The sequence below is a fragment of the Cynocephalus volans genome, chromosome 1 (genome assembly GCF_027409185.1).
Source record: "Cynocephalus volans isolate mCynVol1 chromosome 1, mCynVol1.pri, whole genome shotgun sequence".
Lineage (NCBI taxonomy): Eukaryota > Metazoa > Chordata > Mammalia > Dermoptera > Cynocephalidae > Cynocephalus > Cynocephalus volans.
In genome coordinates this window covers 3,834,895-3,975,459 of record NC_084460.1, presented here as the reverse complement: position 1 = coordinate 3,975,459, position 140,565 = coordinate 3,834,895, and the positions used below count along the sequence as shown (strand labels likewise).

General features: G+C 46.8%; 6 protein-coding genes across 20 annotated transcripts; 3 read left to right on the top strand and 3 right to left on the bottom strand.

Moving 5' to 3' along the window:
* Window positions 1-44,801: 44,801 nt before the first annotated feature.
* Window positions 44,802-53,331, top strand: FKBP4 (FKBP prolyl isomerase 4). The gene is made up of 10 exons (XM_063101841.1): window positions 44,802-45,207; window positions 47,006-47,150; window positions 47,595-47,737; window positions 48,525-48,645; window positions 48,899-49,055; window positions 49,632-49,722; window positions 49,823-49,906; window positions 50,166-50,351; window positions 50,915-51,154; window positions 52,527-53,331. The coding sequence occupies exons 1-10, from the start codon at window positions 45,103-45,105 to the stop codon at window positions 52,632-52,634; spliced, it is 1,380 nt and encodes a 459-aa protein (XP_062957911.1). The 5' UTR covers window positions 44,802-45,102; the 3' UTR covers window positions 52,635-53,331.
* A 4,600-nt stretch (window positions 53,332-57,931) lies between these two features.
* On the top strand, window positions 57,932-70,308 carry ITFG2 (integrin alpha FG-GAP repeat containing 2). 3 transcript variants are annotated; one of them, XM_063113105.1, is made up of 12 exons: window positions 57,932-58,133; window positions 62,641-62,736; window positions 63,477-63,518; window positions 63,763-63,871; window positions 64,541-64,680; window positions 65,041-65,189; window positions 65,560-65,663; window positions 65,781-65,834; window positions 65,928-66,019; window positions 66,768-66,885; window positions 67,863-68,036; window positions 68,111-70,308. In XM_063113105.1, the coding sequence occupies exons 1-12, from the start codon at window positions 58,038-58,040 to the stop codon at window positions 68,212-68,214; spliced, it is 1,278 nt and encodes a 425-aa protein (XP_062969175.1). In that variant the 5' UTR covers window positions 57,932-58,037; the 3' UTR covers window positions 68,215-70,308. The 3 variants fall into 3 exon arrangements, with proteins under 3 accessions (XP_062969175.1, XP_062969166.1, XP_062969159.1); XM_063113096.1 differs by having other exon boundaries at window positions 63,700-63,871; window positions 65,560-65,657; XM_063113089.1 differs by having other exon boundaries at window positions 63,700-63,871.
* Window positions 70,309-70,705: 397 nt separating this feature from the next.
* On the bottom strand, window positions 70,706-76,930 carry NRIP2 (nuclear receptor interacting protein 2). Its single transcript, XM_063113115.1, has 6 exons — window positions 76,742-76,930; window positions 73,307-73,459; window positions 72,076-72,158; window positions 71,590-71,711; window positions 71,311-71,363; window positions 70,706-71,013 (listed from the first exon to the last, which is right to left on the bottom strand). Exons 1-6 carry the CDS (start codon window positions 76,928-76,930, stop codon window positions 70,921-70,923), a joined length of 693 nt encoding a protein of 230 aa, XP_062969185.1. The 3' UTR covers window positions 70,706-70,920.
* Window positions 76,931-89,235: 12,305 nt separating this feature from the next.
* TEX52 (testis expressed 52) lies at window positions 89,236-95,642 on the bottom strand. Its single transcript, XM_063089448.1, has 3 exons — window positions 95,571-95,642; window positions 94,028-94,578; window positions 89,236-89,530 (listed from the first exon to the last, which is right to left on the bottom strand). The coding sequence occupies exons 1-3, from the start codon at window positions 95,640-95,642 to the stop codon at window positions 89,236-89,238; spliced, it is 918 nt and encodes a 305-aa protein (XP_062945518.1).
* Window positions 95,643-97,277: 1,635 nt separating this feature from the next.
* Window positions 97,278-106,920, bottom strand: FOXM1 (forkhead box M1). Of its 11 annotated transcripts, none has more exons than XM_063102225.1 (8): window positions 106,425-106,920; window positions 105,488-105,639; window positions 104,093-104,284; window positions 102,940-103,068; window positions 102,231-102,275; window positions 101,587-101,659; window positions 101,226-101,401; window positions 97,278-98,303 (listed from the first exon to the last, which is right to left on the bottom strand). In XM_063102225.1, exons 1-8 carry the CDS (start codon window positions 106,918-106,920, stop codon window positions 97,278-97,280), a joined length of 2,289 nt encoding a protein of 762 aa, XP_062958295.1. The 11 variants fall into 11 exon arrangements, with proteins under 11 accessions (XP_062958295.1, XP_062958303.1, XP_062958313.1 ...); XM_063102233.1 differs by having other exon boundaries at window positions 101,587-101,656; XM_063102243.1 differs by having other exon boundaries at window positions 106,428-106,920.
* Window positions 106,921-109,540: 2,620 nt separating this feature from the next.
* On the top strand, window positions 109,541-121,684 carry RHNO1 (RAD9-HUS1-RAD1 interacting nuclear orphan 1). Of its 3 annotated transcripts, none has more exons than XM_063111584.1 (3): window positions 109,541-109,607; window positions 115,739-115,990; window positions 120,275-121,684. In XM_063111584.1, the coding sequence occupies exons 2-3, from the start codon at window positions 115,823-115,825 to the stop codon at window positions 120,830-120,832; spliced, it is 726 nt and encodes a 241-aa protein (XP_062967654.1). In that variant the 5' UTR covers window positions 109,541-109,607; window positions 115,739-115,822; the 3' UTR covers window positions 120,833-121,684. The 3 variants fall into 3 exon arrangements, with proteins under 3 accessions (XP_062967654.1, XP_062967663.1, XP_062967644.1); XM_063111593.1 differs by lacking the exon at window positions 109,541-109,607 and adding an exon at window positions 109,661-110,521; XM_063111574.1 differs by lacking the exon at window positions 109,541-109,607 and adding an exon at window positions 109,661-110,531.
* Window positions 121,685-140,565: the final 18,881 nt, after the last annotated feature.

The window sequence follows — 140,565 nt, the reverse complement described above, 5'->3', positions numbered from 1 at the left end:
AGTTGCCCCAGGATACAGATCTTCAAGAAGGGACGAGGTATTAGTGGAAGCTGTGGCCTCGTTAGAAAGCAAGGACAAGCTGAGCATCAGAAGGGGTCTGTTCTGCCCTTCTTTTTGGGCCTTCCCTCAGCCATGGGCTTCCACTCATCAGGTCATTGTCATCACGACAACCTAGCCACGTTAGCACTTAGCTTGTGCCAGCCTTGCACAAGTTAGCTCACGGGTCTTCACACTAAAGCTGTGAGGTACAAGTATCATCCCACTTTACAGACAGGGAAAATATAATGGCTCCCAAACCTAGATGTCCAGCCCAGATCTAAATTTCAGATCTACATGGCCACTGGAAGTTGCCTTCTGCCATACCAGGGGTGCCCGAGCCACCTGTCAAAAGTTGAAGGAATCATCTTCCCCTTTCTCGGGATTCCTCCTCTCAGTGAAAGATACCATTTTCCTCCCAACTGAGCATGTCGGAAATCCAGGAGCCAGCCTGGACATCCTCTTCCCTGTATCCTCCAGTCTGCCCCAAGTGCTGGCAGAGGGCCATCTTTACTTCCCTGTCAAAGCACTCTGCATTCCAGTCCAGTCAGACCACCGACAGTTCTCAAGACATGCCCTAAATGTTCTTCCTCTTAAGTCTTGGCTCCGAATATTATTGTCACATGGGGAAACCTCCTGACCTCCTACGCTAGTCCCCACCAGCCTAAGCAGCTATGCATCTCAATGACCACCCAAGGAGCCTTTAATAAGGCTCTTCTGTGTAGGTAGCTGTTTCCTTCCTCTGTATGTCTTGTCTCCCCAGTAATACTGCCTGCAACTCTGACTCAGTAAATAACCGATGCCAGCCAATATAGTGACAGAGGGTGCTCTAAGAACCCTGCTGGAGAGAGGCGCTGGGGAGAGGGGCATGAAGGCCTGACATCAACGCCACCAGCAGCTCACACCTGCAAGTGCTGAGCCAGGCGCTGTTCCAAGCTTTTTACATCTTTAATCCTCAACGCTGCCCTGTGACACACATCTCTTCTGTGGTATGACCACCAAAAATACAGAAGATGAATCTAATCGTGAGGAAATATGAGACAGACCAAAAAGGAGGGCCCTTCTACAAAACAAATGGTCTGTACTTCTTTAAAGTGTCAAGGTCATGAAAGATAAAGACTGAGGGACTCTTCTGGGTTAAAGAAGATTGAAGAGAAATGACAACTAAATGCACTATTGGTTCTGAATTAGATGCTGGACCAGAAAACTTTTTTTTTTTTCTTTTGCTCTAAAGAACATTGGTGGGACAATTGGCAATTTTTTATCTAACTGCAAATTAGATAATGGTACTGTAGCAATGTTAATTTCCTGATTTTGATCATTGTACTGTGGTTATATAAGAGAATATCTGTGTTTTTAGGTAATGCACACTGAACTATACAGAGGTAAATGAGCATCAAGGCTGCAACTCCCTGAAGTGATTCATAAAAGAAAACAATAATATGTATATATGCGTAGAGAGAATAATAATGCAAACATGGGAAAATGCTAAGGTTTGGGGAATCTGGGAGACAGGTATACAGAAATTCTTCTTACTTTTTTTTTCTATAAGTGTGAAATTCTTTCAAAATAAAAAGCTTTTTGGAAAACGTCCTATGAGGAAGGCACCATGGCCGAGGTTCAGTACCCGCCCAAGGGCACACAGCTAGTAGGCGGCAGAGCTGAGATTCCACCCCAAGGGCTCTGACTTGCCAGGCCTGAGCTTTCAGCTGCCCGTTGTCTCCATCTAAAACTGCGACTGTCCCCGCCTCACCTCCCTCTCCTGCAGCTCCTCATGGCCAGTGTCTAGGATGGAAGAGAGCATCGTCTTCACCAGTTTTGGACTCCTTGAGGTCCGCAGGTTGAAGCCAAAGAATTTATACAGGAAAGCCTAGGACAGGTGGAGGGCAAGGTCCTACACAGCCTGGAATGAGGTCAGGGCAGCCAAGGAAACAGCTGCCACTTTCCCGCTTGTCCTGTCCCCCACACCAGCCCTCTTGGTCTGGGGGCGGGGAGGGTTCTGGATAAGACAACAGTCTGACAGGGCAGCAGCTCAAGCCAGAGCAGAGAGAAAGCTGCATTTCTAATTGCTTGGCCTCTTCTGGTAGGGATCATCCTACCCTAAGCAACTTTCCCTGACCCACACACTTCCCCCTTCTAGCTAGAAATGAAAACAGTTCCGTAACTTTGCACAAATTTTAAATCAAAGTTGCATAATTGAAAAGGTACATTTGCACACCTTCTCTCTCCCGCCCTGGAATTTTCGTGGCCTTTCCCCTTGCTCGCTGTGTGCCGCCCTGCCCTCCCACACTCCCTCCCACTCCCACGTCCCTCCCCTTTCTGCCTCAGGCTCCCCATGTGTCCTGCGCCCTCCATCTGGCACACTCCACCTGGGCTCTTGGAAATGCTGTCTGATCCTGATACCGGCTCATGAGCCTTCCCTGCCCTCCCCAGTTCCTCTCCGGCTCACCATCCTGATTTGTTCCTTTGGAACCTCGTCACAGCCAATGGTGATCTTGTTTATGTACTTGTTAGGTTAGTTCCTGACTCTCTCCAACCCCACCCCATGGACAGAATACAGCTCAGGAGCCCAGCACAGCACCAGACACAGCAGGCACCTGAACACTGACCTGGTTCCAGCTCACCCTGGGACCTCTCTATGAGCACCCTCTCCCCACTCCAGCAGACACTGCTGCTGCCTATCCAGACCTGAGGGCTCCTTCTCCTTGTCTGGCTGCAGGCCCCATCCTGAACACTTCCCACCTGCTGCCTTCTTGGGGGCACTGTCCCAGGTTCACTGTGGCCTCCTTGCATTCCTCCGTCTCCCCCCATGCCTTATACCAACCATGGAAGCCTGGATCCAGAGGCTTCCAGACAGAGAGGTGGGGTGGGGGCCTACGTCCAGAAGCCCCCTCGCTTGTCTTGAGGCAGGATGAGCTCTGTGGTGCCATTCACATGCAGAGCTCCCCATGGGCTCAGACTACATCCCGGCTTAGCTTCTCCTCTTCCCTATCCTGCCTCCTTCCCTCTATCCCAGCTTCTCCCAAGAGCTTTCCCTTGCATGAAAATCCCTCTCTCAGGCTCTGCTGCTACAATACCTGACCTAAGGCAGCTACCTCTGTGCTGAGCTGGCAAATGACTGCTCATCTTCCCAGACTTATTCACTCCTCCATGGGGCAACCAATCTTCCCTGTTTGGCCAGAACTGGGAGGTTTCCTGGAATGCTAGGCTTTCAGTGCAAAAGCCAGAACAGTCTTGAGCAAACCAAGACATTTGACCACCTCTAAGAAAGCTTCTCTGTCCAGCACCCACAGGCCAGGTGACAGTCCCCCTCTGAATTGCCATTTCCTGGTCTATTTGCTGGAGCAGACAATGGTTTCCTGGAGGCGGAGTCTATGTCTTTTACATGAGTGTCCTGGGCCTAACAGTGTCTACTGTGCTGTGGGCACTTAGCATGTATTTTTAATAACTGAATTTGTATGACAGAAATTCCTGCTTGCTTCATTTTGTATCCCTAATCCAAGCTTTGCACATACTGGGTGTTTCATAAGTATTTGTTAATAATTAGAGAGCAAATGAGTCCTCTTGACTGGAGACCCCTCCTAAGCCCTAATAAAATGTTGCTCAGTGACAGAAAAACAAGACTAGAAATCAAGAAACCTGAATTCAAGTGCGGGTTCTACCAACAATTTGCTTAAACCCCCCTGGAACTGTTTCTTCATCTTTGAAATAAGGATAGTAACAGTTGCAGGATTCTTTAGCATTGTGAGTTTACAAAGCATCTTCACAGGTGTCCTCTTATTTGTTCTTCATCAACTCTCCTGGGAAGTGCAGAAGTATTTTTGCCACTTCCCAAGTAAGGTGACTAAAATCTCACAGAGGTTAAGACACTGGCACTGGGAGTGCCCACAGCAGCCGGCCGGGACCCAGGCCCTCACCACGACAGACCTGGAGCTCTGTGGGTGCAGGCACCCTTCCCTTCTTGCTCAGCTCTGTATTCCCCATGTCCAGCATGGTCCTTAACCCGTGGTATGCCCTCAAATATTATTTGAATTACTTTGTGTAAATCTGACCCTAAGGTGAACAACATTTCCCTGCACCCAAGTGCCAGCTCCGCTCTGTAACAGAAGAGCTGGGAGGCTCAGCAGAGAGCTCGAAAAAGCCTCAAATGCCCAGCAGATGGGAGCTACTCCACATCGCGGCTGGTCCTGGGTGACCACCCCGCCTCCTGCCCTCCTGCCCCCCACTCCTCAGGACCAGGAACTCAGGTTTGTTTGCCCGCAGGTCTGTTCTCCACGAGCGTCCCCGCAGCCCTCCTCCACCCGGCACAGCTAGCACCAGCCTCCACTGCCACCCCAGCCACACGTACAGACCCACCTTCTCCTCATTGTTGCTGAAATAACGTATCTTCTCCAAGATGACCGTGGCCAATTGCTCCAGCCAGATGTCATCATTGATGGCTGCTAGTGACTGGCTTGAAAACTAAGGTAGGGAAAGGGAGAAGAGGACCACAAAGTGGAAGGGCTTTTCTGCCCCAGGGGAGTGGGGTAAGAAAGAAGCAAGAGACCAGGCACGGTCTGAAACATGGAGAAAGCTCAGAAAGGGGAAGAGATGGAGTACATGGAGGGGGCTAGTCAGGACTAGAGAATGACAATCCAGTGACAATGACGGTGATGCCAGCTCCCTGTGTGAAGAGGCCCTTTCCAGTTTACAAGACCCTCTCCTACATCATCCTGTTTAATTCTATGAAATAGGAGTTACCATTCCCATTTTACAGGCAAAGAAGCTAAGGCCTAGGAAGACTAGGTAACTCGCCCAAGGACACACAGCTGGGGCTCTTTCCTTACTGTCCACGGAAGGTAGGGCCTTCAGAGCGTGGAACGCGGGCTGAGCCTTAGGTGTAGTCAGAGACTCTGATGGGGGATCAGGAGGCTAGGGTGCCCAGAGAAGGGCTCCCTTGGTCAGGGAGATCCCTCGATAGTGGCCTCAGCCACAGAAGGGCCCTGGCTTCTCTTCCCTAAGGACCCTGAAGAGGCAGCCACACCAGGTGGAGTGAAGTGTCTCTCAGGAGGGCTCACCTGGAGCAGCCTGCTCTCCCACTCCTTCTGACTCAGGCTCTTCTCAGAGTGCTCTGGGGAAGGAAAGTGAATGGGAAGCCACCACAGCATGGGGACCCCCGGGGAGAAGAATCCACATGGGAGCACTCTGCTGGGGGCTATATGCCCATCATCTCATGCATTCTCTCCACAATCCTGCAGGATAGCTGCAACCCCACTTTACACAGGCTCCAAGACATGAGGGACTTGCCAAAGGTCAAACACACACAGCTGGTCAGTCCAGAGCAAGGATTCAAGCCTCGGTCTGGGTTCCGAAGCCCACATGTTCCCTGATCCTCCACCCAAAAGGGACAGCAGCCAGTCTGGGAGCCCTGGCGCCACAGAATTCTGGACTGCACATCTGCTCAGTGCGTAACACGGACCCATTCAAGCAGCATTCCAGAGCTACAGGGAGGCTGGTGCCAGTTCTCACCCAAAGACGGTCCGTCCCGCACCTCAGGAACCCATCCCTCTGGAGTCAGCCCCGCTGCCCTTACTCCATCCCTCCACCCTCCCGACCAAGCCCTCACCATCTAGGATCTGCAGCATCGGAGGGATCTCCTTCATCCACAGCTGGCCCACGTTCGAGTTGAGAACAGGGTGCAGGGAGGTGATAGGGTGTAAGGCATGGAGTAGCCTTAGGGCACTTACTCCAAACTTCTTTTCTCTGTAGGGCTTCAGAGAACACAACTGAGAAACAGGAGAAGCAAACAGAAGGCAGAGAAGAGGATTTAAGAGAAGAGAAGGAGGGAAATTAGGACAAATCCACAGAACGGCAGAGCTTAGACCCTGAAGCTTAGACCCTCTCCATTCTTTTCCACCTGATGAACATGTGCTCCAAAACGCCCTCAAATGTCACCTCCTCCATGACGTCCTCCATGACCACTGAGGGCCAAGTTAGCCCATTGCTCTTATAAGACCCCACTGCACCCTGCGTGTTCCTCTGTTAGTGTATCTATCACACTGAGCCATGGGTGAGCCCCTCAAGGGCAGGTTTACAGCTTGTCTCTCCGAGTGTTCATAACACCTGTCACAGTGCTGGGCAAAGAGAGAAGCTTGAAACGTACTTGATAAGAAAAGGATATCCAGAAAGGCATGGGGACTTGTCCAAGGTCAACAGAAAGAAGGTCACGTGAGGCCGCACAGGAGACCTCTCCCCACGCTCCAGGCCCACCACTATGCTCCCAGATCCCTCCTCTCCATGCTCTTTGGCCTGGGCTGCCTCTCCCCAGGGCTTCCATGATCCTGGCCCTACCTCCCGATTCCATATCCAGCATAGGCCTGGAATAGAGTAGTATTCAAACTATCTGCAGAACCACTGGGCAGATGGACAGTTGAATGGAGACATCGTATTCACCCCGGCGTCACTTACCATGAGATGGGTCAGGAGTCTCTGCGGGGAGATGAACTGGGTGGCTGCATTAGAGAGGGGATAAACGAAGAGGACACAGTCAGCGCAAGCCCCTGGGTGCCTGATCCTCGGCCCCCACAGGCAGCCCACCACCAGGATTTCAAAGGAGGAGAAAAGGCAAAGCAGGAAGGGAGCACCGATGCCAGTGCCAGGGCCCGTGACATCCTGACTCAGCCTAGAAACAGACCATTGCATTTGCAGCTCGAAGAAAAGACCACGAGCCATGTACTGCACGGATGCCTCACCCCATCCCTAGCCCCACTGGGACTAGAGGTCGGGGATGGGTGAGTACAGTGAGGCTCAGAGTTGGGGCAGAGGAAGAACAAAGGGTCAGGAATGTCTGGGCCCCCACGAGCTGTCATTAACAACAGTGTTTTTACATTTCACTCCAGTGTTTTCAAGTGAGAACTAAAGGCAGGAAGCAACTGGATCTCAGGGGGCCTCTTCCAGAGGAGGCTCCTTTTCATCCACTGTGAGGGTGATGGCTGATGCTACTGCCCAATCCCCGGCCTCCCCCGCCATCCTGCCCAGGCTCCCGTCTGCAGCCTCTCCCTCCTCCACCCGCTTCCCCACGGGCCCCCCACCCCGACACTTCACGCCTGTGGCAGCCCGAGTGTCACAGCTGCTGCCTCTCCGTGGGGTACCTGCCCCGGTACTTACGCCTGAGGTGGAAGCTGCTGAGGTAGGGGACCTGGCCCAGGGACCGGGCCCTCAGAGCTAGCTCCGTGGCCGTCTTACTCAAGATCACAAAGGCTAAGATGTTGCTGGGCTGACATGCCAAGGTGACCAGTTTGGGCAAGGACACCTGGCAGGGGATAATGGCAAGGGCTTCAAGGCCACGCCCAAATCAGCCCCAATCATAAGTTCTCCAGCCAAAGGGGCACACGAGGCCTGTGTACCCAGCCCCTGCCCCCATACATATTGTCTCTCTCTCTCTCTCTCTCTTGCTCGCTCGCTCTCTCTCGCTCTCTCTCACTCACTCGCTTGCTCTCGCTCTCTTTTTGCCCCATATTGGTAAAATGTAACCAAGGTCCTTATTAAAATTATACTAGGAATGACTTGATTGATAGAGGGGCTTCTTGGAGTCTGGAATTGTGTGACTTGTGATCGCCTTCACTGGTGAACATTCCAGAGATAGAAGAAACACGAAGGGTCAGGAGAAAGAGCTTGCTAGAGAGAGCGCTGGGACTCTGGGAAGGACAGTAAATCACAGCTGTCCCTCCCTCCCCCAGCGCTCCCCTTGCCTCTGACCCACACAGCAGCCCCCGGAGCCTCCGGAATCCTCGTCCCTTGTTTTACAGAGGGCAGGAGTGCAGCCCAGAGAGTCATTTGCTCAAGATTTCACAGCCAGAAACTGGCAGAGGGACTCACGCTCGGGCCTCCAGACTTGCCATCCAGCAGCCAGTGCCCGTCCACTGCTCCACTGAGCCACTTCTCAGAGGAGCCCCAGGTCCCGCACACATGTGAACGGGTGGGGGTGGGAGGAGTGGAGGAGTCAGTAAAAGGGGCCAGATGGAGGGGGACGGGGAGGAGGCCAGCTGGGAGTCAGAGCGGTGGTCTGGGGAGCCAGGGAGGAGGAAGTGAGGGGGCCTCTTTGACCCTAGTTGTGTGTACCATCTGCAAGATTTTGGAACACATCAGTTGGATGTCCTCTTCATTCTGGAGTAAGAAAAGGAAAAATTAACATCTAAAACTGACACTAGCTGGGCCTCCTGGTCCAAGGATTCCCCTGGCCACAGATCAGGGTTTCAGATGCCCAAGCCCTCCCTGTCACTCCAGCCTGTCCCCCTCTTCTTCCCTCTGCTCCTAACCCTGCCCTCTCTCGTCCCCCTGGCCTGAGCCTTGCTCCCACTGCTGTCCCCTCCCTCATGCCTGGCCCCTGCTCACCGAGGGGTCAGACTCGCTGAGCTTGATGAGATAGTTGATGACGGTGTTCCCCTGGGGCAGGGTCAGGTAGTCGTACTGGCCCAGCATATTGATGAAGTTCAGGAGGGCCATCTGCACCTGTGGGTCACAGACCAACATGTGGCAAGACAGGAAGGGGTCTCAGGGACCACCATGTGAGGACAGAGGGCCACAGCAGCTTCAGGAGTCTTCTGGGGTCTCCTGACTCCAAGTCCAGCATGACCATTTAATGGACTCTGTAGCCATCACAGACCAGCAGCGGCTGAGCCTGACCACTGTGTCCTCTGCCCTGAAGGTCCAACCCACATCAGCTCCCACCATCTTCCTGGAGAACTGTGAGCACACCTCATGTCCCCAGAGATGGTATAATCGGCAGGAGTGTTGGGTAAGGGGAGAAGCCCAGGAAAGGTCCCATGTTCTGGCCAGCAGGCCCTGAGGGCTTAGCCTCAAGATCCCAGTCTCCTCATTAACCTTCTGGGGATTTGGGCCCTTGTTTTTAGGGATGATGCCATTGTCTTCTATCTGTCTCTCAAGACCACTGCCCTGAGAAAGCTGTCCCATTGCCCTGTCCTACACGAAGCAGAGCTGGGAACCTCTGCTGCCTCCAGCCCTGGCTGCAGAGCTTGTCCAAAGTACAGCTTCTCAGACCCCACCCAAGACATGATGTTTGAGGGCTTTCTCTCCCCAGGCAAACAATGAGTTCTCAGGGGCCGAATTGCTGTCATTTAGAGATCCAGGTCCCCACCGGAGGTGCCACAGAAAAGGCTCAAAAAAGAGAGGTAGGAACCACCTGTCCATTTTTCAAACCCTTCGTAGGCTTTGGAGAGCCCTAATGTAGCCCACAGACAGAGGTCTAAGGACAGAATTGGCTTTAGGGGGTCCCACCTCTCTCCCGCATTCCCCACTTCACTCCCTCCCCCATTTTACACGACTTCAAGGTCTCAAGAAAGTAACCGCCCTCCCAGCACAAACATTCAGGCTTCCTGCTCACTGGTTTCCGGTCCTCCTGTATGGCGACAATGACTGAATTCATGACCTCGCTCCTCAGCTTCTCTGTCTGGGGCACTAGAGAAAACACAGATATGCAGCAGGAGGTCAGCCTCCTCCCTACTCCTCTGGGCACTGGGAAACAAAAAACAGGTGGGAAGAATTCTTGGTACAGTTCTGGTCTTCGAAGGCCAGGTGGAGTCTCCAGAGATTTCTCAGCCTCCCCCTCACTGAAATCATCACTCCAGCTGCCCCCAGCCTGAGAAGGGACGTGCCGCAGCACTTTCTTCCAGCTGGTGTTTGAGCCCCATCCCTCGCTGGTCTCCCGTGGCTGCCCACACCGCCCCGCCCGTCCAGCCCAGAGGTTTTCCCCACCCTCTGTTCCTCTCAACCTTTGGAATTCTGACCATTGTCTTTCAGTGTGAATCCCCTCTCCTAACCCATTATCTATCAAGATCTCCTTCCCTGCTCTTGGTCCCACCTCCTACAGAATGCCACCCCAGCTGCCACGGCCAATCCCTTCCCTGACCTCCTGCCATGCATTGCCGTGCTCCCACTTAAGCAGCTTGGGGCACATGGTCTTGTGTCATTTCACTGCGTGAACAGCCTCATCTTCCCCACCCAATAGCGAGCTCTTTGAGGGCAGGGACTGTCTTATTTAATTTGTCTTCTCAGTGCCTAGCACTGTGCTAAGCATACAGCAAAGGTTTAACATAAGCACTTGACTGGAGGTTAAGCCTACTCTTCAAGGCAGTAATCAGAGATAAACCACGATGAGACTAACTGCATAGCAGGCACTGTTCGAAATTCCTCTCATACATTTTCTCACTTAGTCCTCACTAAAAACTCTTAAGGTAGGTATTAATTTTGCCTCTATTTTTCAAATGAGGAAAGAGAGGCACAGACTAGAAGTAATTTGCCCAAGTTTGCACAACTAGTCAGAGGCAAAGCCAAAATGTGAACCCACTGAGTTTACTTTGAGTTTAAAACTGTGCTTTTAACTACTTTACTGGACTGTCTTCCAGAGACAAAAGATCTTGGAAAGACCAAGTCCTAGAGCCCGGGGACCATGCCTCTCTCCCACTCACCTTCATGGAACACCTCCTTGAAGACCTGAAGCGCTAACACTACCTTGGCTGAATCCTCGGATTCCATGGTGTTTCGTATTAACAGTGTCATCTGATCACTGTATAATTTGGCTGTCAGAAGGGTGTGAATACAATCAGGGGCATGTTTAAGTGGCAGGAAATAAGTAGTAGTAAATTACAGTCACAGCAAACCAGCAATGCCATGGGCTGGATAACTTAGGCTCTACTGTAACAGGGCAAGGAAGAAGGAAGAGAGAAAACCAAGTGTTTGTCCAGCATTTACCACATGCCACACACAGCACCAGACGCTCTTCCTGAGCAAAGCCTCGTCCCTCCCCTGCCCCACCTCATGCCCTCCCATACGTCAGCAAACCGCTCGTGCTCCTCAGGGTGCTCCTCAGTGCTGGCATTATTAAAGGTGATCACCTTTCTGAGCTGGGGATCACCACAGCAGAAAGGAAGTCAATCCCGGGTGAAGGGAGCAGGAACAAAAGCAGTGCAGGTGGAGCACCGCCTACGCCCTTTCAGATTCATTTAGTTTCAGGCAAAGCTCACGTGAATTACTTTGCCATCCTGTCTAGGAGGATGGAGGATCCCACCACCACCACCACCACCACCCACACACACACACACACACCCAGACCCACACACACACACACCCACACACACCCACACACACACCCACACACACACACACACACACACACACACACCCACACACACACACACACACACACACACACACACTCTCTCTCTCTCTCTCTCTCTCTCTCTCTCTCTCTCTCTCTCTCTCTCCTAGGTAGGGACATGCGTTAACTTACTCAGGATGCAGAAAGCCCTCAGGGCAAGGCTGTGGTTCTGCACAGAACAGGAGTCTGTGTTGCTGACTTTTTCACTCATCTGTAGGGAGACCAAGGCCATCAGACCTGGGAGGACTGAAACCAGGGCCTCTAGGCATGGATGGGGAAACTGAGGAATGAAGCCATGAAAAATGTGCTGCTTGGCCATAAGGAAGACAGGGAAATAGAACCTAGGAACCTACATTCCCAGCCCCAGAGGGAGGAAGACAGTGGCCAACAACTAAACATATGGAAGGTGTCACCCTTTTGCAAAATGTTCGATAGTCTTCTTCCTATTTCAGGCTGTGACAGGACTGGCGTTTTCCACAGGCATGACAGGGTGGTTTGAATCTTCTGCCCTTTTCCCAGAGTTTATGGGGAGCAACAAAGGCCTGTCACTCCAGGAAACATACAACATGTGTCCAACTTACCTCATGGAGAATATCCCACTCTGTGCCCAAAACCCAGGCATTTGCCTGCTCCTGGGAAGTGAGAAACGTGTACGGCTAAGGTCACCATGTGAAAGACACCATGCCATGTGGAGGTGGGGACCTGGTCTGGGGAAGCCATTGCCTCCAAGGAAGAGAGAAAGGGCAAGCCCAGGACACTTCTAGCCTCACAGCACTTGCCTGCTTGAACAGTAAGTCCATAATATTTTCCAGCTGGGATGCCAAGTTCACACCTCCGCTGCCGCTGAGAGCCAGAGCATCCAAGAGTTGGCAAATACACTGTGTGCATAAGGACAGAGTCAGGGCAAGTCCTCCCAGCCCTTTCCATGGCCCCAAGGGAAATACTGTACAACTCTCTCCCCACATCTTCAAGGATGGGCGAAGCCATCTCAATTTCACATGGCCCTCTTGGGCCTTTTCAAGTCAGACTCAGGGTCTAGTTCTGCCATAGCTAAATACAGCCATGACCTGCCCTTTCACCTCACCCAGGAAGCTATGCTTATTTTCAAATACAGTTATGTACCACATAACACATTTTGGTCAACAGATCACATATATAACGGTGGTCCCGTAAGATTAGGAGCTGAAAAATTCCTATTGCCTAGTGACACTGTAGCTGTCATAATGCTGTAGCACAATGCATTACTCATGTGTTTGCAGCGATGCTGGTATAAACAAACCTACTGCAAAATACATTGAGGAGGAGTGACAGCTTACCCATGGGGTGACCCTTTCAAAGGTAGCTCAGACCTTTGACATAGAAGGCCAATCAAGCATCGGACACATTAGGTCTGCCCCAAACGAAAGGGTTGTTGTCTACTTCAGAATTCCTGCATTTTTAAACAATCCCACCCATCCCCATAGCAAAATAATAGTTAAGAACAGTTAGCTAATACTCCCTTAGTGCACGCTGAGTGCCAGACACAATCCCTGCCTGTAATTTCATTCTCGTGACTTTGTGGGAGTGGTATTATTCTAATCCCCACTCAACAGATGAGGAAAGCGAGGCACAGAGACTTAGCAACACAATGAGAGGGCCGTCGCTCTTGCAAGTCGTGGCCAGTGTGGACAAGAGGAAAACCCACTGCTGCTCCCTTTCATTACACACTTTCGTACAACGACAAAATCGCCTACCAATGCATTTCTCAGAACACAGCCCCGTCCACGCCGAGGAGTGCATGCCTGTAACCTTATTATTCCACAGAAACTTTTAGGGCCATTCAACACTAGAAATGTTGGCTGACTTCAAAGAGACAGGATAAGTTAATCATGGTCAAAGAAAGAACTGGTTTTATTGTTCTCTGACTTTCAAAATTCTGAAAATTAAATCTAAAAGTCTAAATATTTACCCTCCACCTAGTGGACTCCGCTGTTTTATGGATTGTTCTAACCACTGCTGTGAGGAAACAAATAGCCTTGGTTTCCACATGTGGGCACATTCCTTTTGATTGTTTAGAAACAGCTTTATTGATGTGTAATTTAAGTACAGTAAACTGCACATAGTTAAAATGTACAATTTAACAAGTTTTGACAAATGTATACACCCGTGGAACTATCACCACAGTTAACATAACAGATCCATCAGCCCAAAGCTTCCTCTTGCTTCTTCGTAATCCCTCCCGCTCTCCTCTCCCAACGCTCCCTTCCCCAGGCAGCCACTCGTGCTCTCTGGCACTATACATCTGTCCCTTACATTTTAAGAAACTGCAAAACTGCTTTCCAAAGTGGTTAAGACAATTTATCATAATAGATGTTTAGTGGCATCTCACTGTAATTTTTTTTTTAAAGAAAATGTAATTTTATTAACATTATTTTTTACAGTCTAAAATGTTGTTGCAGAGCAGTTGGGAAAGAGGGGGAGAGGGGAAGGGAAAGGAAATGGGATGGAAGGAGGAGGAAGAAGGAGGGACGGGACTGAGGCCCGTGGCACCCCCCTCATGGCTTGGTCGTCAGGCTGGGTGCAGATGTCAGGGGGGTGTGGCAAAAGCCCTTACCCCCACCAACCTAGCTTGGGAACCCAAGGTCCTTCATGCTGCAGCTTGATGGTTGTCTCTGGGCAAGTGTCACGTGTCAAGGGGTGTGGCCGAGGCCCAAGGCCCGCCACTGCCCCAGCTCAGGAGGCCCGGGGCACTTCCTGCAGTGGCTCCATGTTCACCACTGATCTCGCTATAATTTTAATTCCCTAGTGTATAAATGATATTGAGCAACTTTTCCCACGCTGATATGCCAGCCCTGTATCTTCTTTGGTGAAGTGTCTGTTCAAACCTTTCATCTGTTTTTGTTTTGTTTTGGTTTGGTTTTATAATTGAATTTTGAGAGTTCTTTATATATCCTGGATATATAAGTAATTTGCAAATATTTACTTCCACTCTGTGGCTTGTCTTTTCATTCATTTAACAGTATCTTTCAAAGAGCAGAAGTTACTCACTGGGATGAAGTCCAGTTTATCAATTTTTTTCTTTTATGGATCACGTTTCTGGTGTTGTAGCTAAGACATCTTTGCCTAACCCAAGTTCACACAAGTTTCTCCTATGTTTTCATATAGAACTTTGAAAGTTTGGGGGTTTACATATAAGTATGATCCATTTTGAGTTAATTTTTGTTTATGGTATAAGGTATGGACTGCAATTCACCTTTTTGCATGTGGATATTCAAATGCACCATTTGTTGAAGATACTATCCTTTCTCCAAAGAATTGCCTTTACTTCTTTTCCAATCAATTGATAGTATACACTGTATGTGTCAGTTCATCAATCTATATGTCTATCTCAGTGCCAATACCACTCTGTCTTCATTATTGTAGTTTTATGTCATTCTTCTTGTTCTAACTATTTTGGCTATGCTGGGTCTTTTGCATTTCCATATGAATTTTAGAATCAGCTCATCAATTTCTATAAAAAATCCTGCTGGGATTTTGATTAGGTTTGCATAGAATCTATTCATCAATTTGAGAAAAATTGATATCTTAGCAATCTTCTGGTCCGTGAACACAGCATATATTTCCATTTATTTAGGTCTTTTTTAATTTCTCTCAGTAATGAATAGTAGTTTCCAGTGTACAGGTCATACATATCATTTTTCAGATTTATTCCTAAGTATTTCGTATTTTTATATAGGTGATCATGTTGCCTGTAAATAAAAATAGTTGTACTTCTTTCCAATCTATATACCAATTAGGTCAAATTGCTCAATAGCATTGTTCAAATCTTTTATATGCTTTTGATTGTCTACCTGTTCTATCAGTTATTGAAAAAGGGGTGTTGAAACCTTTGACTATAATTATGGATATATTTCTTCCTGCAGTTCTATCAGCTTTTGCTTTATGTATTTTGAAACTCTGTTATTAGGTACATAACTGTTTAGAATTGTTATGTGCTTTTGACAAATTGACCCCCTTTATCATTATGAAATGAATTTCCTTATTCCTGATGATAGTCTTTGCTCTGAAATCTACTTTGTCTGATATTAATAGAGCCAATACAGACTTTTTTGTTGATAAGTGTTAGCATGGTACACCTTTTTATTTTTACTTTTAACCTATTTATATCTTTATCTTCGGAGTGCATTTCCTATAGGTAGCATAGAGGTGGGTCTTTGCTTTTCTATTCTTCTGACAATCTTTGCCTTTTAATTTAGGTATTTAGATCATTTATATCTAATGTGATATTTACATGGTTAGGTTTAAATTTATTATCTTGCTATTTGTTTTCTATTAGTCACAATTCTTTGTTCCCCTTTCCCTCTCTTTCTGTCTTCTTCTGAATTAATTGAATATTCTTATAATTCTATTTTATATCTTTGTTGGCTTGTTAGCTATAACTCTTTATTTTAGTGGTTGGTATAGGGTTTATAATATACATCTTTAACTTATCTCAGTCACCTTTCAAATGATATTATACCACTTTGTGTGTAGTAAGTATAAGTGTACTTACACTACATTTCGTGCTATTGTCATACATTTTACTCCTACTTGTTATAAACTCCATACTGCATTGTTACAATTTTTTTAAACAGTGATCTTTTAAAGAGATTTTTTTAATAAAGAAAAAAATGTATTTCTCCACATAGTTAACCATTTCCGGTTATCTTCCTTCCTTTGTATAAATCCATCTTTTCATCTGGTGTCATTTTCCTTCCACCTGAAAGAATTCCTTTACCATTTCTTATAGTGTGGGTCTATTGCTGATAAATTCTTTCAACTTGTGTATGTCTGAAAACACTTTTATTTTCCCATTCAATTTTGAAAGGTATTTTCACTGGGTACATAATTCTAGGAGACAGTGTTTTTCTTTCAGTTTTTTGATGGTGTTATTCCACTATCTTCTTCCTCGCTTTGTTTCCAATGAGAAATATGCTGTTATCCTTATCTTTGTTCCTCTATATGAAACATCACTTTTGTTTTTGTTGTTTTGGTTTTGCTTTCACTCTGGCTACATTTAAGATTTTTTTCATTTTCACTGGTTTTGAGAAATTTGATTGTGATATAGCTTGGCGCAGGTTCTTTATGTTTCTTCTGCTTGGGGTTCATTGAGTATCTTAGACCTGTGGGTTTATAATTTTCTTCAGATTTAGAAATTTTTCCATCACTATTTCTTCAAACTTTTTTTTGTCTCTCTGTGCTTTGGAAGCTCCTATTGTACATAAATTAAGGTGCCTGACATTGTCCCACATTTCATGGATGCTTTATTCTCTTTTTCTGTTGTTGTTTTTTCCTCTATGTGTTTCATTTTGTGTAGTTTCTATTACTATGTCTTTAAATTAACCAGTCTTTTCCCTTGCTATGTCTAATCTGCCATTAATCCCAACCAGTATTGTTTTTAGCACAGATATTCTAATTTTTAGCTCTAGAAGTTCTTTTTGGGATTTTAAAAATATATACCTTCTTTGTCTCTACTTAAATTACTTAATCTTTCCTCTAGCTTTTAAACCTATAGAACACAGTTATAAGATCTGCTGTAAGGTGCTTGTCTGCTACTTTTAACATCTGTATGAGTTCTGGGTCAGTTCTGATTGATGTTTCTCCTTATTATAGGTCATATTTTCCTGCTTCTTTGCATGTCTGGTGATTTTTTACTTAACTCCACTTATTGTGAATTTACCTTATTAGGTGCTATTTTTGTATTCTTATAGTATTGAGTATATATATGTAGTGTACAACATAATGTTTTGACATATGCCTACATTGTGGAATGGCTAAATTGAGCTAATTAACATATGTGTTACCTCACATTCTCATCATTTCTTGTGGTGATAACACTTAAAATCTACTCTCAGCAATTTTCATGTATATGATATGTTGTTATTAACTATGGTCATCATGATGTACAGTATACCCTTTTGAACTTATTTCTCCTAACTGAAATCTTGCATCCTTTGACCAACATCTCCCCAGCCCCTGGTAACCACCATTCTACTCTGTTTCTGTGAATCCTGCTTTTTAATTTTTATTTTTAATTTCTTTTCTGTCCTCTATAGGCCAGGAAGAGTTCAACTTTTTTAGATTCCACATACAAGTGACATCATGTGGTATTTGTCTTTCTATGTCTGGTTTATTTCACTTAACATAATGTCCTCCAGTTCATCCATGTTGTCATAAATGACAGGATTTCCTTCTGTTTTAAGGATGAATAGTGTTCCGTGGTGTATAAATGCTGCATTCTCTTTATCCATTCATCTGTTGATGGACTTTTTTTTTAAAAGATGACAGGTAAGGGGATCTTAACCCTTGACTTGGTGTTGTAAGCATCACACTCTCCCAGGTGAGCTAACCAGCCAACCCTATATAGGGATCCGAACCCATGGCTTTGGTGTTTTCAGCACCCCACTCTCCCAAGTGAGCTATGGGCCAGCCCCTTGATGGACACTTAGATTGATTCCCTATCCTGGCTATTTTGAATAGTGCTGCAATAAACATGGGAGCACAAATATTTTAGAGGAAACGCTTTTGAGTTTTCACCATTGAGTATGATGTTAGCTCTGGGCTTGTCATATGTGGCCTTTATTTTGTTGATGTAAATTCCTTCTAATTCCTTCTACTTTGTTGAGAGCTTTTATCATGACAGGATTTTGAATTTCGTCAAATGCTTTTTCTGTGTCTATTGAGATGATCATTCAGGTTTTGTCCTTCATTCCATTGATGTGGTGTATCACATTTATCAATTTGTGTATGTTAGCTAAACCATCCTTGCATTGCTGGGATGAATCCCACTCAGTCATGGTGAATGATCCTTTCAATGTGCTATCCAACTTGGTCTGCCAGTATTTCATTAAGGATTTTTTACATTTTTGTTCATTAGGAATATTGGCCTGTAATTTTCTTTTGTTGTAGTGTTCTTGTCTGATTTTGGTATCAGGGTAATGCTGGCCCTGTAAATGGAGTGCGGAAGTAGTCCCTCTTCAATTTTTTTTGGAAGAGTTTGAGAAGGGTTGGTATTCTTCTTTAAATGTATGGTAGAATTCAGCACTGACGCCATCAGGTCCCAAGCTTTTCTTTGCTGGGAGACTTTTTATTACTGCTTCAACCTCCTTACTTATTATTGGTCTGTAATGTCTGCCTTGTTCTTCAAGGCACAGCTCAAATGCCATCTCTTCTGAGAAGGCTTCCTTAAATCCCACAGGCAGAGCTAATCACTTCCTCTCTGTGCTCCAACAGCCCTTAATACAGCCCTATCTTTATACAACACCTCTAACTGCAGCACATGTCACACCAAATTGTAGTTCTTATAGCTCCCTCTTTTGCACAAACAGAAATCAGCTCCAAGACAGGCTCAGTAGCTTATCCATCTCCATTCCCTAGCACTGTATATAGTAGCTACTCAACCAATGTGGGATGAATTAACCCAGGGCTCAGCAAACTTTCTCTATAAAGGGCCAGATAGGAAATATTTTGAGCTTTTCGGGCTGTAGGGTCTCTAGCAGCTGCTTACCTCTGCCATCATGGCGCAGCGGCAGCCATGGACAATATGCAAACAGTGCACAAGCGAACAGGCACGGCTGAGCCCCACTGAACCCTTATTTACGAAAGCAGACTTCAGGCTGGATGTGGCCTCTGGGCCATTTCCTAGCCCCATATTCACTGCACAGTAAGTACAGAATGCATGAACTAGTTACACTCCCTTCTCACCCCAACCTCAGTCACCTGGGAAATGTAGAAAGGCCTCAGTTTTGCTGATGCCAAAGTCCTTAACTGTCGGGTTAACCAGTTCACTTGGTTCTTGAGTTTGAATGATGGCATGAGGTAGAAGAGGTAGCCAACTATCACGAGAACTTTCTCCGCCACCTGTGCCCAAGGATACAGTGTAAGTTTGCCTCAGGGGGCTCAGGGACAAAGGCAGAACAAGTCCTCCGTGGCTTTGCCCATTCGTCCTTGTGACCCCAGGGCCTAGCACAGCACCTGGCAAATAGAGGGGACCTGGTAAATGCAAATGACGTAACTGCATAATCAAAGAACAGGAGAATGGACAGCAAGTGTCTTCTGACTGAACCCTTTTCTGCCCGATGGGAAGAGGTGGCTGAGGAGGGTCTCCCAGAAGAGCCCACTGAGTCAGCCCTCCACAGGCAAGTGGACAGGCACTGCCCCTCCCACCTTTGGCTCAAGTCTCACCCTTTCAGTCCGCTCACCCCACCCTGCTATCTCCCACTCACACCTTGCTCTTGTTCTTCAGGGGCCAGCGGTAGAAGAAAACCCGGAGGGTATGATAGGCCCTGATGGATATCACCTCTGATGTAACGTCCATCTCTTCACCACCCTTAGAGCCCAGATCCAGGTGCTTCCGTGCACTGATGACCAATCCACTAAGCACTGTGAGGGGAGCAGGAAGTCAGAGCTGCCTGTCACCTTTCCCTTCCCACAAAGGGAAATATACACACATCCATGTGGACACCGTCCTCCCATCCCCTGACCCTACAAGGGTCTCTGGGGTCCTGTGTTGGGAAAGACTGCCCCATTCACCACCTTCCCAGCTATCCTTCCTTCTGACTACACCTGGCCACCCAGCAGGGGCAAGAGAATTGGTGAGGCTGCTGATGTCTACTGTATCCCTATCAAGTTTGACCTTGCCCAAAACCAGGCAACGAACAGAGCATCTGCTCACACCCTGGCCTGCTCTCAGCCATCTCCTGCCCTTCCCCAGTCTTCTGGGATCCAGATTCAGAGGGACCCAGACTTTTTTCCTGCCCTTCTTTCCTCCCTCCCTGATTCCAGCAAAGCCTTCCCAGACCCTCCTGACCCTTACCCTGACACAGCACCAACATGTCCTCCTCATCCTGAGCCATCCTCAGCAGGCGCAGGACATATTCCCATGTGGCGCCAATGTAGGTAGCTGTACCTGGGAGGGAGAGGGCAGGAAAGACATCCCTATCCTGGAGAGGGGAGTCATAATGTAGTGTAGGAAGCCTTATTGATTAGGGGCCATGAGGCCTGGGTTCTGATCCTAGCTCTGCCTCCAAAAGTCTGGGCAACCTGGAGCAAGTTACTTGATTTATCGAATTTCAGCTTCTTCAGCTGTGAAATGGAACTACGGTTCCTGATTGGGCTACCTCACAGGGCTGCTGGGAAGGAAAGCATAATAATGGGTGTTACAACAGGATACAAATGCACAGTTCTGCCACAACCTGCATACATGCCCCCTTTCAAGGGCACCTGAGGAACTAAAGAGCTATGAGAACATTTGCCCTGATTAGAGCAGGAGACACACTTCCAGCTTCTGTTGCCAGGTCCTCTGAGCTTGCTGGGTAGCCCACCCACATGCCCTGTCGTTTTGAACACAAGGCCCAGAAAGCCAGCTGACTTCCCCCAGCCTCTCTTCCGCCCTAGCTCCAAATGGTAAACTGTCATTTGCCCAGTGACTTGATTTTTTTTTTTCTTTTTGAGGGAGGGGAGTGGAATGGGTAAGAGAGCCGCTGCAGTCACAGTAGCCACAGGGATGGGGATTGTATGATAATTCTCTGCTCCATCCTGCCACACTCTTACTCTTCCAAGCCTCTAACCAAATTCAAAGCAACATTTTCCCTAAGCAGGGCACTCCCGCTTGCTCCTCTGCCCCGCCACTGAACGGCATTTTCTCTCTGCCTTCTCCTCCATCGTTGTTCCTGAGTCTCCTCCCCAGCCCCAGTCTCCCATACCCTATTATTCTTTCTTTTGTGCCATTTTGGTCTCCAGGAACTCCTTCCAGAATTCCCATCAGCCCCACAGGGATCCTGATTTGTCTCCCTCCTCCCCTACACACACACCCATGACCAACCCAAGTGGAGCTGTCCAGCAAGAGGAATCAGGAGGATGAAGACAATCGAGAGCCCATACCACACCCCCATCCCCTGCTGCCCCTGACCTCAAACTAGCTCTTCCATTACAGGGATCCATCCATACCCTGGCAGAGGGCAAGTTTCCCCACTGCCACCAGAAGGCTCCTTGGCGGCAGGTTGTGCTGATATGCTTTGTCCCACAGCTTGAGGATGACCATTCTTGGGCAGTGGGTCCCCAGAGCCATTAGGACTGCAGTACAAATCTCCTCCAGTTCTCCCTCTGGCTTCTGGAAAGAGAAGAACTAACTGTTCCAAAGCTAATCACAAAGACAAGTCCCCAGGCTTCTGAGAATCAACTTTGGTGAATAAGTGATTCTCTCCCACCAAGAGGGCAGGAACTCACCTACCTCAACCTGCCTCCCCATCCAATATACACCTTCCCATGATGGAGGGCAAGGGCTTCCTAAAGTGTGTAAGAGGACAAGATGACAAGGAGGGACATGTTCATTGCCTGCAAAGTCTCTGGCTTGTGTGCTGGGGTGAGGGTGGGAACTGGAGTTTGCAGATAGAGCTTCCTTCCCCTGCAGTAGCAAGTGAACAGTCAGGATGGTGGGCAGAAGCTGTGGAAGCAACTTTGGAAAGTCTCTGCTAGGCTGAGGTCTAGCTCAGAAAACAAATGTGCCAAGGGGAGGCAGGTAAACTGGGAAGAAGATACCTCATAGGTAGGTATTTAACCAAGAAAATAAGACAGCAGGTTAACCCGGTGTCAAGAAAGTAAGTATAAAAGTATGTGAATGGATAGACAGGGAGACACCATGAACGTTCAGTCCAGAGGTGGGCTAGCAAACAGGCAGGTGGATTTAAGTAGATTAGCTATTCAACTGAGATCATTAGTTGCATTGCAGTAACTAAGGTGACTGTCTAAGGTATTCCAGAAGGAGGTTTAGGACACAGTCTGAGGACCACATCAGACTTTGAAGTCAACAGCCCAAATCCTTCCTCCTTTTCCATCTCACTCTTCCTGCCTCGCCCCTGCACTCCTTTACTGCGTCTTCAATTCTGCCTAGGACACAGTTCTTGAGATGAGCTCAGTCTACAAGATTTGGGCTCTAGCAAACTGCTTAGAAACTTGAGGTACTCATATCCCAGGTCCCATTTAGTTTCCAAATGTCATCATCCACCAAAAGAGAACTCCCGGGCTCAGACCTGGGGTCCTCTCTTTCCCCACTGCCCCCATCCTAGAGGCACAGGCTCCTCACCATTGCCCTCAGGTAGCTGATGATGATATCTGTCACCTTCTGGCAGAGCAGCATCGACATTTTGTTACTTATGATTTTGACTTCCAGCAACTTGAGTATTTCCAAGATATTATCTGCTGACAACTGTAGGAGAGAAGGGACTCAGGAAGAAAGAAAGGTTGAAGCGTGGAGATGACAAAGAGAAGGACAATCCCCAGGAGAAGATTAAAGCTGGACCAGGGGTTGGGGGTGGAGAAGATGAGGGTCAGACTAGGGACGTGGGAACCAGACCAAGAGCTGTGAATGGACTGGATCAAGTAGGGTTCTGCTGACAGGAAATTCTTCCTTCTCTCCTGGCACAATGGGTATGTGCCCAACCAGCCACCTTGGTGGTGGCCCTCTCCTGGCTAGAGCCAGGAAGGTGTGTGAGATGTCCTCACCTTACTAGCAGCTTGGAGTGCTTCCATAAAGTTCTCAATGTTCCTTCCTGAGATATCGCATTCAGTGTCCCTCTCAGCAGTCTCTGAGCAACCTAACATAGCTGTAAACATCTCTGTAAGGAACAGAAAAGGTAAGGAGAGGGACGGATGTTTCTCTCCTGCTGGAGGTGGCTACTTCCTTGAAGGTATTTCATCATGGTATGGTGAAGACATGCAAAGAATAATGTTTAAGAATCAGAAGACATGAGTTTGGCTCCTGTTTCAGACTCTGGCCCTCACTAGCAACACATCCTCAGGCAATTTGCTTAACTTCTGGAGCTTCTATTTCTCCATATGCAAAATAAGCATATTTGGACTCTCATGCAATGAAATTAACATGAGAATCAAAAGAGATGAGATATGTGCTATTAGGTATCAACTTTCAGGATCTCAGCCTGCCCTTTGGATCACACCTTTTCCCTTGAGATCATGTATGGTAGAGTTGTAGGCGTGGGGGGTACTCGTCCACAGGACTATGAAAAATTGATTATTATAAACTCCAAACTTATGTTGCAGTCACATGTACCTATATAGTCTCATTTAATAATGATCAGAAAGAAAAAAAAACACAGCAAATTGATTTAGGGCTCAGTTTACTACCAGTGAGGGCTATTATTTAATTAATTTATTTATTTATTTATTTGAGTGTTCTGGTCCATTTAGCTCAGTTGGTTAGAGTGCAGTGTAATAACACCGAGGTCAAGGGTTCAGATCCCTATACCAGCCAGCCACCAGAAAAGAAGTAAAAAGAGAATCCTGGAACTGTCCAGTTAGCTCGGTTGGTGAGAGTATGGTGCTTATAACACCAAAGTCCACAGTTCAATCCTTGTACCAGCCAGAAAAAATAAATAAATGAATAAATAAATGTTCTGGTTCATCTTCATTAAAGAAGATATCATTTAACCTCTCTGTGCCCCGTTTTACATCGTCATCATCACCGCTGTCATAGTGGCAGTAATATCTACCCGGTGGAGTTGTTATGAGCATTACATGAGATAACATGTGGAACAGTGCCGAGAACACAGTAAGAACTCAATAAATGTTGATTATTGTTATTATCCTCTGTTAGAAACTGCTGGAACTCGGCAGTCCACAGCAGTAGACACACAGCATCCCCACTGTCTCTATAGGAGAGGAACTTCATGGTCATTTCAGGGACTGAGCCCCCTCTCCTCTCTGTGCAGAATAAAACCTTTACAGGGAAGAAAGAAAAAAGGAAGAAAGGAAGGGAGAGAGGGAAAGAAGAAGGAAGGAAGGAAACAGACATATAATAGAGAACACCAAGGAAGTTGAAAACTGGTAGTTGGAAAGTCGATAACACTAACAAAACCATGGTGAAAGTGATCAAGAAAAAAGAGTAAGGATCAAATAATCGGTATCAGAAAGGGGCCTTCACTATATATTCTACAGACATGAAAATGATAACAAAAGAGCATTATAAACAACCTTATGACAATAATTTGAAGATTTTAGATAAATTGAATAAATTCCTAGAAAAAAGATCTATTCGAAATGACATAAGTGGAGAAATCTAAATAGTCCTAATACTACTAAAAAAAAAATGTATTCATAATTAGTAGTGTTCTTACAAATAAGCTCCAGTTGTAATCAGTAAATTCTACTAAACATTTAAAGAAAAATAATGCCAATTAAATACAAACTTTTCCAGAAAATAGAAAAAGAGGAAAGAGAACATTCTCAATCCATTTTATAAGATTGGCCTAATCTTCCTATTAAAATTTTTTAAGTATAGTACAAGAAAGGGAATTAAGGCTAATCTTTCTCATGAACAGAAATGCAAAAATATTTTTTTAAAATAGAAAACTAAATTCAGCAACAGTATATTAAAAAATAACATCACAAGATCTTCATGAAAAAAAGAAAGGCAATTTAAACCACACCAAGATTAACCAATTAAATAAAATAATTTAATTAATGTAAATAAATTAAATTAAAGAATATATAAGTGTACGTTTGTATGTGTACACATATATTCTTACGTGTGTATAGTTTGCTTATTTGGGGGGGGAAAAGTAGAGAAAGGATAAACCAGAAACTAATGAAAACAGTTACTATTGGGATGTGTGGGTGGAGAAAGGAAGAGGTAAAGATGGGATTAAGACTTCCCTGGATTTACCTATTTGTAAAGTTTTTACTTTTCAACTATGTAAATACTTTATATACTTAAAAAAAAACTGTATCGGGGGGAGGGGAGGTATGGGAACTATCTGGACTTTCCACTCAATTTCTCTGTAAACCTAAAACTGCTATAAAGATAAAGTATAGGTAAAAAGTAAATTTAGAAAAATAAATAAATAAATTTTTATAATTTTAATAAAATAAAAGTAATTAAATCAAAATGGATTTTAAAAGACAGACCCTAAAAATGAATAAAACAGAAATAAATGAATCTAACTGCATACAAAATTGATTATATAACTATGCAGGAAAAATAATTCAAGTAACTTTTAAACATAGTACCCTAACTGTATATCCTTAGTGGGATATATTCTAAGGATAAAAAAGAGAAACCTTGAACTTTACTTAATGAGTTTGTTATTGGTAGTGGTATTGGGGTAGTGATTCCAAAACGATTATGTATATTGTAGTAAACCTACTGAGACTTTTCAGGAAACAGGATTCTTACTACCATGGGAGAAGGCAGGCACAAATATGGAACGGAAGCAGGTGAGAAAGAGCCTATGATGTTCAAGTTACAATCAGAAGCACCAGCAGGGATCCATGATTTAAACTACCTCTGGGCACTGAAAAGCCCCGGAAGAAATGGCACCCTAGCAGCAATGAGCACACCTATGACCTACACCCAAATCCCAGTTTCTACATCCATTCACACTATACTCTTTAAAAAGAAAGGGCTCTTTGGAGAAATGGCTCATTACAGTTTGGGAGAAGGGAAAGTTCAAAGTGAGTATCTTTTTGTGCCAGAAACAAGGATGTACTCAAATACTAATAGGGAAACATCAAAAGGACAGAGGACCTGGCTCACAGGTTTTCCCACAGGCCAAATTAGGAACAATTTGAACATCAAAAAGAATAGTGATGGGCCGGCCCGTGGCTCACTCGGGAGAGTGTGGTGCTGATAACACCAAGGCCACGGGTTCAGATCCCATATAGGAATGACTGGTTAGCTCACTTGGGAGAGTGTGGTGCTGACAACACCAAGTCAAGGGTTAAGATCCCCTTACCGGTCATCTTTTAAAAAAAAAAAAAAAGAATAATGATAGTAATGGATTAAAACCTACTGAATTAAAAAAAAAAAAAGAAAAAAGAAAAACTATGGGTCCAAATTGGAACTAAAAATGGGTGGTGGTTATGGTGAGGGAGCAGGTTCCACTTTAAAGAATGCCAACTAATAAACATAGAAGGAATGATAGAATGAAAAAACTGATGCAGGCAAGAAGCATCAATGGAACAAGATATTCATCTGGCCTCAAAGTATCGCCATATATATTATTTATATAGGGGAAAAGGGTACTTTTACAATGGAGAGTGATCAAACTTAGCATCGCCAATAATGGAACCTAATTGATATTATGTACCTCCTGATGAGAGGCATTATCCGTGTAGTATTTTTGCCCAAAATGTTTAACCTGAATCTATATTAAGGAAACAATTGATCAAACAGATTGTGAAACAGTCTAAAGGACAACTAAAGACAAATGCGGTGGGTGGACTGTTTTAATTTAAAGGAGATTGCAATGAGTGGGGACTCCTGGTGGGGGAAAAACAGCAATAAAGAAAGTTGGGAGGACACTTGGTGAAATTTGACCACAGGCTGTATCATAATGATAATATCATAGTTAATATATTAGATAATATTGTTAAATCAATATTAAATCCCTTGAGTGTAATAATGTTATTTAAATGCCCCTTTTTTTAAGGGGATACATGCTGGAATACTTAAAGAACCATAACATAAGTCTGAATTTACTTTGAAATGATTCAGGGGTGTGTGTGCATGTGGGGAGAGAGAGAGAGAGAGAAAGAGAAAGAAAGACAGCACACAAATATGGCAAAATATCTTAGCAAATTGATGAATGAAGAATAATGTATGCTCATTGAACTTTTTTCAACTTTTCTACAGGTTTGGTATTTTTTCAAAATGTTGGGAGGAAAATTAAGATCTACTGGTCATTAAAAGACATCGTTAGGTGAGTAAAAATGGCAAACCACAGAGTAAAAAGGGACATATGTCACCCATAAAATTAACAAAGGATACATATCCAAAATATATAACAATCTCCTACAAATCAGTAAAAAAAAAAAAAAAAAACAAATAGAAAAATGAGCAAGAGACTTATTAGGAATTCATAAAAGAGGGGCCGGCCCCATGGCACACTCGGGAGAGTGCAGCGCTTGGGAGCACAGCGACGCTCCCGCTGCGGGTTCGGATCCTAAATAGGAATGGCTGGTGCGCTCACTGGCTGAGCGCGGTGCGGGCGACACCAAGCCAAGGGTTGCGATCCCCTTACCGGTCACAAAAAGACAAAAAAAAAAAAAAAAGGAATTCATAAAAGAGAATATTCAAATAGTCCATAAACACATTAAAAGGTCCTCAACTTCTCTAGGAATTAAGGAAGTGGAAAATAAAACCACAAAAATATATCACTGCACACCCACCAGAATGGCTTAAATTCAAAATGCTTACAATAACAAAAGTGACAAGGATGCAGTACACTGGGAATTTTCATATACTACTAGTGAGAGTACGAAATAATATAGCCACTTTGGAAAACAATTCGGTATTATCTACTAGGATTTGAAGATATGCACACTCTGTGATCCATTCTTAGGGACACACCTAGCAGAAATTCATGCTTACTCACACCCACAGACACATTACTATTCGTAGTGGCCGTATTCACAACAGCCATAAACTGGAAGCAACCCAAATGTTCAATACCATTATAATGAATAAATAAATTGCGACATAATTACATACTCTTCATCTGATGGAATAGTGTGCTGCAATGAAATGAGTCATCTACAATCTCCTGAAACAGTGTGGATAAATCTAAAAATGAGTAAAAAAGAAAAAAATGAGTAAAAGAAGCCAGACACAAAACAATACCTACTTTATTATTGCATTTATAAAACATTCAAAAACAGACAAGTATAAACTATTTTGTTTAGGGATGCAAACTTAGTAAAACTTTAAAGAGAAGCAAGGAAGTGATTTTCATATGGTTATCTTGGGAGGAAGCAGTGACTAGGAAGGATCACAGTAGGGGGTTCTGGGGTGCTGGCAATGTTTTTATTTCTTTACCTGGATGTTGGCGACATAGATATTTGTGATAATTCATTGAGGTCTATGTATTTATTTCATGCACTTTAATGTGTGTTTATTTAACAATGAAAAAAATGTTTTAAGTTACAGAAAATAAGAACTATAAGGCAAATACAGGTCTTTACTTAAAAATAAAAGGAAGCAAGTAGCAGGGCTGGCTGTTAGTTCACTTGGTTAGAGCATGGTGATGATAACACCAAAGTCCAGACCAGCCAGCCAAAAATAGAAAAATAAAAATAAATAAATAAAATTTAAAAACCAACTTAAAAAAAAAAACAAGTATCTATATTTTTAAAAGATAAATCCAGGAAAGTAAAACAGAGAGATTGAATTAAACAATTCAGTAGATATGTTTCACTGTAGACTAGGCACAGCTGAAGAGCAGATTAGTGAATTGGGAGATAGAGACAGTCACCCAGACTATAACATAGATATATAGAGAGATGAATAAAATAAAAGAAAGGTTCAGAGAGATGAAATATAGCATGAAAACCTCCAGTATATACTCAATAGGAATTTACAAAAATATAGTGAATGGGCAAGAGGTGATAGTTGAAGTGATAATGGCTGAGAATTTTCCCAAATTAAAGATATGAATTCTCAGATTGAAAAAGCACATCAAGACTTTCACAGGATAAATAAACATAAATCCATATCGAGATACATTGAGATAAAATAAAGGGTCAAGAAAAATGAGAGAGTCACAAAAGGTTCAGAAAGAAAAAGAAAGATTAACTGCAAAGGAAAGACTATCAGACCAACAGGAGATGTCTAGTTTGCAACAGCAGATGAAACAATGGAATAATAGCTTCCAAGTTTTAAGGAAAAATAACTATCAATTTAGAAACTTGTACCTGTCCCTTCAGGACAAAGGGTGATAAATGCTGGTTTTACTAGCTCCAGCATCTTACATTGTCTCTTGTGGGTTTCTCAATCCCTATCCATAACTTTAAAAAGTCACTTCATTTAATTTTATTTATTTGTTTGTTTATTAAACTGTCCTTGTATTATCCTAATTTGAGTGTATAAATTGTTTCTTATTAGGACCTTGACTGAGCACTTAGTAAATCTGAATAACTATTGACTGTTAAAATGTAATAAGAATCACACTAATTTGAGGGAGTTAAAACTATGACGGAACTAAAATATTAGATAACACAACAGAGAAGATGGAAAGGGTGAGATCGCAGGGTGATTAAGGACTTTCAGATCCTTATCATGTTCAGAAGAAATACAGAGAATTAGTGAACTTTAAAGTTTGTTAGAAAGATATAGAGTTCAGAATGAATGTTTAACAATTTTAGGGCAACAAAATCTACATCTCCAGATCCTGTCTGAGCTGTAAACCCTTACTTCTAAATTCTAGACTTCATTTCTTGCAGTACTTCAAACTTAATACATCCCACATTGAACTTATCTTCCCTCCACTCAAACTTAATGTCCATGTCTAGACAACACTCACGTCTTCAGTCATCTTCGACACCATCTCTGCCACACCACCCAGAACCACCCCCACCACCCGCTAAGGACAGAGGACTCCACCTATGAAGCATCCCTTGAATCCACCCCTTTCCTGGCCTCACCTGGCCGCTGTCCTAATTCACTTCTCATGTTCAGACTCACCTCCTCTCTAGGCCTGACTCTGCTCGAGGTGAACAACAGCACCACGAGAAAGAAGTCCAGGTTCACATGACCCAGAAGTACCTCCTGGGAACACTACCCAATTGTTGAGAAATAATCACATCTTAGCAACCAGGTGGAATGCTCAATCTGGAACAAACCCAACAGCTCCTATTCTAAGGAACCTAAGGTGGAATGGTGCTTCCCCTCCCCGGTTATAACTCCTGGAGAGAAATAACTATTATAACTTCTTTCTCAGTATATCTGCCACATAGTTGTTACTCAATAAATATTTGTTGAAAGAATGAATGAATGAATGACTTTTTTAAAAACTTATGTTCAATAAAAAATATACACAAGGATTTACATATATATGTGTTCACCGTGGTATTATTTGACTATAGGAAAAATTTTAAATACTCTAGATATTCAATAATATGTAAACGATTACATTACAGTTCATATATATGGTAGAATACTGTGCAGTAATTAAAAATAATTTTTTAAAATAATATTTAACGACATGGGGAAATGTTCACATGACATTAAGTTTAAAAATGACAGGTTATGAAAAGTATGCATAATATTGTTTTATATATATTGATATATACACAGAATATACACACATATGTGTGTGGTGCATATGTACACACACGTATGTGTACATATACATACATATGAATGCACAGATAAATCTGGAAGGACATACATCAAAACATATTGTAACATATCCAGATGGTAGATTTATAAATAGTTTTTATTTTCTTCCAAGGGCTTGTCTATGTATTTCATGCAGTTTAAAATAAACATGTTACTCTGTCACTTGAAAATTTTTATTTTTAAACTATGTTCTCTTAAAAATACATTTAAACTATTTGAAAAATTAGAAAACGGTTTTTTAAAAGCAAGAAGGTTTATAGAAAAAGCCTAATTCAGGGGAGTTCAACAGATATTTTTTGAGCACTTTGTATATGCTGGGAATTGTGAGGGTGTTGAAGATAAATCTAGGATAAATGCTGAACTCAAACTTAGAGCAAGGGAAAAAAATGACAATTAAAATACAGGACAAAGCATGCAATGATACAGGCACGTGCAGTGTTCTGAAAGTGCACAGAGGGCACAATCACCTCTGGGAAAGGAAGGTGTCAGAGTAGAGGGTCTAGTTTGCGAGGTTTTCAGGATGAAAAGTAGTGGAGGGATGTGCAGGAGGCAGAAGAACCTCCCAAACAAAGACAACAGGATGTGCAGGAAGCACTGAGGCTAAAGCAACGTGACATGAAGGACTGGGAAAATAATGTATAACATCTCCAAATGGTGACAGTATTATGCAGCTATGAAGATTGATATCTTAATAAATACCATATGTTCTTGCTCATATGTGGGAGCTAAAAAAAAATATGTTGAACTTTTAGAAATAGAGAGTAGAATTGTGGTTACTACTGGAAAGGGTGGGAGGAAGGGAGAGGCTGGTCTTTTGACACAAAAATTACAGCTAGAAAGGAAAGATAAGTTGTAGTGATCTACAGTAGTGCTAGGCATCTATAATTAGCAATAATTTATTATATGTTCTCAAATGGGTAGAAGAGAGGAGATCAAATGACTCATCAAAAAGAAATGATGAATTTTTGCCACAATAAATGTGACTCTGATGTGGTCATTACACACTGTGTACATGTCCTGAAATATAACTCTGTACCCCATGAATCTGTACAGTCAGTAACTTTCAATTAAAAAGTAAATCAATTCCTTTATAAAAAATTGATGCCTTAAAGCGTATTTAACGAGGTGGCTATCTGGTGGGACGTTCCTGGGCAGCAGGCAGTGGGGAGGAAGGTCTTGTCCGCTGTGCTGCGGGCACAGGGGCCTCTGAAGGGTGGCACAGGGGACCTGTGACTCAGAGAAGCCACCGCTGCTAATGTGGAGGGGATCTGAGGGGACAAGACTGGAGGCAGGCATGGGAAATAATGGTCGCCTAGACCTAAGGCGGTAGCCGTGGAGATGAAGAGAACAACAGGGGGGACATGCGAGGTGACGTTGGAGGTGGAAAGAGGCGGAGGTGGAAAGAGGCGGAGGTGGAAAGAGGCAGAGCTGGGCGGCGCTTAGATGAGGTCGGAGGCGGCGGAGAGGGGAGGGCGGCGGCGGCGGAGAGGGGAGGGCGGCGGCTCGCCCCCGGGTTTCAGGCTGGACAAGGGCAAACGGCACCAGCAACATGGAAAATACAGAAAGGTGGGGGGTCACGGGGCACCTTAGGACCCCAGCGTCACCCACCAAACAGTAGGAGGCTGTGTCGGGTCTGAGGATCCGTACACTCAGCGGCAGCTCTCTGCCCGCTTTTGGGAAAGCCAAGCCCGCTGGCCCGTGCCACTGCCCGCGGGCTCCTCTTCCCACCACACTCGGCTGTCGTCGCGGTCGCGGAAGCTCCGCCCCGTCAGCACACGCCCGCCTCAGCGCTCTCCCCCGACCCTGCCGAAGGGAGCCCCGGGAGCTCTCTGCGGCGTTCCCCGTCCCCGTGGCCTGTGTGGCACTTGCCACTCTCTGAATGAGTCTCGTTGACTGTACGTCTCCTCCCCCTGAAACGCAGGTCGCGTGAGAGTGGGACACCCGTCCCTCTCGCTCGTCGCCGGCCTCTGGCCTAGCATAGGTCCCCGCTCTGCGTCTGCTCCCCGACTCTGCACGAGGCCCTCTGCAAGCCTGCGCCCCGGGCGGGCCCCTACTCACCCAGCCGAGCCCAGACGTCATTCCTCCGGGAAACCTTCCCGGCATGGCACGCTTGCTCGCAAATCGTGTGCTCCTCCCGGGACGTGCCAACTGTAGCCTCTCCCTCCCCTACGAGAGCACCTTCACTCGCACTGCAAGACTGTCTTCGCCAGCCCCAGGCCACAAGCCCTAGTGCCTGCACAATAGGCTGCCAATAAATACATGTGAATGAAAGGATTCATTAGCTATCCCAACAGGAAGAGACCGAACACTGTGTGATCCACAGGAAGCCACCACCACAGAACCAGTGCAGAGCAGTAAGAAGCTACATTAGGGGTACGGTGAGGAGGAGACGAGGGCTGCTCATGATGCCCCATATTCGTCACCACTCACGATCTTTCTCCAGAGATCTCTCCTCCTCCCGTCTGTCAACCATCTCATCAGCTGCCACCTGCATTCCCTCCCCCACCCCCAGGCACCAAAGCCAGAAACCTGAGAGAACTCTGACCTCATCCCACCCCATCTAATCAAAGGCCAGACCTGTCCTTTCAACTGCACGTCCAACCCTCCCTTCCATTCCTGCGGCTGCCACCTGAGTTCAGACCACCTTCATCTCTCACTCCACCTATTCTAAGCAAATCTTAACTGGCCACCCGCCTGCAGGCTGCCCTTCCCACATCCCTACCACAGCCGTCCACCACACGGGCAGAACAGCAACCCTTTTAGAATTGTGAGTGTGACTGTGCTATCCCCTCATTCAAACCCTTCGATGCTGTCACACTTCCTTCCTGGTTCTAGTCCAGACTCCTTAGCATGGCAGTCAAGCACAGGCCTGCAGGATCCACCAGCTCCAGAGACCCTTCTCCTGCCCGCTCCCAGCATGCTTTTTTAAGCCTGGGCCCTGGTCTCCCACCCGGGATGCCCTGCCTGGCCTCCTGCACTAGGAAAAACCTATAATCTTTCAAGACTCAGTTCAAGCATCACCTCCTACGGGGCGTTTTTTGATGTCCGTCTTCTCCCCAGTCCTCTGTGGTAGGCCACAGTACCCTGAAGAGACTTCTGCCTCAGCAGCTCACCCCACGGTTCTGTTTCCATGGCAGTCTCCCCCTCTTAGACATGGGCTCCTCCTCTGGAGCAGGGCCCCATAGCCTAGCTTGCATCCCCAGTGCCTAGCACAGGGCCTGGCACATAGTGGAATCCAGGCTGACTGACTAGCTCACTCAGAGCGTGGTGCTGGAAACTCCAAGGTCAAGGGCTCAGACCCCCACACCCGCCAGCCACCAAAAAATAAAATGATGGAATCCTAGGGAGCACTGAGCTTACAACTGGGATGAGAAGTGACCTGCTGCCCTCTGCTGGCAAAGTGTGGCATCGTCCTGAGCACAGACATCTCCCCTCACCCACTCACAGTGGAGGAAGGGGGCACTGACTAGCTGTCTACACAGACGAATCGGATCAAGGGATTGGTGAGACACCTCTGCCAGCTCCCAGCCCATTCTCAGGGCAGTGCTTCAAAAGGAGGGTATATCCTTAGGATGGGGCTGCTTTCCCCACTAAACAGTAACCTCCTCGGACTGTACCTTGCTTCTCGCTCTATCCTATTGTCGCTGTTACTGTCACTGCTGCTTTCATTTACTCAAGCAAGTGACCACTCATTTCTTCATCTTGTGAAACATGTGTTTTGCTTTTGTGTACAAAAGACTCTGGATTTAACCACTAGCTTCTCCTGATTTTAGCTCAGCTTCCTAATGATAGGAGGTTGTCTCTGATGTTCTGGGTTTCTCAGCTTTCTGCCAAAATCCAAATACCAGTTAGGATCCCCCAACCCCAATTTCCCACTGCTTCGGAGAGTGATGTGATATCACACACTCGTTCCTGGCAAGGAGAAGCATTACCTCAGCTCCTCTTGGGGCTGCAGGTCCAATTGTCTATGTCTTGACATCTGGTAAATTGTCTAACACCTAACACAGGAAATGGATTGGGGAAGGAGCTTGGGATTGGAGATAGAGATTTGTGAGTGGCAACAGACTGGAGCAGCTAAGATAAGCACCTGCAGAGAAAGATCACCTATTATCAACCTTTGACTCTTTAATCTCTATCACACAGGGCACTCAGTAAACATCAGGTGTCTGCTGCATGAATGAAAGGAGAGTACACAAAAGAAGCAAAAGGACCAGGGACCAAAGGCCCATTTTCTTATAGTGTAGAAAATTAGAGCCACTTGATAGGTTTGGCCCTAAATTTAGGAATCCACCCCACTAGACTGGAAATCTCTCTTCCAATTAACAAGCGATCTCTCCTGAGCACCCAAAAAAGTCTTCCTTGTGTCTTATCTAGTTTAAGTTCACTCATTCTGCCCCTGAAGAGTTTACTGAAAAACAATCAGAATGGCATCGTAAACATTGTGGTCATGTAAAAACAATACCTGTCCTCCATTTGGTAAGACACAGCACAAGTGAGGAAAGATTGCTCCGTCCTCAAGGAGTTTGTTGTCTCACTAGAAGACAAGGCATCTATCCCACACCTGCTTCTCCAGAACAATTACAGAACTGTGTAAGACCTTCTATAATGAAATACTGAACTCAGTCACTGAGCACTGAAACGTGCAGCATAGGAAATAAGTGTTCTTAGTTAGGTGGAGCTGTCAGGGCAGAGTTCCTGAAGGAGGCTGGGTTTGAACTGCCCTAAGCTAGGTAGTAGGAAAGAGAACAGAAAATCGTTGTCCAGTGGTTCAGAGGCATCCTGGGTCCCCGGGTCTGGAGTCTTAGTCAGAGATCTCGAGGTGGGGAGTCATAGGGGTGAAGTCTCCCAGCCCACATTCTCACTACTGAGAGCCGTGCCACCAGGGCAGGGCAGCAAACACAACTGCATGCCTTTCCAGCTCCCAGACAACAGTATGCTTTGGCCTCCTGTGCAAAAGACCACCCTCCAACAAATCCCAAATGCCTTTTCAGGCTGCAGAATGGTGCAGTGAAGTGCTGGGTAGCCTGAAAAACTGAACGCGCTGACAGCGCCATGTCAGAGCACCATCAGTGAGGCCAGGACCAGTATGGAGACTGAAGGATGGGGCGTGCTGACGAGTCCAGTGAGCCAGAGGGTCCCAGAGGAATCGGGTGGCCTTGGCCTCTCAGTCTCCCCACCCCTCATTAACCTCACTGGTTCATGGAACTGTGCCACAGTGTTTTAAAATAATAAATAACATCATGCCAGGTGATGGAGTTTGGATGTGTTGTCCCCTCCAAAACTCAAGTGGAAATTTGATCCTCAATGTGGCAGTGCTGGAAACTGACTGAGTCACGGGGGTGGATCCCTCATGAATGGATTAATGCTCTCCCTGGGGGTGAAGGGGTAGTGAGTGAGTTCTAGCTCAATTAGTTTCTGCGAGAGCTCGTTGCTTAAAAAGACCCTGGCACTGGGCCGGCCCGTGTCTCACTCGGGAGAGTGTGGTGCTGATAACACCAAGGCCACGGGTTCAGATCCTATATAAGGGATGGCCGGTTAGCTCACTTGGGAGAGCATGGTGCTGACAACACCAAGTCAAGGGTTAAGATCGCCCTTACCGGTCATCTTTAAAAAAAAAAAAGACCCTGGCACCTTCTTTCTTTCTCTCTTGCTTCTCTCTCTTGCTTCCTCTCACCATGTGATCTGCTTGTACCCGCTGCTGCCTGCCACTTTCCGCCATGAGTAGAAGCAGCCTGAGGCCCCTGCCAGACGCAGCTGTCCCAGAATCGTAAGCCAAATAAACCTCTGTTTTTCATAAATTACCCAGTCTCAGGTAATTCTGTTTGAGCAACACAAAACAGACTAAAACACCAGGTTTGCCTTCCCAGCAGAAATGAGTGAAAAGAGCTGCAAAGAGTTGTCCCCAGTGCTTGTTTCTTTCCAGTCCAGCTGCCTTCCCGAGGCAGTAGACGTGGGTGTGCAGTCAGTCACCCAGCCCACTGGGTTGCACCAGGCCTCTGATGAGCCACCTAAATGCTCCACCGGGTGAGTGGTTTTTTACCCTCTCAAGACCAAATTTCCCTGCTTCCAAAATCTAGCAGTCTCCACCTAATAAATCTCCTCTCCTACTCTTCCAACACACTCTACTCCATCTAAGATTCCTCTTTTCTCTGTGCTGCAGATGCTCATGTCCACCTTGGGATCGCTTTCCAACACTGTCCCCAGCACCTGAAGCACCCTGCTCCCTTCAACTCAGAGCAACACAGTGGAAACAAAAACAACAGACACTCAGAGCCAGAAAGGCTAGCTTTGAGTCACAATGAACACTGAGCACCTGCCTTCCACGGCTATAAAAATTTTCCACAAACTCGGTAGCTTAAAAACAACAGAAATTTTTATCTTACAGTTATGGAGATCCAAAGTCCAAAATTAGTCTCAGCATGATAAAATCAAGGTGTCAGCATGGCTGCGTTCCTTCTGAAGGCTCCAGGAAGACTCTGTGGCCCCACAGCACCGGCCTCTGCTTCCACTGTCACCTCCTCCACGCCTCTGACTCCAACCCTCCTGACTCCCTCTTACAAGGACTCTTGTAATTACATTGGACTCAGCTGGATAAACCAGGATGCTCTCACCATCTCACGATGTTTAGTTTAATCACATCTGCAAAGTCCCTTTTGCCATGAAAGATAAATTCACAAGTTCTAGGGATTAGGATGTAAACATCTTCAGGGGCCATTATTCAGCCTACCAGAGTGATATTATATATTACACATATATATCTCATATATATGTATAATGTATATAACGAATATATATATCTTATAAATCAATACGAAAACAGTCTGATTTTTTTAAATGAGTAAAATATTTTACCAGACACTTCACCAGAGAAGATATACAAAACAGCAAATAAGTACATAAAAAGATGTTCAACATCATTGGGGAAATGCAAATTAAAATCACAATGATATACTGCTGCATGCCCATTAGAATAGTTAAAATCAAAAGATTAGTCAGTGTTGGCATGGATGCAGACCAAATGTAACTCCCACACATTGGTGGAAGTACAAAATGCTACAGCTACTTTGGAAAACAGTTTAGTTGTTCTTTATAAAGTCAAACATATACTTACAATATGACTCAGTAATTCTTCTCCTACCTATTTATCCAAGAAAGATGAAAACATATTTCCATACAATGATTTGTGCAGAGTGTTCCAGCAGCTTCATTCATAGTAGCCACAAATTGGAAGTAACCCAAATGTCATTCAGCTGATAAATGGATAAACAAACTGTGGTACGTCCATACAAAGGAATACTATTCAGGAATAAAAAGAACATATTATGATACACACAACAACATGAATAAATCTCAAAAGAATTATGCTGAGTGAAAGAAGCCAGACACAAAAGATACACACTGCATAACACTTTTATGTGAAATTCTACAAAAGGAAAACTATGGTAAGAGAAAGCAGCTGTGTGGACATAGGGGCAAGGGAACAAGGCTGGGAGGCATGAACCACAGGCATGATGAAAATGCTCTATATCTTGACTGTTATGGTGATTGCATGGCTGCACACACTTACCAAAACTCATTGAACTGTACACCTAAAGACAGTGAATTTTAACATCTGTACGCTTTACCTCAATAAAGCTGATCTTTAAAATCAATTGTGACGGCTACACCACAATGTGAATGTACTTAATGCCACCAAACTGTGCATTTAAAATGGTTAAAATGGTAAATTTTATGTTATGTATATTTCACCACAATTAACATTAAAAAAAAAAAAGAAACCACACGAATGCATTCTATATACTGGCAAAAAACAGAGAAAAACTTCAGAAAAGAGCATTTACGATAGTACCAACACCAAAAAAATATCTAGGAATACATCTTTAAAAAACTGTGCAAGACCTCAATACTGAAAAATGTAAAACTGCTGAAAAATATTAAATACCTAATTGTTAATGGGTTGGATGATTCAACATTTTAAGATGTCAAATATCCCTAATTTGATGTATAGATTCAAATTAGATAATCCATATCAAAATCACAATATTTTTTTTAGACATTGACAAGATGACTCTAAAGTGTATACAGAAAATCAAAGAACCTAGACTAGCAAGGCAATCCTGAAGAGGACAAAACCGGAGGATTTAAATACCAGATATCAAAACTTATTTTAAAGCCATAGCAACCAAGATACTGAAGTATTGGCACAAGAATAAACTAAGGCCAATGGAACAAAAAAAGAGTCCATAAACATCCATAAATATATGGTCACATCTGGTAGACAAACAGTGGCCACCATAGTTCAATGAGGAAAGGGTGGTCTTTCCATAAATGGTGCTGGGTCAATTGTACATCCATACAAAAGAAAAAAATCTTGACTCCTTACCTTATTTCATATGTAAAATGAATTTGAGATGAATCATAATCCTAAATGTGAAAAATTTTTAAAAAAGGCTTCTAAAAAAATTTTTTTTAAGGAGATTATCTTCATGACCAGGGCAAAGATTCCTTAACCAGGACATACATAAAAATCACTAACCGGGCCGGCCTGTGGCTCACTCGGGAGAGTGTGGTGCTGATAACACCAAGGCCACGGGTTCAGATCCTGATAGGGATGGCCGGTTCGCTCGGGTGAGCGTGGTGCTGACAACACCAAGTCAAGGCTTAAGAACCCCTTACCAGTCATCTTTTAAAAAATAAAAAAAAAATTTTTTAAATCACTAACCACAAAAATAAATAAATAATAAAAATAATAAAATTAAATTAAAATATTTGTTCATCAAAAAATACCATTATGTGACTGAAAAGGCATGTCACAGACCAGATGAAGATTATTGCAATATATATCTGTCAAAGTAAATCTTATCTATAATATAAAAAGAAATCCCACAAACTGATAATGAAAGACACTGAAATCTTTTAAAATAGGCCAAAGATTTTATTTTTTTTATTTTTTATTTTTTTAAAAGATGACCAGTAAGGGGATCTTAACCCTTGACTTGGTGTTGTCAGCACCACGCTCAGCCAGTGAGCAAACCGGCCATCCCTATATGGGATCCGAACCCATGGCCTTGGTGTTATCAGCACCACACTCTCCCGAGTGAGCCACGGGCCAGCCCCCAAAGATTTTAATAAGTACTTCACAACAGAGGCTATCCAGATGGCCAATAAGTATATGAAAAGGTGTTCAACTTCATAAACTACCAAGGAAACAAAAGTTACACAGCAGTACATCCCCCAGAAGGGCTAAAATTAAAAGGACCGACAATACCATGTTTTAGTGACACGTGGAGCAGCTGGAACTCTCATACACTCTCAGTGGGAGTGTTAACTTGATATCAAGACTTTGGGAAACAGGCAGTATCTACTAAAGGTAAATATAAAGAAAATTCATGACCCACCAATTCCATGTCTTAGATACATACCAAACTGAAATGAGCATTTATGCTCACCAAAAGTCAGGTAAAGAACATTCATGAAAGTTGTATTCATAAAAGCCAAAAACTGAAAACAACCACAATATTATCAGCATTAGAACGGATAAAGTGTGGTATATTCAGACTACAGAATATTATAAAGGAATGAGAAGTAATGAAGTCCCTCTCTATGTAACAAAATGTATAAATATCACAGACATAACACAGAATGAACGAAACCAATCACTAAAGAGTACATACTATGAGATTCCTTTTGAATGATGGTCAAAAACATCAGAACTAATGTACTGTGATAGAGGTCAGAGTAATGGTCACTCTTGCAAATGGTTACTGACTGGGAGGAGGCATGAGGGAGCCTCCTGGGGTGTTGAGAATTTCTGTGTCTTGATTTGGGTGGTAGTTTTGTGGGTACCTATAAATGTAAAATTTTATCAAGCTACATGTTTAAGATTTACCTCATATTCTTTCTTAAGTAAATAAATATGATTATCCATCTTTCAAGATTTTTCTCAAGTTCTGGCCCTCCGCGAGGCCTTCCCAGAATACTTTTCCCTTAGCAGATGTCGCTCTCCGCGCTTCGAAGCTCTGCCTCGCTGGTTGCCCTGGGTTTTGCTCTAATTCTCTGTATGTACGAGCTCCTTAAGGGCAGATTAACTCTGCTGTAAACTCTACGCACCCCACAGCCTCTAGTCTGATCTGGGAATCTAGTAGGTGCTCAATAAACATCCTTACACCAACCAACCATCTACAGGAAGTGAAAATTAGTGGGAAGAAGCCTTGAGGACAGGGGCTGAGGTACATTCTCCATCATTCTCTTTCCCTTCACATGGGAGAGAAAGAGAGGCTGATTGGGGTGTCAAGTGATTAGCTGATGAAACCCCTGGCAAACCAAGAGACCCTTAAAAAAAAAAAAAAAAGATACTCCACCTCCCCAAAGGTGTATGAGTCTATCCAGGAAAAGACTTGGTCTGTCCATGAGTCTGTGTGACTATCCCCAACCGTGGCCAGGGCTCGCAGCAATCTTTTTCCCCATGGGGAAATTAAACCTGAAGAAGCAAACCCAAGGACCTACCAAAACAGCTCCCCGGGAGAAGGCCAATGACAGAGAGAAGGGCCACTTAACAACACCTCTGTGGAGCCTATGGGTTAAATTCAGAGATGCTCTGAGTACATATTCTTCTAAATGCTGAAAGGATAAATATTTAAGTCAATATTTGATTAGACTAAAACTGACTATTACCAACACAGAATGAACGTTTGGATACAAGAGTAAATCTGAACTCTTATATAAATTTTTTAAAGTCTCTTTTAAATTAATTAACTAATTTTTTTTTTTTTTTCACATTCTAAGATGTTGTTGCAGAGCATTTGGGGGAAGGTGGAGGGGGAAAAGGGAGGGAGGGAGGGTGGGAGGAGGAGGAAGGAGGGAAGTGGGGCGTGATTGAGGCCCGTGGCACCCCGCTCATTCCTTCAGGGGAGCCCAGGGGGCTCCCCATGGTGGCTTGGTGGTCTTTGCTGAGCTGGATGCAGTCATGGGGGGGCGTGGCTGATGCCCTTGGCACCACCCTCGCCTCAGCTCAGGAGTCTGGGATGCTTCTGGCAGCAGCTTGGTGGTCATAGCTGGGCTGGATGCGGACATTAGGGGGCGTGGACAAGGCCCTTGATCACCCACTCTTGCATAAATTTTTATTACTATTACAATTCAAGTTATTTAAAATGTTAAACTAATCACAGAAGTTTGACACTATGCTGAAAGAACTATAGTTTCTTAATTTCTCTGTAGTGACAGCAGCTAGGTTACTCCTGTGGTCACTACAGTGCACATTTATGATATTAAATACATGTTTACTTTCAAATGAGTGTGACAGAGGGTATTTTTCCCAAATGACAATCCTTGTTCTAGTTATGCTAATTAGACATGATGAGAAACACATGATCCTTGATCACACACAAGTTTGAGGAAGCTAGAAATAATGCTGAAATAAGCATTTGGCTATTTGGCCCTCTGAAGAACGAGGCTAAAGCCAAATTTCAGCACATCTGTAGATACAGTAGGATGAAAAATAACTTTTTTTTCTGCCCCTCAGAGCAAAACAAAAAATACATTTTTATGTGAAGCCAGAAATTAGATTTTATAAAAGAGAAGGAAAAAACCCTTCTTTCAGCAGGACAACCACTGAATATCCTGTCCCATTCCAGCGGTCTACAGGTCTACAGGCTGAATAAAACATGGCACTGACCACAATTTACCTTCTCACTACGTGTCACGTACTGTTTTAAGTACTTCACGCATAATAACCCATTTAACCCTCAGCGAAAACCCGGATGAGATAGGTATTCTCATGACTGGCATTTCAGAGAGGAGGAAAAGTCGCCCAAGGACTCATGGTGAAGTCAATGATAAAGTTGAGATTTGAACCTGGGTAAACGAATCCAGAGCCTGTGCTGGACTTTGAACCCATGTGAATCCAATCCAGAGCTGGGGATCTTAACATTTACACTACACAGGTCTCCACTATGTGCAGACCCCACATATAGGAATACTATTTTAAAACCGTATGTAAATGGAGCTGTAATCACTAAAGTGAATAAAATGTTTTATGAAATGTGTAGTAACTCTTTTGTCAGTCAAGTTTGTGTTTCTCAATCAACAGGCACCAAAAGTACCAAGAAATTATATTAGAGTCTTTAACATTTTTTGGCATTACATTTTTGACATAAATTATACTGATAATGTCCTAACTCTTAGTTTGGGTGGCAGATTCCCAAGTTTCTCTGTATTGGTATGCTGCATGACATATGTGTGCATGCATACATGTACACACTCATATACTCATCTCATATTCTTCTGAATGACTCAAATAATACATAATTTTTTCAATGTTTAAGTGCACTGGCAGCCTAAAAAAATCAAAATATCAACTGTAGAAAACAAGGGGTCTTCACGTGTTAAGGCTCAGAGTCAGGGAGATGAGCCAGGGAAACTCAGACAGGCTCATTTGGGCAATAACAAAGCTTTTAACCTAAGCATGCGTCACCTACAGATGAAGGTGGATAAAAAGTGCTCTCTTCCTCGTGTAGAAAGGGGAGATTGTGGAAGACTTCTGAGTGGTATCAGTTAAACATCTTTGAGAATACTCATTTAAATGGGCTGGGGAAGGGATAAGGAGGAATGAGAATAAAACACCCGTGCATTTCTACAATGAGTATGTATAAGTTTTGCAATCAGAAAAATAAATGTGAACAACCAGGAAAAATTCCAGAAGCAGTAAGGTCCTACTTATAAGACCCCAATGCCTGTGGCATTTACTCCTTCGCTGCCTCACTGGAAACCTTGTCCTCATGCCCTTCCACCCCATCCTTCCTTCTCTTACAGACCTTTGTTAACACCTTGTCCCCAGCTTCAGCACAGCGCTTATCACATTAGGATAATAACCATTATTTATTAACCACCAGCTTGGAGGGTAACCCTGTCATAGATACTATACATACATTTCCTCTTTTTTAACCATGAAATCATCCTCATTAAGAGATGCCACTCTCTCCATTTTACAGACAAGAAACTGAGACATAAAGATTAAGTAACTTCCTCAAATTAAACAGCTAGCACAGGGGCAACCCAGATCTTTCCTTACTGCAAAGCACCTGCTCTTTCTGTGTTATGACGTAATGTTTACGCAATGGCAGGCACATCTGAAGGGCTCGATTTGTATGTGCTGAAGGGAACAAACGGAGCTAGACCTATGCTGCCTGCTTCCAATGAAGAACACACAAGAAAGCTTTACTGTACAGGTGGACTCTTCTATCCCCACTCGTTCTGCCAGATAATACCCAACGGCCCTGGCATTACAAGAAACCACCACACGCAGGGGACCAGCAGTTGCACCTGTGTGATCACTGAGTTCCCGCACGCACACTCCTACCCACCTTCCCGGTCCCCTGCAGTGGTGGTGGGCCTTGGCATCGTTACTTCTGCAGAAAAGAAACAGATTTAATCCCTACAGAGACAACCCCGCCCCCCCTCCCCCCATATCCTCTGAGGGTATCTCTAGTCACCTAAAAAGAAATTTCTTAGCTGTGGCTAAACTCATAAAATGCTGGAGAAATGATTTTATTTGTTCTACATCTCCTATTCAAGTTCCATCAGAAGGGACCACGACGAATTAAGTCACGATATTGAAAGTTCATCTACAACAGCTTTCTTAATTACCTACCTGGATGATACTGTTCGCATAAAGCAGCAGTGCCAGGAACGTAGGGAGAGCTCCCCGCAAAGAGGTTTATTATTGGAATAAAGACTCATGCAGCCAATAGCTCCTTGACACCACTCACCAGGCACCAAGTTACACTGACACCAAGTGCTGAGGAAAATCAGGACCCTCTGGAGATGGACCACTTGGTCACACGACCGTGGTTTGGGGTAGGCAGGCGCCGCGCGGGCAGTCGATAAACACTTGCGAGCCGAGCACTGAGAAGAAAATATACCTTCCCAGGGGCCCTTAGTAAAACAGAACGACTTTTTCCGTGAGTTGAAACCATTTTTGATTTTAAGGACTAACCGAAACGGCAGTTTTATTATTGTCGGGAAGGTCCCTTCAGTACGCGCCCCAGTGAGCGTTCTTGGCCGGGCGGGTCCTTCTTGCCAACCGGCTGCTCCCAGTATTTTAAAGAGCTGAGGGCAACATGTGGCAGGGGCCGGGTCTTTCCCGCTCTGGGGATATCGAGGTTGCCGCCCCCGGGCCGGGCGCTGCCCCCGCGGGCAGAGGGGGCGGCCGCGCCGTCCGTGCCGGCGCCCCGGGGCCGCGCACATCCGCCTCCCCGGCTCCGGGCAGACCGCGCCGCGGCCGCAGTGCACGGGGCGGGTCTGCGGCGGTTGGCAGGCTGGGTTTGGGAGTGATGACGGAGATCGAGAAGGATCTAGAAGAATCCAGCTAGGCCGGGAAACGGGCGGGGCGGGGCCGGGCCCCAGAGACCGAGGGTCCCAGCGTGAGGGAGGAGGTAGGCAGCCTGGGGGAGGAGTGAACCAGAAAAAGAATTCATAAAGGGGCCCCCAGCCCGAGGAGCCCGACCGGCTCGGCCGCCGCCGCCGCCTCTAGAAAGTTCTCCACCCCGCCCCCTCCGCCCCTCGCTCCCGCTCCTCCCAGCCCCTCCCTCGCGGCGGGGTGGGACCAATCGCTCCCCAGGCCGCTCACTCCGCACCTCCTCCCGCTCCGGACTCCGCCGCGGGCTGCTAGCGCGCCGGCAGCACAGGGATCGGACCTGCGGCCCGTCCGCCCTGCGCCCGCACGCAGCCCCGCGGCCCGGAGGGCTTGGCTGGCGCCCGAGCGGCGATGACCGCCGAGGAGATGAAGGCGGCCGAGAGCGGGGCGCAGTCGGCGCCGCTGCCCCTCGAGGGAGTGGACATCAGCCCCAAGCAAGATGAAGGCGTGCTCAAGGTGAGGGGCCGGGGCCGGGCGCCCGACGCAGGCGCCCTTCGCCGAGCCCGGGAGCCCCCGGCCGGGGCACGGGTTGGAGACGCGCTTGTGCAGCCTCGGCCGGCGGCCCGGTGGGGCGGGCGGCCGGGTGCAGCGCCTTCCTGGACCGGGCTGCGTGTTGGGGGTCCCGAGGGCGGCCCCACGCTCGGAAGGGGGCGGCCTAGGTGCGCGGCCCCTTGCCGGCCCGGGAAGGCGGCCGAGGCTGCAGCGCCAACTCCGGCGTGCCGTACCGTGCCGTGGACAGGGGCGGGCACGCGAGCCGCAGCGAGGGGCCGGGCCTGCGCCCACGCCGCCAGCCGTAGCCAGGGGTGCGAGAGCTCGGCCGCCCTGGCAGATAAATAGTAGCCAGGACAGGAAACGCGCCCCGGAGCGATTCCCGGCTCGGAGGCCTGCGTGTGCCGCCCGACGCCCCCTCCCCGGCGCCGGGAGCCCGTGAGGTCAACGGCTGAGCCACGCCGAGCCCCTCGGCGGCCCCGGGGAGGCGGAGCGGTGCATGCCGGGACCCGTAGTTCCCTCCCGCGCCCTCGTTTTCCCCAGTGCGGCTCCTGGTGTGGGGCGGGGGAGGTGCTTGCTGCGGAGTCTGCTGCTCAGTAACGGCTGCACTGCACATGGCCTGGGGAGCGAGGGAGGTCATGTTGACCTGGGTCAGGGCTACCCGCTGTGCTTCAGAGCAGGTTCCGCGGATGGTCCAAGATGGTGAAATCCAAGCCTGCATTTCATGCCCTCTCCCAGCCATTGTTTCTCCTCGTCCTGGCTTCCTAGTGCTCAGCTCCACGCTTGTGTGACTTGGGCAAGTCTTGACCTGGTCCCCACATGCATTTGTCTGCCCCAGATACTTGGGACCTCGATCCCCTGCTCTGACTGTTCTCCTGTGGGCATGTGGCTTCCCCTTCTCTCTCCAGTGTCCTGCCGTTTTTTTTACAAGGTTGTTACTTCAGGAAGGGTCATTTCCCCATTTATTCTCCACTCCTTCCCATTTACTTTTCGACTCCTCAAGGCCTGTCTTTCTGTCATGGAAGTTTTCCGTTAGGGAAACACACACACGTACCAGGTGGCCCGTGGGATCACCTTTTATAAATGCTAAAGAAGAGATGCAGAAGCCTGTAAGTACCTGGGAAATACTCCAGCCCAGAAATAAAAACTTAATTAACCTACCAGTGAGGAGTCCGACTCGGAGGTTAGGGCCCGATGGAGAGCCTCTGTGCTCATCTATAACCTGGTATTTTCTTTTTACCCGTTTTGAACTGTTCCTATTCTCATATTGCTCATTCCTTTCGTTTTCCTATCTCCGAACCAGACTCTGATCCGAGGACCACCGGCATTTAGGAAGAATGAGGAAATTTAGCAGAAATACTTTTCCTTTTGCTGATGATAGTAATAATCTTTTATTCAACTCTCTGCCAGTTTAATTTTTTGACAACTCTGGGAGATAGGGATTATCATCACTAGTTACAAGTAAGGTCTGGATGGAGACTTAGCCAAGATTATACAACAAAAATTTGAACTCTGATCTTTTGTCTCCAGTTTTCTAAACCAAGTCTTGCAGCACCTCAAGAAAGGAGGGGAGATTAGTTGCCTCCTAACCAGACTACTAGTATCAGAATCGTTTGAAGATTAGTCCCTCGATTCTGCTTACATGTAGGCAGGGGATGATGAAAACAAGAGTCCCTTCATGTTCCCCTCAGAGGCTTGCAAGTAGTTTTGGTGCTCCTTTCTGCCCCCATCCCTGGGGTACTCACTTCCTCCCCCTTCCTCCCAGGTCATCAAACGAGAGGGCACAGGCACGGAGATACCCATGATTGGGGACCGAGTCTTTGTCCACTACACTGGCTGGCTGTTAGATGGCACAAAGTTTGACTCCAGTCTGGAACGCAAGGAAAAATTCTCCTTTGACCTGGGAAAAGGTAGGCATGGTTAGTGGGCCGGCAGGTTAGGCTTCAAGATAGCTGTAAGCTGTCACAAGCAGAAGCCGTATCCTCAGACCAAGCTTTGAGGAGGAGTGGTCTACCGCAGTCTGTACTTTCTTTTTTTTCTTTTGTTACTCTTTTTGTTACACATTCTTCTATTGTTCTTAACTATATTGATTTCTGTTTCCCCCTCCTCTTCACCTCTCAGCATCTCACTTCCTTTTCAGTGGTTGGCTGTCTTCTTGAACTCCTTTGTTCCAGAGTTGAATGATCTCTAGACTTCTGAGACCTAACAGCACTTAATGCAACCAGGCTTCTTACCTCCTGGTCTCATTTCTAAAGGGTGTCCAGCTTCCCCTTGGATGTCACTCTTTGGGGGCACTGTTTGAGCCCATAGTCAGACCCCTGCTAAGGGGGACCTGTTTTCCTCTGTACCTGCAGGGGAGGTCATCAAGGCTTGGGACATTGCTGTCGCAACCATGAAGGTGGGGGAAGTGTGCCACATCACCTGCAAACCAGAATATGCCTACGGTTCAGCAGGCAGCCCTCCAAAGATCCCCCCCAATGCCACGCTTGTGTTCGAGGTGAGTGTCCGGCCACAAAGATCCAGGCAAAGAGCCAGGCCTTATCTCAGCCCAATGCCTGGCTGCCCTCCAGCCCTTCCTGCCTTTTGGAGACAATGTAGCCAAGGCTGAGAGCCTGGCCTTAGGAGGAGGAGGGATGGAGAGGGCAGCTGGCTCTGCTGCTGCTGCCAGAAAGTGGCCAATAATGGAGGCTTCATAGGAAGAGGTGGCCACAAACCCTTCTGCATACTCAAAGCAGGTAAGGGGTGAGGCATCTTTATCTCAGGAGCAGTACACAGAGGAGATTTTAACTGAAAGGAGTCCAGAGATCAGAAACTATATAGTTATAAATAGCAGTATAGAATATTGGGGGCCGGCCCCGTGACTCACTCGGGAGAGTGCGGCGCTGGTAGCACCAAGGCCGCGGGTTCGGATCCTATCTAGGGATGGCCGGTGCACTCACTGGCTGAGCTGGTGCGGACCACACTGTGCTGAGGGTTGCAAACCCCTTACCGGCCAAAAAAAAAGAATATTGGTACTCTGGAGATCAGAGGAAGGAAGAAATGCCTCCCTCGTGGGTCAGGGGGACAAAGAAAGACTTCACTGAGCAGATGGAACTTTACTCTGTTCAGTCTGCAAATGGTTGAATCAACCAGTGGACACCCAGAGAATGTTCAGAAGACTGCTGAGATGTCAGGTCAAATCCGGTCCGACAGTTACCAGGGGCTCTTCTGGATGAGAGGTTATAGTTCACTGTCGATGAGTTAGTGTGGGAAGGAGCTGTGTCACCTTCTGTCTCATCTCACAGGTGGAGTTGTTTGAGTTCAAGGGAGAGGACCTGACAGAAGATGAAGATGGCGGTATCATCCGCAGAATACGGACTCGGGGTGAAGGCTATGCCAGGCCCAATGAGGGCGCTATTGTGGAGGGTGAGACAGTACAGTCTGACGTTTCAGCCCTCATTCTGACCCTTAGGCCCTGGGTGGCTTTGGGAAAGTCCCTTCCTTTCTCTGAGGCTATTTTCTCATCGTTGGACCATACCCTCTTCACATCCCTCTTGAGAACACAATGGGGGGTTCTTGGGGGCCAGAAGTGATGGGGTGATGTAGGGAAGCTTATGGCATCCTTCCTCAGACACCTGCCCTCTCATGCCTCTGGTACATTGCCTCTCTTGCATGCCAGTCGCTCTGGAAGGGTACTACAAGGACCAGCTGTTTGACCAGCGGGAGCTCCGCTTTGAGGTCGGTGAAGGGGAGAGTCTGGATTTGCCTTATGGGCTGGAGAGAGCCATTCTGCGTATGGAGAAAGGAGAACATTCCGTTGTGTACCTCAAGCCCAGGTGAGGGGTGGGCACTTTGTAGAGCCAGCAGGCAAACTGGGGTCAGAGATCTAAATGTTCACTGCCACTCTGGGCACACCAAAATACATGCCATCATGATCTCTTCGCTGTATTTAGAAGAGACAGTCTGCATTGTCACGATTGTTTACATCTCCTTGGATTGAAGCCTAATCTTTTCGGTCATAGTTCCTCCAGATTCCCTCCACTGCCAACATTAAGATTTTCATCTTCCATTAATTCTTTCCATCATTAACGTTGTTTATTGAAACATACCTACTACGTGTCAGCCACACAGCTGAAAATTCTAGAGGTTCAAAGACTAGCAGAACATTGTTCTGCCTTCTAGCACTTCACTGTTCAGCGAGGTACCATTTAAGTTAGTAATTGTACCACTGTGTAGTTCCGACTTATTAGGAGGATATAGACGATGCTAGGGGACCACCTAATTGTATGAAGAGGTCACAGATGATTTTGCCAAACAGGAGACATTTGGCCCAAGTCTCAAAGGATGGGGAGGCACTTTCCAGGAAATGGACAGGAAGCCTTTTGATGGCCCAAGTTTTTTCACCCCTACAGCTATGCTTTTGGCAATGTGGGGAAGGAGAAGTTCCAAATCCCACCACATGCCACACTGAAATATGAATTACACCTCAAGAATTTTGAGAAGGTGAGTTTGTTCAAGGTCTTCCCTATTGTGAAGTCAGGTCCCACCTTATAGGTGACTCTGGGATAGCTGACAACTTTGTTTCTCCCCCGGGACATGGCAGGCCAAGGAATCTTGGGAAATGAGTTCAGAGGAGAAGCTGGAACAGAGCACCATAGTGAAAGAGCGGGGCACTGTGTTCTTCAAGGTGAGCCCACTGTCATGGTCCTAAGACTGTCCCACAGAGGGCTATTCTGGGTCCACCCTTCCCACTGCTGGCTGAGATCATTTTCTGCCAAGAAGTGGATGGGTAGGTACCTGCAGTCTTCACCCAGTATATCTGAGCTCACTGGTCTTGTTGGGGGGTGGAGGTGGGATTCTCCTATATCCGTGGATCACTGACGTCGCAGGGTATGTTAGCATGGTGCCACTCACTATGTCCTGAGTGCCTGAGCCTCCTGTTCTAGGAAGGCAAGTACAAGCAAGCTTTACAACAGTACAAGAAGATTGTGTCCTGGCTGGAGTATGAGTCAAGTTTTTCCAGTGAGGAAGTGAAGAGAGCACAAGCTCTTCGACTGGCCTCCCACCTCAACCTGGCCATGTGTCATCTGAAACTACAGGCCTTCTCCTCTGCCATTGAAAGTTGTAACAAGGTGAGGCCCCTTTAGAGGACATGGAGGCACCAGTCACAGGCAGGGTTGGGTGAGCTGCCAGCATGTCTGGAACTTGACCTCAGTGACTAGGGTAGGGATAGATCCGTGGGAGCTCTGAGATGATGGGCCCAGAGGCACAGATACAAGTAGTGAGCACTTTGGCTTCAGTGGTAGTGGCAGTTGGGATGGGCGTTGGAGGAAGCACTTGTTTTTAGCCTCCCTCTTACCTGTCTGCTTTATTCAAAAGAGAATGGAAACATCAGAGGTCCTCCTCCTCCTTCACCCAAAGGCCTGGTGTCTTCTCTCTTCCTCTTGCACTAAATGAGGTCCCTTCCTAGACTTTGGTCCATTCCCAAGCCTTGCTCTTGCTGGGGTAGAGCCAGCCAATTCCGTTCCTCCCAGCGTTACGGCGGGCCAGTTAGAGCAAGGTGCTGATAACACCAAGGTCCAGAGTTCCATCCCTGTACCCCAGACCCCAGAAATATAAATATATAAAACCCAGCCTTGGCCTGATGAGCTGTAGGACCTAAGGTCTCACCATCTTGCTTCCTCTGCATCCTTAGGCCCTAGAACTGGACAGCAACAATGAGAAGGGCCTCTTCCGCCGGGGAGAAGCCCACCTGGCTGTGAATGACTTTGACCTGGCACGGGCTGACTTCCAGAAGGTCCTGCAGCTCTACCCCAGCAACAAAGCTGCCAAGGCCCAACTGGCTGTGTGCCAGCAGCGGATCCGCAAACAGCTTGCCCGGGAAAAGAAGCTCTATGCCAACATGTTTGAGAGGCTGGCTGAGGAGGAGAGCAAGGTGAGGAGCAGGATGGGGCAGTTGGAATGGACAGAAAAAGAGGCATTTCCTTGTCCCCCTGCCCAACCCATCTGGCGTGGGCTCTTTATGCCTGTGGTTATCTGTGCCAATTGTGGAAACCAGAAGTTGCCCTATTCCTTGGAGCAGTAGGAGCGTGTGTGTTTCCTCGGTAGTAACTCCTGCCGATGGGGCCAGCATTCCTCTATGATCAGGGCTGGAAACCCACTTGAAGCCCTAGGGGAGTCAGGAGTTAAGTTACTGCAAGTGTACTTCTCTGATTTATGTTCTCCTTTGTGCCTGGAGCCTTTGAAGGAGGGGTGGGGGGGTGCGCGTGCCTTTGAAAGGAGCCAGGTGTGTGTGTGTGTATTAAGTAGGTAATATATTTACATAGTTAAGTTCAAAGTGCACAAAAGGCTGTGTAGCAAAAAGTCTGCCTCCCTCCCCTCAGAAGCAACTGGTCATTCCAGTATACGCATGCGTACACAAGCAGACACATTCATGTTGCTTTCTCCCTTTTCCCTAACAGAGAAGGCAATATAGCACCTATTTCCCATACTGTGCTCTTTTCACATAATAATTGCTGGAAGCTTATTTTACATCAGTATTTAAAAGAGCTTTCACATTCTTTTTTATCTTATGTAGTACTCCATTGTGTGGATACAGCATATCTTTTTTTTTTAATTAGTTCCCTCTTAGTGTTTCAGTGTTGTAAACCAGGACTATCCAGTAGAAATATAATGCAAACCACATGTGTAATTTAAAATTTTCTAGTAACCTGGCCAGTTATCTCAGTTGACTAGAGCATGGTGTTATAACACCAAGGTCAAAAGCTTTGATACCTGCACCAGCCATCTGCCAAATAAATGTTTTCTAGTAGCCATGTCAAGAAAGGTAAAAAGAAACAGATGGAATTAATTTTCAATATTTTAGTTGATACAAGTTATCTAAAATATTACTGCAATATGTATCTAAACAGTATGGCAATGAATTGTAAATTCATAATTTGCACATGGAAAGGTATATCTTTAGGACAAATCTAGAAGGAGAATTGTTATATCTGTTTAATTGTTAGAAATTGTATGTTTTCTTCACCTTTAATATGTTGTTTGCTGCAGGTCTATTTCTAAAAGTCCTTTATTCGATTTTAAGGAAGTTCCATTCTCTTCCAGATTTACTGAGATTTGTTTGTTTTTTTAAATTATGAGTGGGTACTGTACTTATTTAGTTTTCCCCCATGGAATTCATATGATTTTTCTCATTTAATTGGTTAATATGATGAATTACATTATTCACATATTTTCTAATGCTAAAAAAAGAAATTGTATGTTTTTTTACTTTTGAAAATTCAGCCCCTTCCTCTTCCTCCTTGCAGGCCAAGGCAGACATAGCTGCAGGAGACCATCAGGTTGACACAGAGATGAAGGATGAGCAGAAGAAGGATGCGGCAGGGAGCCAGTCTCAGGTGGAGACAGAAGCATAGCCTCTCCCAGCCCAACTCCTGCGGCTGCCTGCCTCCCCTGCTCTGTCCCCTACTCCACCCTGTTAGTTTTGTAAAAACTGAAGAATTTTGAGTGAATTAGACCTTTATTTTTCTATCTGGCTGGATGGTGGCTTTGGTGGGGAGGGGGAAAGGTATAGGCTAGGGGGACTGAGGTGGGGCATTAATTTCAGGTGGTGTCACCCCTCTTCCCTTCTCCCATTACACACAAACATATGTCCATCCACATATACTTATCTGAATGTTAATTTATTTTGCTCCCTGTTTGTTAGGTCCATTTTTCAAATGGTAGAAGGGGGCGAATGGTAGGGATGGGGTCTGATGTGAAACCAGGGTGGAGAGGGAGACTCCTGGGCAGCCGCTTTCCTCATCCTTTCTTTCTCCCAGTCCATTTCCAAACACGTGGCCTCCATGTGGGTGCTAGGGGCATGGGAAGAACCACTGCTGTGCCCATTATTTCTCTGTTCCTGTCCTCACCCCAGATGGTGTGGCTGTGATGTTTTCTGGTGTCATGGTGACCACCCTCTGTACCCACTTCCGGTACTTCCTGTATCAGTTTCCCTTCTCAGTCAGGTTGTATCCCCACCCCATCCCACCCCCAGCCTCTTCTCTGCACGTTGCTGAAGGTCCAGGCTTGCCTCAAGTTATGTGCTTGAGCAATAAAGTGGAAACAACAAAACCTGGGTGTCAGGCAACCTTTTCTGTTCGGGGTTGGGTGGGTGGGTGGGTACACTATGAGTAGGGGCAAAGTCAAGGGGGTCACCACCTAGTCCTCAGTCCAGCTGACATAAATGCGGCATCTGACGGGGATGCAGTAGTTGGGCAGGAAGCAGCCCCATGTGCAGGGCCTCCTGAGCACTGCACAGCCTGCCCCTGGGACTTGTGCTTATGGCCTGGCTGCAGATTGCCAGCACTCCCTCCCCCAGCAGCCTGGCAGTTTCTGTACCTCTGGTTTTTTCCCCTAACACTTAGGAAAAAGAAAGTATAAACATCTGAAGATTGGGACTTTGCATATTTGCTTTGAAGTTAGATTTGTCTACTTGTGCCTAACTTTGATCTGGTAGAGGCATCTTTGTGCCTCTTGGTTTAACAAGGTAAAAAACTCCTAGTGTCAGTAACCCCCTCCTGTGAGACCTTTTACATGATTCAGGTAAGAGTGCAGAACAGCAGTCACACCCAGCTTTTTGGCCTGACGATTAGCATTGTTGTGGCCCACAAACCCTGTAATGCACTTGGCACTCCACTCTGTACCAGCTGCGCCACCCAGAGGGTAAAAGCTGCAGGTGAATTGTGCATCCCATTCTACCTGGAGAAAAAAACTAGTGTAAAAAGCAGTACCTTTTTAGAAAATCAGTACTGGAAAATAGCTAAAAGAAATCTTCCGTCTGAATGTCTATTCCTTTCCAGATGCAGAACACCTTTTAGCTCTTAAGTTGAAATGACAATGGGTTAAGGGCAGTACTGAATAAAATAATTTAAGAGGTAGTTCTAAGTAAGGAAAACATTCTTTCTGGAAATCATTACTGCTGACTTATATAGCTGTAGTTCCCCGGTTGCTTGCCAACCTCATAACATGGATGCACCAACCATCCCAGTTACAAAGTCTAGGAATCAATAAAAACATGAGCATGTGCCAAACATACCAACTTCAGAGGCAAAGTAAGAATGAAACTTTCACAAAGTGATACTCAGGACAGATGAGCAAAAGAAAGCAATACCTTTGTGAACCTCTAGAGTCCTTCGGCTACAAGAGACGACCAGCGATACCCTATCCCCCACACTCAAGACAGACAGACTTAGGATCCTCAGTCCCCTGTTCCACCATTAGAAATGCATCAGGCATAAAGTGGTTACTTTTTTTTTTAGGCGACATTCACATAATGTAAAAACCATTTTAAAGTAAACCAGGGGCTTATAGTCCATTCACAATGTTTTGCAACTACCACTTCTACCTAGATCCAAAACATCATCATCCTGTGTGTTTTAAGCCTACTTCCTTGTGTTTGGACTTGAGAGACAATGAGAACTATTCATCCTTCAGTAGAGTCGTGAACAAACACCACTGACAGGTTCTAGGTTCAAAGCTTTCCAGAGTTGGCCTTTCTGGTAAGGCCAAACTTGTAAATAAGCAGGTGAGACTCTAAAGCAGAGCTCTGAATAACAGCGTTTCCCTCAGAGCAGAGCAGCCCACGCTGATCTGCCCAATTTCTAGCTGAGGTAAGTTTGAGAAACATTTTCTGTACTTCATGACTTTTCAGAAACTTTATTATGCTAAGGGTGCACTGTGAATTAGAGGGGAGGAGTATGGTGATACGAGTCAAGCAGCCCATTAGGAAGCCCTGGGCCCTGCCCGCAGGGTGGTAAATGGCTCTGGGCCTCGTGTAGAAAGCTTTGAGGGTCCAGTTTCTCACCTGGGCACTCTGGGCAGAAAGAACTTGGATAGGGCCACTCTGTCTATTCATGGAGTATGAAGTGGACAAAGAATCATTCTAGAAATGCTTCCTGTTTACCCCCCACCCACTTAGCCTCCTGTGAAGGTTTCTATTAAGGCTATCATTTATCTGGTTTGTAAAGAATAAGCCACCCACACAACCAGGAAGATGGCCTGGTTAGAAAGTTCTGGAGAGTAAGCCAAAAACCATGCTAAAAGATGGCTTAAACAAAGATGGATCCTAGATGGTGCCAGTAGAGACCCACCAGCCATCCCACCAGAAAGGGCCAAGAACAGGCGCTCCTTGCAAAGCCAGGATATGTCCACATGGCTCTGCAATGCCTCGCTGTGTATTCCACTGACTGAACATAACACTCAAATGTACCATGATGCAAGGTGGGGAGAGGCACTGGTGTGGAAACACTTGATTCATGCCCTATTTCTTGGGAGACACATCTTTCCTTCCTTACTAGCTTTATTTGGCTCTCTTGACAGAAAGCCAGAAAACATGGTATCCAAGTTGTGATTATAATGACATCCTTCATGGCAAATATAGTCTATAAGCAAAAACAGACACCCCCTGGCACCCAAAGATCCAGAACAATAAGCCCAAATGATGAGGAAGATAAACAGCCATTGTGGAGTGCTGGGTCAAGGTATGGTTTCAGAGAATTGGGTCAGGCCAGGGCACCTGGTGCCAGAAGCAGGCTGATCCTCATTTATTTTGTCCTGAGTTGTTTATTAATATATTTATTTTACAATTTCATTTGAAGGGCTGAAAAAAGAGAAAACAGTAAAACAATACAACAAAACATAATTCAAAACTACTTAACTTGGGTTCAGATCCCCATACCAGCCAGCTGTCAAAAAAAAAGACTTAACTTTACATTTAGAGGTAAACATTTTTAAATTGGTTTTTGTTTTCCCATCCCTTAAAACCTAATATAAAGCTTAGGGTTTGAGCGAGGATGAGAGAATAGAGTGTTGGTAGAACACAGGGCAAGGTACCACGCAACCCCTCCATAAATGAGTTTCAGTTTTTAAAGCACCAGATATACCTGTGACCCAGCACCTTTGAATGGATCTGGCCATCCCCAAAGTACACCACCAGAAGTGTATCTGTACGCTCCAATATTTGTCTAGACTGCCTCCTGTTTATTGTTCTGACCTGCTCTTCTCACCTTACCTGGCTGGGAGGTCAATTTGGACCTTTAGGACAAAATCTGCCATCCTCCTTTCACGTCCCCCAGGAAAAACGGTCCTGCCCTCCAGCCTTCTCCCACTATGTTCAGATATAGAAAGTAGGACCAGACTCTGGTCCAACGTCCCCAGGTGAAGTAGAGAGCCTTATTTTTCCTGAAAGACCAAGTGTAAATCAGCCTGGGCTTACAGACCTAACTCTAAAAATGTATTAGGCATCTGTAGTGGATTGAATTATGTTCCCCCAAAACTCACTGAAGCTTGAATTGTGTTCCCAAATTTATGTGTTAGAAACTTAGCCCCCACTGTGACTGTTAAGAGGGTGGAAAATCCTATTATGGTAATTGAAAGGGGGATCCTTGAAGAGGTGATTGGATTGTAGGATTGTGCACTAGTGAACGGATTAAAAATGGTGGTCAGAAGCATGTTTCTGAGGGCTGTAAGAGGAGTGTCTGTGTTTTTGTTCTTTCTGCTCTCTCTGCTTCCACCATCTTGCAATGTGAGACCCCTGGGTCACTGTCGCCACCACCAGATGGACTTTGGACTTCCTAGCCTCAGAAACTGTAAGCAATAAATTTCGTTTTTCTTTATAAATCACCCAGTCTCAGGTATTCCTTAAAGCAACACAAAAAGGACTAATACAGCATCTGTAGGATTTCATAAATAATACTCTTATTGCCTTGTTTGATGAGGCACCCTAATAGAAAGGCAGGACTGGATTCAACATGGAAAGTATCCCTAAGAGGCCAGCCAGGAGAGTAATGGTCTCATCCGTGCTACAGAGTAAGTCCCTTGAGGGAGAGGCAAGAGCTTTGTGCTGGGAATCGGGGGAGCAAAGCAGAGCAGATCCAGAATCGTAGCAACCCTCACTTCCAGCCTGGGTACTTTTCTAGGAACTATGGCAGTAAATGAAAGAAAGGCCCTGGGGGTTTGAATCAATTCTGGTTTGAGTCCCACCTCCACCACTTTCAGTTACCTTACTTAATCGTGCAGAACCTGTTTTCCTCATCCAAGAAAAAAACCAGAATAATAACACAAGCTCACATGGTGGTTTTGCTAATTACTCGTAATATATGTGAAATGTGCTTTGCAGCGGGTGGTTCTCAAACTTGATCACGAAGCACAGACACCATAAAAAACATTTTTTTTTAATTATAAGCCAGTATACACATAATATAAACACTTGAAACAAAGATTTCACAAAAACAATACTTACCTTATTGCTCGGGAGTTACTTGATATTTTCTATTGCATTTAATTTTTTTAAAACCCTGGTTGCAATTCACTACATTATGTTCTCGACCCCTAACGGGTAGCTAGTTTTTTAAAAAAACACTATTGGAAACCATACAATTGTCAGTTCTTACGTGAGAATCGTAAGGATGGTCCCACGGCTAGGACTCTTCATCGCCAGGGCAACAAAGGAAGAGGTCAAGGTTATTAGGTCAAGCCCTGGAAGCCCTGTTGCCAAGGGAACAGGTCGGCCACGTCAGGATTGGTCTACCCATGCGCTCCAACCCTGTGGACAAAAGCAGTGGTCCACTGTCCTGTCACTCACACCAAGAGCTGGGATAAGCCCGCCTCGAGGCTCGGAAGGGCCGCCTCCTCTCTAAAGTCAAGGGAGGGCAGCCATTGGAGGTTCGGGTGGTGACGTAACTGTCCGCTTTGGGTGCCCCTCGGCTCGGGCGTCTGTCGGGAGGGGGCTCGGGAAATATTTAGGGGAGCTCCCCGATGCCTCGGCCCTCGGAAGTGCCATGAGGTCGGTGAGCTACGTGCAGCGCGTGGCGCTGGAGTTTAGCGGGAGCCTCTTCCCGCACGCTCTCTGCCTCGGAGACGCCGACAACGACACGGTAAGTGCATGCGCACTGCGAGAGACACGGCCTGGGTCTGCGCAGTGGCGGGCAAGCGCGAGGCGGGCCGCGTGAGCGGTGAGCATGCGCGTTGGGGCTGGCCTGCGGGCTCAAGAGAAAAACTTTATTGATAACTTCAATGTCCGGACAGCACCATCTGGCACCCCAGGAGTACATTCTAGGGGGGAGATAGTTGATCCTTTTGCCTCAATTCGGCAAACTGTGCACTGTAGGAGCCTGACAAATTCTGGTGGCCAGGTTTCCTGGACCAGCTGCTTCGGAGTTAAGCCTCCGCCAGTGACATCACCTCTCAAATTACTTTACCTTTCAAAGCTTCAACTTTTTCTCGGCTCTGCCTATGCTCTGCTCCTGCCCTCACAGAGTCAGCCCCCCTCGGGGCGGAGCGTAGGCTTGGGGCGCCCCGCGCTGGCGCAGACCCGCGCACTCCGTCGCCTCGTCCCCCAGCCCGCAGTCTTAGCCCGGCGGCTCTCTGCGGAGCCTGCGCCCTAGCAAACGCAGGGGTCTGGCGACACTGCAGTGCTGCACCTGTGCTGAATTCCAGACGCCATCCCATCTACCTTTTCTTCCCAGCAGTCCTTTCTTTTCTTGTTTAAATAAATTAATACCGGTAAAGCAGGTGAATAATGCTTGGCACACAGTTAATACTCAGCAAGTATTAGTTTTCTGCTTATTATTTGATTCTGTTTTTCTGCAAATCTTTATTGAACTGCCCATTATGCGCCAAGGACTCTGCTACATTCTGGGAACTCAGAAATGAACAAGACAATCCCAGTCCTCAGGTAGTTCATAATCAGGTTGGGTGATAGTCACAAGAATAACAAAATATAATGAGGTGCATTCATTAAAATACGTAGGGTGTTCTCTGGTAGAGCATTAAAGGGGATGGTGTTGGATGCTCTTTTTTTTTTTTTTTTTTTTAGACTTTCTTTTCATTCATTATCTCTGTTTCATATTTCTAATGCAAAGAACCATATTCTCCTCTCCTACTCTCTGCCCTCTCTCCCTGCTCTGGCTCCCTACTTTCTCATCCTCACCTCCCTAACTCTTGTGCTCTTCTCCCCACCTCCTACGCCCAGAAAGACTAGGGTTAAAGCATCCTTTTTCCCTAGTCTTCCCTAGTCCTCCCTAGTGCTGTGATGGAAAAGGTGTTTTATGAGGCCTCTTTTGGCTCCACCACCTCTAGGGAGGGAAGTTTTTCTCATAAATTTGTATCAGGTTTTCTGGGCTTTCATATTTTCTTCATATGCCAAGCAGTACAATTTCATGAGAAAATCAAGGGAGGCATTTTAAAATAGTAAATTAACAAAGACTTTAGATGGGCATTATTTTCCATTTTATCTGATTATCTTCTTTGTTAAAAAGGAAGAATAGTATTTTTCATAACTTCATAGCACCAGCATTTTTTAAATTGTACTTCTCTAAGTGAATTGCACTATTACACACTCAGTTCTGCTATATTAGGTGTATTATACTACTTTTTTTTTCACTTGAGTTGTAAGCTCCATAATAAGAGGACTTTTAAAATCTTTTTTTCACTGCTGTCTTCCCAACTCTTAGAGCAGTGCGTGATGCCCACTGACTCAGTTTACGAGAGTTGTCTGCCTTTCGCTTTACTCTTCAGCTGTGTTACTAAGGAAAACAGCAACCTGAGAAATCTTATTAATAATGCTCAGACGAAAGCATGGCTTATCTTGTTATCAACCAGATTTTAGTCCCTCTAGTGTACATTGTTTTGATTAGGCCACTGACTGTGCTTTGGTTATCAATTGTTTTATATGTAAAATCTTTTTGGGCAGAGTAAGTACATATAGGTCACTTTAAAGCTAAAATGGTTGACATTTTATTTTTATTTATTTATTTATATATATATTTTTAAAGATGATCGGTAAGGGGATCTTAACCCTTGGCTTGGTGTTGTCAGCACCACGCTCACCCATTGAGCTAACCGGCCATCCCTATATAGGATCCGAACCCATGGCCTTGGTGTTATCAGCACCGCACTCTCCCAAGTGAGCCACGGGCCGGCCCAAAATGGTTGACATTTTAAAGGAAACAAAATTAGTATATCTGCTATGTCCCCTTGAATATGTGAAAAATATGGAAATTGGTGGGAAAAAACCCACAATATTGTATAGCAACAATTAGAAATGTTTTACAACTAATATAAATATAATTTTGTATTAGTATCTTTTGTTTCCTGTGTAAAGTAATTATAATACTGGAAGGTATTTGACTACCATGTGCTCAGAATTGTTTTCTGTATCTTGAGAAATGCTGAAAAAGAAGTGGTTTCTCAAAAAAAAAAAAAAAAAAAAAAAAAGAACAGTGCTTGGCACATAGTAGGCACTCAATAAATGATTTTTGAATAAATGAGGATTGTTATGAAAAGCAAATGTGATTATGTTTCAGAGCACTTTGTAAAGTTTTGCCTGTTATTAGTGAATATAGTTGAAAGAGGGGCAAGTAGGTGAGACCGGCTGCTAGCGATCAAGGGACGTATGCTTACCCTGCTTACGAATTTTGTTAGTGGTTCCCAGAGCCAACATTTGGAGATTTGGGAAAAGGGAAAAGACTGATTTCAGCCTGGTATATCCTTACCCTCAAGTTCTTTGAAACTGATTTATTTCCTGTTAAGTCAGGGGAAGCCAGGAATAAAATACACATGGTCTAGGACTGCCCATGGAAGCTGGCTGCACCTGTGGGGAGAGAGCCTGTGGAAGCCTGAAGCAGATCACAGAAAGCTCTCACCTCCTTTCTCCCTTAACACTGCTGACCAGTAGTGTGCTCTCCAGCTGGGGTTCTTTAGTGTCACTGAGTGACCTCCAAAGGCCAGAGCCAAGCTCAACTACAGAAAAGCAGAACTGGTGGGAAGCTTTCTAGCTGCTGGAAAGCAGATGGGCTGCCCTAGAAATAACCTCTTCCAGGATGCCTGCCGGTGCCTCACTCTCTCTGCCTGGTTGAGTCACATCTACTGGCTCACTTCACTTACCACACTGTTTTATGATTTTATTCTCATGTCTGTGCCCCTGCTAAACTGTGGCATTTGTCTTTGTACCCTCAACTGAGTTGTCCAGCTTTACCTGAAAACTCCAAGGCTGGCTGGGCATTCTCTTTAATTCCGACTTTTCTTTGTTTCTTAAAAATACTTTGTTATTTGTTCATTAAATAAACATTTATCAAGGGCCTCCCATGTACTGTGGCTTTCGTTTAATGACGGTATAAAAAAGAACGAATTGTATGAAAGATGCAAAGTTTTCTAGCATTGTAGGAGTTTCACTATAGGCTGAAAAGCCACCAGTATTAGTACTCACTGTATGCCAATCACTATTCTAAATGCTTTCCTCTATTAGTTTGATTCCCACAACAACCTTAAAAGGTAGATACTCTTATTATCCTCGATTTATAGATGGAAAAATGTAGGCAGAGAGCTCGATTCAAATCCAAGCAGTTGTGTTGTGAACCTCTGCACTGTGCAGCCTCTTTCCTGGGTGTCTGCAGAAGTCTTCGGGCAGCCGTAATTAAAACATCAGGTATAGATGGTTTGATATAAATAAACTCATTTTATGCTTCTATGTGCTAATAGTCTCACCAGTAACTCCCATAACTATTAACAAATAAATCTAAGATTCAAATAAATCATTATTAATAAATCCCAATTTGTTTCTGATTTTTTCTTACTGTTGGTCTGTTATCTCTTTGCCTTCAGAATTAAATCTCTTGAGAATCTAATATCATTTCACTCTATTTTGGGGACAGGAAGAGAATTCTGGCTGTACCCCCAAGAGAAAATCACAAAGCTGTTTGTAGAAATAGGGTTTGGAGCCACCTGGTTATCATCGTTAGCCCCTGGAAAGGGCGGCTACCCAGATGCAAATGATGGAGAAGAGTCTCTGCGCAGGGACCCCCTTCCTGCAAGCTCAGCCACCACTTGAGGGCACCACAGGCCCAGCGCAGGGATGCCGACACAGCAAGCCCTGCAGGCTTTGTCCCCTCAGGCACCACTGTCCCCTCTGTGTTCACAGGCACTCTTTGAGATCAAAAGGACTTGCCAGAGTAGGGAGGGCCGCATAGGCTGACGCTGTCTTTATATTTGGCCCCTGATTGAATATGAGGTCTGAAGTTAGATTTTCCAAAAGTTCAATATCTTGGGCTGTTTTCAAAACACGTCCCATTTGTAATGATCAAATTAGAAGAGCCAGGCATGTGGAGCACAGAACTGTTCAGGTGTCAGACTTTTCAGGATGGACCAGAGATTCTGTACAGCCTCTTCCTCTAACTTCTGCCCCCAACACACACACGTGCCTCTAGATAAGAATAAAGAAATTCTGGGAAACTATGCTATGTTGGTCTCAAAATATTTTTAATGAGGTTGACGAAGATCGGAGTGAGGTCTCCTGATTTGCCTGGGTTAGGCCAGGTGGAGAAGAGCTCGCAGTGGTGGTTCAGCAGGATCCGGCCTAACATGCCCCTCTCTCTCCATCTGAAGTTAAACGAGTTGGTGGTGGGAGACACCAGCGGAAAGCTGTCCGTGTACAAGAATGATGACAGCCGGCCATGGCTCACCTGTTCCTGCCAGGGAATGGTCAGTATCCACCTCCTCAGGCCTTGGGTGGGGGGTCCCTTCTGCCCAGGGACTGCCAGAGGCGAGTCCCACATAGGAGCTCACTTATGTGTCTTGACTGCCCCACTACTCAGCCCATCCACTGCTTCCTGGCTAATTTGATGGGGTGGGCAGCCTCCAGGCAGTGCTCTCATCTGCACCCCCTCCACACATTCACATACATGAGGCTGGGGTGTTTTTTATGTTGTAGGGTACCCCCTGGTATTTTATGGAAGCTGTCTAAGGTTGTCTGATCTTATAAAGTATAGTAAAAAATGGGCACAATAATTTGAATAAGTCTAGAAATATGGTAGTCTAGCTGTATCAAATGTCGGGTTTTTTGTTTTGTTTAAAGCCAGAATTGTCTTAACTACCTCAGGTTTTTTTTTGTTTGTTTTTTTTGTTTTTTTTTTTATCTTTTTCGTGACCGGCACTCAGCCAGTGAGTGCACCGGCCAGTGTTATATAGGATCCGAACCCGCGGCGGGAGCATTGCCGCGCTCCCAGCACCGCACTCTCCCGAGTGTGCCACGGGCTCAGCCCTACCTCAGGTTTTGATATTGCTCTCTGCATTAATGCATTAATAAAGACTATCAATGCAGATCATGTGGCACAAGTTTTCAGTGAATGATGGTTGCTGGAAAATCTGCTCCTTGCTTCACAGAGATTAGAGAGTTCTGGTCTCCCTTGGTGTTTCCCTAAGCCTCCCTTTCTCTCTTGCAGCTGACTTGCGTTGGAGTTGGAGATGTTTGTAATAAAGGAAAGGTAAGAACTCTAGGAGGCCTTGGGACTTTGGTAGAACTCCAAGGCCTTACCTCGATCCTTATCTCACAGTAGAAATCAGTGGAGAGTTAAAGGCTTTATCCCTGACCTCTGTGATCTAATTATCAGGCTTGTACCCAGAGCCCCCTCCCTAGTGCTTCTCCCCTATACCTCTGTCTCCCAGAACCTGGTGGTGGCGGTGAGCGCTGAGGGCTGGTTTCACTTGTTTGACCTGACACCTGCCAAGGTCCTGGATGCTTCCGGGCACCACGAGACACTAATAGGAGAGGAGCAGCGTCCAGTCTTCAAGCAGCACATCCCTGCCAACACCAAGGTCATGCTGATCAGCGACATCGGTGAGCATGGCTGTCTGCAGGAGTCAGTGGGTGTTAGAGCAGACCTCGAGGGGTCTGGGTGAGTGGGAGATCCGTATTCACTTATGCATTTGTTATGTGTTTACGGAGAGTTCCTGAGCTCCCACAATAAACCAGGTGTCGGTTTAGGCACTGGGGTTGCAGTGGTGCACAGACAGACAAATCCCACTGCCCTCTTAGACCTTACTGGGAAGAGAGGGGAAGGAAACAATATAACTTTTGTGAGAAAAGGAAATGCTATGTTAGAAGGTAATAAGTGCTATGGAGAAAATAAAAGGTGCTAGAGTGTCGAGGTACAGTTAGCAGTTTTAAATGGGTCTGTCATGCTGAGAAGGTGACATTTGGTAAGGGGCTGAAGGTGGCAAGGGAGGGAGCTGTGCAGATGCAGGGCCGCTGTTTTGGCCTGAGGCCATCTTGGAGGTGGTGCTAGGTGTGTGGGATGACTCCGCACGCTTGAGTTGTGTATCTGAGAAGTGCAGGGCCAGAAAGGACAGGGCCAGCAGTGGGCGGGGTGTGCGGTGATGGTGACAAGCGTGGCAGGCCGTGGGGTGGCAGTGTTGGCCATGAGCCGTGGGCCGGGGAGGTGCTCGCAGGATCCAGCTGACCAACACAGACGTGGCTTCATACCTCTCTCGTTCTCTGTGCCCACAGATGGAGACGGGTGTCGCGAGCTGGTGATAGGTTACACAGACCGTGTAGTGCGGGCCTTCCGCTGGGAGGAGCTGGGTGAGGGCACCGAGCATCTGACAGGGCAGCTGGTGTCCCTCAAGAAATGGATGCTGGAGGGTCAGGTAGGGGCTGAGTTTGGGAACCCAGGCACCCAGGGAGCGGGAAGAAGGCCTCCTGGAGGGGCTGGTGGGAAAACAGTCGTGGAACAGGGCCAGGGTGGGAGCATGGGAAAAATCACCTTGTTGAGAGAGATCCAAAGATCATATCAAGTCAGGGCCTTAGTGGAAGGAGCACTGGGTGACACAGCCGGCGTGTGAAGGTGGGTGTGGGTGTGGCATCAGGACCTGCACGCACAGTGGAAAGCCGGACACTTTGTGGAGAGGATGGTGCCAGGAGGGAGCCCCGTGACCCCTGCCCTGCCTCTCTCCTGTTCTCTACAGTGTCCCATGTCCTTCTCTCTCCACCCCCATACCCTGGTGCAGGTGGACAGTCTCTCGGTGACTCCAGGGCCACTGGGTGTTCCTGAACTGATGGTGTCTCAGCCAGGCTGTGCCTACGCAGTTCTACTGTGCACCTGGAACAAGGACGTTGGGTCCCCTCCTGCCTCTGAGGGGACTGCAGAGGGCAGTAGGTAGGGGGTGCAGGCCTGCAGGTGGGGTGGGGTGCATAGACACAAGATGGGCTCCAGATGGCACCTGGTGGTGAGATGGTCTGCAGGTGACAGAGTGGCTTCAGCAAGGTCCCAGCCCAAGCACCTTTGTTCCATTAAAGAAGATTATTTGGGAATCCTAGGCTTTAGCCTTATAGCACCTGAAAGAGGTTCCCAGCTTCCAACCTGGCAGCCCCATCCCTCTTTTCTACCTGCTACATGGGCCCAATGGAGTCAGTGAGAAGCTTCCAAGCTGATTCAAATCCTGGAAGCTCTTACAGTGACAGTGGCCACAAGGAACTGGAGAACTCAGCTCACGTGGTCTCCCACTTGCCCCCACTCCCGCCCACAGGGAGACTCCAGCTGCCCGAGATGTAGTGCTGCACCAGACATCTGGCCGCATCCACAACAAGAATGTCTCCACTCACCTGATCGGCAACATCAAGCAAGGTGCAGGTGGGATGGGGCCAGCACCAGTCCTGGGGAGGGGAGGTGCTACCCTCCCTGCTGGAGGCGCTGATCTTGCCCTGCCCTTCACGTTTTCTTCTTCTTGTCCTTCTGTCCCACCCCCAGGCCACAACCCTGACAGCAGTGGCTCTGGCCTCTTTGCCCTGTGCACCCTGGATGGTGAGCAGTGCGGGGTTGGGGTGGGGGTTGTACGCCTGTGGGGTCTGCTCAGGGGCCTGTCCCACCCACCCCCGGCCTTCCCTCCCCCTGCAGGGACCCTGAAGCTTATGGAGGAAGCAGACAAGCTGCTGTGGTCGGTACAGGTGGATCACCAGCTTTTCGCCCTAGAGAAGTTAGATGTCACGGTGAGTGGAAAGCCTGATGGAGTGAAATATTCTTGGCTTCTCTGCGTGGAGAGATGAGATGTAACTCAGGCCTCGCTCGTGTCGCAGTTAACTCTCAACCTTTATCTGTCTCCTTAGCCAGGTCTAAATCCATCTGAAGTGAACTTGTTTCCTCTTACGCCACAATATTTAACACTGTTCTTTACTGTGCTGCTGGAAAATCTCTTACTTCCATACCTTTCAGAAGTCATTAGCCCAAAGAAAGACAAGTTACTCTAAGAGTCCATAGTGAGTTATTAGTCCCAACTCCAGATGTATATGTTGTAGTCTTTTCTTTTCCTTAAGTGAGTCTCTATTTAATAGCACCGTGGCCCCTGAGTCAGCAGATGGGGCCACACTTTACACTGCCGTCGTGCATGCTTGATGGTGGAGGAGATGGCATGAGGCTTTGAGGTCAGGGGGAGCAGACCTGAGTCCTGACAATGCTTCCTCCTGAGCTAAGCTTGGGCTGAGTGACCTTGGGCGAGTGACTTTATGTCTATCAGCTGCAGTTTCCTCAGTATCAAATAGGGAATAACGTTGCCTCCTTCCTAGGGTGTGCGAGCCTTAGCGAGGAGGTTTGTTTGGCAGCCCCGTGTGGTGCCTGGCGTGTGGGAGGAGTCCTTCCAGCCCACTGTTTGTCAGCAGCCCCATCACATCGCATCCAGCCCCATCTCTTTCTGAAATGGCCACTTGCCACTCCTGCATCCTTGTTTCTGGCCTTTTTCAGGGTAATGGGTGTGAGGAGGTAGTCGCATGTGCCTGGGATGGACAGACGTATATTATTGATCACAGCCGCACCGTCGTCCGCTTCCAAGTGGATGAAAATATCCGTGCCTTCTGTGCAGGTGGGACCCTGGCCCACGGCCCCTCTCTGACCACGCTTATGTTAGATAAATGTGTGTTTCTCACTTCTGCTCTCCACATGTCCCCTCATGTAAGTCTTCACAAATGAATGAGTTCTTCAGCCCTTTATTTAGAGGGTGATGGGTGGGTACTACATGGCCACCTTGACAGTTTTAAATAGGAAGGAATAAAAGACAGGGAGATCTCCATCCCTGAATAGTGTGAAGAGTGGGGTGAGTTCTTATCTCCTATCTGCCCGGGATATGTGAAGACACCAGAAAGTTCTTTTCCATCTGGGCTTCTAGAGCTCCATGAAGGAGATTCTCCCAGGGGCCGGCTGTTGGCTCACTTGGGAGAGCGTGGTGCTGACAACACCAAGTCAAGGGTTAAGATCCCCTTACCGGTCATCTTTAAAAAAAAAAAAAAAAAGAAAAGAAAGAAAGATTCTCCCAGAGCATTCTCATTAGTTCCAAATTGGGGACCTTGGAAAGCAGCGCTGACTCTGGGTGACTAGGAGATATGTTTGGTTACTAAAGTGATAAGAACAGAACAGCACTGGAGTACAAACTCTGGTGACCTGAAGGGTTCATATACATGCCTTGGAAGAAGGGATTGACATCCGGGAGAAGCCTTACTTCCTGACTGTTTGTTAATCCACCCCTTGGACTAGGAAGGTGTCCCTCATTACTCCAGGGGTATCACTAAGATGGGAAAATCAACAAACATCATCTATTTGTATGCTGTTTTGCCTGATTTTGTTACTATGGTTTTTCCATATCTGGAATAGGCCAGATATTTTCCTATTTTACCTGTTTTATTGAGTTCCCAACAGAGAAGTAGAAGACAGAAGGCCTTAGTTTGGGCTTGACATTGGTGGCAGGGTGGGAACTGTTGACCTGAAGTGTGTGCCTCGCCATCCACCCTCCTGCCACCCACACTGAGACTTCTCCACCTTTGTCCTGCGGCCCACACCTCCCAGGCCTCTACGCCTGCAAAGAAGGTCGCAACAGCCCCTGCCTCGTGTACGTCACTTTCAACCAGAAGATCTATGTGTACTGGGAGGTGCAGCTGGAACGCATGGAGTCCACCAACTTGCTGAAACTGCTGGAGGCTGAGCCGGAGTACCACAGCCTGCTGCAGGAGCTGGGTGTGGGTGAGTCCCAGGAAAGGGGTGGCCCAGCGGCCCAGGAAACCCGCAGCCTCTTACCAGCCCGTTTTGGCCCTCAGATCCTGATGACCTCCCTGCAGCCCGCACCCTGCTTCACCAAACCCTCTACCATCCGGACCAGCCACCACCATGTGCACCCTCAGGCCTCCGGGATCCCACCTAGCAGAGCGTGCCCTCTTAGCTGGGGAAGGGTCCTCCTGAGCCCAACCCCCATAGGTATTAAGGCATTGGCAAGACAGGGAATATCCATTCCAAAGGAGCAGGATTTGACTCTGGGCCTGGACAGATGGGAGAACCCCTGGGTTACCATGAAATATAGAATTCATGGTCTTTTTGGCAAAGAGACAAGTTGCCCATTTCCTCGTGGACCCCACCCATTAATCACATCAGCAGGCTCACAAGACCCCGGGCTTGTTTTAGATCATCTGAGACACCCCCTGCCCCTCCCTAAGCTCCCCACTGTCACTGTGTGGAAAACAGAGACCGGCATGTGAGGGGAGTACAGATCTTTTGCATGGCCCCAGCACCCGGGAGGAAGCCAGGGCTTCAGGCCCAGCGCGCAGTGAGGGCTGCAGCCTCCTGAGCGCCATCTCTCATGCATTAGTAATTACTGCAGGAAGGGCAAACCATTGGTTTTGTTTTGAGGGGTCCTTCGGGGCATTTTACTTGTGTAACTCGTGTTCACAGGAACCCAAAGATGATTTTCCTCCATTTCCCGAAGCAGCTGGGTCAGTGCCTTCTCGTTTTGCCATAGACTACAAGTACTGTGCTGCTCCATAGGCCTTGCTCCCATTTCCCCCAAAATATCTTCCTGTCTATAAGACAATAGACATTTAAAATCTGATGCAGGGTCACTTGGGAGAGCATAGTGCTCGTAACACCAAGGTCAAGGGTTCAGATCCCCATACTGGCCAGCCACAAAAGAAGAAATTATGATGCAGGTTTATGATCTAGACCACAGTCAGAATTATACCTTTGGTCGTTTATGTCCCTTCTGCTCTTGATTCTCTGTGATATAAATTAGTGTTTTTCATGTTGTAGGTTGCAATCCTTTAGGGTTGTGGCCAGCGTTTTTTAAATAAATACAATAGAATAAGGTAAAATAGCAAATATCAGAGTACATTGCTCACAGGGTAGGTAAATGTCGTTATGTTACAGTTGTATGTGTACACGTATACTGAGTGTGAGGTAAAATATGCTTCCTACTGTGAGTTGTGGTCAAAGGAGTTTGAAAGCTATTGCTGTCAATTATACTGACCCCAGTTGATGGGTCTACCTGGGGAAGAGCCCGTATCCATTCACATTTCTTTCTGTAAGAGAATAAGGGCGGAGTTACCATTCCGCTCCTCATTGGCAGGAGGAAGACCAGAGAAGAACATCAGCATAGAGAAACAGGTGTTTATTCAAATGGAGAAGCAGCTGAGCTGAGGGCCTGCCATTGGGCCTGGGGTCTGCAGTTACAGAAGCAACAGGAGGCAGATAGGCAGAGGGACAGGGCAAGACCCAGGAAAGCAGAGGCCATGGAGCAAGGCAGCGTGGGAGAGAGAATCCTGTAGGATTTTGAGACCAGATACTATGACACATGTGATAGCATGCCCCTCTCCTTTCCTTCTGAGGGCAGGGGTACCGGGCAGCTCCTTGCATCCCGTTTCTTCTCCAGTTTCATCTACCCCAGGCTCAAGCATCTGTTTCCAGCCCAAGGGTCCCAGTTCTGTGGTTCAAGTTAGTTACACCACTTTCTTTACCCCTAATTCATGATTTGAGAGTCTAAAATCAGCCAGAAAGACACTCAGAGGTCCGGCTCCTTAAGGTTTGGGGTTTTCTCTCCACAGTAAAGTCAGAAGAGCATCTTTTTGCTTTGGCTCAGAGCCTGGTAGGGGATAGAAAGCCACTGATTCCAGGACAAGACAAGCTTACACTCAGGAGACCAGAGATAAGGGGTTGGAAGAAGGCATAATGAGGTGGATAGTTCTAGAAAGAAGAAAGAACACTGGATAGGTTAAGTCTGAGGACTGACAGCCCTATCATCCTGTCCAGTTTGTAGGGGCAGTTCTCTTCAGGGTTCTCCAGATACACCCCAAAGTTCAAGGGCCTAGTGGTTTCAAGAAGCAAGCAGAGAAGGGTAAATATCTGGAGTAAATATTAGAGGTATATCCAAGGCTTTGCACAGAGTAATCAAATAATAACTGGCTTCAGATGTTTCCAACCTCAGAAAAGGTAACTAATAAAAGCTCTCAGCCTGATAAGCTGGACATTCCTGCACTAACTCACCTTCTTTGTTGTACTGAGTTACTCTGCTTAGTATCTTCCCCTCAGCCATGAGCACACGTGCTCAGACTGGGAAAGGCGGGCGACAGCAGGGCAGAGTGAGAGCAGGGGCCCGGGTGGAAGAGGCACGGCAGTCTAGTGGGAGCTAATGGACCCCAGGTGAGGTGAGAGACCTGGGAGTGAGCGCAGGTGAATGGTGTTTGGGGTGGAGTTGGGGGCAGGTGGGGACAGCGTTGCTTCAGCCTTTGACTCGGGCCGGTTCCTCCCATGCCAAGGGCCAAGCCTGGAGCCCCACTGTGCTCAGGTCCCTTGCAGTCCTGCTCTGGCTTTGCTCTTCTTGGGAGAGGAATGAGAGAGAACAGGGAAACCAGAACCCCAGGATCATAGGCCCTCTAGTGAAAACTCCTAGGAGGTAGGACAGCTGCTGAGAAGCAGAGAAGAAAGTGGCCGACCAAGAGAAGTGGGACAGCAGGGGTCAGGTGGTGATAAAAGGGACAGACACAGTAGTCCCCAGCTACCCGGCTCCAGTAATGCTCCTGTTCCCCACACGGCTCTTTCTCCAAGGCACAGCATTTCCCCTGGGGACTGACTGGGACTGTGGTCACTGGCTGGGCTCTTGGTACACAGGCAGGAAGGGCAGCTCTGAGAATGGGGCTTTCAGCCGCAGCACTCCGTGTTCCAGGTCGATGCAGCACTGGGGTGTGCAGCAAGGAATGAGAGGTTACCTCCCCCAGCCCACTCTCTTCTGTCCCCCTCCTACCTTCCACAGCTCCCACCTGCTCCTTGCTCTTCCCCTGTTCCCATTTACCTGGACCCATGGGAGGGAGGGACCCAGCTCTCTTGACTTTTGCTTGTGGGTAACTAAAGAGCCTCTAAAAGGTGAAATTGCGCGTCTCCAAGTCCCTCTCACAGAACCCGATCATGCTGCACAGCCGTGCCTTCTACCTCTTTTCCCAGCACCTTGGGTCGGGCCCCGATGTGGGTGCCTTACCTTGAGAGAAAGCAGAGTCTGCAGTCCAAGACAGAGCTCAGGGCTCTGGACATCTGCAGGAACCATGTGAAAACAGAAAGGTCTGAACGTGCCCAGCAGTCACTGCCCTCCTCTCAGCCCTTCTCTGTCCACCCCATCCCCCAGGTCTGGGAACACTGTCACAGAGATTAGGGATATCAGAGCATCTTGGGGACACCTTGTACTGGCAGGGGCTGAAAGTCTGTCTTCGCCCCACCTGGAAGAGGCGAGCAACTGGTTGTTGGTGAAGGAAGGACTTACCCACCACCTGGGCCGAGCATGCCACAGTCTCCTGCCCCAGCTGTAGCTCCAGCTGCTCCACCTGGGTCGGGGGCCCAGGAGTCAGGTCCCCACCTGGGGCTTTTAGGACCCTCGTCCCTAACCTGTGGTTGGGAAACAAGGGTTATGGCCACTACATCCCCCTCTTCCACCTCCATTAATCAGCTCATGTCCCTCTCTACTGTACTTTGGATTCTCCTCCAATCCCTGGCACCACATGGGGTCTAAATGCTTGTCTTCCCTGCCAAGGCCTCCTAGCCACTCTTTTTTTTTTTTTTCTTTTTTGTAACAGCTTTATTGAGACATAATTCATAAACCATAAAATTCACTCTTCACAGTGTACAGTTCAGTAGTTTTTAGTGTATTTACAGAATTGTGCAACCATCACCACTATCTAATTTGAGAGTATTTGTGTCACCCCAAAAAGAAGCCGCATCCCTCACTCGCTTGTTTGGGCCACGCTCTTACCCCAGGCGGCTGAGGCATCCAGCGGAGATCCGATTGTGCTGGGTGCCTGTGTCCACGGCCACTCTGAGCAGCTGGTCCCGGCACTAAGAAAGAGGGATTGCGGTGGACCAGTGAGCCCCCAGCAGAATGGATTGGGCTTGGATCCTTCCACTTTCCCAACCTTTGATTTAGAAATAAGTGGAGGGAATAGTTCATTTAAAATTTATGGGACTCATACAATTGAGGCAAAATTGACTCTCAGGTAAAGGAATCTTGGAAAAGATCTGGCCAGAAATGGAGGTTTGGGAGGTTGAGGGACCTCCTGGTTAGAGAACTCTGGGTTAGGAAGAAAGGAGGGATGAGAAGACTGGGATCTCTTGTTACAAAACTCAAATGTGGGCAACCAAGAGGTTCACCACTGGAAACAAAGGAAGACTGCGCGTTCACTCTCTGGGATGTACGCAGATGTTTGGTATACCCAGGGGCATTCACACGCACATCGTTTTCCCATCCCAAGCATGTATCGAGCATCTGCTGTGCATAAGGTGTGTTGCTGGAAGGTCCGTCAATGAACGCTCTTCCTTAGGAGTCTAAAGGAAGTAAACGTAGCTCTACGGTGTGGTAGAAAGTCTGAAGGTCTGTGAGAGGTTGTGAATAAAGGCCCTGGGGGTTGAGAGGAGGAAAGGCGGTTTCCTACTGGAGAAGTCGGAAAGGTTTCAAGGAGGAGGTAACATCTGAGCTGGGCCTTAAAAGACGGTAGAGTGTGGACAGTGGGGGGCAGGAGGAGAGCTCTCCAGGCAGGTGAACACCGAACAGAGACGCAGCAGAAGAGCAGTGGGCATTTACTGGGTTCAGCAGCGATCAGATGGCTAAACAGCTCCAGGGATGACGAGGTCGTCACCTCGGGACACAGGAGCCGTTTCCAGGAGGGTTGCGTTGTCCGTATGCACACACACTGCTAGTACTTGTAGAGCACCCTGATGAGGACTTACATATTCACACTGAAGTATTATGCTTTGATAAAGGAAAGGGCTAGAGTACTGGTGGTGAAAGATGGACTGCACAGAGGGAAGATGGGTTGAGGCAGGGAGGAAAGAAGACAGGACCCCAGTTCTGGTCCAGGCTTGGGGAAGAAGTGCCTTTTCTCCCTCCCTCCCTCACCAGTCAGGGCAAAAGGGAGAGCCTATGAAGAAAGCCAGCCAGCTGTAGGCAGGGTTGTTAATGAAGGCCAGTGCCCTGGGAGGCCCCTCACCTTGCAGTTGACCAGAAGAGCTGGGGTCTCTGTCCTACTGGTCTTCCTCCTGCTCTCCTGGCCATGAATCAGGGCCTGCACCAGGGGAGACTCCCCCTGGAGCCGACTCTGGCTTCCCTCCACCAGGCGTCTTTGGATCACGCTGTGCGGCTGCTGGCTCCATCACAAAACAAGGTAGACAGGTCTAAACCTAGGTATCTGGGCCACTCAGTTCCCCACCTCAGACATCCCAGGATGCTTTCCCCAACCCCACGCCAGACCTGAGAAATCAGTAAGAAAGTGGCAGGAGCTTACCCAAGGATCCCAGCAGTCAGATAATTAGATCAGAGTAAATCCCAGTATCAGATCATGCTATTTTTCTGGGACCCTAATATACTACTCAGCAATGAAGAAACGGGAAGAGAACAGTCCATTCCAAGTTTGACTGACCAAGTGGCTCTAGGCACATTTCAGGAACTAGTGTGCTTGCAGGAAATTTTGTCTCAAACCTACATTTTTTTTTTCCTTAGGGTATTTTCCCCTCCGACCTCCCTCAATGGGCAGCAGGTCCCAGGTTGATGGCATCTTCAGAAATAGTATGGTGGGAGTCATCCTTCACCTCTCCCTCATCTGCAGCCACCCCCACCCCATCCAGTCACTTCTAAATTCTGCCAGTTTTGCCTCCTGTATCCCTTTTTTCTATTACTGCCTTTGTCCCAACCTCCCCTTCAGCTCTCCTGGAGCACTGGGATACTTTCTTGTGTTCATCAGAACCTGCTTCCAGTACTGTTGCCTTTCAAGTACACCTGCTCAAAGCCTCCAGACTGATTTATTATCTAAAGCCCTGGCTATTCAAAAGTGTGGTCCTCAGATCAGCAACTTTAACACTATTTGGAAGCCTGTGTAGCATCACACACCGACTGATTCAGAAGTTTCATTGCTACAAGATCCCCAGGTGATTTGTGTGCACATGAAAGTTTAAGCACCAAGGTAAAGCATCAAACTAACCATGTTACTCCCTTGTTTTAAATGCACCAAAGACACCTCATTGCTCACATGATGGAGCCCAAAGTTTTTAAGGTGATCCGCAGCCCAGATGACCTGGCTGCTGCCTGAGTCTTCAGCCTCCTGTCCCCCTCGCTGCTCGTCTGCCCCAGCAGCACTGCCCGTACTGCTGTAGCAGGCTGCTCTCCACCTGCATGCCTTCACACCTGCCTGCTCACCCCTCTTCCTGAAAGTCCCCTTTCTTCCCCCCCACCCCTTCTCTTCTCTGGAACGCACTGGATCAGTGGCTCAACACGCTTTATTCAGGAGAGAGGTTTTTATTTTGGATCTGGGATTCCCAGTGCATCCTGTAATTAGTGCAGGATTTACCTTCTTTGGGATACCCTCTCTGACCTCATCGTGCCCCTCCCTTCACACACACCAGGCTGAGGTAATGCCCCTTAGCTCCCTTTGTCATGCTTCTTATAAATGTTATTTATGGATTTCACTCCCTGTTAGCCTGGAGAGCTCTTGAGGTCAGCCCTGTATCTCATCTTTATACCCCAGGACCTAGCTCAGCATCAAGTGGGCACTCAATACATGCTGGCCAAAGATCCCCAGGCTCCACGCACTTTTCCACCTTCCCTTTCCCTTTGAGACCCTGGGGTTGTTTTTATACCCTTGGCTTAATGAGGCCCTGGAGGCTATTCCCCAGCAACAGCAGGAGACCGAGCCCTGGGAAAAGGGCAGGAGCTCTGGGACTGGCTGGAAGGAGGGGCTCCGCAGTTCCCATCTCCTTCCACCTTTCCCACGATGGGTATAGGCTCCCTCCGTTGTGCTCTTTGCTCCAGAGCTATGCCAAGGATCCTTCCAAGCTGTTGTGTCTTGGCTCCCAAAGCCACAGGAGGTAACTGCTAGAGATCAATTCAGGAGGTCCTGAGGCAGAAGAGAGGTGAAAAGCCCAGGACTTTCTCATCAAAAGGCTGGACCTGCCACTCTGGGATGGTCATGTTGATCAAGCATCTTCTCCTGGGCCAAATTGATGTAGGATGGTCCCAAACAGAGGTAGAGGCTATAGGGTCCTAGCCACTGAGAACCAAAGAACCTGCTTCCCTGTTCCATCCCCGTTTCTTGGCTGCACTTACCAAGTTTGCGAGGAACAAGCCCCTGTAGTTCTGTGAATTAAAATCTCATTCCAATCACTTTTCCTCTTTGGGGGTACTGGAATGGGCTAGAGGACTGCCTAGCCTCTGGGCTGGATCCCTAGAGGGGAAACCAGGCTGGAGGAGTATAGAAGTAGGGCCAGGTCAGGAGAGGCCAGGAAGGGCTGCGTTTGCCTCCAGACTCCCAGAGGCCGCCGGGGTGGCCTCAGGCCACTGACATGCTTCTTACCTCACAGGTTGTAGGCCCTGCCGAGCACCCTCCCCTTAGACCCTCTGACTAGGAGATGGGACAGGGAACAGAGTGCTCCCAAGCCTTTCTATAAAGGCCTTCCTCTCTCCTACGGGTCAGAGGCCAGATGTAATTCCATATTCTCTGGATCCTACAGAGCTCACTTCATCTCCCAGGCTAAATGGAATAATAGTAGCATTTATAGATGCTTTCTGTTCCCCAGGCACTGCTCATGTAACTCTCACAACCACCCTACAAGGTAGATCCTACTAATGTATCCTCATTTCACAGATGAAGAAACTAAGGCACGGAGACACAAAGTAACTTGCCCTAGGTACTAAGTGGCAGAGCCAGGATCTGATCCCAAGTAAAGTGGCTCCAAGGCCCCTGCTCTTAACCAGGACCTCTCAGAGGTCCCCGACCCACTCTCCTCAGCGCTACTCCCCTGCCCCATCCCCCTGGAGGCCATAGTCGCTGCAGTGGTAGAGAAGGAAAGGAGCCTGGAAGGGCCATCCACCCGGGACGGAGGGAGGGAGGGATGGGGGCACTCGCGGAGGCCAAGGGCCCAGGCACGATCCGTATGAAACCCTGGTGCCCCGAACCGCTTTGATTCTGAGATGAAAAGGCGAATGAATGGGCAGATCTGATAGGAGGGAGTCTGTGGTGCCGGGAGAGCAGGGGAGTCACAACCCTAAACTGGCCAGTCCTCCCGCCTTAGATGACTGCTCCAGAGGGCTCCTGTGTCCCTGAAGGCCTCTGCTCCTAAACAACACGGCTCCTCCCAACCCCTAAGATAAGCGCTGGGCTGTTAGAGAAAAAGGTGGGGGAAGCTGAGCAACGAGAAAAGGACCCCTCAGAGCCACCAGGTGTTGGGGTCGTCCCTGTGAGGAGCCTGAGAATGGTCAAAGCAAAGCCCCTCAAACTGGCAGGAGGGTCTCTCCCCATCTCAGCAGGGGAAGGGTTCTGAAGGCTGAGGGTCCACACTGTGTGGTCCTCCCAACCCATCCTCAGGATATGGGGAAAGGGGAGAAAGGACCAGGGGACATTCTTGGGGTTGAGCAGGGGAGAGGGCTGCCTCACCAAGTCCTTGGAGGTGCCGAGCCTCTTGAGGCCGTCCAGGGGCAGCAGGTCAGCAGAGTCCTTGTGCAGAAACTGGGTGGCCTGTTTGAGTCGGCGCTGCTGGCTCAGGTGGGCTCGGTCCCGAAGCTCTGCCTCCTGTCCCCTCCTGGTGTCTCCTTCATCTCTCCTGGCCTCCTGCCTGGTGCTCATGGCCCCTGTGGGGAGGAGCAGGGCGGGGGCTCCTGAGGGGGTCTCCCTGTGTCCCCTGCTTCTGTGAGTCCCTGCAGTTTCCAGCCTGTCTCTGTTCCCTGGACTGCAGCTCTGACAGGAGGGTCTCGGCGGGAGGGAAAGAGGAAATAAATAACGTGCAGGAGCAGCCGCGTCAGACACCAGTTTGCCGAGACTGCAGCAGAGGGAGCAAGGCTCCGGCTGGAAAAACCCAGCGCTGGAAGAGAGGGAGGGTGGGCAAGGCTGCAGCTGGCGCTGGGCAGCAGCTCTGGGTGTGCGGTCCTGGTCAGAGTGGGCTTCAGAAAGGACGTGTGTGTATGCGTGTGTCAACTGTGTGTGAAGAAGCGCATGTCACTGCGTGGGGTGGCAGTCCGGCGCCTTGTAAGTGTGGGGACTTGGCTCTGCTTGGCATCCCTCCCGGTCTCCCCCCACCCCGGGCTGCCCAACTGTGTCCTCCACCTGCAGCCCAGGGGTCAGGGTGCAGAACAGAGAGGGGCAACGTGAAAGTGCCTTTCCCTCCTCCTGAGCACAGAGGTTCACCTTTCTGGGCCTCTCCCTCTCAACATAGCAGATGTCCGATTCTTTATGTGATTCACTCTGGTGTCTGGGTTTCAGGTGGCAAGAGAGCGGCTTAGAGTCCCCACACAAGTCGGGCTCTGGCGTCTCCTGGATGCAAGTCTCCTCAAGTCCTGGCTGTTAAAAAATGTTATATTCAGGGCTGAGCCCGTGGCGTACTCGCGTTGCTGGGAGCGCAGCGACGCTCCGGCCACAGGTTCGGATCCTATATAGGACTAGCCGGTGCACTCACTGGCTGAGTGCCGGTCACGAAAAAGACAAAAAAAAAAAAAAAAAAAAAGTTATATTCCAAACATGCAGAAGTTATAAAGAACAAGATAGCCGATACTCTGTATTCACTACCCAGGTAAAAAAGTAAACCGTAGGCTGGCCTGTTAGCTCTGTTTGTTAGAGTGCACTGCTGATAGCACCAAGGTCCAGGGTTCAATCCCTGCACCGGCCAGCCACTGAAAGTAAAAATAAACTATTGCCAATATGGCCTAATATCCCTGTGTTCCTCCTGCCTCCTGAGTTTGGTGTTTGTCACTCCCGGACTTCTCTTTGCACTCTTTATGCATATACATATGTATGTATCCCAAGCAAGACAGCATTTGGTTTTGCCTGATGCACAGTATATATTTTTCTGCAATTTGCTGTTTGTTGCTCAATATTTATTAGTGAGATTCATTTAAGAGATATGCATAGCTCTAGTTATTTCATCTTAACTCCTATATAATACAGTATTCCACTATATAAATACATTACATTTAGGAAACTTTGGTTATATTTCATTTTTTGCTCTTACGACCAATGCTACTATAAACATTTTTGCATACACCTCCTGGGGCACATGTGTAAACATTTTTCTAGAGTTTATACCTAGGAGTGAAATTTCAGGACCAGCAGATATATTTTTCGTTTGTTTTGTCGGCTAGCTGGTGTGGGGATCTGAACCCTTGACCTTGGTGTCTCAACACCATTCTCTAACCGACTGAGCTAACCAGCCAGCCCAGGGACAACAGATATACATCTTCCCCTTCTGTGGCATATTGCCAAGTTGCCCACCAAACTGTTTATACTAATGTACACTCCAGACAGCAGTGTATGGGGGTCCTCAGGTTCCGTGTCCTTGCCAACACCTGCTATCTGGCTTTTTATAGCCCTGGCTCGTCTTCATCAGATACCTCTCTCCTCCTTTCATCTTTACATCGTAAGAACGCCTTGGTCAAGCGCCTGTTTATATGTGGTGGATGCTTGGTATGCATCCCACCCCAGCCCTGCTCCCTAGGGGTGCAATCTGATCCAGACAACTCCAGGGCACATGCACCTTCACACTCACGCAAACCAGATGTCCACTGAGCTTCTGTGCACCAAGCCTTCTTCAGACACTCTCACAACTGCTACATTTTTTATGTGAGGAAGTATTGTCTTGCGATCCCATTTACAGGTAAGGAAGGTACTTGTTATGGGACCTCATTTGTGACCTTATTTGGAGATTGGTTTATGCAGATAAAATCAGGTTAAGATGAGGTCATTAGAGAGAGCCCTAATGCAATATGACTAATTTTAGTCCTTCCTAGAAGGAGAAATTTGGACACACAGAGAGATGCACACAGGGAGAACACCATGTGAACATGAAGGCTGAGGAACAACTAAGATTGTCAGCAAACGACCAGAAATCAGGAGAGAGACCTGGAACAGACCCTTCCTCACAGTCCTCAGATGAACTAACCCTGCCAGCACCTTGCTCTTGGACTTTCAGATTCCAGAACTGTGAGACCACACATCGCTATTGCTTAAGCCACACAAGTTTGTGGCACTTTGCTATGGCAGCCTCAGGATACTAGTACACTAAGTCTTAGAAAACTTGCCCAAGGGCCGGCCCGTGGCTCACTCAGGAGAGTGGGGTGCTGATAACACCAAGGCCCCGGGTTCGGATCCCATATAGGGATGGCCGGTTTGCTCGCTGGCTGAGCGTGGTGCTGACAACACCAAGTCAAGGGTTAAGATCCCCTTACCGGTCATCTTTTGGAAAAAAAAAAAAAAAACTTGCCCAAGATTCAGTTACTGTGTGGCAGAGCCAGGAATGAACCGCTTGTGTTCTGTTTCCCAAGGCCTATTCAGTTTCTACTATCCCAGGAGGAGAATGCTGATGGAGATGATAACCAAAATGATGGAATGAAAACCAAACTACAGTGTGATTCCTTCCATCCAGCTCTGTCCCACCCAGATCCTGGCTTGATTTGGACCTGGCTTTACCAGAATTTTCCAGCTCCCTCCCATGTCTTAACAGCTATCACCAACCATATGCTTGCCTGGGACAGAGGTGAAGAGGGCTCACTGACATGTTGTGCTGGGTTCCTGTGGTTGTTTCAACAGGATTAGCTGTATGCTCTGACAGATCAGTGATGACACACACAGTGTGACGCTGGGAGGCCCTAGTGCTGAAAAGTATCTCCTCCAACTTGCTTTATTCTTAGCAATTCATTCCTTAGGTTTGAAAATGCTTCCACATCTTTGAGAATTGTTTATTAATTCATCCTTTGGAGGCATAATGCTAAGTTATCAATTAACAAGGATGAGATGGCTCTAAGGCACTTTGCACAGTTGTCTTGAGTCAGCCTGACACCTTGGACGGGATGTCTCAGGACTCTCAGGCAAGCTTAGGTCCATGAACTGCACTCCAGGGAAGAGCACATGTGCCTGTGGCATGGAACAGAGAATCCGGACTCAGGTTTGGAGGGTGTGAGGCTGGGGACGTCGGCTCCTCTTTTCCTGTTGATCTGATAAGGCCTTTGTTGCCTGGCCCTGGGAACCACTCATGCTAAGGAAATGCCATTCTCTGGAATGTAGCTGTGGAATAGGAGTGTTCTGTGACCCCAACTGTAGGGCTAGGGCCTGGAGCTCACAGACCCCTCAAAGCCGTTCACAAACTCTTCACACACAGGTCTACAAACTAGGTAACAGGAAAAAGGTCCTTGGAGCCTTGGTTGAAGAATAATAATCTTTATTCAGTGCACGCGCGTGCGCGCGCGCACACACACGTTGAAGAGGTAGGCAGTCCAAAGAGAAACTGAGCAGCTGCCAGCAAAGTAAGTGTGCTCTATTTTTAGACCAAGCTCTGCCAAGCTGGTGCTTCACATGCTGAAGAACACAAGAATAGCAACGAGCTAAAAAGATACACAGGTGTGCATGCACACTAACTCCACCCCACACAACTTGTTTACAAAGAATGTGCTGCACCACCCCCAACCTGACCTGAGGCAAGGGAGCCTGACCAAACTACTCTATTTTCCCCACACCAACTAATACCACCTCAGGACCATCTTGGGGTAGGACTCAGAGGTAAGGAGAATCTCTTTTGCCTTTTTGTGTGTCTTGTCTCTGTCCTTCCCCCAAGTTGCAGGGAGAATGGAAATGTTCTAGCACTATAGAGCTCTGAGATCTTTCTCAGGATCTGAGGAAATCCCATTGGTTTGATGGCGGAGAATGGCAGGGAATGTTCTAAGGCTAGTCTGTATCCTCAGCTGGGTTGTTTGTGTCTTTGCCAATAATTCACCACCAGGCACTCATACCAGCAGGACAACTGGCTGGTTGGTGCCCTCTACAGAGCAGAGAACATGGAACACTGCCAAGGAGTGCATTCTAAAACTCGCCTGGGAGCCATGGGTCTCTGTGTTTCTAATGATGATAAAGACTGAGAAGGGCCTCAAAAGGAGAGGTTTTCCTGCCCTGCCAGCCTCATAAGACCTCAGGCTTGAAGGCCTTCTAGAAAACTTTCTGCCTTTAGATAAAATCAGATTACACCTTGTATTTGCCATTGCATCAGACAATCATTAGTGATTCTAGACTTGAGCTGTCCCATACAGTAGCCACCAGCCACATGTGGCTACTGAGCACTTGAGATGCAGCTGGTCTGAACTGAGATGTGCCATGTATTAGTCTGTTTTGTGTTGCTATAACAGAAATACCTGAGACTGGGTAATTTATAAAGAACAGAGCTTTATTTGGCTTACGATTCTGGGACAGCTGCATCTGGCGTGAGCCTCAGGCTGCTTCTACTCATGGTGCAAAGTGGGAGGCAGCTGGAGGGTACAAGCAGATCACATGGCAACAGGAAGCAACAGAGAAAAAACAAGAGAAAGGAAGCAAGAGAGAGAGAGAGGAGGTGCCAGGGTCTTTTAAACAACCAGCTCGCATGGGAACTAATAGAGCGAGAACTCACTCATTAATCCCCCCACCTAGGGAGAACATTAATCCATTCATGAGGGATCCACCCCCATGACTCAATCAGTTTCCAACACTGCCACATTGGGGATCAGATTTCCACATGAGTTTTGGCAGGGACGACACATCCAAACTCTATCATGCCACAAGTATAAAATACACACTAGATTTTTAAAACAATACAAAAAACAGTCTGAAACATCTCATTATTTTCCTATTGATTACATGATTTTATATGGATATTATTTTGGATCTACTGGGTTAGATAAAAACATTATAAAAATTAATTTCACCTGTTTTTTTTTTTACATTTGTAATGTTGTAACTAAAAAATGTTTAATGACATATATGGCTGCATTATATTTCTGTTGGTCAGCACTGGTCTCCGTAGACTTTACAGCTCGTTTCCTCTAACATGATGTAATACTCCAGCATCTCTCACCCTGTCAGGAAGTTCTTTCTTATATCTAATCTAAATCCCTTTAGCTGTATTCAAAGTCCCTGCCCTCTTGTCCAAGCCTTGGTAGAGATGGAGATTAACTGTATCCCACCTTCCTCGTGACAGCCTTACATGCCTTTCAATTTCTTTATGCCTTTTCTTTTCAACATTCATCCCTGAATGCTGGTTAGTGCCAATTCTTATCTCTGCTGGTAGGGGTAGCAAGGAAGTGCTTCTGGCCCAATGAAGTCACCCAGTCAAATGCCAAGCCACATAAGGAAACTCCCAGAATATTCTTGATAGAATCGGTTATTCAGAGCTAGACAAACAGCTCCCTTGAGCCCGTGGAGGGTAGAGAGCAGCCAGTTCTATTTCGGGCTTTCTCCTCTGGGCCTGTCAGATCTGCTGAAGACAGGAATTAAGTTGTTTCCCAGAATTATCCTGTCCAGCAAAGGTCCCAGGAACCCTGTGTCAGTTTTGAAATTTATCACCAGGAGAAAACACTCCCCTACTCCCACACCAAAAAGGTAGATCTTCCAAAGACTACCAGGCTAAAACAACTTTTTATATTTGTGGCACTGGGATGATTTTCCTATTTTATGGAAGGCAAGACCAAAGCACTATTAACCTAAATAGCAGAGAGAGTCTCTCTAGAAGAACAATGGGCTTAATCGGGAATGGAACGTTGCGATGGGAATGCATGTGCCATGTGAAAAGGGAGGAAGAGGAAGACAAAGGGTTTTAAAGGAAAAATGATCGATCCCAAATAATTGTTTTGGGATCATTTTCCTTGGCTATAAGGATCAATAACAAAAGTGATGCCGGTCAGAGGTTGGACAGGCACCTGCTGGGCAGATGTCCTTGCAGAAGTATTTTTTGTGTAAGGGTGTGATGACCTTTGCATGAGGTTGTGGTTTTGCAGACTCCTTCATGATAGTTCTTGTTATCAGGCATTCGTGCATGAGAATTCCCCTCTTCACGGCCTTTCCCTGGCTCTGTCTGTCAGGGGGTTTAACATATGTTACTCCATTTTGATTCTGACAACTTTCACAGCACAGAAAGATCAAGCAGTTTGTCTCTGTTGATGAGAGCAGACTGAGCTGAAACAAGCTTGGTCACAAATTCCAATTCTGTTATTTACTAGCTGAGTGACCTCAGGTCAAGTGCTTAATCATTTGGAATCTATTTTTTCATCTGTAAAATGAAATAACACACAATTTGTAGGGTTGGTGTGAAGTTTAAATGAGAGGCAGAATGGCAAAAAACAATAAACTCTGTGCCTCAGTTTACTTAAATGTAAAATGGAAATTATAACAGGACCTACTTCATAGTGTTGTGAGAATTACATGGGTTGATTCATGTAAATCTCTCAAGTGGTGCCTGCCCCACAGTAAGTGCTGAGAAAACATTTGCTGTTTCTTGGGAATCGTGTGCAGTCAGGGCTCTTCCATATCTGCAGGTTCTGCATCTGAGGATTCAACCAACTGTGGCTCGAAAGTATTTTTTAAAATAAAATAAAATAATACAATAAAAAATGATTCAAATAAAAAAGTACATTATAACTACTATTTACATAGCATTTACATTGTATTAGGTATTATAGATAATCTAGGGATGATTTAAAGTATGTGGGAGGAGTGTGTAAGTTGTATGCAAATACCATGCCATTTTATATATGAGATGGGAGCATCTGTGGATTTTGGTATCCACAGGGGTGGGGGGATGTTTGTTTTGGAACCAATCCCTCTTGGATACTGAGGGACGACTGTACGTACACACATGTGTATGTGCACATACACACGCACACAAGTACAGACACACGCTGACTTAGGTCCCGCTCCTCTCTGCTCTCATAGTACAGCTGGATCAAGTATCTATTACATTATTTCTCACACTATTTTATAATTGTTTACTCATCCATCTTCCCACTATATCCTAAGCTTTATAAGGACAGGCCCTTTCTTCCCTCCTGTCTCTCTTCTTCCACAAAATATGTTGAATGAATTATTCAGCAGGACTCCAGAGGACACGAGAGGAAACATTCTGTTATTATCCCAACCACTCTGATGAGGAGACCCAGTGTTTTAGTCCGTTTTGTGTTGCTATAACAGAAATACCTGAGACTGGGTAATGTATAAGGAAAAGAGGTTTATTTGGCTTACGATTCTGGGATGGCTGCATCTGGCACGGGCCTCACGCTGCTTCTACTCATGGCGGAAAGTGGCAGGCAGCCGGGTACAAGCAGATCACATGGCGAGAGGAAGCAAGAGAGAGGAAGCAAGAGAGAGAGAGAGAGCTTCACCTCTTTCCTCTGTCCTTTATTCTCTCCGGACCCCCAGTGGATTGGATGGTTCCCACCCACACTGAGGGTGGGTCTTTCCCACCCAGGCCACTCCGACTCTCATACTAATCTCTGCTGGAAACACCCTCATGGACACACCTGAAAAGATAGCATTACCAGGTTTCTCAGCATTCCTTCATCTAACCAAGTTGACATCTAGAATTAACCTTCACGCCCAGGAATAGCCTGTGAAGCGCTACCTGCTACTTCAGCAGAGTGCAGCAGGTGCCACAGGCAGTCGCTCCAGACCCTGCCTTCTCTTCCCCTTTCCCTTGCTCCCACATGACTTATTTACCAGTCTCTCTCGTCCCCTGGGCGGTGTGCCCCAATCTTGATCCTGCAAGTGCCCTCAAAATATCAGGTGGAATGGCCCAACTCCTTCCAAACATTCTGGACCTCTGGGCTCCAGCAAAGCCTCCAGCTTTGTCTCTCCTCTGGCTCCAGTACTCCTCTCCCTCCCTCTTCTGTCCTTTTTCTTTCCTGCTTCCATTCCCCTCCATTTCCTCCTTCCTCCTTGCCTAAGCTTTGGGCCTGTTCTTGGCCCCCTTGGACATGACCTCCCCTTTCTAGTGATCCTCGGGCTATAGAAGTCACTGACTTGTCTAGGAACCACGTCACGATACCTAGTGTCAGTGTTGGATGAACATCCAATGAGAAACGTAGTGGGCTAAAGGGGCCACACATCAAAACTCCTTGGAATGTGAACAATGGCAAGTGCAGCCACATTATCTACAAGCACGTATGCATTTGTGAGGCTCTGTCCTGGACCTGCAGAGAAGGCGTTGGCTCGGGACTAACGAAAGGTGGGCTACTCTAAGAATAGCCACAGAAACCACCAAATATGATGGTAAGTGGGCAGCAGCAACTGTTTACCTTGTTTGATGACAAGAGTAAATGCAGGTGGCTCAGTGGTCTGCACAAGTAAGGAGAAGGCTTAGTGGGGACAAGAGGCACCAAGACAAAGGGCTTGGCACAGGTGCGTCCATGATGAGTAGAAACCATTGGCCAGAGGATCCTGGGAGGTGGGAGTCGAGTTGGAGGCAACCCACAGAGAGGATCTTAATTCTGATTTGTCAGCTGAGGGAGCAGCTGTGGGGCTTCTGCAGTGTGACAATGAGATGGGACAGCCCTGGCGGACAGTCAGATGAAAGATCACAACTGGCAACGCGGCCAGTTCCATGTGATCTCCCCGGGGTTCCCAGTCCCCACAGCTTCCAGTGCTCACTGGCCCCAGCTGTTCCTCAGGCCCCCAGCAACTGGGGAACGTGATCTCGCCTCAGCAGCCCGGCTTGTGAGATCACCACTGGGCTTGGGGAGCGGTAGGGGTGGGAGGGGAGATGTCGGCCCAGAAGGGCTCTGATGGCTTCCTGTGCTGGGATTGACTACTGTCTGTGAAGCTGGAGGCATTCAGCAGGGCACAGGTGCTCTGGGGGTGGTGTGCTGGGTCTGTGGGGGGCAGGGGCATCCACCCTCCATTCCTGCTTTCTCTCAATCTACACTCCAGTTATAGTGAAAGAACAGATCTTCAAGGCAGGCCCAGGTTATGGGGATACACCCCAGCCCCAAATGCTTTCAAGGACTCCATATTCATTAGTTTATGGGGTGTGGGTTGGGGGGGTATTCATGGTACCAGCCAGTTGGATGGCAGGCTGAGCTGGGGATTGCCGTATTAGAGTCCCCAGGCCCAGGAGGAGATATGGTTGCTATTGTTGTCCCCTCCATGGCCTGTGGCACTCGGGAACTTGGGGATTCTCTCTTCTGCATCTCTGGCTGGCCGGTGGGCAAGAGGGCCCCAGTAATGCTCTAGTCCCTCTTCTAGCAGGGAAGAACTGCTCCAGAGGGCAGAGTGCGCAGGGGGTGGGGGGCCCTGACTTGAGGCGAGGAGCCTCTGGGGTGGCCTGTGTCTGCCAGGCAGGAGTCCGGGTAAGCTCAGCCCTCTCTCTCCGCTCTCCCCTGGCTTGAGACCCGAGAGGAGGCAGCCCGCTCTCAAGAGTCCCAGTGGCCTCCCGCCTCCCATCCCCCAGATCTTCATGTGAACCCTCTAAGTATCTCCAGGGCCTCTTGTCGTGGAGGTGGCAAGTTGCCTGAGAAGCAGGATGACAACAAAGGCTCCGGAGTGTAGGGGGCTCCTATCCTGCCTCCAGGAGGGGAGGGACTGCCTGGCTTTGTGGTCACAAAGGAGCTCTGGTTTGCCATATATATACAAACCGAGGGTATTAGACTTGTTTTCTAGTGGCCTGCCCAGCTCTGACACTTCTGGGTCCTGTGTGAAGGAGCCCTCCTTTCCACCATCAGTCCTAATCCAGTGGGGAGAATGTGTCGATTCCCAGAGCCTTGGTACTGCCTTGGAGTACCCAGGAAATTTTCCTTCACTCCTTGGTCCCACCCCTCCCCCACGGGCAAAGGCAGCGTGGAGAAGGGCCGTGTAGCAGCATTCCAGACTTGGAGCTAGAAGGAACATGGCAGACGCCCCACACAAGTCCAGGCACTATAATTAATTTAGATGAAATTCACATAAGATTTGCCATTTTAAAGCATACAATTCAGTGGCATTTAGTTCAATCATAATGTTGTACAACCACCACCTCTAACTAGTTCCAAAATATTTTCTTTAAAAAAATTTTTTTTTTATGTTTAAGATTATTTTTGGCAGCTGGCCAGTACTGAGATAGAACCCAGGACCTTGGTGTTATCAGCACCATGCTCTAGCCAACTGGGCTAACCAGCCAGCCCCCAAAATAGTTTCAATTCCCCCCTCCCCCAGAACCTGGTAACCACCAATTTACCTTCTAGCTCTGCGGATTTGCCTATTCTAGGTATTTCATACAAATGCAGTCTACAATATGTGGCCTTTTGTATCTGGTTTCTTTCACTTAGCGTAATGTTTTCGAGGTTTATCCATGCTGTAGCATGATTCAGTACTCTATTTTTTTCAAACATTTTTATTCTGGTAAAATGTATTATCATAACTTTTGCCATTTTTGCCACTCGTAAGTGTGCTAATCAGTGGCATTAAGCACATTCACAGTGTCGCACCCCCATCACCACCGTCTGCTTCCAGAACTACTGCATCGTCATCCCCAACAATAGCTCCCCACCCCCTCCTCCCAGCCCCTGGTAGCTTCTGTTCTGCTTTCTGTCTCTATGAATTTGCCTAGTCTAGGTACCTCCTGTAGGTGGAATCATACAGTATGTGGCCTTTGGGTCTGTCTTCTTCCACTTGGCATGATGTTTCCAAGTTTCATGCACGTCGTAGCATCTATCGATACACCTTTCCTTTTTATGGACAAATAGTATTCCATCTGTTTTTTATTCCATAAACAATGATTGATAGCTTAATTTATGGAGGACCTATAATGTGCCAGACACTTTGCAGGTGTTCCACTGTAATCATTTTATTTATTCCACTTATTTATAAGCTAATGGCTCCCATTGTGCAGATCAGGAACCTGAAAGCCAGAGGGCAACGGTGGCTTTCTAAAGGTCACACGGGGTTGGTTGGCTCAGTTGGTTACAGTGTAGCCTTGTAGCACCAAGTTCAAATATACTGGCCAGTCACCAAAAAAAAAACAAAAAAAAAACTAAAGGTCACATGGCTAAACCAGTGCTAGAATCCTGTGGTGTCTTGATTCCCAGGAGACAAAGAGGACAGTGGGCAGGGGGCCAAGGAAGCCCAGCTGGGGCAGACCACCAACTTGGGAATGTGACTGGGGGCAGGAGGAGGTGAGGTGGGGCCCCCACCATGCCACTTCCCCCTCTGGCCACCTCCCCGTGGCCTTCCCCTATCTCCACCCCACCAGGGCCAGCACCTTTCTGACCATTGCACTCTGACTGCCTCCACTTTAGGCCTCGTCTCTGACTTTCCCACAGCAAAAGCTGAGGTGTCTGTAGTCACCTGCAGCACAGGCCCAAGGTCCTAAGGTGAGGCTCTGGGCTGACCACTCTGACTTTTACTTGGAATCTACTCCTACAGTGGCCTGGTCAGCTGTCCTCCGGCCCGACTCTCTCATCCTCCAAACGCCAGTCTTGACCTGACCTCTGCTCCCCCAAACCCTGCATGGGGACCTGCAACCAGGCAGAGTTGTGTCTGCTCTTTGTCCAGACATCAAATGATCCAGAGAGGGGGTGGGATTGAGGTTATTTTTTGCCTAAGAGGCTTTCTGTATCCTGACCAATCCCAGTCTTATTCCAAATGAGTTGTGAGAGTGGAGTTAACTTCTTATTATTACATTTCTTAGAGTCTCTTCCCCCAGCTAACACACACACACGCACGCACGCACACACGCACGTGTGCCCCTTCCTCCTCCCTGCCTCTGGTTCTGTCCCTAGGATCACACACACACACGCACGCATGCACGTGTGCCCCTTCCTCCTCCCTGCCTCTGGTTCTGTCCCTAGGATCACACACACACACGCACGCACGCACGTGTGCCCCTTCCTCCTCCCTGCCTCTTGTTCTGTCCCTAGGAACTGGACCCCCCCCCCTTGTTCTCCCTGCTCTACCCACCCTCCCCACCCCAGTCCTCTCACCCACTATGAGAGTCCTTCAAGGAAGACATATAACAATTTAGAGTTTCAGTAGAGTCTCCAGGAGCCTGTATAGATGTGGCTTGAGGTTGGGAGGGTGCAGGGGCCACCCCAAGAGCTTCTTGCTGAAGGAGCATTTATTGAAAACTCTGGAGCCTGGGGGTGCCCACAATGGTCCGTAGCCGTCTAGAGGCTCTTCTAGATGGGTCCAGGTCTTCTCTTCCTGTTCCTTGCTGAGGTTTTGCCAGGTCGTGCCTTGGAGAGATGGCAGAGGGGTACGGCAACTCGGTCCACTATGAGGGCTTGGTAATCCCTCACGAGGTCCTGGCTCAGGGGTGCACTGGGCAGCAGAGCCAGCTTTAGTACCTTCTCCTGGTAGTGAGGCCTGGGGTTTGGGCAGGGCCAGCTCCTGGCGAGATCATTGGGAAGTGTGTTGGGCATGAGCTGGAGGCCAAAGGGTTCAAACCTTCCCCCAGCAGAAATGTGCCGGTACCTGTCGGGGCAGGGGTGTGGAGAGAACAGAGTGGTCAAGGGGGAGATCTGGGTGTGTGGAGAGGGTGAGCAGGGAGGGGGCAAAGATGCCTTCCAAAGCTAGCTAGCGATCGGCTGCAAGGGATCCCCCTCCATCTCTCTTCCTAACTGGATATTGATCTGTGCCAAATGACCTGCACCCTAGGTGTGTGATTTGGCGTTAGGCTGGTGAAATAATGTTCTTTAGCTAGTAAACCTTCTGTTACCAACAGGCCAGGCTTGGCTTGCCCTCTCGCATTAAACAAATGACCTGAAAGTCCAAAAGTTGATGCAAGGATTTGAAGGTTTATTCAGATTACCAGTACTCAACTAAATGTCTAACCAAGCAAACAAAGAGAAAAGAGGAGCAGTGGGGTCCAGTTTATCCTAGTCCCAGTCGGAGGGGCCAGCCTATTCCATTAACAGTATTTGATAAAAGCTGTTCTCCCCACTGTTGCCGGCATAAAGAAGAAAAGTATTGACTAGATTTAAATCAGAAAAACAAAGCATAGCCAGGAGACCTCCAGGGTGCGCCTATACAGAAGTGGATGCAATCCAACCAAACAGCAGAAGAAGGCTCAGAAAAAGCAGAGAAAGCTAAAGAGAATAAAGCACTCACTGCCCTTGTCAGAATTTAGGCCAGGGACTCCAGGAGAGATCCATCAGCAGCAGAGACATGGGAGCAAAATAGTCCCAGTGGCCACTTGCCTCTTGCAGCTGGAGTCCTCTCTGGTGCCCAAAGCTTTCCAATTTTTGCCAGTGATTAAATTAGGCTCTTGGATTCCAAAGTCATAGAAATGAACAATGTACCCAACAGTAAAGCAAGCAACGCTTTATTAAAAGAGGAAATAGACTTATGCATAAGGCGGTAGCGACAGTAAAGCTAGCCCCCCCCCCGCCCCCCAGGGGAGCTGTTCAGGGACTTTTATAGGGAAAGGAGTTAAGGGGTGGTAGGCCGGCATCACTGGAGGTGGTCCGCTCTGTTCTTCCTGGCTGCATCATGGGTGCATGCTTAGTAGGCAGTGGTGTTCATCATTGTCACCCCAGGCGGGTCATTGTAGCAGTCACCTTGATGCTTTGTGCACAGGTGGGAATTCCAAAGGGGTCTTAAAGTTAATCTGTAACTTTTACAATTATAGTTAACAAGCCTTGGGGAGGGGTTTTGGACTCAGTAAATATCTGTTTCCTCTCTTATCTCAGTCTGTTTTGTCAGGGCAGCCCATGGGGTGATCATGTGCCCTGAGGGGCCTCATGACTGAGGAGTGGAAAAGTAACAAAGTGTCCTCTGCAGGGAAAATGGAGTCAGTTTGGTTCACAGGCCTCGCCTTACTCTGTTTCACTTCCATCTTTTTTGACATTGTATATAATATCATTATCCAGATTCTAACCATCCTTCTAATGCAGCAGTGCAGTGTTGGTGGGAAGACACTGAACTTGGTGCAGGTGGATGACTTCCTCTTTTCTATAGGTCTGTAGGACTACAGTAGGAAATTGACTTTAAAAACAAAAACAGAAACAAAAAAAAAAAAACCCCGTGGTTAAATGGTGGCAGATTTTGTACAGTTCAACATGCTTTGCACCTGGTCCAGCAGGGTTGCGGTTGTTTGTTTATTCAGAGGTTCTCAGCCTGGCTGCTTGTTAGAATCTCCTTGGGGAGCTTTTAAAAACACCAAGCCCCAGTTTAAGTTAGAATCTCCAGGGTGAGGTTCAAACCTCAGAATTATTTTAAAGAGCCCAAGGTCTTTCTCGTGTGCTGCCAGCATTCGGAACTGCTAGGTTTGTATGTAAATATTCTATTTTCCCCCATGTAAATGTTCTATTTCCCCCCCCCCCCCCAATTGATCATGAGCATTTTAAATGCTCTCGGGGCTGGCCCGTGGCTCACTCGGCAGAGTGTGGTGATAACACCAAGGCCAAGGGTTTGGATCCCATATAGGGACGGCCGGTTAGCTCACTGGGTGACTGTGGTGCTGACAACACCAAGTCAAGGGTTAAGATCCCCTTACCGGTCATCTTTTAAAAAGAATAAAAATTAAAACATTTAAAAAATAAATCTCATATCTCTTATATGTCTGAAGTGCTCGCCGACTGATCCGAGTCATTTCTAACAATCTTTAAAGCCCTTTTCAGAGCTGCTCAAAAGGAATAATAGGATTCGAGGGGCTTTTCCTCTCATCAGTCTGTCTTGTTCCCACCTGGTGAACCTCCTTCAAGGTCCAGTTGAAATACACCTCCCCTGTGAACAGCAGAACTTTGTGTGAGACTTGGTCCTTCATTCCTGGCTCCAGGGCTGGGCTTGCAGCAGTCAACAAGTGAGAGGAGAATCCTTCTGTCATGGAGGTGCCGTACTAAGGATCATCCGACTTATCGAGCCCCTTCTGCATGCCAAGCGCTGCACCACGTAGTCCTCCAACAACCCTGCAAGGTGCCAGGCCCATCTCCAACACATACTTGAGAAAAGCGAGGCTCAGAGAACTTAAGAAAGTTGAGGTTGTCTAGCAAGTTTGTGACACATGAGGGAGGTCCTGACCTAGATCTGTTGGACTCCTGAGGCCGTGCTTCCTCTGCCATCACAAACACACTTATTGAGTGCTTACTGTGCTAAGTACTGTTTACAGATAATCACATTTTTCGATGCTACGTGTGTCTTATGCTTACGTAGAGCATCACATTATGTTAGAAATACATGTGAACTTGTCTGATTCCTCAGACAAGATGGGAAGTGGAGTACAGTGGTTAGGAAGCAGCTCTGGATCCGAGCTCCCCGGGTTCAAATCCCAGCTCTGCCATCACCGGCTGTGTGAATTTGCCCAAAATACTTGACCTCTCCATCTCAGATGCCCTGTCTGGTAAAGGGATCTGAACCCTTGGCCTTGGTGTTAACAGCACCACGCTCTCCCAAGTGAGCCACGGGCCGGCCCTTAACAGTAGTTTCTATACAGAGTCCTGGGGCGTTAAATAACATGGCTAAAGTGATTAGAACAGCACCTGGCATGGTCATTTGACAGCGAATCTTTCTGAGCAGTGCTTGGAGTCTTGTCCCGGTTGCAGGTCCAGCATTAGCATGCACTAGCAACCGACAACCTGTGTGGCAAGCACAGCAGGGAGAAGCCGAGTCCTGACTAATCTCTCAAAGTTACCAACCTTTGGTTTAAAATTAAAGATTAAAAATCTTGGGCCGGCCTGTGGCTCACTCGGGAGAGTGTGGTGCTGATAACACCAAGGCCACGGGTTTGGATCCCATATAGGGATGGCGGGTTTGCTCACTGGGTGAGCGTAGTGCTGACAACACCAAGTCAAGGGTTAAGATCCCCTTACCGGTCATCTTTTAAAAAAAAAAAAAAAAAAAATCTTTACAGCCCCTTCTCAAGCCCTTCAGTGCTTTGGTTAATGCCCTTAGGGTTGGAATTTAAGACATTCTGTCTTATTTCCCTCCCCGCCTTTCCTGTTACTTATGCCCAGTGCCTAGACTGGACATGGTTTGGAAATATCTGTGAGTTCCCACGATGGGCAAGGGAGGGGAGGAGCTGCCGAGTTCTGCTCAGGCCACTCAACCCTGCCGGGGAAGGCTCCACCCCTCCTTTGTAACCTTCTGCAGGCTTTCTACCCTTCCAGCTTAACCCTGATTTCCTCAGGCAGCCTTCCTGGGGGAGGAGGTTCCTCAGGCAGCCTTCCTGGGGGAGGAGGACAATCCAGCTCACAGCAATCCCTCTCTTCTTTTTTTTTTTTTTTGTCTTTTTCGTGACCGGCACTCAGCCAGTGAGTGCACCGGCCATTCCTATATAGGATCCGAACCTGCGGTGGGAGCGTCGCTGCGCTCCCAGCGCCGCACTCTCCCGAGTGCGCCACGGGCTCGGCCCAATCCCTCTCTTCTGAATTTGGTTATAAACATCTAGTTTTTGTTCAGTTCTTTTAAATACTCACTAACCCATTTTATCCTCACCCATTGAGGTAGGTAGTTGTGATCCCCACATTATCAATGATGGAACTGAGTCTGCAGAAACTAAGCGACATGCCAGAGTAACGCCACAGTAATGTAGTCTGGAATTTTTTTTCTTTTGGCAGCTGGCCGGTGTGGGGATCCAAACCCTGGACCTTGGTGTTATCAGCACCATGGCTAACTGGTCAGCCCTCAGTCTGGACTTTAATCCTTCTGACTCCAGCTTTCATTTCAGCCCTTGCCATTAGTAATTGGTGTAATAAGTAGGTCCTTGCAATACCCACTGTCTGTCTCATGCTTTGGACACTTCACACACATGGCCTCACGGAGTTCGGTGCAACCCCCCAACCCCCTCACATTTTAGTTAAATAATTAGTGCCTCCACTTTGTCCTTCTGGCTACACTCAGAAAAGAGTTTGGTTTTTTAGGTGACCAGAGGTGACAAGGTTAGAGTACCCAATTACACAGCAGGGAGAGAGGGAGGGGTCACCTGAAGGCAGGCAGGCTGGGTGGGCTCCCCGAGAAAGGGGCTCATCTTACTTCCTGACGTTGGCTGGGGGCAGGATGTTGCCGTGGGCGTCCAGGGGAGGTGCCCGCGCCTCACTCCTCAGCTTGAGCTTCTGCATCTCCTCCAGCTGCTTCGCTGTTCTGAAGATCACCTGGTTCTTCCTGTTCATGTCCAAGAAGATGGGACTGCAGTGGATGAAGTTCAGGAAGCTGTTTTGCCCCATCCAGGAGGGTGGGGGTATGGGCGGCTCTGCTGGGCAGCAACTGTGGGCATTGGTGTTGGTCAGCCAGCGCCAGACATTGCTATCGTAGGGCTGGTCGGGCCGGGTGGGGAAGGTGGCAGGCAAACGCCCCACATCGAGCCACGTGTGAAAGCCCCAGGTGTGCTGGCCTGCATCCTTCCAAGGGTAGATCAGCCGGTGGCGCACCTTGGACTTCACTTCTGTACAGGGTGGCAGCTTCAGGGCCAGCTGGTGGTAGGCTTGCCGGGTGAAGCCAGGCAACTCCCAGGACTCGCTGGGCAAGAGGAACTCACGCTGAGCCCACGTTTGGTAGGTCGGGAGGAACTCACTGGAGTGGACCATCTAGGGAGACACAAAAGGGGGCCTGGCGATGGTTGTGTGGGCAGGGGCCCAGAAGGTAGGCTGAGGCACTCTGCTGTCCCTCCTGGGCGCAGCCACAGAGAAAACAAGCTGCCAGCTGCCTCCAGCCCAGGATTCTCAGCCAGACACTCCGTTCCTGTCCTGCCCATCAGAGGTAACAGCCTCTCTGTATAATTCCCATGCATCTCCTCTTTCATTTTCTTGCCATTGACCATATTCTGGCTTTGATTTCCACCCTCTCTCCTCCATTTTACTCTTGCCTTCACCCACTTTCTCCACTCTGGGGTCCCCACATTCCTGCCCAGGAAGTGGTGCTCCTGAGGGCACATCAGGCCTGAGGAGAGTAAGCGGGGAAATGCCCCATACGCAGCCAAGTGTAGAAGCCCATCCTGACTTGCTCCTGTCCTGGTGACACTCCAGGAAAGGCCTTCTCCAGAAAGCAGGGCCAGGTGTTTTCCACCCCAGACTCCTCCTCTCTTATCCCCTGTTCCCCCCATCACTGATCACTGGTGCTTCCCTCATTTCTCATTAAAATGCGAGCAAGTGCAGAAAGCGTTCTGAAGCCTCGCTCGGTCCCTTCCCTGCACCGCCCCCATGAGGCAAACAGCAGCAACTGCGTGCTGACACTGTGTTCAGCACTTGTGCACATCTCGTTTACCCCTTACAGCCCTAGGAGCAAGTATTGTCATTGTCCCCATCTGAAAGACATAAAGAGCGAGATGCAATGAGAGCAACACACAAGGTGCTGAGCGAGCTAGTGGCAGGGCTGGGACCTACCCAGCATTCTGTGGTGTGTGAAATGGCCTGTGGCCTGGCTGGTTGGCTCACAGCATCCTAGGACTAAGAGGGGAAGACAGCAGAGAGCTTACGAGCCAGGTCTGCTGCCCAGGAGAAAGCACGGAGACCAGGTGGGGACAGCCACTAGCCCAGTGGGGTACAAAAAAGAGCCGGCTGTGAAGATGGGCCCGCCCTACCTGCAGGAAATGTTCTCTGACATGAGATGGGTTATTCGGCCCTCTGCGCAATCTTTGAGGGTTACTGGCCATTCTTCTTCTGGGCCTCGGGGCAGGAGGAGTGGCTCTGTGCAGGAGCCCTTTCTGGCACCATTGTTTGCTCTGGGGTTGCTATGACAATGCTTCCTGAGTGGTGACACAGGGAAGAGGCCCTTACCTGTCACTAGAGGCTCTGTAGTCCCTTGGCCCCTGGCTGCCTTTCAGGTGATACAGAGAGGGGATAGAACTTTAAGTTCTGACTGCAGAAGATGGTAACAGGAGCTGCTTCTGCGGAGGGCCTTGACCAGGGAGGCTCCAGGAGAAAAGCAGGAAAGGCTGGCTCCCAGGGCTCGGGATTGGGGAGGAGGTGGCAATGAGCATCTGAAACTGAGCCTAATGTGCTGGGGAGCCTGCTCCTCCTAGCCTTTTCCTTTATGGAGGAGACCCCAAAGGCCTAAGTTATCCAGTAGGTCCAGAGGTCTCAAAGAGCAAGGTCCAAGGCAACAGGGAAAAAGAGGCCGGCTGTGCAGCACCGGCACTGGGAAAACCAGCAATGTTCATGCTAGACAGGTGTGTGCCGCCTGGGAATGGTGCAGGAGGGAGGTGTTTCATGCTAAAGCCCTTTGCACTGTCCTTCAATTGCTGCTTCAGACTTTTCCCTTCCCCATTACCACTGTCTCCACCATCAGTCCCTTTCTTGTCCAACCCCTCCTCATACCTTAGGGACCAGACACCAACAGACCAGAGACCAGCATTTCCACCCTGGATTTTATTGAGTAGGTAGTTACAGTAGTGTTCTTGAGCTGGCTCACGTACACGTGGTCAGCTGGGGCCCAGGGTGGCTCTCTGCAGAGCTGAGGTGCAAGCTAAGGAAGCAGGCAGGTCAGGGGCCCTTTCAGCCTTCTCAAGCCTCTGCCCGAGTTCTCATCAGTGCTCGTCTCCCTGGCATGATTAGGGACATTATCAGAGAAACATCTAATGGGGGCACATCTGGGTGCTCACACTCTTTGCTTTAGGTGCATCCATCCCCCCACCCCAAATTCAACTCTTAACCTAATACAAGAGACCTTTTAACCCAGGATTTCTTTTTGCAGCAAAGCTGACTTGGAAACATGGGGAGGTTGGAGGGAGGGGCAGTGAGAGGGACCCCGGCAAGCAGATCCACTTGTCTTGGTGCCTAGGGTAAAGAACCCTTGAGCCAGGAACCTTGGGCCTGGAAGAAACTGTGTGCTTCAGGTCCTCCCTTTTCTAGGAACTAAAAGCAAGGAAGAAAAGCAATCTGAAACCCCTTGTCATCCTACTTACCTCCTGTCAGTCTCTAGGTAACGATCTAGGCAAATTAGCTTACATTTATAATTAGAGGAGAATTTGCAGAATTTGCACTATTTACAAGGCTGTCCTGCAAGGAGCAGGGAAGGTGAGAGACTGCAGGGCACAGACTGGAAACAGTTTGCGGAGCTGCTAATCCCCTTTGACCATTGCTTTTGCTTTTCCCACCTAACAGCTGCTGGCAGGGAGAAGAATTGGATTCTCTTGGCTAAGGTGTGACTGCTGCCTTGGCATGGGAGCGGAACAGTCGCTGCCCGCTGTCCTCAGTCAGAGGGCTTGGGGTGCACTGAGCCTGGGACTGCCCAGCCACAAGTGCCCAGAATGGTGGACGGCTTGAGTGGCAAGGGCAAGGGCAGGTTTCTACCGTAGCTCGGGAATGAACTGAGACCAGTTGATGTTGTCAGGGCCTAATAAGTCCTCCTCTAGGCCAGGGAAGCTGATGTCCAGGAGGATCTTGCTGAGGCTATCATTCATTGTGTCCAGAACCAGGCCTTCTGTCAGAGAACGATTGGCTGAAAGGCTGGGAACCTGTGGCTCTGGAGAGCCTGGCTTGGGGACCTCCATATTTGACGGGGAAGAGCTGCTAAAGGGTTCAGAGGCAAGGTCAAAGGGTTCTGAATTGAGGAGCTCTCGGGGTGAGTCAAAGAGGGGAATATTTTTCAGTGGGGTGGTGCTGAGATCCATCAGCCCCAAGGAGTCAGGCAGGGGGCCAAGGGTACCCTGGGGGGTTTGCACTGGGCTGAAATCCAGCCCTGCCACTTTGGCTGGGGGTGTGAGACTCCAGGATTCAGGGGTTCTGGGGAGGACAGATTTGCTCGGGGTTGAAGAGATGGGCAGCATCTCCTTAATGGGTGTCTTGAAAGGTCCTCCCTCATCCTGGGAGTAGCCAAGCTGGGAGGCAGGCTCAGAGGAGTCTGCCAGGAAAGGGAGCTCTGTGGATGGTCGGGAAGTACCAGGACCCTCCGAGAAGAGCAGCTCAGGCTCATCCAAACAGGGAGGCAGTAGATGCTGTTTTCTTCGAGAACGGCTCAGCTCCCTCCTCTCCCTTCGTTTAATCATGAGCATTTCAGAGACACACCGGGCTGGGGACTTGAGCCCACTGTAGGACTTCTTGGGCCTTGGGGTGGGAGAGTGGGACGAATCCTCCCAGGAGTGGGAGGATTGCTCTTTGAAAGACAGGGATGGGGAGGGCCACTCTTCTAAGGGAGGGCTCTCCACTTTGATGGGTCTCGCTAGGTGTGGCATTTCTTCTCCAGGCTGGATTTCTTCTTCCTTGATGCACTGAACTGGAAGCAAAGAAGCAAGCCCTTCTCCAAGACAGAGTTTTTCCTCTTTCACTGGTCCTGCAGTAGGGAGAGGGGCAATCCCCTCATCGGCTAGCTGTACCTGAAAGGGAAGCAGAGATAAGGTGCAAGGGAGCTCTCGAGGCCTTCCGATTCAACCCACTGTCACCAGGTAGGACAGAAAATCACGACTACGATAAGTGACATACTGGTACAGACCCTCTTTCTGTCTTCTTCTTTTTTTTTTTTTTTTAAAGATGACTGGTAAGGGGATCTTAACCCTTGGCTTGGTGTTGTCAGCACCACGCTCAGCCAGTGAGTGAACCGGCCGTCCCTATATAGGATCCGAACCCGTGGCCTTGGTGTTATCCGCACCGCACTCTCCCGAGTGAGCCACGGGCCGGCTTTCTGTCTTCTAAAAGTCTTAAAAACTATTAAATATGAGAATATGACATATGATGAGGAGGTAGTTCACTTCCCGGGGTAAAAGATGAGAGTATTTAATATGGTGCTGGCATAATTAGCATCCATCTGAGAGAAAATAAAATTGGACACCTATCTGACTTCATATACAAAGAGTTAAACATAGAAATTAAAAACCATACAAATCCTGAAAGAGAATCTAGGAGACTACATGTATAATCTGAGGGTGGGGATGACCTTCTTAACCAAGACTGGAAACCCAGAGCGGTAAAAGAGAAGAGAAACAATATTTGACTATATAAAATTTTAAAATTTTACTGTGGCAAGAGATACCATAAACAAAGTCAAGAAACAAACAATCAACAGAAGTAGAAAAATCTCTTCAGCATGAAAGATAGGTTCATATTTTAATAAACAGGCCTCACAAATTAATAACAAAACCTAATAGAAAAGTAGGCAATGTTGGTAAATAAGCAATTCACAGAGGACAATTCCAAGTGACCAAGCACAGTGAGAAGTTGCTCAGATTTATTGATAAACAAAGAAAGGTAACACTAAACAATGAGATAACGTTTATACACATTATATTGGCAAATATTAAAAAGACTAATAATACCTATTGCTGGCAAAGATACAGATCTTGTCATATACTGCTGGTTAAAATGTGAATTATCACAGCTTTTTTGGAAAGCAATCTAGCAATATTAAGCAAAATTTAAAATTCCTTTTCACTCGTTAGTCTGATGACTGGGACTCTATCCGACAGAAATAAAAGAACTAGTAAGAAAGAAACTTGCAGTGTTGTCCATAGGGCAAAAAACTAGAAACAAAATGTGCCATCCAAGTGGAATGGTTGAAAAATTTATGGTATAAGCACACCATGGAATATTATGTGACCATTAAAAAACAATGAATTAGAGCTGGCTGGTTAGCTCAGTTGGTCAGAGTATGGTGTGATAACACCAAGGACCTGGGTTCAGATCCCCATACTGGCCAGCTGCCAAAAGAAAACCGAAAAAGCAATGAGTGAGAACTATGCCAAGGGACTTTTAAAAACTTCCATGAAGTGTCTTCGAGTTAGAATAAGACAGACTGTACAAATGTGTGTGTAATTTGATTACATTTTCCATGTTCTCTGTGCTGTATGTATAAAATGGCTATTGACATGTATATTTTACTAAAAGCATGGATAAAATATTGAAGAAAGCATACTAAATTGTCAACATGTGTTACCTTGGGAGCGGGGGTGATGTAGGTGAAGATTGGGAGAGGGAGGGGAGCCAAAACAAAGAAGGGGTTAAAAAAAAGACTGCGTTAAAACCAAAACAGTAGAGGCCTGGCCTATGGCTCACTTGGGAGAGTGCGGTGCTGATAACACCAAGGCCGCGGGTTCAGATCCCATATAGGGATGGCTGGTTAGCTCACTTGGGAGAACGTGGTGCTGACAACACCAAGTCAAGGGTTAAGGTCCCCTTACCGGTCACCTTTTAAAAAAACAAAACAAAACAGTACACATGCTACAATGACATTGATGCATTCATGTAAAACTACATATAGCATGTATAATTTTATGTGTAATATATTTTTAAAACATTTTTTAAATTAAAAAAATAAAAGCAAGGGCCGTCCTGTGGCTCACTCGGGAGAGTGTGATGCTGGTAACATCAAGGCCAAGGATTCAGATCCCTATATAGGGATGGCCGGTTCTCTCACTTCGGAGAGTGTGGTGCTGACAACGCCAAGTCAAGGGTTAAGATCCCCTTACCAGTCATCTTTAAAAAAAAATAAAAAATAAATAAAAATAAAAGCAAATGCAAGTTTGTCTAAACATGTCCAGAGGCCATGCTTTTCCATCCCATGAAAGGGTGGGGGAAGACTTTTTCCTCTGGCTACAGGTCAGCCCCTACTCATGAAACCTTATGGTCTTAACTTGTCCTTCTCACCTTCTCTTCAAGCTACACCAGTGATGCTCAATTGGGTGATCCCCCCTACCCTGGGGACATTTGGCAATGTTTGGAGACACTTTAATTGTCACACCTGCGGAGTGCTACTGACATCTAGTGGGGAAGACAAGGGATGCTGCTAAACATCCTTCAATGCACAGGACAGCACCCCTCCACCAACAAAGAAGTATCCGACCCTAAATGTCAGTAGGACTGAGGCTGAGAAGCCCTGAGCTAGCCTGACCCATCCGCTTGCTCTCCTAGTAGTAGGGACAAACTGGCATTTCGTGCCTCCGCGGCACTGCCCCTGAGAATACTCTCTCCATACCTGTGCTCACCGAAATCCACTTCTTCCTAAGACCCACCTTACTTTTGAACTCTTCCTTGACCGTCCCAGCCAATCTCTCATAATCACTCTTGTGCGAATTCTTATAAACTCATCAGGTATGCATGGGCCTTCTGACACCACTTACATTGTGATCCAAATTCCTTTCAAGCTCTTATAATGCTATTAAATTTTCCTGTGATTCTATGCTCTGTCTATCCCACTAGATTTATATACTTCTCAAGGAACACTTAGCAAAGGGCTTTGCAAGCTGTAGGTCCAATACTTCAAATTGATTAGAATCTCTCTTCAGGGAAAAATAGAGCACACTCACCTTGGGGGCGATGCGGACTCGCTTGCTGTGGCGGGCGAGCTCTGAGCTCATGAGCGAGGCTGCCAGTGGCAATGGCACCTTCACTGAGGGCTGCAACACCAGTGGCTGGTTCATTGGGAACCGGATGGGCACCAGGTATGAGCTGACCCGTGGCAGCAGTGGCTTCATCTTCCGCCCTAGGGGGAAACGGGAGATCAGGAACAGGGGGAGCAGGGATACACCCCTTCTCAGCCCCAGGAGCTTCGCTCTCCTTCTCTGGGTTCACATCCCTTTGAGCTGGGAGCAGAATCCCAGGGTCTGATTCCCTGCAGATACTCCCCCAGAAGAAGGATAGGCCTGAGGCCAGCTCTCCCATACTAACGTGAGCCCAGTGGGAGTTCAGTTTTGATGGTCACATTCCGGCGGAGCTCAGGATTGGGTCGTTTCTGCTGCTGCTTGTCGCAGATGAGGAGAGAAAGAAACCTGAGTTAGTAAGGTGAAGGGAGAGGCAAAACCCCGCCAGCTGCTCTGTTACTGTGCACGTAAGCTAACCGACAGCCCAGAGAGAAAGAGCCCATCTGAGGGGACGGATGCAGGCAAGCACAACCTCCAAAGCCTTGGTCAGTGGGAAAGGTGGGCAGCGTACAGATGCACGGTGGCAGGACAGTCCCACCACCTCCTCCATGTGTCCTCACCAAACCCAGGGGAGGCGAAAGCATGTGGCCACATGAGTGTCAGAGAAAAGCCGGCTAGAAGAGTGAGAACAAACTGCCACCTGCGAGGCCGGTGTCGTGCCTTCTCTGCCTAGCGCACTGTGACGCCTGTGGGAGTGGAGGACAAGGGGCACTGCCAGCAGCCTCGTGTCCCTCACTCCCAGGAGCCTCAGGGTGCTCTGCGTTTAGGGCTGGGGTCACATAGCTGTGGGCTCCCTTCCCCGCATCATATCTTGTCTCTGTCCACTAAAGCCATGCTGAGCAGTGAAAGGAAAACAAGGCTAAGCCCCGAGCCAGAGGGAAAGAATCTTACTGATTCCAAGTGCTCAGGTGACTGTGGAGACCCTGGGTCCAGTGGCTGGTGGTGGCCAGGCATTGTGGGAGAGAAATTAAATGCAGTTACCACCACTGTGATCAATCTGACCAGACTCGGAAGAACGCCTATTCCCAATTGAGGCCGAGGAACACCCTGGACAACTGTCCCTCCCAGGAATATGGTGATAGCTACCAGCAGCCTGATGGGCACTCTGAAATCCCAAAACAATAGCTTCTTCCTGAAAAGATGTTCTGGTGGCTCAGTTTCTGGTCTCCAGCCTCAAAGAAGGGCTTTATTAGAGCAAGGTTTCCCAGACTCTCTCTGTAAGAATCACCTGAGATGCTTGTTAAAAATATAAGTTCCTGGGCCCATCCCAGAACCACTGAATTAGGAACCCCAAGAAAGAGGTCTGGAAAGCTGCATTTTAACAAGATTCTCAGGCAATTCTTATCCACAGGGAAGTTAGGGAAACAGTGCCCTGGGAAGTCATCTATTAGGGATCAGAACAGTCCTTTCCATGCCCTGGTCTAGCACAAAAGTGTGTCATTTGGTATTTATCAACTGTACTTAATTCAGCGGCTTTTATGCAGGTCACTAATTGGCTGGCTTCTAACTCTCCGCTGATCAAATAAGAGCTTGTTTCCTTTTAACATAGTTATTACTACCTCCAGCTCTGGCCCTCTTTAGATGGATTCAGGACACTCACCTTAAACACCTGGTCCAACGTCAAGTAGCGATTGGCACTGGGGTGAATGGTCCAAAAGGAGACCTTGCCATTGGCAGACGTTTCCCGAACGAACATGTCATGGAGAGAAAGGTTATGGCGAATGGAATTCTGAAAGAAGAGAAAGATGACCACTTACAAGCTACTTTAGCTTCAGAATATTACCTTTGAAACTAACAAGGATTCAATCCCTGTACCGGCCAGCTGCCACAAAAAAGAGAAGAAGAAATGAATAGTGAAATAAATCAGACTCAGGTCTCTCCCACTGTGCTAGGCACAGGCTTTGTCCTGTGTCCTTGTAAATTTGTCTATTGGCAGCTCTCTTCCTGACATACCACACTGCAGAGCTGTTTCCCTCAGCCATAAACCCATCCACTCCAAGGAGATAAAGACTGACTGGTGCCACTCCTTAGGCTAGTGATAAAGAAAAGACCTGGATAGCTGTCAGAAGCTAGGAAAGTGGAGAGAGACTGTCAAGCAGTAATCATTGGGAAAGTAGGCGGATGAGAGAAATTAAGAATCTAGGAAGTTAAGTTGACATAAGGGTGTAAAGTTAAGAGATCTACTGTGGGGAAAATAAAACAAAACACCCCTGGCTTGGCATCGAGCCCCTGTCAGAAGACCTAATTTGTGGCTCTGACAATGACCAACAGTGTGAGCTACATAGACTCTCAGGCAACTCAGTGTTCCCATGAATAAAATGAAGAGAAAATCCCTGTCCCCTAGAAATGATATGTGACATTTCTGGAGTTGAATCTTGGATAATAATGAGGCTCACAGATTGTGTTTTTTTTTCTTTTCCATTAAGATCTTTTCATAAAACTACTCAGTCACTCCAGTTGCTGGTACCTAGGACTGCTGTTCAGTGCAGCACAAAGGTGGGCTTGGTGCTACATTGAAGACTCTCCATAAACCTTACGTAGTAACAGACAAAGTGGTTACAGAGCTCTTTTCAATGGGTTTGCCTAGATTCAGCAGGAGCGAGTCACAATACAAAAGATAAGTTTGTTTACAGTTCTAGCATCCTTCGTACTCAAGTGCTGCTCTAGAGCACTGGAAAAAACTGCAGCACAGCACCAGAGACAAACCATCAGGCCAGAGTGACCTCGACTTTCGCTATTATGGGACATACTACCTTCCAGCCTGGCTTGGCAATGTGCTTGAAATAGGGGAAGTGGTCCTCGATCCAAGTATAGATGTCTTTCAAGGTCATGCGCTTCCTCTCAGTGCTGTTGATGGCAAATTGTATCATGGCCATGTAAGAGTAGGGCGGCCGCTCAGATACAGAGTCCTGCCAGGATGTTGATGCTCCTGAGGGCTCCTCAACCTGAGAAGTCAAAGGTAAAGAGACAGGGGAATGACATAGAAGAGTTCACAGGAACCACCCCCACCTGGCCCCTTGACAAACACCCCCTGGAGAAACCTTTATCCCATAAAATTGTACTAGAAACAAACTCATCTGAGATCACTATTCCAGAGAATAAAACTTTAGGCTTGGGAAGGATCTTGGAGATGATCTCGTCTACACCCTAGCCAATAAGGAATTGCTTCTCAGTCATCATCCCTTTTGTTGAAAACATTGTCCAATAATAAGAGAAAGTCCAGTCTCTTCTAGTTGAAACTTACTCAGGAGAGTTTGGGTGCATCCTATGATTCTCAAAGCACTCATTTTATATTAACACCATGCCCGTTCTTTTGGACTTGCAGGTCAAGAGAGGTCTTAGTCCCATTTCTACTCCGGATGTGATGTGAATAAACCCATCTCATTTCAATAGAAAATGTTTGTATGAGAGAAACATTCCCAAGAGCATGTGACAAACGTCTGCAAAACGCACATTTGGCTAAGTCTTAGCAAAAGATCCCATCAGTCGTGTTTTTAAAACTTGAGATATAACTTTATAAAGTGCACAAATTTTAAGCATACAGCTCAAGTGATACTTACGTACACATCCATATAAAATTTCACTTTTGAAAGTTGTTGAATGAATGATTAAAGGGTATATACAACAGAAGCTAGATATTGATATTGGCAACTGTATAAAAAAAAATAATCAGAGTACTCAATTGGGTCAGATCAATTTTGATTGCTGGGGAAGTATTTAAAATTCATATCTAACTCAATTTATTTGCTATTAATATTATATTTTCTAATAAAACTATCTTGTTAAAGATGCTATATTTAATTCATACTTTTGGGATGCCTCTTTAAAGTTCAAGTGGCTTCCCAAACTAGGACCTCTTAATTATTTCCTGAATACCTACTAAGTACTTACTGAGAGCAGAACACTAAACCAAGTTCCGATGGAAATAAGAGTGAGCAAAGGGAATTTGTCCTTAGAAAATTCCATAGATGGGGGAAAGAAAGATCCCAGGCAGAAAAGTAGGTCAAAAGTCATACAGAATAGCACTAAGTGGAGTGCTAATGCCAGAACTTGGAAATTCTGCTCCAGTGGGCCACTCAATCCATTTCCCTTCTTAGAAATTCCCTGCATGGGCTCTGACTTCCCAAGTGAGCAACAGAACAGTTTACCTTAACCTGACTCTGCTCCAGGTGACGATTTTCTTTTTCCTCCTTCTCTTGCTTGATGCTGCAGGAGCCCAGTCCATCAGAACTCATCTTTCCAAGCCACTGGATATTGGTTAAGCTGTTGTCAAGAGTGCAGCCTGCTGCCTCACCACCAGCTAGAGGGATAATAATCCAAGACCCCACTTAGTTGTCTGGTTAATGCCCAGTAGGCCCATCAAAATTGGTGGTTAGGGATCATCTCTCCAAAACCTCTACCCTTAGGGACAGGGAATACATGCAGAATCTATTGTAGCTCTAACTTATTCTGCCACATCATGGATTTCAGGAGACATTTGGGAGCATAGTTCAAATGCATTTCAATCTCAGCCACACTGAACCTTAGAGATCAGTCAAGGCAATCTTACAAAAGAGTTATTGATTATCTGCACAAAAAAGGTCACTTTTCCTTTTTTTTTAAAAGATGACCAGTAAGGGGATCTTAACCCTTGACTTGATGTTGTCAGCACCACGCTCACCCAGTGAGCAAACCGACCATCCTTATATGGGATCCGAACCCGTGGCCTTGGTGTTATCAGCACCACACTCTCCCAAGTGAGCTACGGGCCAGCCCTCACTTTTCCTCTTCATGCTTCAGATTTCTCCTTTATTAAGACAGAGAAAGATTCTTACTTCCTTATCAGGTCAATGGAAAGGATAAGCAGAAATAATAAATAAGACCTTTTCCAATGTAAAGAAGGCAATAGAAATGCTAAATTATTATTGCCCTTTCAACAGTGCCCAAAGGATCTGGGTCAAGGTTTCAGGATGAAGAAAGACAAGACTTTCCCTTGGGTGATGCTAGATGCCTGTCTGTTGCAAGCATCAGCATGACTGACTGCAGATCTTGCCACCAGAAAGGAAAGGCTGGGCTCCTCACCCCTTTGCCTTGTAGACCACTTACCACAGCTCTCCTGTCTCTGCCCAGGAATGGCTTCAGTTGTTCTAGGAAGATTCGCATCCTTAGCTACAGGTTTTGCTCCCAGCGTCTCAGGGATCACTTCTGTCCTCTTGGAATCATTGCTGGTTTTGTCTTGAGGATGGGGTCCTGGAGGGTGAGTTGGGGCTCCCCCACAGCTGATGAGAATGAATTTGTTTGGCCCGCTGCTGCCACTCTCTTTTCCTTTGGCAGTCAAAGCTGTGATGATGCTCTGGATATTGGCATTGTTGGGGATAGCCACTACTTGGGTGTTGGGCATGGTAGGGTGGTTAATAATCTTGATCCCCGCTGGAAACTTGCAAGAGTTGGACTCTGCCATTTCCTTGGAGGCCTGTCCTTGACTAGACTCTTGCTGGGGTCTCTTAGGTTCTTCCTCTGATGTTTCACCTGGGGCATTTTGAACAGGAAGGGGCAGCCTCCGTCTTTTGAGAATCAGTGGCCGATGGGGGCTCGTTTTCATTATGAATCTGTGCTTTCACTCTCCATTGAGAATCACAAGCGTGTACCCTGGAAAGTGCAAAGAACAGCAGCTGTCAGAGATTTGTTATGCTGAGAAAGGGTTCTTTTAGAAAAAGGTAGTCTTTTTCATATGACCAGGAGCATGAGCCCAAAGGCCCAAGTGAATGCTCCCTGGGCCTTTGTAAAGACCTAAGACAATAAGAATATGAGCTGTATTGACTAAAGGAAACTAACTGCAGCAAACAGAAGCAACTTAAAGGGAAAAGTGGGACTGGGTTGGAGACTGCCAAAGGTCTCTTCTGGAGGCTTAAGAATGTTTGGCTACAGAAACAAGTGGAACAGCTACAAAAACGTGGAAATCTCTATTATTGCCTACAACGATACAGATAGATCACTTGCAATGACTGTAGGGTAAGGAATGGAGGACATATGGTAATTACGAGTTTGACAAAACTTTATCCCATAATTCATTACAGGATAAAGCCTTTATATTTTTAAGTCATCTTACTTTGTAAATAACAGATAGGATCATGCCCATAGAATCAGAGGAGATAGATAGTACTTGCACTATTGTCACACCGCTGGAGAAATCATCTCCCAGTTCACAAAACCTCATACAAAAGGAAAATTTCTCTATTCAAGGCACATGGAAAGGTTGTGCAGTGTGGAGGACACCAACATTAATAAAGAAAATGTATTTCACAGGGTCTGGCTGTGGCTTGGTGGGGCCACAGCCCTGTAGTTTAAGGTATAGCCTAACTTTAGAATTGCACATAGAAATGCTAAGCTTGGGAAAAACAGAAAACTTTCCCAGGACTAAAGTCTCCGCTGTAGATTAAAAAAAAAACAAACAAAAAAACCCCAAAACTGTAACAGTAAAATGCTTGCTCTAAGGGCAGATGTCCTTGGTGCAGCTAAACCTTATGATGGGAAAGTACCACAATTATCTCATTGTTCTTTTTGTAACCACCCGTGTTAAACTGAGAGAAAACCTCTTTGGGGTTATTTCCTAGGAATTCTTCTCTCTTCAAAGATTTGCCTGGAATTAACCCCTTCTGGGCCTCTCACTGCTCTGGACAAATGGGCTTTGAGTAATCCTTTGCGTCTCCATCACCCTGGGAGAGGTGACAGTGCACAGTGTGCACCACACAACTCTAGGGGTTGCCATTCATTTCACAGGCTATTATCCTTGTATTAATTTTAAAAATGTATATTTTCTTTCACAATTTGCAAAATATTTATATAGTGATATTTTAGAACTTGCCATGTACTTACAAATACTTTAACTTTGTAATCATATATTTTTTCCTTTATTTTTCCTTTTCTAAGCGTATTTTGGTACTTAACTTTTCTTCCAGAACCAAGACTATCTCCCCTTCTCCTGACTGCTAGAATATGCTATCATCAATATGCTAAGGTGGTTTTGAAATGCTGAGAAAGTAGTCTTTAAAAAAAAAAAAAATGCTTTGTTGATTTTAATAGATATATGGAATACTCTGCCTTTAAGTGAAATTGTATAATTCTATTTTGAGGTAAGTTGAGAGATAGAGGAACTGGTTGTCTCTTTTTTAGGATGCCTGCTATCTCCCCCAAAACGATTGCACTCTTGGCATTTGCCATCTGCTTAGGGTTCACAGGACCTTCCTGCCCTACCGCCTCCCATCCTTTGTATCTACCCTACCTTCAAATCTCAGTTTTACTTCTGTCTCATATCTCTCCAGGCCTCCCTCCCTAACCCCATCAATCGGTAGATACTATTCCTCTTTTCCACAGGATATCTAAGAATTTTCTTTTCTACTTCCTGACCAGCCTCTTCCTTTTATTGCTAACACTTTCTAGCTGGGGAGGCTTCCAGAGTGACTCCTCTGACCCCACCCCCAACCCGAGCAGGGAAACCTTGCTACATTCTCAAGAATCAGGAGAAGGGCCCTGCAAAAGGGTAAGGTGGAGGCAGGGTTGTCTAGTGGTGAGAACGCCTGACAGCCAGGGAGGGTGTGTGCGGGCTGGTCTCTGACTCAATGCAGAACATGCTCAGTCTTCATGCCAGCCACAGTCCGCGCTAAGAAAGTGGGCCGCCCCAGCCGTCCCGAGGCTGTGGGCAGGAGGCAGAGGGCACACTTCCACAGAAGGCCAAGGGGCGCTTTGAGAAAGCAGTGAGAAGGCCAAGACCAGGAGATTGGATGCAGAAAAAAAAAAAAAAAATTGCACCCGCGCCGAGCCCTCCTTCCCTTTGCGGCCCCGAACCTCGGCCCGTGTCCCGCGCCCTGCTGCTGGCCGCCCTGCTGCTGGCCGCCCTGGCCTCCGCGCCGGGACGACTTGCCCCCGCCTCTGCTCGGTCCCTGCGCCCCGCTCACCTCCAGACGAGCCGCCGCCGCCGGGCTGTCCGGCCTCCTCCAACCTGCCGGCCGAGCCAGGGTCCCGGGCAGGGACTCGCGCCGGGCCGGCCGGGTCCCCGGCGGTGCGGGAGGGGCGGGATCCCCGGGGGATCCCGGGAGGGCGGGGGTCCCGGGCCGGGGCCGGGGGTGGGGTCGGGCACCGGAGCTTTCAGTTTGTTCCGCTGTTTGAAATTGGCGCCGGCGGAGCGTTGCGGTCACGTGACGGGGCGTCGCCAATCGGCGCCGGCCTTGTCTCGACGTTCCGGCTCGGACGCCCGGCGCCGGACAGCAGCGGCGGCCGCGCTGGCGGCGGGTAAGGCGGCCGCGCTGGCTCGTGGGGGACTGGACCGTGGGACCGGGGAGGAGCCGAGGGGAGCCCGCGGCCGGGGCGGCTGAGCGGAGGGACGGCTTGGGGACGCGGCGCCGGCCGGAACCCGCTCCCCCCGGCCGCCGTCCCATCCCCCAGCCCCGTCGTCCCAGGCGACACTCCCCGCCGCCTCAGGATTCTCTTACGGTCTTCGAGGGCTCTCAGGAGGCTTGTCCCCGGGGGAGGCTGCACTCCACTCACCTCCGACTAGCGACCTCTAGGCCCCCGCCGGGACTCGCAGGGCTGCGTGCGGTTTTGCTCAGGTTTCTCCCGTCTCGAACTAAAAGGGCTCACGCTGTAAACCCCGCCTCGGCTCTAGACCTCCGAGCGCCGGCCCGTCGGGGCCCCACACGCCGGGCCAAGCCTTCGGACCGGGCAGATCGCAGAGCTCCGTTTAGTCACCTGTCCGCGCGTCCCTGCCGCCCGAGCAAGCGGCCTGGCGGGGCGGGCATCGAGGTTTTCCGGCAATCAAATAAACAGATAGTGACAGATTAGAGTGTTTACGATAAGGAGGTCTTGACTTAGGTGGGACAGGAAAGGTTTTCCTGATGGGCTGAAGCTTGGTGAGATCAGATTCCGTTGACCCAGAAGGGTTCGGATCCCCCGTACCAGCCGCCAAAAACGAAAACAAAAAATACAAAGAAGGGAGGGAAACGCTCCAAGCAGAGGGAATAGTGTGTGCAAAGGCCGCGTGGCAGGAGGAAACGTGATGAGTACAAAGGCTGGAGACTGAGGAGTGCGAGCAGAGACACCTGAATGGAGTGTGGTGGCAGCTGAAGCTGGAGCCAGACGAAGCCGGCTTTAGTTGAACTGAACTTACCCAGGAACTAAAGGAAGCCAATCAAACATCTTAAGCTCAAGTGAGTCAAGGTCAGATTTGCATTTCTAAAAGGTCGCTCTGCAGGGGGTGCCAGAGTGGATTAGGGTAGACCAGTTAGGCTATTGCAATACTCCAGGCGGGGAGAGAAAGGGACAGAGGGAGGGAGAAAGAGACATGGAAGACCTGTATAAAAGGCAAAATTGACAGAGCTTGATTTGGGGTTGGAGGGGAGAGGGGAAAGGGAAGTGTCAGGGTTTTTGGCTGCATAACTGGATGAATGATGATGCCATTCCCTGACCAAGGTCCCAGGAAGATAATCACCTTGTTGTGTGCTCGGGGAGTGATCATGAGTTCAGTTTAAACGCACTGAGTTGGAGGTGTCTTTGAGACGTCTAGTTGATGTCAAGTGGGCAGCGGGATGTATAGGTCCTGGGCTTAGAGAATTCTAAGATGAATATATTAATACTGAAGCCATCTATTTCCAGGTGGTTATTGAAATGTGAGCAGATGAGATTGCTTAATACAAGTTTATAGAGTGAGAATAGCTCCAAAGCACAGGTGGAGGGGAGTGTAAGAACCCAAATGCCCCAAGGGATAACACCGAGGAATGTAAGAACCCAAATGCCCCAAGGGATCACACCCTGATCACATAAGTCCTTCTCGGCTACACCCCATCATGGCGCTGGTTGCCCTCTAAGTAGGGATTGTATTTTAAGCCAATCAGCCTTCCCTAGAAGCCCTATATATATATGTGTGTGCCGCCTAATAAACGAGCTCTCTCCGGTGGATCGTCACCTGGTGTCAACTCGTCCTTTCAGGGAGGGCCTTAGCAGAATGGACTCATCTCTACCTAGAGCAGAAAGAGGATGGATGCAGATATACATAGGTTCATATGTTTGATTTCTAGAAAATGAGAGTATTTCCTTTGTGTCTTCTGTATTCTTTGTCAAGTAGGAAGTAAAGCCATTTATTGAGAGAAAAGGGTGTTCTGAAGTTTTAAGAAAGTGGGAGAGTTCTAAATTAATCTTTGTGGAGAATGAGTTGATCAAGGAAACAGGACTGCTGAGGCTGGTTACTTTCAGCAAGTCATGATTTTCAACACTTCTCACTGTAGTCTCTGCTACCATGGTCATATCTCCACTGGACTCCTGCAGTAACCTTCTGACTGGGTTCCCTGCTTCCTTTCTCCATCCCCTCTTCTCCCCAACCCAACTTATCTCACAAAGTGCCTAGAATCGTGTTTTACAAGTATAGATCAGATTGTGTTACTTCTCTGTCCAGAACCTTTCAGTGGCTTCTTATCACACTAAGATTAAATCCAGAATCCATAACCTTGCTTATAAAGCCCTGTGTCAACGTGAACTGCTACTTGCCTTTCTGCTACTTCATCTCCTACCACTTACCAGTTGAGCCACCCTGACCTTACTGTTTCATGAACAAGTCAGACATATTCCCACCTTGGGGTCTTTGCACTTAACTGTTCTCTCAGCCTGGAATATTCTTCGCTCCCATCTTCCCATCACTTGCTTATTCTTTCTTCATTCAGGTCTTTGCTCAAATATGAGTTCTTCAGATAGGACTTCCCTGACAGCCCTGTCTAAAACAGCACTCAGCTCAACTCCTTCTTCTGTTTGATTTTTCTCCATGTGGTAGGCACTCGGTAAATGTTTGTCAAATAAATGAATGAATGAACAAATGCATGTATTCATTACCTGAGTTCTCCCTAAAATGTTAGTTCCTTGTGGATAGATACTTTGTCCTTTTTTTTCCCTTACCTGTATCTCCACTGCCTGGTCACATAAGTCAGAGTGTATTTTTTTTTTTTTTTTGGTCGTTTTTTTCTGACCGGCACTCAGCCAGTGAGTCCACCGGCCATTCCTATATAGGATCCGAACCCGCGGCGGGAGCGTCGTCGCGCTCCCAGCGCCGCACTCTACCGAGTGCGCCACGGGCTCGGCCCAGAGTGTACTATTTTTTATTGTTGGTTGAATGAATGAATCACGAATGTGTAGTGGAACCAGTCTGCTCTGTTGTATCATGCTCAGCTGCACCTCCCATTTACCAACCTACTACATTCAAACTTGCATCCCATTGGTTACTAGATTCAATGAACACTTTTTGAGATTTTTATTACTTTCTGGGTCCTGTTGACACTGCCTTTGTCTCAGTCTCCCATCTCCACTGACACACCCAGGTTCAGGTGCCCATCACTTCTCACTTAAATGACACCTAACTAGTCTCCCTACCTCCAGAATACTTGTTCTCTCCTTTCATACTATTGCAAGGATGATCTGTTTAAAAGACACAAAACAATTATGACATTTATGAAACAAGTGAAAATTTGAACACTGGCTGCATATGTGATAATATTAAGGAATATATGTGTGTGTGTAAATATTTAACTTACTTAGTTGTATTAAAAGGCATTATAGGGCCGGCCTGTGGCTCACTCGGGAGAGTGTGGTGCTGATAACACCAAGGCCACGGGTTCGGATCCCATATAGGGATGGCCGGTTGCTCACTGGGTGAGGGTGGTGCTGACAACACCAAGTCAAGGGTTAAGATCCCCTTACCGGTCATCTTAAAAAAAAAAAAAAAAAAAAAAAGGGAATTATATAATGACTGAGAATACATTTTCTTTGAAATAATCCAGGGGTAAGGGAAGAGGATAGGGGTGTGGATGGGTCAGGATTGGCCAGAATTGAACATGGGTTGATGGTTGTTGCAGCTTGTGTGATGGGTACATTGGACCCATTATATTATTGAGCCTAGTTTTGTGTATATTTGAAATTATTTGGGATGAAAAAAAAAAGCCAAGTATGATCACATCCTTCTGCTTAAAAATCTTCATTGACTTCTCAGGCTAAAGTCCAAACTGATATGGCCTCACTTGGTTTTTATTTATTTATTTATTTTAAAATTTATTTTATTTGTTGAATCAAAATTGATTATACATATTTTGGGGGGTTCAACATTGAGATATGTTGATCAAATCAATACTACTAGCATATATATTGTTACAAATAATAATTATTCTTTATGCCCCTTGTCCAATCTCTCCCTATCCCCCACTCCCTCCCCTCTCCCCCCTCTAATTACCCTAGATTTCTTCTCTCCTTCTGAAAGAATAATGGTTATTTGTTGCCTAGATGATCTGTCCAATGCTGAGAGGTGTGATCAGGTCCCCCAATATTATCATAGAGCAGATGCTCTGAAATGGCCTTTGTAGAGAGAGACATCCTCTTTTTTTCTTTATCTCTGCTGGTGACTCTCCTTGTGTCAGTGCACTCCAGTGGTTGGCAGACCATCAGCATGGTGGTTGTGGCGTCTAGCTGATTTCGCTGCAGACATGGTTATTGTGGTGGCTGTGATGGGCCACCCATATGGAGGTGAGATGTTTTTGGCATGCTCCTTGGTGCTGGCGGTGTGCCTGGTTGTGGGGTGTGCCTGGTCCCTTTCTCTATGCCTTGGGTCACTGGGCAGGCCCCAAGGCACTGGTGTGGTATGCCTGGTTGTAGGAGGGAAGTCAGGTCCCTTTCTTCATGCCTCAGGTCCCTGGTGAGTCCCAAGGTGCTGGCGGTGTGCCTGGATGTGGGAGTGGGCCCAGTCACCTTCTCAATGCCTCGGGTCTCTGGGTGGGTCCTGAAGCGCTGGCACAGTGTGCCTGGTTGTGGGAGGGGGGTCTAGTCCCCTTGTCCATGCCTCGGTTCCCTGGGCAGGCCCCGAGGCACTGGCATGGTGTGCCTGGATGTGGGAGTGGGGTCGGGTCCCTGGCTCCAAGCCTCCGGTTCCCAGGCAGGTTCCCACACCCCAAGGTGTGCCTGGGCCAGAACTATGTTTTTGTCCTTTGCTTATTGCTAAAATGGGGAACTTCCTGTGGGAACAAGTACTTGAGCTGTGTGGTTGAGTTAAATTGCTGCATTGCTGCTGTTTCTCTAGGGAAGGCTTTTTGTGTAGCTCAGTGTTTAATGGTTGACCTTATAGGTATTTCCGGCTCTCCAGAGACCCGGTAGATCTGTGTTGTGTGGAAACGCTGATCTGGGCCTGAGTTTTTGCATCAAACTGCACCCCATGCAATTCCGCATTCCCAACCAGTCTCCTGTGCATGGTTCTGTGCTGATTGGGGGGTAGATCGGCTGTTCTTACTATGCTCCAGTGTTCTCCTGGTGGGCCCGTCTCCCCCACCACCTGTGCTCCAAACACTTCCCATGGGACGGGCCCTGCACCAGTCCCTTGCGATGACTCACCGGCCTCTGAGTGGCTCCCTTTTTTCAGTTGTTCTGGCTCCTCGCTCCTGCGTGGGTCCATGGGAACCCTGTTAGTGGTCTTGGTGTCCTGGGGGGCTGGCAAGGCCCTCTTCTCCTCTGCCACCTCCAAGTAACTCCATCCAAAAGGCACACTTGTGGCTTCTGCCAGTTCCTGCTCCATGTGCTCAGCAGCTCCAGGCTAATAGCAGCCGCAGCCTGAAACACTCAGAGCAGTTTTTTCTTTCTCTCATCGTGGCTTCTCTCCCTTCATGAACTCTGTAGGTCTCTCCTCTTCCCCTGAGCTCTAGTGGCCCCAGCTTGGCTGATGTTACATTTTTATAGTTGTAAATTGGTTGATTTGTGGGAGAGAGTGACGCTGGGAACCATGTATTCCGCCACCTTGACTGGAATTCTCCTCACATGGTTTTTCTGACCTGACCCTGACACCATGTCCAGCCCCAACTTTTGTCATTCATCTTTTCATACTCTGTGTCTAGCTACATTGAGTTTTCCCTGATTTCACAATACTCCTTCATGTTTTTGTGCCTTTGCATATGCTGTTCCTCAGGCCAGAGTGCCCTTCCTGCTTTTTTGCTTCACCTAGCCTTTCCATACCTAGGTCAGGTATGTCCCTCTCCAGCAAGCATCCCCTGAGGTGAATGGAAACATTGTATTCTCAGATTGTGTTGTAATTGTCTGTTTCCCTCCACTGGACTTTCAGCTCCTTGAAGACAAGGACCTCTATATACAAGTGTTTGGCACTCAATGTGATTGTTGAATAAATGATTATTTATCTTTAAATTCCTATCACCCAGCATGGCACTTAACTCATGCTCAGTAAATGTTTATTGAATGAATGTTGTTGAATATGAATACTGTGTTTTTGCTTGGTGGTGTAGATACAGGAAGCTGTGTTCCTCACAGCCTTGAGGTAGGGGGTGGTAGTTACGGTAGAAGAGCTAGGGAATCATCTAGATTATTTTTTCCCAGCTTTTGTTTCTTCCCTACAGGTATGGGTTGGAATTGGAGCCTATCCCCCAACCTGAAGGCAACCAGCACCATGTGGTTACTAACTGCTCCTCATTCACCTATTGATGCCTCCCAGAAAAAAACACCGCCAACGTTCCCAGAAAGCCCAGCTGCTATTCCACCAGCCACCACTGGAGGGCCCCAAACACCGCTATGGATCTCCACAGCGTCCAGTCACCCACACCCGTCTGGTGCCCAGCAAGCCCATTGACCACAGTACCATCACTTCCTGGGTAGGCCCGTGGGATTGTTACTTTGACTTCTACTCTGTCAGGCTTTTCAGAATGCTGACTGTTCTGTCCCTTGAACCAGAGCCTCCAAAGAATGAGAAGATTCGTGGGGCAGGGACAAGGAGGCAAAGTCCTCTTTCTGTCTGCATTCAGCTGTTTTCCCTGGAATCTCTTCATTTCTCAGTTCAAATTGAGGTATGCGTAAGACGCAATTGTAGTCGTCCCCCCGCATTCCTCTGAAGGAGTTCAGTGTAAAAGTTTCACTGCCCAGGAGCTGGATGAGAGAGCCAGGCAGATGGCAGCATGAGTAAAATATGAGATTGTTCCCTGAACTTTATGTGGGAGGGGAAGCATTTAGCTAAGTACTCTGTTTACTGCTTAATGGATTGAACCTTGAAAAAAAAAATCCACAGAAATGGCATATGACATATTTTGACAGTCTAAAAGGCCTGGGAAGAGAACATAGCTACAATGATGGGTAAGTAGTATAGCAGAAGGGCCAGACAAAAGCATAAGCTTTGCTTAGGGTTATTTAATAAATATACCTTGCTCAGGACTGCTTGGAAGAACCATAATACTTGCTTCAGGATTGTGGAAGAAATTTAAACATTAGAATCCTGTAGTGAGACTAGGAATGAGCATTTATTGAATACTCATTATGTATACAGCTTTCTATGTAAATTGCTTTCTTCATAGTCATGCATCCGTTAACAATGGAGATACACATTTCTTTTTTTCTATTTTTTAAAAAAATTTATCTTATTTATTGAATCAAAATCAATTATATATATTTTTGGGGTTGAACATTGAGATATGTTGATCAAATCAATATTACTAGCATATATATTGTTACAAATCATAATTATTCTTTATGCCCCTTGTCCAACCTCTCCCCTTCCAGCATTCCCTCCCCGCTCTAATTGCCGTAGATTTCTTCTCTCCTTCTGAATACTCTGTTAACTTATTGCCTAGATGATCTGACCAATGCTGAGAGATGTGATCAGGTCCCCCAATATTATCATAGAGCACATGCTTCTTCTGTCACGCTGAAATGGGCTTTGTGGAAAGAGACATCCTCTTCTTTTCTTTGTCTCTGCTGGTGACTCTTCTTGTGTGAATGCACTCCAGTGGTTGGAGGACTATCTGCGTGGTGGCTACGGCATCTAGCTCCTTTTGCAGCAGCCATGGTTATTGTGGTGGCTGTGGTGTGGTGGCTGTGGTGGGCCACCCACGTGGAGGTGCTGTTTTGAGCATGTTCCTTGGCACTGGCGGTATGCCTGGTTGTGGGGTGTGTTTGGTCCCCTTCTCCATGCCTTTGGTCTCTGGGCAGGCCCCAAGGCTCTGGCACCATGTGCCTGGTTGTGGGAGAGGGGTCTAGTACCCTTCTCCATGTCCCAGGTCCCTGGGCTGGCCCCAAGGTACTGGCGCAGTGTGCCTGGTTGTGGGAGGAGGGTCCGGTCCCGTTCTCCATGCCTTGGGTACCCAGGTGGGCCCTGAGGTGCTGGCATTTTGTGCCTGGTATGGGAGGAGGGTCCAGGCCCCTTCTGCATGCCTCTGGGCTGGGTGGGCCCCGAGGTGCTCGCACAGTGTCCCTGGTTGTGGGAGAGAGGTCCAGTCCCCTTCTCCTTGCCTCGGGTCCCTGGGTGGGCCCTAATGTACTGACATGGTGTGCCTTGTTGTGGGAGGAGGGTCTGGTTCCTGGCTCCATGCCTCGGATCACTGGGTGGGACCCAAGGCGCTGGCTTGGTGTGCATGGTTGTGGGAGGGAGGTCTGGTCCCCTTCTCTATGCCCTGGGTCCCTGGGTGGGCTCTGAGGTGCTGGCATGGTTGTGGGAGGGTGGTCCAGTCCCCTTCTCCATGTCCCGGGACCGTGGGTGGGCCCCAAGGCGCTGGCTTGGTGTGCTTGGTTGTGGGAGAGAGGTCCAGTTCCCTTATCCATGCCTCAGGTCCCCGGGCAGGCCTTGAGGCACTGGTGTAGTGTGCCTGGTTGTGGGAGAGAGGTCCGGTCCCCTTCTCCATGCCCCGGGCCCCTGGGTGGGCTCTGAGGTGCTGGCATGTTGTGCCTGGTTGTGAGAGGGTGGTCTGGTCCCCGACTCCATACCCCGGGTCCCTGGGTGGGCCCCAAGGCGCTGTCTCCGTGTGCCTGGTTGCGGGAGGGGGGTCCAGTCCCCTTCTCCATGCTTCAGGTCCCCAGGCTGGCCCTGAGGCACTGGTGCAGTTTGCTTGGAAGTGGGAGTGTAGTCTGGTCCCCATATCCGAGCCTCTGGTTCCCAGGCAGGCCCCAAGGTGCTAGTGGTGTGCCTGGGCTGGAACTAGTTTTTTGTCCTTTGCTTACTTCTGACATGGGGGGAACTTCCTGTGGGAACAAGTACTTGAGCTGTGTGGTTGAGCTAAATTGCTGCTTTGCTGCTGTTTCCCTAGGGAAGACTTTTTGTACAGCTCAGAGTTTAATGGCTGATCTTATAGGTACTTCTGGCTCTCCAGAGACCCGGTAGATCTGTGTTCTGTAGAATCTCTGATCTGGGCCTGAGTTTTTTCATCAAACTGCACCCCATGCAATTCTGCATTCCTGACCAGTCTCCTCTGAGTGTTCCTGTGCTGATTGGGGGGCGGATTGGCTGTCCTTGCTGTGTCCCAGTGTTCTCCCAGTGGGCCTATCTCCCCCACCACCTGTGCTCCAAACACTTCCCATGGGACGGACCCTGCGCCAGTCCCTTGAGATGACTCACCAGCCTCTGAATGGCTCCCTTTTTTCAGTTGTTCTGGCTCCTCGCTCCTGTGGGGGTCTATGGGAACCCTATTAGTGGTCTTGCTGTCCTGGGGGCCTCCCTCTTCTCTCTTGCTGCCTCCAAGTAACTCCATCTGAAGCGCACAGCTGCGGCTTCTGCCGGCTCCTGCTCCATGTGCTCAGCAGCTCCAGCCTTAAAGCAGCTGTGGCCCAAAATGCTCAGAGCAGCTTTTTCTTTCTCTCATCGTAGTTTCTTCCATCTTCATGAACTCCGTAGCTCTCTTCTCCTTCTCCCCTGAGCTCCAGTGCCATGGCTTGGCTGATGTTACATTTTTATTATTTATTTTATTTTTTTAAAAGATGACTGGTAAGGGGATCTTAACCCTTGGCTTGGTGTTGTCAGCACCACACTCACCCAGTGAGCTAACCAGCCATCCCTATATGGGATCCGAACCCATGGCCTTGGTGTTATCAGCACCGCACTCTCCTGAGTGAGCCACGGGCCGGCCCAAGATGTTACATTTTTATAGTTGTAAATTTGGATGATTTGTGGGAGAGAGTGATGCTGCAGACTGTCTATTCCTGGAGATACACATTTCTGAGAAATGTGCAGTGAGGCAATTTCATCATTGTGTGAACATCATAGAGTATACTTAAACAAAGCTAGATGGTGCGGCCTACTACACACCCTACTACTCACCTAGGCTATATGGTACTGCCTGTGGCTCCTAGGCTACAAACCTGTACGGCATGTTACTGTACTGAATACCATAGGTAACTGTAACACAATGGTATGTATTTGTGTATCTGAACATATCTAAACATAGAAAAGATACAGTAAAAATATGGTATAAAAGATAAAAAATGGTGCACCTGGAAAGGGTACTTACATTCATGGAGCTTGCAGGACTGGATGTTGCTCTGAGTGAGTCAGTGAGTGAGTGGTGAGTGAATGTGAATGTGCTACTGTTGACTTTTAAAACACTTTGCAATTAGGCTACACTAAATTTATGAGAAAATAAATTGCACTACAACGTCATAAGGCAATAGGAAATTATCTGCTCCATCACAATCTATGGGACCACCGTCATATGTACAGTCCATCCTCGACCGAAATGTTATGTGGTGCATGACTGTACGTGATCTCACTCCCTATTCTTGCAGTCAGCTATTCATTATTTACTGAGGGACTTCTTTGTGCCAGGCACTCTGCGAGGTGCTGGGGGTCAATGTGAACTAGACTGCTGGTCCCTGACCTCATGACGTTTATAGACAGTTATACAAGTGGCAGCCAGCCATATGGCATGAGGAACGGAGAGGCATTGTCCCCTTTCTTACACATGAAGAAACTGAAAGCCAGAAACATGGAATAAGTTGCTTAAAGCTCATATCCCTTTCATTATTATCCCATTAGACAGCTATTTTTGTTTTGTGTCCATTACTATAGTGGGCCCCCATTAGCATTCTGGTTATTGGATATAAGTTTCCTCTCTTAGCTTAGTGCTTGGTAGTTGGCTCGCCTCACTTTTTTTTTTTTTTTTTTTTTCCCTTTTCCTTAGGTAACTCCTCAGTTTGACACAACAGCAGAAAACTGGCTTCCAGCCCACAAGAAACATCATCACCGAGACCAAGCAAGATGTTCGAGTAGAAAATCTACCACCTCCAAGTTTCCATATCTAACCTTTGAGATTCCACAATCTTCTTCCAGTTCAGAGACATTGGATATCCCCTTAATCAGGGAATGCCCCAATCAATCAGAAAAGGATGTTTCCAGAAGGCCCTTAGTTCCAATGCTCAGTCCCCAAAGCTGTGGGGAACTGTCAGCACACACACTTCAGAACTTACCTTGTGTGTTCATTCCACCTGACATTCAGACCCCAGAATCATCTTCTGTAAAGGAAAAACCCATTCCCCTAGATCAGAGGGAAAACATCCTTTCAGGCTGCTCCCTTCACATTAGCACTCCCAACAGCCCAAATCCTGGGCCTATTCTGGTTAAAGACACCCCCGAGGAGAATTATGGGATGAAGGTCACATGGAGGAGACGTCGGCACATGTTTGCTTACCTCAGGGAGAGAGGGAAGCTGAGCAGAAGCCAGTTCCTTGTGAAAAACTGATGGATTTCTCAGACATCAGTCTCTCTCATCAGCACTCTCAAGAAATTGAATTGACAGCTGATTTTTATAGAGTTGCTAAAGTCACTTTTGTAGCTCTCAAGAGAGTAGATTGATAGAATAAAATGGAAATAATAGTAGAAAAAAGATATTTTAGGGGCCGGCCCGTGGCTCACTCGGGAGAGTGTGGTGCTGATAACACCAAGTCAAGGGTTAACATCCCCTTACTGGTCATCTTTAAAAAAAAAAAAAAGAAAATTTTAACGAGAGCCTAGAGTCGTAAGGAAATTCAGTTCCCAGATTTGCTTTTTAAGATACCTTGTATCATAAACAGTTTAGTGTCACGAACTATTCACTCCATATTTTTCCTGTATTAACTATTTAAAAATTTAAAATATCTTGTAGTAATTGTTTAAAATGTATGTAAATTGTTGCAGAAAGTTTTTAGAGAATCCTGCTTCTGTCCGTGATGCAGCAATATTGTCCTATTTGCCCTGTCCACAAAAGGTCTTTCTTAATTGTTTCCTTTAACCACTACTCATTAATCCTTTAATCATCTCATTCAGACTAATTCATCCCACACTTTTGAGTACCAACTCTGTCAGGCTCAATGGCAGCTTCCTCTATGACTGGATAGATGGGAAAAATTAAAGCAAACTCTGACTTTTTATGGTTGACGGCCACCTCCGCAACCTTGGTTCATCTGCTGAAAGGGCAACATGAAGAAAGGACGGCAAACCCGATTTTAGTGAATACAGTGGGATCAGAGGAGATAAAGGAGACATAGCTGAGTCACTTAGGTTTCCTTGTGTTTTCAGTTTTTGTTTCCAACTGAAGAAATCTATAAATATTGAATAGGGTGGAAAAATGTTTTTGTATAGTAATTGTTTAAACTGTATGTAAATAAACATGGAAAGTTTTCGAAGAACACTACTTCTTATTGTAATTAATGCAGGACTGTCCAGTCAGCAAAATGTCTCAGTTGTCCTTTTACTCATACAAATAGCATCTCATTCAGGGTCAGCCTGTGGCTCACTTGGGAGAGCGTGGTGCTGATAACACCAAGTCAAGGGTTAAGATCCCCTACCGGCCGGCTCCTGGCTCACTCGGGAGAATGTGGTGCTGATAACAGCAAGGCCATGGGTTCGGATCCCATATAGAGATGGCCAGTTCACTCACTTGGGAGAGCGTGGTGCTGACAATACCAAGTCAAGGGTTAAGATCCCCTTACCGGTCATCTTAAAAAAAAAAAAAAAGACAAATAGCATCTCATTCAACCCCATTCATTCAGCATTTAAGAACCTACTGTGTCAGGTCGAGTCCCAGCTCGGTCAAGCAGGGATTATGCTGCTTAATGTATAGATGGGAATTTGAAGCACGGAGTGTGAACCACATTCAGGGTCACACTGGGTGGAGGTTGGCCCAGTAAATGCAACGCCGTGTTCTAGCTTGTGCCAAGTTCCTTGTTTCCTAAAAAATTAACTCCTGGATTCAAAACCAATGTGGAAACAACTTTGGCTTTGGAATGCTGTAAAGTCAACGTGTCAGGATGTTCTGTAGGGACTCTAATGAGATGTGTACATAGCGAGGAAGGAACTGATGGTTGGGGACATGATTTATTGGACAGAAGAGTACAGATTTAGATAATGAATCTCATGGGATATGGATGTTTGAAGATGGTCCATAGGCAGTAGAGAGAGAGGCAGATGGAAAGATTCTCTGGATTCTCTCCTGTGCTTTAGGAGAGTCTGTCTGTAGGGCGCACCTAAAAGCTTGGGCTGGAGTAGGGGAGGCTGAAGGCGTTTTGTGCAGTTGAGTGCGAGGCCAGGCTATGAAAGAAAGATGAATTTTACCAGGAATGACTGCTGCAGAGGGCAGCAGTTTGGTTCCAGAAGGCCTCTGGCACCAGGGAAGGGGCCAGATCTCGAGGGAGGTGGCGGCAGAGGTCTGAAAATCCTTACACGACAGACCCCTGGACGCGCTCTGGGTGGTCTCTGGGCAGAAATAGCAGGGATGAGGGGAGCAGCTCCGTGTGTGGCAGTGGTGGGGGATGGACGGCTTCCCCCACGGACTCCCTCCGGCTGCGAGGCCCGCAAGGAGCTCCGTAGCTGACGCGAACACATCCCTCCGCCCTCGGCCCTCGGTCCTAGCTGGGCGCAGCGATCGGGGGACCAAGCTCAGGCGCTTCGCCCCCGTCCCCGCCCCCGCGCAGGCGCTTTTCGCTCCGGGCGCCTCCGCCCCTAGAAACCCTCCCGCATCGCCGGCTGGAGGCAGCAGCCAATGAGGCAGGCGCGGCCGACACGCGGACCAATGGGCGGCGGCGACAGTGCGGGGTGCGGTCGCCAGGGGCGGGGTCCGGCCGCCGGCCAGATTTGCCACTCTAGCTGCGGCGTCCGGGCTCGGGACGCGGTTGCCGCTTGCCCGGCGGCCGGCATGGAGGCGTCGCGCCACCGCCTCGGACCCCGCGCGGACAGGTCGGCGAGGGCTGCGGGCTGGCCCCCTCTTGAGCGGGGCGGAGGGCCGAGGCGACGAGGCGGAGGTCCTGTCCGGGACCCCGCGGGGAGAGGCGCGGCTCGGGAGGGAGGCCGGTGGCCGCGGGAGGCGAGCCCCGCTCCCCGCGGGGGACCCCCGTGTGAAGGGCGCGCGGCGGGAGCGGGGCTCCGCAGCCTGCGCCGTGAGCAGAGATTTTCCGTTCAGTCCCGCGTGGGAACCCTTGGAGTTGTCGTTACCAGCTCGGCCTGGCCCCGCTGGGCCTCCGCTGTCCCTTAAAACGCGTTAGCCCTCTCGGCTCGCACTGCCTGGGAGTGTCCCAGACCAGACTGGCCAGGTCTTTCCCCGACGGCTGTGGGGACGTTAGTGGTGTGCCCCATTGCCGCTGCTCTGGGCAGGCGACGCTGGATTCTAGAACGGAGTCCGAGGGCTGAAGAAGCCAGACTTCTGTCCTCCGTCTGCCTTCCAGGAGCGTCTCTTATCCGGGCCGGGCCGTCTTGTTTGAGAGTGTCGTGCCCCTGTGAGTGCTCCTCTCCCGGCCGTGACCCCTTTTCCTGCCTTCGCCAGAGGGAGACCTGGGGAAAGGAAACGACCCGAAATCTCAGCCTTTCCGCGTCTTGTTTGCCGGGTTAATGAAAAGTTAATGGGCAGCCGCGTGAAGTCACTGGCTTAAAACCAGCCACGTGGATCCCGCTTTTTATTGTGTTGCCACGGCAAATAAAGACTTGGGTGTAAGGATTTAGCCTGTTACTTAGACGGTAGATTTTTAAACAGTTGTAAGCCATTTTTAAAAATTGTCACTGAGGGGCCGACCCCGTGGCTCACTCGGGAGAGTGCGGCACCGAGGCTGCGGGTTCGGATCCTATGTAGGGATGGCCGGTGCCCTCACTGGCTGAGCGTGGTGCGGGCGACACCGAGCAGGGGGTTGCGATCCCCGTACCGGTCAGAAAAAAAGGGGAAAAAAAATTGTCACTGAGGAGGTCTTGGGGTAGAGAACACTCATTTTCCTCTTTCGTCAAGTTCTATTTGGTGATACAGCACTCAAATTTGTTCACTGTGCTTTCTTTTTTCCCCCTAGTTGAGAAAAATATCTGTATTTGCAAGTATAAATACGGAAGTGCTAGGAGAGATAAAATTAGTATTCAGCATCTCGGGGTGAATTCACACGGTACTTGTTCAGTTGTGGGCACTCCACAAATTTTAATTGAGTGAACTTAAAGCAGTGAATTTCATGGGTACCAGAAGTTTGGTATAACTATGATGTTTGAAAGGGAAAAAAAAGGAATTCACTTTGAAATTGGGATCAGGAGGCAAAATGGTTTTTAACTTATTGGACTTTAATTTAAAGGTATAATTTTGAAGTGTCTCTCCCTTCTTCTTCCCCCCAAAACCGGCTCTTTGACTTTTAAAATTGACATCAGAGGGGATGTGTAAGTCACCAAATGTTTTTCCTGCCATAGGTAATGTTAGTGCAATGCCTGTCACTGTTTAACTCATCTGTTGCCAGGAGGGTGTGAAGGTCTCTTGCTTTTTTGACTTTAGGTTTTGTCTTCAATGTTTTGTTTTTATCTACTTGTGCTTCTTAGTTTTGCTTTGTTTTTTGTTTTTGTTTTGAACCATACGTAAGATTTAATGATTTAATGTTTACTGTTTTTGATGAAATACATTGATAGAATTTTCAGTATTAATGCCTTTCTATGTGAGGATAACATCCGACTTTTTTTTTTTTTTTTTGGCATTTGTTAATTATTTTAATGGGAAAACATTTAATGTGTAATTTATGTGACATCTGACTTTTAATTTTCCTGTGATTTTTTTTTCTTTGAATTATGTGACTTTTTTACCAGGAGGCAGATTTATTGTCAGCAAAGTGGAAAAGTTATTAACGAGTAAATTTCAAATATTTTTCCTGTAGTTGAAGTATTTAGTGAAAATTGGTAACAGGATTTGAAACAACACTCAAGACCTTTCTTGCACCTAGGCGTTTTGTATGATAGATTCCCTGGAGATGATAGGGGTTGGCTAGTACTGGAACTTGAGCTCTGTCTGGCCTTTTGTTAGTGATAGAGAATCGAAGGGTGGTTCATGGTGTAGTGTGACCTTGTGACCTAGAGTCTTCTAAGAAAGTCCTGGTCTATGGTTTTGCATGTGCTGCAGTTTTTCTTTAGAAATATGAACAGTACTCATGACTCAAACAGTAGTCCTAGCCAGTCTTGTTACCTTCTCTCATTCTCTCTCTCTTTTTTTTTGAATGTTTCATCAAATCACCTAATTGTTAGCAAACAGACTTACCCAGTGCTTAAAAATACTTGGATTGACTAATACATGATTATAGTATGTTTGGTAAATATCAAAGCGACAGTGAAGACCTAATAACGGCTAACGTGCATTTATTTCTTCAATTGTGAACACTACGTAGAGACCTAGAAAGGAAAGAATAATCTCTGTAATACATTCTTTTCTTTAAGGTCCCTCTGTTCCAAGCAGGTATATTCAGACATTTTTGGGAATCGTTTTAATTTCTGGCTTCTGTTATTCTTTTCTGTGGAATCGTCCTCCCTGTATTTGTGCTCACTGAAAGAATAAGTTAATGTTTCTTCTTACCAAGAGAAAAAGAATGCTTGCATTACTCAGAGGAGGAGTTAAAGCTGCCTTGTTTCTCTGTGTTTGAGGGTTTTAGGGCTAGAAGGGGCCTTGATTCTTCCCTTAGTTCTCCTGGTGGAGAGCAGCTCCACAGTGGAATTTAGTCTTCTATCAAACTAGAATTTCCCGTAGGCTGCTTTTGCTTTATTTCCTCTGAGTCGATTCAATAGGAAAAAACTCGTATTACTAAATCTCTTCTGCCTCATTGGACATCCTTACTATTAGTAATAATGACTGCTGCAAAATTTTCCTGGCCAGATTAAAGCTTGAATCCACTTATGTCTTGAAAGAAGGCACACTGTCCACATGTTGGATCCGTGTGCTGTCTTTATTAACTTGGTAGGAATCTTGATAATGAAGATTGTCATATCTGTCCTTTTGCCTAAGATCTTCTCGGAAAACATTAGTGATTAGTATTGTGTGAGTCACCAGGATCTCTGGAAGACCACAATTCTGAAAAGGATTATCATGGTACTTTTACTATTTATAAGAATTTGCTGTTTTACCACCTAGCATTATGGTGAAGGGGAGACACTGGAAGCTTTCACTGGGTTCTAGCAGGGTGATCCTGCACAGGTTGTCTACCTCAATTTTCTCCTCCAGATATGAGGGCTTCTTTGGATTCCCTCCATGACTTATGATGAATTAATAAAATAACATATATGTTTAAACTGCACATGAAGCCAGGCCAGTTAGCTCCGTTAGAGCACTGTGTTATAACACCAAGGTAAACGGTTTGGATCCCCTTACCAGTCAGCTGCCAAAAAAGCAAAACAAACAAAGAAAAAATTAAATGCACATGGCTAAAATTTCAAAACGTACAAAATGAAATTCAGTGAAAAGTATTTCTTTTTTTCTCATTGACTCCAGGCCACCTAGTTCATTCATTGGTAGGTTTTTTAGGGGGCCTTCCAAAGATATTCTATGTGTTAAAAAATCTCAGTATTCCTTTCCCACTTTTAAAGTTTGATGATGTTGATTTTTAGGGTAATATAGTTTAATCTAAGCTCTGATATCTACTTTAATCTTTTTTTTTTTGGAATTTATTTTATTTATTGAATCAAAATCAATTATACATATTTTTTGGGTTGAACATTGAGATATGTTGATCAAATCAATATTACTAGCATATATATTGTTACAAATCATAATTATTCTTTATGCCCCTTGTCCAACCTCTCCCCTTCCCCCATTACCTCCCCCTCCCCCCTCTAATTGCCCTAGATTTCTTCTCTCCTTCTGAAAGAATAATGGTTACTCTGTTAACTTGTTGCCTAGATGATCTGTCCGATGCTGAGAGGTGTGATCAGGTCCCCCAATATTTTCATAGAGCAGATGCTTCTTCTGTCATTCTGAATGGGCTTTGTGGAAAGAGACATCCTCTTCTTTTCTTTGTCTCTGCTGGTGACTCTTCTTGTGTGAATGCACTCCAGTGGTTGGAGGACTATCTGCGTGGTGGCTGTGGCGTCCAGCCGCTTTTGCAGCAGCCATGGTTATTGTGGTGGCTATGGTGGACCACCCATGTAGAGGTGCTGTTTTTGGCATGCTCCTTGGCACTGGCAGTATGCCTGGTTGTGGGGTGTGTTTGGTCCCCTTCTCTGTGCCTCTGGTCTCTGGGCAGGCCCCAAGGCACTGGCACCATGTGCCTGGTTTTGGGAGAGGGGTCCAGTCCCCTTCTCCATGTCCTGGGTCCCTGAGTGGGCTCTGAGGTGCTGGCATGGTGTGCCTAGTTATGAGAGGGTGGTCCAATCCCCTTCTCCATGCCCCGGGACAGTGGGCGGGCCTCGAGGCGCTGGCTTGGTGTGCCTGGTTGTGGGAAAGAGGTCCAGTCCCCTTCTCCATGCCTCAGGTCCCTGGGCAGGCCCTGAGGCACTGGTGCAGTGTGCCTGGTTGTGGGAGAGAGATCCTGTCCCCTTCTCCATGCCCCAGGTCCCTGGGTGGGCTCCGAGGTGCTGGCATGTTGTGCCTGGTTGTGGGAGGGAGGTCTGGTCCCCTTCTCCATGCCTTGGGTCCCTGGGCGGATCCTGAAGCTCTGGTGCAGTGTGCCTGGTTGTGGGAAAGAGGTCCATTCCCCTTCTCCTTGCCTTGGGTCCCGGGTGGGCCCTGAAGCACTGGCGTGGTGTGCCTGGTTGTGGGAGAGAGGACCATTCCCCTTCTCCTTGCCTTGGGTCCCTGGGCAGGCCCCGAGGTGCTGGCTTGGTGTGCCTGTTTGTGGGAGAGAGGTCCAGTTACCTTCTCCATGCCTTGGGTCCCTGGTCGGGCCCTGAGGCACTGGTGCAGTTTTCCTGGTTGTGGGAGAGAGGACCATTTCCCTTCTCCTTGCCTCAGGTCCCTGGGTGGGCTCCAAGTTGCTGGCATGCTGTGCCTGGTTTTGGGAGAGAGGTCCAGTCCCTGACTCCATACCCTGGATCCCTGGGTGGGGCCCAAGGTGCTGGCATGGTGTGCCTGGTTGTGGGAATGTGGTCCAGTCCCCTTCTCCATGCTTCAGGTCCCCAGGCTGGCCCCGACGCACTGGTGCAGGTTTGCTTGGAAGTGGGAGTGGGGTCCAGTCCCCAGATCCAAGCTTCCAGTTCCCAGGCAGGCCCCAAGGTGCTGGTGGTGTGCCTGGCCCGGAACTAATTTTTTGTCCTTTGTTTCTAACATGGGAGAACTTCTGTGGGAACCAGTACTTGAGCTGTGTGGTTGTTTAAATTGTTACTTTGCTGCTGTTTCCCTAGGGAAGGCTTTTTGTGCAGCTCAGAGTTTAATAGTTAACCTTATAGGTACTTCCGGCTCTCTAGAGACCCAGTGGATCTGTGTTCTGTAGAGTCTCTGATCTGGGACTGAGTTTTTTCATCAAACTGCACCCCATGCAGTTCTGCATTCCTGACTAGTTGCCTCTGAGTGGTCCTGTGCTGATTTGGGGGAAGGTCGGCTGTCCTTGCTGTGTCCCAGTGTTCTCCTGGTGGGCACGTCTCCCCCACCGCCTGTGCTCCAAACACTTCCCATGGGACGGACCCTGCGCCAGTCCCTTGAGATGACTCACCGGCCTCTGAATGGCTCCCTTTTTTCAGTTGTTCTGGCTCCTCGCTCCTGCGTGGGTCCACAGGAACCCTGTTAGTCGTCTTGGTGTCCTGGCAGCCGCCAAGGCCCTCTTCTCCCCTGCCACCTCCAAGTAACTCCATCTGAAGGGCACAGCTGCGGCTTCTGCCGGCTCCTGCTCCATGTGCTCAGCAGCTCGAGCCTTAAAGCAGCTGCGGCCCGAAATGCTCAGAGCAGCTTTTTCTTTCTCACATCGTGGTTTCTCCCACCTTCATGAACTTTGTAGGCCTCTCCTCCTCTTCCCCTGAGCTCCAGCGGCTCCAGTTTGGCTGATGTTACATTTTTATAGTTGTAAATTTGGTTAATTTGTGGGAGAGAGTGACGCTGGGGACTATCTATTCCTCCATCTTGATTGGATCTCTAAGATGTCTTTTTAGAATATGAACTATAGTTGTGAGGTTTTTTTGTTTTTTGGGTTTTTGGGTGGGGGGTGGGGTGGCTGGTATAGGGATTGAATCCTGGACCTTGGTATCATTAGCACCATGCTTTAACCACCTGAGCTAACCAGCCAGCCCTAGTTGCAAGTTTAATTTTTTTTTTCTGTGTTGTATAGAAAATAAGACTGCAGCAAGAAAACAAGAATTATTTTTCAGACAGGCTTCTAGAAAAATAAATCATTGCTGTTTAGCGTACCAGGAAGAAACTTCAATAAATTTATAATTTACCTTTGAGTTTAGGTTTATTTATTTTTATTTTATTTTTAACATTTACTTGTGGGCCGACCCCATGGCGCACTCGGGAGAGTGCGGGCTGGGAGCGCAGCAGCGCTCCTGCCGCGGTTCGGATCCTATATAGGGATGGCCAGTACGGTGTGCTCACTGGCTGAGCGCGGAGCGGCCGGTCACAAAAAAAGACAAAAAAACCCCAAAAAACAAAACAAAACAAAACAAAAAACATTTACTTGTGCGTATTTGTGAGGTACAGTGTGTTTCTTTTTTTATGTGTGTGTCTTTTTATTGTTATTTCAATACATGCATATACTGCACAATGATTCACTTAGGGTAGATAGCATAGTTTTGTACCTGTTAATCCACCACTTCTCTTCCCCTTCTGCCCCCCTCCCATCCGGGCCTCTGGTAACCATTATTCTACTTTCTAGTTCTTTTTTTTTTTTTTTTTTTTGTCTTTTTGTGACTGGCGTACCGCGCTCAGCCAGTGAGCGCACCGGCCATCCTTACATAGGATCCGAACCCGGGGCGGGAGCACTGCTGCGCTCCCAGCGCCGCACTCTCCCGAGTGCGCCACGGGGTCGGCCCATCTACTTTCTAGTTCTATGAGAACCACTTTTTTTTTTTTTTTTTGGTTCCACATATAAGTGAGATCACGTGGTATTTGTCTTTCTGTACCTGACTTACTTCACTTAACATGATGGTTTCCAGTTCCATCCACACTGCTGCAAATGATAGGATATCATTTATTTTCATAGCTGAATAGTACTCCACTGTCCGTATATACCACAGTTTTTCTATCCATTCATCCATTGACGGGCATTTAGGTTGATTCCATCTTTTGGCTATTGTGAATAGCATTTCGATGAACATGGGAGTGCAGGTGTCTTTTTAATATATTGACTTCATTTCCTTTGTGTATATACCTAGCAGTCAGGTAGGTGGGTGGTAAGGTAGATCTATTTTAGTTGTCTGAGGAACCTCCATACTGTTTTCCACAGTGGCTGTATTAATTTACATTCCCACCAACAATGTAGGAGGATTCCCTTTTCTCTGCATCCTCACCAGCATTTGTTATTTTCTGTCTTCTTGATAATGGCCATTCTAACTTGGGTGAGATGAAATCTCACTGTGGTTTTAATTTGCATTCCCCTGATGATTAGTGATTTTTAGCACTTTTTTATGTGCTTTTTGGTCATTCGTATGTCTTCTTTTGAGATAAGTGTCTGTTCAGGTCTTTTGCCCATGTTTTACTTGGTTCGTTTGGTTTTTTGCTATTGTTTGTGACATTAGGTTTTAGAATGAAACAAGTTTAATAGAGGATTGATTTGTTTCCCTGCTGATACATAGCGTAATTTTGTTGTAATGATTTGATATGTCATGTAAACTAGGGGCAAAAGTAGTGAGGAGTGTTTTGACTGAGTAAAGTGCGTAAGCCCTGTTTTGGGGGAGTATGTATGTATGTATGTATGTATGTATGTATGTACATACGTATTTATTATTTATTTATTTATTTATTAAAGATGACCGGTAAGGGGATCTTAACCCTTGACTTGGTGTTGTCAGCACCACGCTCAGGCAGTGAGCGAACCGGCCATCCCTATATGGGATCCGAACCTGTGGCCTTGGTGTTATCAGCACCACACTCTCCCAAGTGAGCTACGGGCCGGCTCTATAAGCCCTGTTTTTAAAGAGGTAAGATCTGGCCAGATAAAATTATCAATAACATACCCTACTGAAGTTTTGGGCTAAAAAAAAAAAAAAAAAAGATCAGTAATAATGGCTTACATTTGTGTGTCCTGTGCTTTCATATACTTGATCTCATTCAAGTTTCATAACTCTGAAGAAAGCATAGCAGGTGACATTATCTTCATTTTATAGATGGGGAAATTAAGTCTCAGAAAAGTTGTGCTTGTCATGTTCTGACTTAGGGAAAAAAAAAATAGCATGGAGCTGATAACACTAAAGTCAAGGGTTTGGATCCCTGTCCCAGCCAGCTGCCAAAAAAGAGAAGAAAAGTTATGCTGTAGCTAAGATTACATGACGAATAAATTATGTAGTCAGAAGTAAGATCCAGACTTTTGACTTACAGTCTCCTCTTTTTCTCAAATATTGTCAAAGTATCTATTACAGATATTCTGGATGCCATTCGTGCATATAAATGATAACTGGAACTGATTACATTCTTACTATTTTTAGAGAGAGCAGTTGAAGAAATTAGATATTTTAACAATGTATAAATGAGAATTAATTTTATCCAAAGGAAGAGGAGTGGAAATATTTACTTGGTTTTGTTGGGTAAAAGACTGTGCTTTCATCTTTACACAAGAAAGAGAAGGAAAGTAAACAACATTCCTGAGGAGAGAAAATGTAACCCCCGGGGAAGGGGAGAGTCAGGCAAAAGGAGAATGAATCTAGGTTCTGAGAAATGCCCGCTTTTGAACCTCCGAGGAATAAGTGCATTCTTTACCTTCTGGATCAAACCGTACAACTTGACCTTTCTGTTTGGTTCAGTCAAAAGAATGCGTTTTGGGGCCGAGCCCATGGCGCACTCGGGAGAGTGCGGCGCTGGGAGCACGGCGACACTCCCGACGCTCCCGACGCGGGTTCGGATCCTATATGGGAATGGCCGGTGCACTCACTGGCTGAGTGCCGGTCACCAAAAAGACAAAAAAAAAAAAAAAAAAAAAAAAAAAAAAAAAAAAGAATGCGTTTTGCTTTTGCAGCGTGGGACGCGCAGTCTGGAGATAGGGGTTCGCTCGAGGGTGGTGTTGGAGCCGTGTGAATGCTCGAGTCGGCGCCAGCTTCCCTGCTCTTTGCCCACCTGTCCCGCGGCTTCTGCCTTCCGAGGCCTCTGCCGAACCGGCCCCTGGGGAGTGGGTGTTCGTTCCCAGCTTCCACTGAGTCAGCGCCGACCGTGGCGGTCTTTCCCGTGGAAGACAGCTGAGCCTAGATGCCAGCACGTCCCCTTAGATGAGGAGGGGAACTTCGGAAGGGATCCTTTCTGGCGGTTCTAATTTGACCTTCACGTGTCTTTTCCCAGAAGCAGTGTTTTGTTCCTGCCACACGTGGTCTCGGTGTCTCAGTCAGCAGCCGCGCACCCTTCACTGCAGGCGGCCACTTTCCGCTTCTCTTTGGCGTACCCCAGTCGCCAGCGTCGCTGCCCTGAGCTGCTCCCAAGTCACACACGGCTCCCGTGGACACGAGCGCGGCGCCCTGACCGGAGGACGGGTCACTGGGGCCACTCGATTTAAAACATAAATTGTTCCTCCCTGGAATTTCCCATTTCATAGTTTCGGACCGCAGGTAGCGGGAACTGCAGAAAGCGAAACCACGGATGAGGGGGACCACTGCAGTAAGTAGTCACGAAGTGGAACTGTACTGCAGCCAGCAAAGTGACAGCGTATTTTAACAATGTTTCAATAGCAATACAATTTTGAACTTTTGAAGATTTATTTAATACGGAGGGAATTCTAGGAATGTCTGGGTTTCTAACATTAGAAAGACTGTGCAGAAGTTTCTGTAAGGTGATAATGTCTTGGTGAAATCCTTAAAATCTTGTCAAAGGCAAGATTAAGGTAATATGTTTCTTTGTAGTTATTAAAAAAGTAATATGGAGCAAAAATCTTACATCATAGCAGTAGTTGCCATTTATTGAATGCTTACTATGGGCTGAATCGCATTTAATCCTCACCATAACTTTATGAATTAAGTGTCATTATCCTTCCTCTACAGATGTGGAAACTTGAGGCCCCATGAGGTTAAGTTGTATAAAAAACTCAGCTGTAATCATCAACCTTGCTCCTCTAAACAGGCAATGCAACCCCTTAGTCTGAACTAATATATGTTAAGCAGGGGATCAGCAGATCTTTTCTGTAAGGGTCAGATGCTAAATATTTTAGGCTTTTTAGGCTATCTGGTCTCTGTCCCAATTACTCATTTTTGCTGTTGCAGTGCAAATACAGCCATAGATAATACTTAAACAAAGGAGCGTGGCTGTGTCAATAAGTCTTTAGTTATGGACACTGAGATTTGAATTTAATATAATTTTTACGTGTCTCAAAATATTATTATTCTGATTTTTTCTAACCTTTTAAAAATGTGAAAACCATTCTTAGCTCACAGGCAGTATAAAAACAGGCAGCAGGCCAAATCTGGCCCATGGGCTGTAGTTTGCAGCCACTGTGCTAAATCACAAGATAAGAATATTTCTTCCTGGAAGATTGTAGTTGTTCTTATTATGAACATTATTATAAGAGCTTAGTGGGGGTTGTTGTATATTAAAATAGAACTAGTTACATTATGGAGTAGAATCCAGACTTTAATTTTCAAGTTGAAATTTCGGTTCTAAAGATGCATACATTGTTTTGTAGCCAATCTCTTTGGCTGTACCTCCCCCTTTCTCTCTAGTTTCATTCTGAGCATGAAATCACTCTCTTTGGCTGTTAGAGGCACTTCGATGGAAATTTTGCCTACGGTAACTGTATTAGTCCGTTTTTGTGTTGCTTATAACAGAATACCTGAAACTGGGTAATTTATAAAGAAAATAACTTTATTTGGCTCACAATTCTGGGACAGCTGCATCTGGCGTGGGCCTCAGGCTGCTTCTATTCACAGCAGAAAACGCAAGCAGCCAGCAGGTACAGGCAGATCACATGGCTAGAGGAAGCTGGGGGCGGGGTGGTGCTAGGCTCCTGTGAACAACCAGCTCTCACTGGGAACTGATAGAGCGAGAACTCACTCAGTACCCCCACCCCCAGCGAGAGCATTAATCCATTCATGAGGGATCCATCCCCATGACTCAAATAGGTCCTAACACTGCCACATTGGGGATCAGATTTCCACTTCAGTTTTGGGGGGACAACACATCCAAACTCTATCACTAACCCATATATACATCATTGTACTAATAACAGATTATTAAGTGCAAAATTAGAATTTAAAGGCTGTTTATATGCCTGTAAACTGAAAGGAAGTTATGATTGGTGATTGGTTCTATGAAATTACAAAAGTAACGCATGTGGGACATGGAACGTTTTCCTGTTCTACTACCCTTGTCTCTCTGATTTACAACTGTCCCAGTATGCTAATAATATGCTTTTTTAATTCTCAGAAATGTCTGGTTTTTAAAAATTTATTTATTTATTTTTATTTTTTAATTTTTTAAAAATTTTATTTTGTCAATATACAATGTGGTTGATTATTGTGGCCCATTACCGAAACCTCCCTCCCTCCTCCCTCTTCCCCCTCCCACCCAACAATGTCCTTTCTGTTTGCTTGTCGTATCCACTTCAAGGAATTGTAGTTGTTATGTCTTCTTGTCCCCCCACCCCCGTTTTTTTTTTGTGTGTGTGTGAATTTATTTATTTATTTTTAGCTCCCACCAATAAGTGAGAACATGTGGTATTTCTCTTTCTGTGCCTGACTTGTTTCACGTAATATAACTCTCTCAAGGTCCATCCATGTTGTTGCAAATGGCAGTATTTCATTCTTTTTTATAGCTGAGTAGTATTCCATTGTGTAGATGTACCACATTTTCCGTATCCACTCATCCGATGATGGACATTTGGGCTGGTTCCAACTCTTGGCTATTGTAAAGAGTGCTGCAGTGAACATTGGGGAACAGGTATACCTTCGACTTGATGATTTCCATTCCTCTGGGTATATTCCCTACAGTGGGATAGCTGGGTCATATGGTAGATCTATCTGCAATTGTTTGAGGAACCTCCGTACCATTTTCCATAGAGGCTGCACCATTTTGCAGTCCCACCAACAATGTATGAGAGTTCCTTTCTCTCCGCAACCTCGCCAGCATTTATCGTTCAGATTCTTTTGGATTTTAGCCATCCTAACTGGGGTGAGATGGTATCTCAGTGTGGTTTTGATTTGCATTTCCAAGATGCTGAGTGATGTTGAGCATTTTTTCATATGTCTGTTGGCCATTTGTATATCTTCCTTAGAGAAATGCCTACTTAGCTCTTTTGCCCATTTTTTAATTGGGTTGCTTGTTTTTTTCTTGTAAAGTTGTTTGAGTTCCTTATATATTCTGGATATTAATCTTTTGTCAGATGTATATTTTGCAAATATTTTCTCCCACTCTGTTGGTTGTCTTTCAACTGTTAATTGTTTCTTTTGCTGTGCAGAAGCTTTTTAGTTTGATATAATCCCATTTGTTTATATTTCCTTTGGTTGCCCGTGCTTTTGGGGTCGTATTCATGAAGTCTGTGTCCAATCCTATTTCCTTTTTTTTTTTTTTTTTTAAAAGATGACCGGTAAAGGGATCTTAACCCTTGACTTGGTGTTGTGAGCACCACGCTCAGCCAGTGAGCAAACCGGCCATCCGTATATGGGATCCCAACCCGGGGCCTTGGTGCTATCAGCACCGCACTCTCCCGAGTGAGCCACGGGCCGGCCCCAGTCCTATTTCCTGAAGTGTCTCTCCTATGTTTTCTTTAAGAAGTTTTATTGTTTCAGGGTGTATATTTAATTCTTTAATCCATTTTGAGTTGACTTTAGTGTATGGTGAAAGGTATAGGTCTAGTTTCATTCTCCTGCATATTGATATCCAGTTCTCCCAGCACCATTTGCTGAAGAGACAGTCCCTTCCCCGGTGAATAGGCTTGGTGCCTTTGTCAAAGATCAGATGGCTGTAGGTGTGTGGGTTGATTTCTGGATTCTCTATTCTGTTCCATTGATCAGTGTATCTGCTTTTATGCCAGTACCATACTGTTTTGGTTATTATAGCTTTGTAGTATAGTTTAAAGTCAGGTAGTATTATGCCTCCAGCTTTATTTTTTTTGCTCAGCATTGCTTTGGCTATGTGTGGTCTTTTGTTATTCCATATAAATGTCTGCATAGTTCTTTCCATTTCTGAGAAAAATGTCATTGGAATTTTGATGGGGATTGCATTGAATTTGTATATCACTTTGGGTAGTATGGACATTTTCACTATGTTGATTCTTCCAATCCAAGAGCATGGGTTATCGTTCCATCTTCTTGTATTCTCTCTAATTTCTCTCAGCAGTGGTTTGTAGTTCTCATTATAGAGATTTTTCACATCCTTGGTTAACTCAATTCCTAAGTATTTTATTTTTTTGGTAGCTATAGTAAATGGGCAGGCTTTCTTGATTTTTCTTTCTGCATGTTCACTATTGGAGAATAGAAATGCTACTGATTTTTGTGTGTTGATTTTGTATCCTGCTACTGTGCTGAAATTATTTATCACCTCCAAGAGTTTTTTTGTAGAGGCTTTAGGCTGTTTGATATATAGGATCATGTCATCTGCAAACAGGGACAGTTTGACTTCATCTTTTCCAATCTGGATGCCCTTTATTTCCTTCTCTTCTCTGATTGCTCTGGCTAGTACTTCCAACACTATGTTGAATAGGAGTGGTGAGAGTGGGCATCCTTGTCTAGTTCCTGTTCTTAAAGGAAAAGCTTTCAGCTTTTCCCCATTCAGGATGATATTGGCAGTGGGTTTATCATATATGGCTTTAATTATGTTGAGATACTTTCCATCTATACCTAACATATAGAGGGTCTTTGTCATGAATGATTGTTGAATTTTATCAAATGCTTTTTCAGCATCTATAGAGATGATCATATGGTCCTTGTGTTTGATTTTATTAATATGGTGTATCACATTTATTGATTTGCGTATGTTTTTTTTTTTTTTTTTTTTCCGTGACCGGTGCTCAGCCAGGGAGTGCACCGCTCATCCTTATATAGGATCTGAACCTGCGGTGGCGGGAGCGTTGCCGCGCTGCTAGCGCAGCACGCTACCGAGTGCGCCACGGGCTCAGCCCTGATTTGCGTATGTTGAACCAACCTAGCATCCCTGGGATGAATCCCACTTGATCGTGGTGAATAATTTTACGTAGGTGTTGTTGTATTCTGTTTGCTAGTATTTTAGTGAGGATTTTTGCGTCTGTATTCATCAAGGATATTGGCCTGTAGTTTTCTTTTTTGGTTATATCTTTACCTGGTTTTGGTATCAGGATGATGTTTGCTTCATAGAATGAGTTTGGGAGATTTGTGTCTGTTTCAATCTTTTGGAATAGTTTGTAAAGAATCGGTGTCAGTTCCTCTTTGAATGTTTGGTAAAATTCTGCTGTGAATACATCTGGTCCTGGGCTTTTCTTTGTTGGGAGCTTTCTGATAACAGCTTCAATCTCCTTTATTGTTATTGGTCTGTTCAGATTTTCTACATCTTCATGGCTCAGTTTTGGGAGCTTGTGTGTGTCCAGAAATTTATCCATTTCCTCCAGATTTTCAAATTTGTTGGCGTATAGTTGTTTATAGTAGTCTCGAATGATTCCTTGTATTTCAGATGAATCAGTTGTAATATCGCCTTTTTCATTTCTAATTTTTGTTATTTGAGTCTTCTCTCTTCTTTTTTTTTGTTAGCCATGCTAATGGTTTGTCAATTTTATTTATCTTTTCAAAAAACCAACTTTTTGATTCATTGATCTTTTGTATTGTTTTTTGGGTTTCATTTTCATTCAGTTCTGCTCTGATCTTAATGATTTTTTTTCCGTCTGTTAACTTTAGGTTTGGATTGTTCTTGTTTTTCTAGGTCTTTAAGGTGAAGTGTTTGGTTGTTCACTTGCCATCTTTCCATTCTTCTGAGGTGAGCGTTTAATGCAATAAATTTCCCCCTTAATACTGCTTTTGCAGTATCCCACAGGATTTGGTATCATGTATCATTATTTTCATTAGTTTCAATAAATTTTTTGATTTCCTGCTTGATTTCTTCTTGGACCCATAAGTCATTAAGTAGAATGCTGTTTAATTTCCATGTGTTTGTATAGTTTCCAGAATTTTGTTTGTTATTGATTTCTACTTTTAATCCATTATGGTCTGAGAAAATACATGGGACAATTCCAATTTTTTTGAATTTTTTTTTTTTTTTTTTTTTTTTTTTAAAGATGACTGGTAAGGGGATCTTAACCCTTGACTTGGTGTTGTCAGCACCACGCTCAGCCAGTGAGCGAACTGGCCATCCGTGTATGGGATCCGAACCTGGGGCCTTGGTGTTCTCAGCACCACACTCTCCTGAGTGAGCCAGTGGCCGGCCCAATTTTTTTGAATTTTTTGAGACTGGATTTGTGACCTAATATGTGATCTATCCTGGAGAATGATCCATGTGCTGATGAGAATGAATATTCTGAGGTTGTTGGATGAAACGTTCTGTAGATATCTGCCATGTCCAATTGGTCTAGAGTATTGTTTAGATCTTGTGTTTCTCTGCTGATTCTTTGCCTAGATGATCTGTACAATATTGACAGTGGGGTGTTCAGGTCCCCTGCTATTATGGTATTAGTGTCTATTTCCTTCTTTAGGTCTAATAGAGTTTCTTTTATAAATCTGGCTGCTCCACATTGGGTGCGTACATATTTATGATTGTTATGTCTTCTTGATGGATCAGTCCTTTTATCATTATGTAGTTTCCCTCATTGTCTCTTTTTATGGTTTTTAGTTTAAAGTCTACTTTGTCAGATATAAGAATAGCTACTCCAGCTCGTTTTTCTTTTCTGTTTGCATGGTAAATCTTTTTCCATCCTTTCACTCTTAGTCTATGTGAGTCTTTATGGGTGAGGTGGGTCTCTTGAAGGCAGCATATAGTTGGGTCCTCCTTTTTAATCCAGTCAGCCAGTCTGTGTCTTTTGATTGGGGAATTTAAGCCTTTTACATTAAGAGTTGTTATTGAAAAGTGTTGATTTATTCCTAGCATTTTGTTGATTGTTGTTTGGTTGTCTTAGTTGTCTTTTGTTCCTTGCTTTCTGATTTACTGTTTGTTTTCTGTGTTTGTTGGTTCCTTAGGTTGTAGATAGCCTTTTAGTTTGTTTGTTTTCTCTTCATGAATGACATTTTTATTATACTAGTGGGTTTAGATTTTTCTTGGGTTTTTATGGCAGTGGTAGTTATTTTTCAGGAACCAAACCCAGTACTCCCTTGAGAATTTCTTGTAAGGGTGGTCGTGTGGTGGTGAACTCCCACAGTTTTTGTTTGTCTGAGAAATATACTATTTGCCCTTCATTTCGGAAGGATAGCCTTGCAGGGTAGAGTATTCTTGGCTGACAATCTCTGTCTTTTAGAATTTTGAATATATCATCCCATTCCTTTCTGGCTTTTAGGGTTTGTGATGAAAAGTCTGATGTTAGCCTGATTGGGGCTCCCTTATAGGTGATTTGACGCTTCTCTCTTGCAGCTTTTAAGATTCTCTCTTTGTCTTTGAGTTTTGCCAATTTGACTATAACATGTCTTGGAGAAGGCCTTTTTGGGTTGAATACGTTTGGAGATCCTTGAGCTTCCTGGATCTGAAGATCTGTGATTTTTCCTATACCTGGGAAGTTTTCTGCCACTATTTTGTTGAATATGTTTTCAATGCAATCTCCTTTTTCCTCCCCTTCTGGAATACCCATGACTTGGATATTTGAGCGCTTAAGGTTGTCTGATATCTCTTTCAGATTTTCTTCAATGCCTTTGATTCTGTTTTCTTTTTTTTTTTGTCTGCTTGTGTTATTTCAGACAGCCCATCTTCAAGTTCGGAGGTTCTCTCTTCAACTTCCACAAGCCTGTTGGTTAAACTCTCCATTGTGTTTTTTATTTCACTGAATAACTTCTTCAGTTCAGCAAGTTCTGCTACATTTTTTTTCAGGGCATTGATTTCCTTGTACATTTCCTCTTTCAGGTCCTGTATACTTTTCTTCATTTCATCATGATGTCTAGCTGAGTTTTCTTGTATCTCATTCAGTTTCCTTAGAATTATCACTCGAAATTCCTTGTCAGTCATTTCAAGGACTTCTTGTTCTATAGGATCTAGAGCTTGAGATTTATTATCTTTTGGTGGTG

Excerpts from the sequence above, each read along its gene's own strand:
- FKBP4 (XM_063101841.1), top strand. The coding sequence starts at position 45,103 with ATGACCGCCGAGGAGATGAAGGCGGCCGAGAGCGGGGCGCAGTCGGCG. Across the intron at positions 47,151-47,594 it reads CTCCTTTGACCTGGGAAAAG|GGGAGGTCATCAAGGCTTGG; the intron begins GTAGGCATGGTT and ends CTGTACCTGCAG. Across the intron at positions 49,056-49,631 it reads GTTGTGTACCTCAAGCCCAG|CTATGCTTTTGGCAATGTGG; the intron begins GTGAGGGGTGGG and ends TCACCCCTACAG.
- ITFG2 (XM_063113089.1), top strand. The coding sequence starts at position 58,038 with ATGAGGTCGGTGAGCTACGTGCAGCGCGTGGCGCTGGAGTTTAGCGGG. Across the intron at positions 63,872-64,540 it reads CATGCTGATCAGCGACATCG|ATGGAGACGGGTGTCGCGAG; the intron begins GTGAGCATGGCT and ends CTGTGCCCACAG. Across the intron at positions 68,037-68,110 it reads GCTGCAGGAGCTGGGTGTGG|ATCCTGATGACCTCCCTGCA; the intron begins GTGAGTCCCAGG and ends TTTGGCCCTCAG.
- NRIP2 (XM_063113115.1), bottom strand. The coding sequence starts at position 76,930 with ATGAGCACCAGGCAGGAGGCCAGGAGAGATGAAGGAGACACCAGGAGG. Across the intron at positions 73,460-76,741 it reads TCGGCACCTCCAAGGACTTG|CAGCCGCACAGCGTGATCCA; the intron begins GTGAGGCAGCCC and ends TGATGGAGCCAG. Across the intron at positions 71,712-72,075 it reads GGATGCCTCAGCCGCCTGGG|GTTAGGGACGAGGGTCCTAA; the intron begins GTAAGAGCGTGG and ends TCCCAACCACAG.
- TEX52 (XM_063089448.1), bottom strand. The coding sequence starts at position 95,642 with ATGGCCAGTAACCCTCAAAGATTGCGCAGAGGGCCGAATAACCCATCT. Across the intron at positions 94,579-95,570 it reads TCAGAGAACATTTCCTGCAG|ATGGTCCACTCCAGTGAGTT; the intron begins GTAGGGCGGGCC and ends GTGTCTCCCTAG. Across the intron at positions 89,531-94,027 it reads CCCCCAGCCAACGTCAGGAA|GTACCGGCACATTTCTGCTG; the intron begins GTAAGATGAGCC and ends CTGCCCCGACAG.
- FOXM1 (XM_063102225.1), bottom strand. The coding sequence starts at position 106,920 with ATGAAAACGAGCCCCCATCGGCCACTGATTCTCAAAAGACGGAGGCTG. Across the intron at positions 103,069-104,092 it reads TTGCCAAGCCAGGCTGGAAG|AATTCCATTCGCCATAACCT; the intron begins GTAGTATGTCCC and ends CTCTTCTTTCAG. Across the intron at positions 101,402-101,586 it reads TGAACTCCCACTGGGCTCAC|GGCGGAAGATGAAGCCACTG; the intron begins GTTAGTATGGGA and ends GTTTCCCCCTAG.
- RHNO1 (XM_063111584.1), top strand. The coding sequence starts at position 115,823 with ATGCCTCCCAGAAAAAAACACCGCCAACGTTCCCAGAAAGCCCAGCTG. Across the intron at positions 115,991-120,274 it reads ACAGTACCATCACTTCCTGG|GTAACTCCTCAGTTTGACAC; the intron begins GTAGGCCCGTGG and ends CCTTTTCCTTAG.